This window comes from Nicotiana sylvestris, chromosome 9 (assembly GCF_000393655.2).
Source record: "Nicotiana sylvestris chromosome 9, ASM39365v2, whole genome shotgun sequence".
In the NCBI taxonomy this organism is placed as follows: domain Eukaryota; kingdom Viridiplantae; phylum Streptophyta; class Magnoliopsida; order Solanales; family Solanaceae; genus Nicotiana; species Nicotiana sylvestris.
Window position 1 is genome coordinate 166,198,532 of NC_091065.1, and position 144,179 is coordinate 166,342,710.

The 144,179-nt window shown below is 38.1% G+C and overlaps 5 protein-coding genes across 5 annotated transcripts in view; all 5 read left to right on the forward strand.

The window, feature by feature from the left end:
* The window catches only part of LOC104244934 (agamous-like MADS-box protein AGL29), a 534-nt gene extending 440 nt beyond the window's left edge, over positions 1-94 (forward strand). The window contains exon 1 of the mRNA XM_009800457.2: positions 1-94. This exon is cut by the window's left edge and continues 440 nt beyond it. Within this exon, the coding sequence (XP_009798759.2) occupies positions 1-94 (94 nt within the window).
* A 27,471-nt stretch (positions 95-27,565) lies between these two features.
* On the forward strand, positions 27,566-35,134 carry LOC104244932 (uncharacterized). Its single transcript, XM_009800455.2, has 10 exons — positions 27,566-27,963; positions 30,588-30,683; positions 31,595-31,679; positions 31,886-32,007; positions 32,200-32,224; positions 32,316-32,399; positions 32,482-32,511; positions 32,589-32,694; positions 32,797-32,861; positions 34,830-35,134. Exons 1-9 carry the CDS (start codon positions 27,871-27,873, stop codon positions 32,858-32,860), a joined length of 705 nt encoding a protein of 234 aa, XP_009798757.1. The 5' UTR covers positions 27,566-27,870; the 3' UTR covers position 32,861; positions 34,830-35,134.
* An 18,869-nt stretch (positions 35,135-54,003) lies between these two features.
* On the forward strand, positions 54,004-59,472 carry LOC104244933 (mannose-6-phosphate isomerase 2-like). The gene is made up of 5 exons (XM_009800456.2): positions 54,004-54,402; positions 55,538-55,705; positions 56,525-56,737; positions 58,035-58,301; positions 58,717-59,472. The coding sequence occupies exons 1-5, from the start codon at positions 54,103-54,105 to the stop codon at positions 59,020-59,022; spliced, it is 1,254 nt and encodes a 417-aa protein (XP_009798758.1). The 5' UTR covers positions 54,004-54,102; the 3' UTR covers positions 59,023-59,472.
* An 11,029-nt stretch (positions 59,473-70,501) lies between these two features.
* RBCS1 (ribulose bisphosphate carboxylase small chain, chloroplastic) lies at positions 70,502-71,552 on the forward strand. The gene is made up of 4 exons (NM_001406457.1): positions 70,502-70,751; positions 70,845-70,979; positions 71,139-71,191; positions 71,336-71,552. Exons 1-4 carry the CDS (start codon positions 70,575-70,577, stop codon positions 71,511-71,513), a joined length of 543 nt encoding a protein of 180 aa, NP_001393386.1. The 5' UTR covers positions 70,502-70,574; the 3' UTR covers positions 71,514-71,552.
* A 14,427-nt stretch (positions 71,553-85,979) lies between these two features.
* LOC138878552 (uncharacterized) lies at positions 85,980-107,972 on the forward strand. Its single transcript, XM_070158241.1, has 4 exons — positions 85,980-86,832; positions 102,478-102,536; positions 103,310-103,392; positions 107,693-107,972. The coding sequence occupies exons 1-4, from the start codon at positions 85,980-85,982 to the stop codon at positions 107,970-107,972; spliced, it is 1,275 nt and encodes a 424-aa protein (XP_070014342.1).
* The last annotated feature ends 36,207 nt before the right edge of the window (positions 107,973-144,179 follow it).

Genomic DNA, 144,179 nt, shown 5'->3' on the forward strand with positions numbered 1-144,179 from the left:
TGAAGATTGGTTAAGCACAAATATTTTTAATATAAATAATCGCTTGAAGCAGTTGGAAAATGAGGCTTCATCTTCATCTTCATCTTCTTCGTAGCTTCTCTAAAAAATAATTAATGCACCTAATGTTTAGGATGTGAGGTATTTTATTTTGTACTTTTTAGTTTGTTTTTATGATGTTTCAAGTTGTATTCTCCTAAGATTAATTTCCATTATTAATATATGATAGTTTTTATTTTTTATTATACGTTTTCTCCGATGTAAATTCTTACTTCTGTATTCAGACATAAATTATAATCTTATAAATATCACAATCAAAACATAACGTGGCTAAGGGTTTTATTCACTTCCATAGATATTAGTATATATATAGATCTAATCGAAAAAGCACATTTTAATGTGTTATGCTCGTGAAAAAGAAAAAAAAAAGAATCAGATCCGAAGACAAGAAGAAATACGGAAAAAAAAATTGTCCATTATCTTATATTAGTACTTTAAGCATTTCATACAGCATTTTAATATGCAATATAATTAAGAGAAATAGCGCATATATATATATATATTATAAAAGTGGGAAGCTCTTAACTAGAAAGTTAAATTACCATAATACCCTTTTAAATAAATGTAAATACCATAAATATTGTAGTTAAAAATAAATATTTATTAAAAAAAATTAATTTGAAGTGTCCTTTCAGAAAAGTTGTCCCCTTTTAATAAGCAACTAAATATCTCCATTGAATTTAGTGAAATAATCATATCTATTTAAATGCCAATGATGCATAAAGCCTTTAGTCCTATTTTAAATGCCAATATACATAAAACCAATAACCGTATTGGCACATAAATCCTTCTTCAAAAATTAGGCTTTTATCCCTTCAACATTATAATCATTGAACCGTTTTAACCTTCATAAATAACATCTAAGTTTGTTCTCATTTTCTTGGTTTTCTAAAATAATTTGAAGAAAAAAAATAATGCTGAAAAGAGAGGAAAAAACGAAGAAAAAAAGTATTATAAGCACATGAAACGGCACAATACGGACATCAGAGATGGTCAATCAGTCAATTTTTTTTGGTTGTATTTGTTTGCTTTCAGTACGATTACCAACTTGCATGTATTCTTGAAAGAAGTTATCCATGATGACCATGGAAATAAATTGAAAAAGAATAAAAAAATAGAGAAATCCTTTTAGAAAAATTGATGTTCCAATGAAACAAAGACAATACTTGGACATTATCACCCGTGAATTACTGTTTTTTTACTCTTTTTATTTTTAAGACCAGTCAAATATATTTTATCATTTTATTTCTTTGTAGTGAAATAAATTATGTATTAATTTGATATATATATATATATCAAATTTAGCGTTTTTTCGTTTAATTTTGTATTTTCATAACTTTATATATCAATTATGGTTATTAATAGTTCCTTAATATATATTTTGATTTAGACAAAATTTAATCAAGGTAAAAATATTAATAATTTAATATTGATATCCTTTTGAATTTCATCAATTTTATCGGTATAAATTGTTCACATCATTCTACATGTATAGAACAAGAAAAATTGACCTTGCGAAATGATTTAATTTTCAAGAAAAAATTATGAAATAAATTTGTCAATATCGAATACGTGCCAAGTAGCAAAAATGCATTTGACTATGTAGACAAAAAAAAAAGAAATCTTTTTAGAAAAATTGATATTCTTTAAAAACAAAGACTATACTTGGACATCATCATCCGTGAATTACTTTCTTTATACTCTTTTTATTTTAGGACCTATCAAATATTTTATATGCTTTTATTTCTTTACAGTGAATAAATTATGCATTAATTATATATATATATCAAATTAGCATTTTTCGTTTAGTATTTTAATAACTTTATATGTCAGCTATGGCTATCAATAGTTCCCTAATATGATGTAGAATATATTTTGATTTACACAAATGTTAATCAAGGTATAAATATTAATATCATCAATTTTATCGTATAAATTGTGCACATCATTTTACATGTATGAAATTGTTACGAACCGGATTTTCCACCCCCGGGAGTCATGATGGCACCTACTAATATGAGCTAGGCAAGCCAATTATTTGAACAAATTACCTTTTTACCCATTTTATATTCCTTAACAATTATGAAGCAATAACATTTAAACAACGGAATTTAACATAAGCGGAAGTAAAAGCAATAAACTATCTGAACATGAATCCAATACAACTGTTTGAGCCTCTATTACCCAGAACTGGTGTCACAGTTTCACAGGCGATCTAAGAATACTACATACAAAGTATGACAAATAAACGATACACCGTTTCTGAACGAAGGAAATGAAACATGAATAAAAGGGATAGAGGGAGACGTCAGGGCCTGCGAACGTCTGCAGGACTACCTCGGATCTCCACGTGGACTGAAGGCAGCCACCCAATCTACGGTCCAAATGTAGCTGCTCCGGGATCTGCACATAGTGCAGAGTGTAGTATCAGTACAACCGACCCCATGTGTTGGTAAGTGCCTAGCCTAACCTCGGCGAAGTAGTGACGAGGCTAGGACCAGACTACCAAATAAACCTATGCAATTCAACTATATACAGCGGAAAAGAAGAACAGTAATATACAGTCAAGTATGGGAGGGGTAACATGCTGTGAGGGAACTATCAACTTAGAATAGAAAGACAACAGGTAATTGGAAGAACCAAAATATCTCAGATATCAACAAAGAATCAGAAATCAATAAGTGCACGGCATCACCCTTCATGTTTTTACTCTCGACCTCACCAAAGAAATCAAATAATAAAAATGTGCACAGCATCACCCTTCGTGCTTTTACTCTCATCCTCACCATATAATCAATATAATTGGTACGGAATGGTACATCGTGCGGCACGGCATCACCCTTCGTGCTTTACACTCTTTCCTCACAAATCATACACGACATCACCCTTTGTGCTTTAACACTCTCTTACCAAAATAATACACGGTATCACCCTTCGTGCTTTAACTCTCTTCCTCACCCAAACAACAATCACAAATAATAGGGCAAGGATGAATGAAATTACAATAAGAATCCCGGCAAGGGAACAATAGTTCAACAAATCAAGCCCCGGCAAGGGACAACATCAAAACAACAACAATATCCCGGCAAGGGAGTCAATATAGCGATTCTTTTCTCTTTTTCACTTTTACTTCACCACTCACTTTACAACTTGAGCCAATGCTCTAAAGGGTTCAATTACCACTTATACTTTCACAATTCGTTATGCCACTTGAGCCAACGCTCCTCAATGTTCAAACTTCACAATTACTTGCACAACTTTGCCCAACCAATAAAAATCATCACTAAAGCATGAATAATACAACGAAGTCATGATAATCACAATATAAGACTCACGGGCATGCTCAACACCAATGTATAGATACTCATCACCATGCCTATACGTCGTACTCAACAATTACCACATAGCAAATAGGACTCGACTCCCAATCTCTCAAGCTAAAGTTAGACCAAACACTTACCTCGATGCCACGAACACAATTCAAGTCTCTACTATCGTTTTACCTCTTGATTCCACCACCAACTCGCTCGTATCTAGCCACAAGTTACTTAATTACATCAATAAATGCTAAATGAATCAATTCTAATGCATGAAAATGAGTTTTTTAAAGTTTTACCCAAAAAGTCAAAAATTGCCCCCAAGCCCACATGGTCAAAACCCGAGGTTCGAACCAAAACCCGATTACCCATTCCCCCACGAACCCAAATATATAATTTGTTTTGAAATTGGACCTCAAATCGAGGTCCAAATCCCCAATTTTTGAAAAACCTAGGTTTACCCAAAACACCCAATTTCCCCCATGAAAATCATTGATTTTGAGTTGAAATCATGTGAAAAGATGTTAATGATCGAAGAAAACGAGTTACAATTGACTTACAATCGATTTGGAAGAAGAGTTGTCTTTGAAAAATCGTCCAAGAATGTTTTGGTTTTGAAAGAGTGAAAAATGAAAGATTTTCGGCTAAGTTATAAAATTGCAGGTTGCAGATGTCGCAATTGCGACCAAGGTTCGCAACTTCTGCTAAGTTTGGAATTGCGAACAACTTCTCGCATTTGCGAGTTGGGAATTGCGAAAAAATGTGTAGCATTTGCGACGACTGCTAAAAGGGAGGCATCGCATTTGCGATCAATCCCTCGCATTTGCGAGATAGGCTGGCCTGGGCTACTTTCGCAATTGCGACATAGCCCTTACATTTGCGATATCGCATTTGCGAAGCCTGCAGGCCTGCAAAGATACAGCGGAAGCCTGCAATTCCTTAAGTCCAAAAATTCACCCCGTGGCCTATCCAAGATTCACTCGAGCCCTCGGGGCTCCAAACCAAACATGCACACCAACCTAAAAACATCATACGGACTCGCTCGTGTATTCAAATCACTAAAATAACATCAACAACTATGAATTTAACATCAAAATCATGAAATTTCTTAAGAACTCCAAATTTTCCAATTTTCTCAAATACGATCCGATTCACGTCGTTTCAAGTCCGTTTCTTACCAAATTTCATAGATATATCTTAAATCACATATAAGACCTGTACCGGGCTCCGAAACCAAAATACAGGCCTGATACCATCAAGTTTTAAACACGTTTCATTTCCATAACTCGTAAATAATTCCAGAAAATAATTTATTTTTAAAATTCGTTTCTCGGGCTTGAGATATCGGAATTCGATTCCGGGCATATGATCAAGTCCCATATTTTTCCATGGACCCTCCGGGACAGTCGAATCACGGGTCCGAGTCCGTTTACCCAAAATGTTGACCGAAGTCAACTTAAATCCATTTTTAAAGTCAAAATTCTTCATTTTTCACAATTTTTCACATATTGGCTTTCTGGCTACGCGCCCGAACTGTGCACGTAAATCGAGGTGATGCTGAAAGAGGATTTTTAAGGCCTTGAGACGCAAAATTCATTTTAAAACACGTGATGACTCACATTCTCCACCTCTAAAACAATTGTTCGTCCTCGAACGGACATAAGAAGGAAGTACCTGATTCGGGGAAAAGATGGGGGTAACGGCTCCGCATATCGGACTCGGACTCCCAGGTCGATGCCTCAGCAGGTTGACCTCTCCACTGAACACGAACAGAAGGGAAAATCTTCGATCTCAACTGACGAATCTGCCGGTCTAGAATAGCTACCGGCTCTTCCTCATAAGACAAGTCCTTGTTCAACTGGACAGTGCTGAAATCTAACACGTGGGATGGATCGTCGTGATATTTCTGAAGCATGGACACATGAAACACTGGATGCACGGCTGATAAGCTCGGCGGCAATGCAAGTCTGTAAGCCACCTCTCCCACTCGATCAAGAATCTCAAACGGGCTAATGAACCTAGGGCTAAGCTTGCCCTTCTTCCCAAATCGCATTACGCCCTTCATAGGCGACACCCGAAGCAATACCCGCTCACCGACCATGAGTGCCAAATCTCGAACCTTACGGTCGGCATAACTCTTTTGCCTGGACCGAGCTGTACGAACCCTATCCTGAATAATCCTAACCTTCTTCAAGGCATCCTGAACCAGATCCGTACCCAACAATCGAGCCTCTCCCGGCTCAAACCATCCAACTGGCGACCGACACAGCCTACCATACAAAGCCTCATAAGGAGCCATCTGGATACTTGACTGGTAGCTGTTGTTGTAGGGAAACTTTGCTAAAGGCAAAAACTGATCCCACGAGCCTCAAAAGTCAATGACACAAGCTCGAAGCATATCCTCCAAAATCTGAATAGTCCGCTTGGACTGCCCGTCCGTCTGAGGATGAAACGATGTGCTCAACTTAACCCGTGTGCCCAACTCTCACTGAACTGCTCTTTAGAAATGGGAGGTAAACTGCATACCTCGATCCGAAATGATAGACTCGGGCATACCATGGAGACGAACAATCTCCCGGATATAGATCTCAGCTAACCTCTCGGAAGAGTAGGAGACTGCCACAGGAATGAAATGTGCTGACTTGGTCAGCCTATCAACAATAACCCACGCTGCATCGAACTTCCTCTGAGTCCGTGGGAGTCCGACAACGAAGTCCATAGTGATCCGCTCCCACTTCCACTAGGGAAGCTCAATCCTCTGAAACAAACCACCAGGCCTCTAATGCTCGTACTTAACTTGCTGACAGTTCAAACACCGATCAACATACGCAACGATATCCTTCTTCATTCTCCTCCACCAATAATGCTGCCACAAATCCTGATACATCTTAGCGGCGCCCAGATGAATAGAGTACCGGGAACTATGGGCCTCCTCTAAAATTAACTCTCGAAGCCCATCCACATTAAGCACACAAACTCGACCTTGCAATCTCAAAACTCCATCATCACCTAAGGTAACCTGTTTGGCACCTCCGTGTTGCACCATGTCTCTAAGGACACACAAATGGGGATCATTATACTGCCGATCACGGATACACTCCAATAAGGAAGAACGAGCGACTGTGCAAGCTAACACACGGTTGGGCTCAGAAACATCCAACCTCATGAACTGATTGGCCAAAGCCTGAACATCCAAAGCAAGCGGTCTCTCACCGACCGGAATATAAGCAAGACTGCCCATACTGGCTGACTTCCTACTCAAAGCATCGGCCACTACATTGGCCTTTCTCGGATGATATAAGATGGTGATATCATAGTCCTTTAACAGCTCCAACCACCTTCTCTGCCTCAAATTCAACTCCTTTTGCTTGAACAAATATTGTAGACTCTTGTGATCCGTGAACACCTCACAGGCCACGCCATATAGATAATACCTCCAAATCTTCAACGCGTGCACAATGGATGGTAACTCCAAATCATGAACCAGATAGTTCTTCTCATGAATCTTCAACTACCGCGAAGCATAGGCAATGACCTTGTCATCCTGCATCAACACCGCACCAAGTCCAATACGAGATGCATCACAATAAACCGTATAAGGCCCTGAACCTGTGGGAAAAAACCAACACCAGTGTCGTAGTCAGAGCTGTCTTGAGCTTCTGAAAGCTCGCCTCACACTCATCTGACTATCTTAACTGGGCACCCTTCTGGGTCAACCTGGTCATCGGGGCTGCAATAGACGAGAACCCCTCCACAAACCGACGATAGTAGCCTACCAATCCCAAGAAACTCCGGATCTCTGTAGCTGATGCTACTCTAGGCCAGTTCTTGACTGCCTCGATCTTCTTCGGATCAACCTGAATACCCTTTGCCGATACAACATGACCTAGGAATGCAACTGAACTCAACCAGAACTCGCACTTCGAAAACTTAGCATACAACTGACTATAGAACCACTCTAAGATGTTGCCTGTGCTCCTCCCGGCTACGGGAATAGATCAAAATATCGTCAATGAAGACTATAACGAACAAATCCAAGTAAGGCCTGAACACTAGGTTCATTAATTCCATAAAAGTTGTCGGGCATTCGTCAACCCGAATGACATCACCAAGAACTCATAATGCCCGTACTGAGTGCGAAAAGCTGTCTTAGGGACATCAGATGCCCTAATCCTCAACTGATGGTAGCCAGATCTCAAGTCAATCTTCGAAAATACTTTGGCACCCTGAAGCTGAACAAACAAATCATCAATCCTCGGCAATGGATAATTATTCTTGATTGTAACCTTGTTCAATTGTCGGTAATCAATACACATTCTCATCAATCCGTCCTTCTTCTTAACAAACAACACCGGTGCACCCCAAGGCGAAACACTAGGTCTAATGAAATCTTTTTCGAGCAAGTCTTGCAACTGCTCCTTCAACTCTTTCAACTCAGGAGGGGCCATACGATACGACGGGATAGAAATGGGCTGAGTGCCCGGAGCCAAATCAATGCAAAAGTCAATATCCTTGTCGGGTGGCATACCCAGCAGATCTGAATGGAATACCTCAGGAAACTCACGAATAACGAGCACAGAATCAATAGAAGGAACATCAGCACTAGAATCACGAACATAGGCCAAATAGGCCAAACACCCCTTCTCGATCATACGTCGAGCCTTCATTTAAGAGATAACACTGCGGGTAGAATGACCATGAGTCCCTCTCCACTCTAAACGAGGTAAACCCAGTAAGGCTAAGGTCATAGTCTTAGCATAACAGTCCAAGATAGCGTGATAAGGTGATAACCAGTCCATCTCCAATATGACATCGAAATCAACCATATCTAGAAGAAGCAAATCTACACGAGTCTCAAGACCCCCAATCACAACTATACAAGAACGATGGACTCGATCTGCCACAATAGAATCACCCACTGGTGTAGACACATAAACAAGAGCACTCAAGGAATCACTAGGCATGACCAGATATGGTGCAAAATAAGATGACACATAGGAGTACGTAGACCCTGGATCAAATAAAACTGAAGCATCTTGTAAGCACGTGATTTTTTGCTTCACGGACAATCGCTCCAAAAGAAAATAAAAACAGTGGCAAAAGGCTTCGCTGTACAAATTTTCGATCTTTCCGTGACGTGTGTTGTTAGTCGTTTGTGAGTCTGTCCATTTTGCATCTAGTCATTATCAAACAAAAAAATACGAAAAATATATGTGGCGTTAAAAGAAAATTCAAAAAAAATATAAATATATGTGCATCGTCCGTCTTAGGTTGTGATTTAACTTACTTGGTATGATAATTATGTTGAAATGCCATAATGTTATTTGTTTTAATTTCATTTTTTTTATTAGTTATTTTTATTTTTCTTTAAGTTGGAAAACAAAAGAAAGTTGAAATCAATTTGGGCCCAGAAAAAAAAATAAGACAAAACAGGCCCAAACCAACGATCTGACCCGGTCCAGACCAGGCCTGCCCAGGCACCTCCTGAAAACGACGTCGTTTCGGGCAAATCAATCTGAGCCGTCCGTCCCAGCCGATCCAACGACTCAGGGCCTCTTTCAGCAACCCGTTTTTAAACCCGACCCAATAACCGGTCTGACCCAACCCCTCACTTAAACCAAACGACCCCGTTTAACTGCAAAACGACCCCGTCTCATTTCTCAGCATCAGATCCAAGCCGTTGAGATCATATGATCCAACGGCTCAGATCTAAACCCCTAGACCATATATAAGCCTTCCCTTACACCCACGCCCCCTATACCAACACCCCACCCCTTCGTCCCCAAGTTCAAACCCAGACCTCCCATTAGAAACCCTAGCCGCCCTCGTCTCCCTTGCCATTAAAGCCGGCGGCATGGACGCCGGTGGCCACCTCCTGAACACCCTAGGACCACCTCACTGTCCTGAACACGAATCCACTAACCACGAGCCTCGAATCACTTCCGTTCGTCTCGAATCTTCGTTTGAAGATTTGAGTCGAACCTGGACCTATGCCAAACCACCCCATCTTCATGCTAGACACTCTCCTGACCTTCCTCGTGACCAAACCAAACTTGGTTTGGTCCGAATCTACCCACAACTCCCAAAAATCCAGATCTGGGAATCCAGACTTTTGAAACACATGCACCTGGGGAACCCGGCCAGTTTTGACATGGGTTTGAGGTCTAATAGACCTTAATCAAGGTGTTCTCGTGTGAGAACACCCTGATTAAAGTTTGTTCGGCCTCAGAAGGTCGACGTTGAATCAAGTTTGAGTCTGTTTGATTTAAACATTTTCGGTAAGTTTTTCCTTTCTTTTGTGTTTAGTTTTGATTAAGTGGTCAGCATGTTTCGTTGTGTTTGTTTGTTATTTCTGTTATTTTCATCCGGATTTCTTTCTTCCCTGTAAAGGCCTTTTTATTTGGTCGATTGTATTCTGTGTATGACTCTGAATGTACTCTGTGAGTAAACATGATCGTCGATTAGTTTAATCGTCAGATAAGTTGACTCATATAGGCCCCCAGTAATTGAACAAAAATTGTCCGATGCCCTTTAGGTCCCTAAATGTATTGTTTATGTGAGCGATCGATTATTACCTGCTATAATTAGTATAGTCGACTCGATAAATGTCGTCGATTAGTTTTCTATAACTAATGAATCGAAGGAGCTAGTATTTTCACATAACTAATTGAACTCGGACACTGGCTGGATGACCTAGTAATGTTTGAAATGGTCTGTTGGCATTATAAAAATGACTAAAAGGGTTCAGTCTAGGCAGTCCTGAGCTCGAGCTTTCATCAGTGCAAAAAATGCCCTAATGCTGCAATAGGCAGGGGCAGTAATAATCAAGGTTGACAGGGGTATTCTGGGGTGTTAAAAAGAACAGAAATAATTAGTTTAAATGAGCTGACAAGTAGGGTACTAATTTGGGATTAAACTAATACCAATGGGGAACAAGACACAAGGGTATGGGGCTTAAAATGAATAAACAAATGAGCCCATAATTCTGGATTAAACAAAAAATCAGGCGTGGGGAATAAAGGGGGGCTGACACCAAAAGATGCTGAGGCATGGGGCTTAAAGGGGTATGGGCAGGCTGCAAGTTGCATTAAAAAGGGCAGCCTAGCTGCACTGAGTCATTTGGCTTATAAATAGGCCATTTGAGAACTGAAAAAGGGTTGGACTTTTAGTCTTCAGAAAAAGAGAAAACAAAGGCTGGAATTTTAGTTTAAAAGCTGAAACTTTTAGTCTGAAGGAAGGTTTACTGAGTTTAAAGAAAGCTGAAAAACATAAGTTAGTTTCCAAATAGATTATAACCAAACACCATCTGAAAGTTGAATAAGAATTCATATTGGTCAAGCTGCCTTGGCCAAGTTCTGTCATCTGCACTGACTGAGCTGTTTGTTGGTTGCTGAACTGCTGTTATTTGCTGCATCGAACTTTTTTTTACTTCTGGTGTTCATTACTCTTCGTCTGGAATTACTGGTTTGGCATTCGACTATTTGCTGGTTTCTTTTGTTCTGGGAACTATTGTTGTTTGTTCGTGGACTGTGGAAAACACTTGGTTTAGTTGGTTGATTGTTGTGTTGTTGCTGTGTGTCTGCCGCTGCTGTATTCACTGCATATTGCCTAGCTGATCATTCCTTTCTTCTTTGTCCTCCTTACCAGGTACACAATCGATACCACTAATGTAACTGAGAGTTTGAACATGAATGCAAAAGAGAGGACCTGCAGATTGTTTTATATACACGTGGACTGTTGTGTTAAATGTCATGTAGTATATAGTAGTTACATTTTTTGTTTGGATAATAGAAGTAGCCTACATGCTTAGTGTATCAATGCAGGTTAATGAATGCTAGTCATGTATGTGTGCTGTTAGGTGAAAAACATTCCCAGTGTAATAAGTTGTATCTTTAGACTTAGTCTGAGGGTGTAATATATTCTCTAATGTAAGCCAAATAGGAAAACTATCCACTTTAGTTAAAATTCTTTCTCCTTTTGCCAGATTGTCCCATATAAATTGATAAACTCATTTCACAGAACAAAGAATCAGTTCTAGGCCTCAATCTCATGAAGGCCGAGCCCAAATCGAAACAAATCAGTTAGGCCCATATCGAAAAACAGGGGCCCAAGTCTGGCCATCTCGCATGAGCTAGGTTTGGGCCCATAATTTTCGACTAGTTGTCCATAATCGCAGTCACATTTTATTATTCTGTAAAAGCATTTTAAATCCTGTTATAAGTAAACTCGCAATCATGTAATCGATTAGGGCTATTTACTGCTTTCAATTAGTAGAGACAAACACCACAAGAAACGTAGTTGCTATAGGATATCCTTTTAAAATAAGGACGAGACGAGCCTCGATGAAAATAAACAAAACGCGCAGGTGCGGGGCCCTCGTTAAATGTATATTATTGAAGCATTTAGTTTCCAGGACGGGTTGCTTAGCAAATCTCACAACCCTCCTAAAATAACAACACGTTAGTCTTTTTAGGATACGCTTTAATAAACCTTACCTTCTTAAACTCGGGTGCACATTTATGTGACCCGAATCCAAATCTCGACGGATTCGAAATGTATCTCTAATCACGGGTACATTGATTGTGACGTGATCCGAGAGGCAGATCCATGACGTCGCGAATTCCTTTTAAAAGTAGAACGAGACGAGCCTCGTCAAATAAAATAGACTCAGCTGCGGGGCCCTCTAACTGTATATACATTACAACACTTAGAATTCGGGACATGCCGTTTAGCAAATTTTACGGCCTTCCCCAAAACAACCATACGTTAGTTGTTTTAGGCGCGTCTTAAATAATTTATTTTTCTTAATTCGGGTGCACATTTATGTGACCCAAATCCAAATCTCAACCGAGTCAAGGTATGTCAATAATCACGGGTGCATTGATGTGACGTGGTTCGAGATACGTTTTCACGACGTTGCAAGTCCTATAAAATAACAACAATTATGAAAGCGGTAAAAAGTTAAAATTTGCACATAAGTTCATATTTGTATAAAATCAGATAATCAAGCCGAATATAACAGTTGAGCGACCGTGCTAGAACCACGGAATTCGGGAATGCCTAACACCTTCTCCCGGGTTAACAGAATTCCTTATCCGGATTTCTGGTACGCAGACTGTAATATAGAGTCATTCTTTTCCTCGATTCGGGATTAAAATTGGTGACTTGGGACACCCTAAATCTCCCAAGTGGCGACTCTGAAATAAATAAACTCATCCCGTTTCGATTGTCCTTTAATTGGAAAAACTCCCTTGTACCCTCTCGGGTGCGGAAAAAGGAGGTGTGACACATCTCTGCCACAAACCAGAATAGTACCTATGATAACTGCATCGGAAGCCTTCGCCTCGGGCCTGGCTGGAAGAGCATAACATCGGGGCTGGGCCCCACTACCCTGAACTACATCTCTGGAACGACCTGCTACTGGCTGACCTCCACATCTAGCAGCCTGAGCTCCACCTCTAATACCTCTACCTCTACCTCTAGCACCTCTAGCTGGCTGGGCGGGCTGTGGAACACTTGGTGCCTGAACCATGGCACGGGAACCTTGATGCTGAGAGCTGCTTAGTGCTCGAGGGAAAACCTAGCAATGTGTCCCATATCATCACAAGTGTAACAAGCCCTCGGCTGCTGAGACTGCTGGCCCTGACGACCTGAATGACCACCCTGAAAACTCTGGAGCAGCGGTGCACTGATAGGAGTTGGTGGTGCACTGTAGGACTGTTGATCAGAATACTGCATCTGAGGACCACGACCACCTAAAGAACCGTGAAAAACTTGAAGTGCTGACTAAAAAGGCCTAGGAGGATGGCCTCTACCATATGAATCCCTGCCTCTAGATGAGGTACCACTAAATCGGCCTGAATGACAAGGCCTCTTGTCAGACCCCTAACTACCTCCCTACGACAGAACCATCTCAACTCTCCTGGCCACATTGGCCGCCTCCTGGAAAGAAATCTCACTCCCAGTCTCCCTAGCCATCTGAAGTCGAATAGGTTGAATAAGTCCCTCAATGAACCTCCTCACACCTCTCTCTCTCTCGGTGGAAAGTATGATAAAAGCATGATGGGCCAAGTCGATGAATCTGGTCTCATACTGGGTAACAGTTATAGAACCCTGCTGGAGACGCTCAAACTGCCTCCTATAGACCTCTCTAGAGAAACTTCTCCAGAAATAGCTGAGTAAACTGCTCCCAAGTCAAAGCTGGTGATCCGCCTGATCTAGCCAAGCAATAATATCTCCACCAAGTCTTGGCGGATCCAAACAAGCGAAAAGTAGCAAATCGACCCCATTGGTCTCCACGATACCATGTTCCTGAGAACCTTATGATAGTTGTCTCTAGATAATCCTGGGGATCCTCAAAAGATGCACCGCTGAATGTAGTAGTGAAGAGCTTGGTGAACCTGTCCAATCTCCACAAAGCATCGACAAACATAGCTGCTCCATTACCGGTCTGAGCTACCACACCTAGTTGAACTGCTCCAACTGGTTGAACCGCTGGAGTCTGAAACTGGGGAGCTACCTGCTTCGGAGTGCGAGTAGCAGGAGACTGAGCTCCTCCTCCAGCCTGAGAGACGACTGGGGCTACAGGAAGCAAGCCTGCCTGGGTGACACTCTCCATAAGGCCCACTAGACGGACCAGAGCATCCTGGAGTACTGGGGTAGCAATAAACCCCTCTAGGACCTGAGCTAGGACCACCGGAACTACCGGGGATGGAACCTCATCATCAAAGTCAACCTGAGGCTCCGCCGCTGGTGCTGCTGCTCTAGGCTGAGCTCTACCCTTACCTCGGCCTCACCCTCTACCCCTCGTGGGAGCTGCTGCTGGGGGCTCGGGCTACTGGTCAGTGGATGAAGAAGCGCGTGTTCTCGCCATCTGCGAAAGAACAGAAAATCAAATAGCATTGAGAAATCAAACCGCACGACGGGAAAGATTAAATGTGAAGTTTTTCCTAATTCTGTAGCCTCTAGGGATAAATACAGACGTCTCTATACCGATCCCTCAGACTCTACTAAGCTTGTCTGTGAACTGTGAGACCCATGTAACCCAGAGCTCTGATACCAACTTGTCACGAACCGGATTTTCCACCCTCGGGAGTCGTGATGGCGCCTACTAATATGAGCTAGGCAAGCCAATTATTTGAACAAATTACCTTTTTACCCATTTTATATTCCTTAATAATTATGAAGCAATAACATTGAAACAGCGAAATTTAACATAAGCGGAAGTAAAAGCAATAAACTATCTGAACATGAATCCAATACAACTGTTTGAGCCTCTACTACCCAGAACTGGTGTCACAGTTTCACAGGCGATCTAAGAGTACTACATACAAAGTCTGACAAATAAACGATACACCGTTTTTGAACGAAGGAAATGAAATAGGAATAAAAGGGATAGAGGGAGGCGTCAGGGCCTGCGGACACCTGCAGGACTACCTTGGATCTCCACGTGGACTGAAGGCAGCTACCCAATCTACGGTCCAAATGTTGTTGCTCCGGGATCTGCACATAGTGCAGAGTGTAGTATCAGCACAACCGACCCCATGTGCAGGTAAGTGCCTAGCCTAACCTCGGCAAACTAGTGACGAGGCTAGGACCAGACTACCAAATAAACTTGTGCAATTCAACTATATACAGCGGAAAAGAAGAACAGTAATATACAGTCAAGTATGAGAGGGGTAACATGCTGTGGGGGAACTATCAACTTAGAATAGAAAGACAACAGGTAATTGGAAGAACCAAAATATCTCAGATATCAAAAAAGAACCAGAAATCAATAAGTGCACGGTATCACCCTTCGTGCTTTTACTCTCGACCTCACCAAAGCAATCAAATAATGAAAATGTGCACAGCATCACCCTTCGTGCTTTTACTCTCGTCCTCACCATATAATCAATATAATTGGCACGGAATGGTACATCGTGCGGCACGGCATTACCCTTCGTGCTTTACACTATTTCCTCACAAATCATACACGACCTCACCCTTCGTGCTTTAACACTCTCTTACAAAAACAATACACGACATCACCCTTCGTGCTTTAACTCTCTTCCTCACCCAAACAACAATCACAAATAATAGGGCAAGGAAATGAATGAAATTACAATAAGAATCCTGGCAAGGGAACAATAGTTCAACAAATCAAGTCCCGGCAAGGGACAACATCAAAACAATAACAATATCCCGGCAAGGGAGTTAATATAGGGATTATTTTCTCCTTTTCACTTTTACTTCACCACTCACTTTACAACTTGAGCCAATGCTCTAAAGGGTTCAATTACCACTTTTACTTTCACAATTCGTTATACCAGTTGAGTCAACGCTCCTCAATGTTCAAACGTCACAATTACTTGCACAACTTTGCCCGACCAATAGAAATCATCACTAAAGCATGAATAATACAACGAAGTCATGATAATAACAACATAAGACTCACGGGCATGCTCGACACCAACGTATAGATACTTGACACCATGCCTATACGTCGTACTCAACAATTACCATATAGCAAATAGGACTTGACTCCTAATCCCTCAAGCTAAGGTTAGACCAAACACTTACCTCGATGCCACGAACACAATTCAAGTTCCTACTATCGCTTTACCTCTTGATTCCACCACCAACTCGCTCGTATCTAGCCACAAGTTACTTAATTACATCAATAAATGTTAAATGAATCAATTCTAATGCATGAAAATGAGTTTTCTAAAGTTTTATCCCAAAAGTCAAAAATCGCCCCCGGGCCCACATGGTCAAAACCCGAGGTTCGAACCAAAACCCGACTACCCATTCTCCCACAAACCCAAATATATAATTTGTTTTGAAATCGGACCTCAAATCAAGGTCCAAATCCCCATTTTTTGAAAAACCTAGGTTCTACCCAAAACACTCAATTTCCTCCATGAAAATCATTGATTTTGAGTTGAAATCATGTGAAAAGATGTTAATGATCGAAGAAAACGAGTTACAATTGACTTACAATCGATTTGGAAGAAGAGTTGTCTTTGAAAAATCGCCCAAGAGTGTTTTGGTTTTGAAAGAGTGTGAAAAATGAAAGATTTTCGGGTAAGTTATAAAATTGCAGGTTGCAGATGTCGCAATTGCGACCAGGGTTCGCAATTGCGAACCCAGACTTCTGCTAAGTTGGGAATTGCGAACAACTTCTCGCATTTGCGAGTTGGGAATTGCGAAAAATACGCCGCATTTGCAACGACTGGCTAAAAGGGGAGGCATTGCATTTGCGATCAATCCCCGCATTTGCGAGATAGGCTGGCCTGGGCTACTTTAGCAATTGCAACATAGCCCTCGCATTTGCGATAATGCGAAGCTTGCAGGCCTGCACAGATACAGCTGAAGCCTGCAATTCCTTAAGTTCAAAAATTCACCATGTGGCCTATCCAAGAGTCACCCAAGCCCTCGGGGCTCCAAACCAAACATGCACACCAACCTAAAAACATCATACGGACTCATTCGTGCATTCAAATTACTAAAATAACATCAACAACTATGAATTTAACATCAAAATCATGAAACTTTTTAAGAACTCCAAATTTTTCAATTTTCTCAAATACGATCCGATTCATGTCGTTTCAAATCCGTTTCTTACCAAATTTCACAGACTTATCTTAAATCACATATAAGACCTGTACCGGGCGCCGGAACCAAAATATGGGCCCGATACCATCAAGTTCTAAACACGTTTCATTTCCAAAACTCGTAAATAATTCCAGAAAATAATTTTTTTAAAAAAAATTCATTTCTTGGGCTTGGGATCTCGGAATTCGATTCCGGGCATACCCCCAAGTCCCATATTTTTTCACGGACCCTCCGGGACCGTCGAATCATGGGTCCGGGTTCGTTTACCCAAAATATTGACCGAAGTCAACTTAAAACCATTTTTAAAGTCAAAATTCATCATTTTTCATAATTTTTCACATATTGGCTTTCCGGCTACGCGCCCGGACTGGCACGCACATCGAGTTGATGCTGAAAGAGGGTTTTTAAGGCATCAGAATGCAGAATTCATTTTAAAACAAGTGATGACCCAAAACATCACAGAAATAAGGAAAATTGACCTTGCGAAACGATTTAATTATAAGAAAAAATTATAAAATAAATTTGTCGATATCGAATACGTGTCGAGTAGCAAAATTGCAGTTGATTATGTAGAAACAATAAACGAGATTTGCTAAAAGTCGCCCTTAAGCCGTAGAACTAAAACTTCATTACAAGTAGCTACAGAATAATAGTAATATTTCTAACAGGTACATACTCATAGTTGATGGAACGAGGTGTTCGGTCGTGCTATTTGGTGTTGGTTTACCAAAACACACTTATTAAACCAGTGGTTGCGCTCATGGCATATAATGTCTCGATGATACATTACTAAAAACTGTTACTGGGTTCTATGTATGTGTTTTTCTTTTAACTTTTATTCTGACATTTTGTGGTAATATTAATCATTAGCATGCTTTTATCTCTTGGGCTGATAAGAAAAGTGCAGGAATAAAAGTGAGTGTGGGGCGCTGTTCCTGAAAGTTGCCATATAAATCTCTATGTTTTATTTTAGATAATACTTTTGACTATAAAATGCCAAGAATAATTTAATTGACGAATAAAAAAATTGTACGAGAGAAGTGCTATGACTTTGGAAATAGACAAAATCTCAAATCCAATAGCAAGAAAAAGTTAATAATAAAAAATGGATCCTACTATTGTAATTTACTTATTATCTTTTTATCTATTTACTCTATGTGAATTTATGGTGAAGTCCAATATTTATGAATGGTAGGGTAGAACATTTCCTTAAAGTGAAATAAATATTTGTTCCTAAGTTTATATTATTAGTTTGATACATTGTGCATATATGAACGCAAATGAGCATTAACCCATTATCATTTTTTCACTTTGTTTTGTTCATCGTTTGTTCTTTTTTTTTTTCTTTACAAATAAAGAGAATATCCAATTTTTTTTTCTTTTCAAAATAATTAAAATGTTCATCAAAATCTTATATTGACTCATATAATTATCTTTATTTGTTGATTTAATTCATATTTGTTTCATTTTTATTAAAATAATAGATATGTGTGTCAATCTTTTCAAAAAGAAATAACATATTTCAATGATATTGATGTGTATTAAATAATTTGTAATCAACGTGCAACGCATGTGTAGAAGACATATAATATCATATACACCTTTTGATAATACTTAAGAATACTACAAGATAATACCAACAGATTAGTACAATAAATTTATTTACAACACACCCTCAATATTTAGTTAAACAAATAATAACAAAATTGACTTATACCGGTAAAATAGATTGCGCTGATGCCTTTTTTGATTGGATAATTGTGTTCATATATGAATATGGATAGATAATATAAAATGTAGTACAGATTGCATTGATACCTTTTTTGATTGAATAATTGTGTTCATATATAAATATAAATAGAGAATATGTGAAAACTAACAAAAATAAAAGTATCGGAACATTTATGGATTAAAATGAAAAAGACAAGACTATAAATCAAAATTTGAATGCTATATCTGCACAAGTTTTTTTGTTACTTAAATATTATTTCAATCTTACTTTGTTAATTTTTTGATAAGTAAATATATGTTTAGTAAAAATATAAAAAATTGACAACATATTATCTATTAAAATATTCTTATGAGAGAATTTTTTAAGTAACACATAATAATTATTTTTTTAGTCGTCTGATAATAATGTTTCGTTGATGTACACTTTCAAGATATATATATATATATATATATATATATATATATATATGAGTTCATCCAAAAATTTCTCATGTCTAATAAATCTTTCTTTCTTCTTGATCTTGAAGGATCGTGCATTCTTCCTTACCTTTTGAAAGTAATTAAGAAGGAAACCTTCTACCCCTCGTGAAGTTTAAGTTATATGCACTAACGATATTTACAAAATATATTAGATCATTTAACAAAGGATAATTACAAATGACTCTATTTAATAACATTAATTAATGGTGATCATATTATTGAAAAGGCTACTGAATTCAAACTCCTCACTGAAAAAAGTATAAACACTCCTCAAAAAAAATTCCATCAAAATTAGATGGCACAAACTACCAAAAGGATAGTTTAAACTAAATATTGATGCTAGTTTTAATTGTAATACACAAAAAAATGGCCTGGGAGGTGTATTCAGGAATGCCAATGAATATTGGGTAGTGGGCTTTGGAAAATCATCCCATGTTAGCGGATCATTACAAGCATAAATCAAGGTGACTCAAAACAGCACAAGATTGGAGAATATTCGAGATAGAGACAGATTCCATGGAGGTAATCCAATCAATCCAACAAGGCAATAGATTATATGATGACATTGTTAATAAATGCAGGTTGTTAATGCATCAGTAGAAGGAGATAACCCTCCAGCACGCATTCAGGCAAGGGAATAGTATAGCTCATCAAATGGCAAAGAAGGTTGCTGATGAAACGAAGGGGAAAAAAACTTTTGTTAAACCTTCGTCTTATATAAAATGTATTGTGGCAAGTGAACTAGTAGAACACTATATTTTTGTGAAATTTCTATTTTATGAAGCTTGCAATACCCTAGCAAGCTTAGGAAATCAAAGTGTCCTTAGTGACACTAAGTATGCAAGTCATGTATTGAACGCTACTTAGTTATTAATATATATATTTTCTGTTTGCTCAAAAAAAAATAACATTGATTCATAACCTAGAATAAATAACAATAAAACAATATTTACTCAACTTTTTAGTGGCAACAACTAGTATAACTAGGAAACTAGGTGGTAGGTAGGCTAAATTGATAGCGGTAAACTCGTAATGTGCGTCTAACTCACGCATTGGGCATTGCATTCTTAAAACTAGCTGGACCAAGGCCTAAGACAATTAAAGATTGGAACTTTTCATATTCAGCTTCAGGGCATTGTGATGATTATTGGTTACTCACAGCTTGTAAATGATAATCTGGAAAGGGCAAGGCAAGTCTCAAGAAAGGAGCGAAGCTGTTATAAGAATTCAATTGATTTTTGAATTGGGAGTGTCATTCCACCTTTTCTTTGGTTAGCTTTTCTACATATGAGTGCCGCCTTATGAGTCACATTATTTCTTTAGTATATTGTGCAAATTCTAGGTCATTATAACTAGTTGGTTCACTTCTAAATTTTTTTTTTTCCTGGATGAATAATGAAAAAAGAAACAAAATTGAAAGCAATACAAAATTTATTCGGTGGCGCATATAATAGCTCTGATGTAACTTATTACTGTACTTCCTTGGACGGGATGAAGGGCATGATGTGGTGGGGAGAGAAAAAAGAGGAGTGATAAAAGAGAAAAACGAGAGCGAAGAGTGATTTGAGACAAGTTGCCAGAGAAGTGGTGGTAGCGATGGAAAGGGTGGAGGATGGGGGAGAAATTAAAAAATAGCCAGATTTATAAGTGGTTATTCAAAAATAGTCACATTTTCAAAAGTAATCGAAATTTAGCTACTTTTTATGTAAAGATAAATCTGAATGAAAACACTGTTGAAAATCCGAAAAAATACTCCGATATAATATACTGAAGTTCCAATATAATATACCGGTCCAACATAATATACTGGAACTTTCTGCGTGTTAGAGTTCCAACATAATATGTTGGAAGTTCATACACAGGTGCACCGATCTCCAGTATATTATGTTGGAACTTTCCGTGTTGCAGCAAAATAGTGGCTATTTTTCAATGACTTTGCAAATACTGACTATTTTTGAATGACCAGTCCAAAAATTGGCTAGCCTGTGCTATTTTAACGAGGATGAGTGCAATGGTTGCAAGAGGAAATTATTTCAGATTAGATAATATTCTATATATGAAAAAAGTTTTTCAGTTTTATCCAATTTTGCTCCATACTAGTTGACTAATTATAAAATGGGAGCATACATGAAGATTTCATGCACACACTTTCAAATTGGCTTATAAGCACTTTTTGGTTTATTTACGCATTTGGTAAATACCCAAAATGCATATAAGCGAAGTGCTTATAAGCTAAAATCAGCCATAAGTTATAAGTTGGTCATCCTCAACTTATGGCTTTTTAACTTATAAGCACTTTTAGTTTGACCAAAGCTTTTACTAAATTATCCTTAATAATATTTTTTAATTCACAAAATATATTTCCCAAAATAAATTTTCTAACTTTCTCTTCATACTATATTCATTATTCATCCTTTTTTTTACAAAGAAAATTTTTAATTTATAATCTTTTGTAAAGTTTTAAGGGTATTTTAGTCATTTTAATAAAAGAACAGCTTATCAGCACTTTTCTACCAAACACGTCAACTACTTATTATTAGTTTCAGTATGTTTATCCAAACACGTAAATGCTTATTTAAAAAATTAGTTTCAGCACTTAGGCTGTGTTTTGTATAAAGGAAAATATTTTTCGTGGAAAATATTTTATTGGAAAACAAGTGGTAATCTTATTCATTTGTCGGTGTTTGGTATGCAAATTAAGGAAAATAACTGCTCAAGAATATTCATAAATAATTTAGATACAATAAACATAAAGCCATAAACTTTCAAATCAACAAACTTCCAAACCCACAAATTTCATAAATTTTTGAACCGCTAAAATTTCAAAACCGCGAACTTTCAAACTCGTACACTTTATAATTTCTAAACCCATAAACTTCCAAACACATAAACCTCTGAACTCGTAAAATTTCAAACCTATAAATCGAAAGACGAAAAAACTAAAACGGAAAATATATATTAAAAAAAATCCCCGAGGGGGGGGGGGGGTTGTGCAGTAAAACGAAAAAACAGAAATTTAAAATTAAAAAAAATGTGCGGGGTGGGAGGGGGAGGGGCAGGTGGGGGGTGGGGGGGTAGGGGAGGGGTGGTGCAGAAAAACGAAAAAAAGAAATTTAAAAATTACAAAAAAAATTGTGTGGGTTAGGGGGGAGGGGTTGTGGGGGGGTGGTGCAGAAATTTGAAATTACAAAAATAGTTTAAAAAATAATTTTTTTGTGGGGAGGGATAGCAGGGTGGGTGGTGACGAAAAAAATTAAAATTTTGAATAAAAAGCCATTTTGGAGAGAGAGGGTGGGGTGGGTAGGCGTGGGGTTGTGGGGTGGGTTGGTTAGGGTGGCGAATAGGATGGGGAAGGTTGAGAAAGAATTTTGGAAATGCTTTCCCTTTTCTTAATAAGGAAAATGTTTTCCAAAATATTAAAGCCAACCAAACATGGGAAAATTGAAAAATATTTTTCGAAAAATGTTTGAAACACATCCTTAAAAATGCTTTTAAGCATTTCAAACTTATCAGCTATTTACAATCAGCTAAACCAAACGGGTTCTTAGTTCATAGAGAAATTAGCTTTTTGAAGAAAATCTATAGTAATATATTAAAAGCACGAATACCCTTAGCGAAATATCGTTCGCCTTTTATACCCTCTAAAAATTGATTTCACGCTAGACAAAATAATCATTTAATTATTTCTCTACTTTTTAGGACTTTGAAATCATCTAAAATTTTATTTATTAATATTTATTCCTTATTTGAATTATGCAAAAAGTCTTAAGTTAACAAATTACCGTCCAAGGCAAAGTACTTAAATCAAAACTACTAAGTTACCGTCCTAAGAAAAGTAAACCTCTTTTGTTAAAAATCCTTCAAAATGTTAAAAGTAAAAAAAAAAAAATTGAATTGGATATTGCCAATATTTAAAAAATAAAAATGAACTTATATTTAGTATCACCATCAAAGGATGTGGTGCAGTGGATGTGACTGTTCTTTCCTTAACCAGAGGTCTCGGGTTCGAGCCCTCGGTATGGAAAAATCCTTGGTAGGGAGCGCTTCCTCCCGAATGGGGCCTTACGCGGTGCGAATCTGGATATAATCGGGCTCCAATACGGGTACCAGATACCAGATGGGAACCAAAAAAAAAACTTTTTATCTTTTTAATTAATTAAAAGAAAATTATTTCCAGCTCAAAAATATGAATAGTTCATAATAGCAAGTAATATAAAACTGAATTTGCATTGGTATAAAAGATCTTAAACTTTCAGTTGTAGGCTTGTAGCTAAATTCGAATGTGTCAAGCCTTCATGGAGAGATGAAAATTAATCTATACAATTAGAATACACTCTATTTTTACTATTTTTTTTATTAATTCTAAGGGTGTAAGAAAAATTGTCATCATCTGAATATTGTTGAAGGTCTATAATAAAATAATAATAAACATTAATTTTTTACTTTAAGGTTGCGTCTAATAGATCATTGTGGTTCGACCCTTCCCAGAATCTCCCGCATAGCAGGAGCTTAGCGCACTTGACTGGTCTTTTATTAATTTTTTATACTAAATTTTTATGAGAATTATTTATTTCGATCTAGAAATAAATTTAGTTGGATTTGAATATTACCATCCAATTAAATTCTTCGTATGATAAATAAACTTAATAATATGAACTCTCTTTTTATTTTTCGTATTTCAATTTGAGTTCCAACAGGAGATGAAGTTAATATTAGGTACTTGAGCAAATATATTCATATTTCTAAGACAATGGAGAACATAATTGTCTCATTATATTTAAGTACAGGTTAACATACTATATATTCGACTCTAAGCTACTAAAGCAAGTGCATAACCTATACATTGAAGTTATAATAAAGCATTAGATTACTTTTGTATGGCATAGTTCTTTTCCTTATTAATTGGCTAAATATGATCAGTATTAATTATTTTCAGGGTTTATATTTTTAAAAATAATATTCAATAACTCAATTACATGGTTTAATTGCATTTGCGTAATTTTAAAAAATTTATGCTCATTAATAAAGAGTAAACGCGCAACGCGCATATCCTAAAACTAGTAAATAAAATAATACTAATCGCCTAAATTGAGAAAAAAGAAGAAGCTTTATTTTTTTATTAAAAAATAAAAGTGGATCTTCTGTTAAAGCTACCTGACCCATATAAGTGGTTTTGGTGTAAAATAGTATTGGATAGCCACTTTTTAACATGGTATTTAGTTTTTATTCAGTATTTTTAATGTTGAGCAAAAATAGTCACTATTCTATTAAAATTAATACGAAAATACATTTTTATCCTTTCTTCATGAGTGTTGTGTAAATATTAAGGATATGGTGTCCTTAACATTTACACTGCACACATAAAGTTATGAATGCTATGTCCTTAACAGTTACACTGCACATATGAAGTTAATGACATGATGTCCTAAAGTTTAACAACGGAAGGTGCAAATACAGGACACTTTGTCCTTAATATTTATACAACATTATGAAGTTAAAGACAACATGTCCTTAATATTTACACAACACTCATAAAGTTAAGGACACCTTTTACTCTGCAAACATGAAGTTAAGGACACCATGTTCTTAACGTTTACATTGCACATATGAAGTTAAAGACATGAGGTCCTAAAGTTTAACAACAGAAGGTACAAATACAAGTTATTAATATATACACTGCACATATGAAGTTAATGATATGATGTCCTAAAGTTTAACAATGAAAGGTGCAAATGCATGATACTTTGTACTTATATTTACATAGCATTCGTGAAGTTAAGGACACCATGTCCTTAATATTTACACAACACCCATATCTAGCACAGGAATATTTTCGTCTAGGCGGATAAAAATTTATTAAGTATTATTAAAGAGTAAATATATTTTAAACAGTGATTAAAAAGTAAAGACATCTCTAATTGATGGCTAACTGTACACTTCCTCCGATTTTGATTCCAGGATGGTTAAAATTTGTAGTTTCTTAATGTCTTTAAGTTTTTGCTTCAACCAGGACTTGCCATGTCATTAAATGGTGTCGGATATATCATTTTTCGGCTAATATTATAAAATAACGAGAACAAATTATTGTTGATTTGCTGAACTATTTTTTTACTTTTGGGAACGAACAGAACAATATATGCGAAATATTTGTGTTAATTCAAGTTGGAAAGCGGTGGCTGTGGGAATATTGTGACACGTACGTCATGCAACCGCCTTATTCATAACTCCTTTGCTTTTTTCCTTCAAACTTTCCTCTTGGTTCAGTTTGTCCCAAATTCTTTCATTCACTACTGTGTACTACCCTTATTGGTCTGACCGTATTTTATACGACAATTAGTCAATTAACCCGCGCGCAATAAGAAAATTTTCAAAAAAAGTTTACTATTTCTTATAAAGAATCAATTTATATTAATCAAATCTTTCGGTGATCTACCATAAATTATTATAACAGGTAAATAACTCATTACAACAGGTAAATTACAATTGTTCCTGAAACATAGTCTTTTAAACTTTTAATGATAGTGCATATAAGTTAAAACTTACCTTTAGGCACTTGAAATAAAAGCCAAAAATTGAAATATGAACCTTAGCTTCATCCAGATGAAACGACTTTTCAATCTTACAATCTGAAGGTTTATATTGGTCATGGCCTTTTGCAGCAGAAACTAATACAAGTATCTTCTGAAGGAAAAAACATCATTTGAACCCTTCAAAACTGAACATTTGAAGAAAAACTTTTACTCATACACTTTATACTAAATAGAAGAAGTGTTGAAAATTAGAGTACTTATAATATTATACTACTCCTATTTAAGAAACAAAAACATTGCAAATAATAACTTAAGAAAATGAGAATTTGAAACATAGGCATTGCACTAATGAAAGCTTCGAGGAATTCTGCTTCTACCACCCACTATTTCCTTCTCTTTCACATTTCAGTAGTGTTGCTTGTTTGGCTTTAATTCAGCAATAACCATAATTCTCAACCTGCAAAAACTCCGTATTCTCCGTACCGATCAACATTCACAATTTGATATGCTTCAGTAGTTATCTAATAGCTTTAAGATATGTTGTCATGGAAGAAAAATTATGACCTTAAGAAACAGTGATGAAGATGCACATACACCTTAGACATTATCGATAGATGGTTCACTGCAAACACATTAGCTAGAATATGATTTGAAAGAGAGTAGTACTTTCAGATGTTGGAAAATAAGCCTAAACTCAAGCAACAGTCAAGAAGTTTAAACAAACAGGAAAACACACATCACAAGAAATACGAAAAATTTTCTTGTAAAAAACTTAGTGGCACAGTGAGTAAAAGCACAACATCACAACAATAAAAAGAAAAAAATTCGGTGAAACAGTGCATGTGTAACAGTTGTTCTCGAGTTGGCAATTTTTGTTTTCTTCAACTTCACCATACTTTATCCGAAGAGATCTTTCCTGTTCAAAATAAATTCGAAACAATAGTCACAATACCAGCAAAAGAGATTAAACTAAGAATGTAATTCATCAATTTTTTGCCTTCATCACTTGAAACTCCCGGCACCTTCAAAAGCCTGTGTATTCTCACTTGAGCATATCTCATTATAGGTTATAAAAAAGAATTAAGTTTGATTCTTCCAGAGCACCATTATTTGAAACCAACCTGTAAACACTAACAAAGAAAGCAAAGCTAATCAATACAATACAAATAAACTATAGGAAGATACAAAAAGTCGGAATCAATTTGCTCAAAATTTATAACATACGTAATTAATTTAAATATCTGCATAAATACATAAAAATAGAGGAAGAATCAAGCAATTGAAATCCAAAGGAGATTTACGTTGGCCGACGGAGAGAACGAAAGGAGAGATGGGTATTTAACTGGCGAAAGAAGAGGAAGAAACAGTTGAAGGAGGTGCTGTAACGGAAGAGGAAGTGAAGCGACGTGTGAAGAGCCACAATTATTAGGATTTATTATTATAAAAGGTAATTTTAGAATTTTTGATAGAGCACTTAAAAGGAAGAATTTGGAAAAAAGGAGAATGGAGATAATTGATATTCTTGGACAGTGAGAGGTGACACGTAGGCAGAATTACTTTATATTTATATATAGATAGATTTTTTTAACAAAATAACTTTATTATACAATTTCCGGTAATTAGATGATCATATGAGCATTCAAACTCCGTGTACCTTTCCTTCCCTTTCTTTAATTGGATGGGGTCCAGAAAATTTGAATTAGAAAGTATAAAGTTGCCTTTCTATTGGGCCTAAGTGTACAAAACGGTCCACGTGGCAATCACACATTGGTCTAACGAGGAAAGAACGTTGACCGAGTAAACGACAAAAGTCTGCTGTGTTTACTTAGGCAAGAAGAAGAGATGATTGATCCATTTGCAGTTAACAACTCCACCTAACAATCTCTGAAAAATAAACGACAAAACGCTGTCGTTTTAATCTTCTCCGGTCACTGTTACAGTGGTGAACGGTTACGCGCAATTGCCAACTGGGTTGTTGAATAAACCCAGTAAACAAAGTCTCTGTTTGAAAAGCTGAATTTTTCAACTGTTTGGTGGAAGCAAAAATCTTGAATAGCCGATCCCAACTAATTTTGAATTGAGGTTTAGCTTGTTTGTAGGAGCAGAAAAAGTTGAAACTTTGTAGGGTTTAAGCAATTGGGGTTGGCAGAAAAAAAAGGATGAATCCGAATTGGGAACTTAGGGATTGTTGTAACCGTGATCAAAAGATCTTTCTTATTACCATTGGTGTCTTCACCGTTGTTATTCTTGTTGTACGTAGAACTCTATCTTTTCTCTCTATATTTTTTTGGTTTTTACATTATGCTTTAGTATGTTGCTCCTTTTTGGATCAAATATTGCTCTTAATTAGTAGATCGAAACCTGAAAGCAAAGAGCTTTAGGCTAACTTTTGGTAGTTATATGTTCCTGCCTTTTCTGACTAACTTGGAGAGCAATGCACATTTTTCAAGATTCAGTGAAAGGATTCAGAATTTGAACTTTATGAGTTCCCACTGACCATTTGAGTTACTGGGTTCCAGATTTGATATTTATACATATAGTAGATTACTAAACACATACAGGGTCTGAGCTAAAGCTATTGGGTTTTGCTGAACCCATAGCTTGTACTTTATATCTGCTCATGTCAAGATTACTGATATTCTTTGATAGAAAAGTGACAAAGGGAATTATAAAAAAAACATTAGTCGTTTTAAAGCCTAAACTTTGACATTTTAAAGTTGGCTGTGTATAAACAATGTCAATAGTTTCGAAGCTTCAGAATAATATTCTTGGCCTTTACTTGCTTCATTTTATGATAAAATAATGTTCAGGGGTAAAAGGGAATGGCTGAAAATGATTATGAAAATAGGATTCAGTTTGGAAAGGAGGAGCATGTTTTTATGTCCTCAGTGTAGTCTATCTTTGTGTCGTTCTGCTCTGGTCCTTACCGGTTGACACCCTATGAAATTACTGATAGAGCGGTGGTTATTAGGAATTGGTTAGTCTAGGAGTCTGTTCTCATTTATGGGATTGTTGATAGGATCTACTATTAAGTTAACAGTTTAGCTAGCACACAGGGGTATAGCCTAGCAGTTGATGAAACTGGAAAGAAACCACAGAAGACCAGGGTTTGAATCCAGTATAGACAACACATTTACGTGAATTTTTCCATCTGGTGAAAACTTGGTGGCTAGTGATACCTGATATGCATACTGGTTGGAGGCAGTGTTGTCAAAGGCGCGCGTAAAGGGCGCTTAAGCCCTGAAGCAAGGCTCAAAACACGTTGAGCACTTCGCCACGCTTTGTGGGCGCTTTTGTGTCGCATCAAAGCTCTAAGACATACTTTTCCTTGCCAATGAGTGTAATCTTCAAAAGGCGACCTTAAACAATTGATATTTCACTTTATCGTGAATTTTTTTTCAATTTCTTTGTCTATACATTTGTTATTCATGCTTATAATGATTAGCCTTGGACTACATGCATATTTTTACTTTTTCTCCCATTGCGCCTTTTTTCATTAAAGCTCACGCTTTATTTGCGCTTTGTGCTTAAAGCCCCAATGGACCTTAGAGCTTTTTTGCGCTTTTCGCCTTTGATAACACTGGTTGGAGGATGTATAAATTCAATGAAATAGTCAAGGTGACACACATTTCATAAATTAAAGTAGAGAGTGAATTTAGCTATTAAAGTCAACATAGCCTTCACCCCTATGTCTTCATTTCTCCCCCCTTTACCATTCATTGCACTTCCTCATAACGTATATATGAATATCAATGTCTGCATTATGTGTGTATGTAAGTATAAACGTTGATACAATGATTCGTGAGATTTTCAAATAGGTAGTTGTAATCTTCACTTTTCCTGCACTGCATGAAGAGATGAAAACCTCAAAATGAGGATCCAAAATTGAAAAAATATAGAAATAATATCACTTGATTAGAATTTTGTGTTCTTTCATTAAGTCAGAGTGGCTTTAGGGTGGCTATTACTTGGCAATTCATGAAACTTTTTAGCAAGAATTTTGGTTGGCTGATACGATGTGTGTCATCAAAGTGTTCAAAAGGTTATCTTATAAGTTATAACTCAAAATCCTAATCCAATAATTTTTGTTAGATGGGAAAATTTGTCCACCTGTTGTTTGTTCAATGTCATATATAGCGTAAACTAGTTCTACATTTTTTAAGAAAATCGAAGTGCTGAGGTTCATCACCATGTCTGACCAGATATCCTTTAGGATCGAGGATCACTTGCTCGGCAACCTACTGCCATATCCTCATGTAGTTGAGCTTTTGTAATTGTTAAAATTATTTATTGAAGTTACTATTTCCTAGAAATGTTTATAAGTTACAACACTGTGCTCATCTCAAAAGCGTATGTGTAAATTTCTTCGAGGTGGTACAAACCTTGATATATCTATTATGATCATCAGAGGCGGATGTAGCCTTTTGGCTATAGGTTCATTTGAGTCCCGAAATTTCGACATGAAGTATAGATAAACATGTAAAAACCTACTAACTCAATGAATGTTAGATCTGGACCTATAATTTTAACTATTCAATAAATTCAGTGCAAGGTTTGAACCCATTAAATTTTAATACAGGATATGCTTCTGATGATAATCATAACACCTCATCTGTTATGGTGAACTGTTGCTGGTTTTCTTGGGAATAAAATAAGATGTTTGAGCCTTTGAGGTTGCCAGCATTAACAAAATGCAATACCATGTCATGTGCAAATGATATACTAGATTTTCGTTTTACTTATTATACCTACCATAGAGTGTCCACAAATGTTCTCATGTGTGCATTTTCTAATCTTCTTTTACCTCTGTCTGCCTTTTATGTAAAAAAATTGCATATTCATTTTGCTTCTTTTTTTGTCCTAAATATCAAAACAGTTATGGAGGACATTTCTCCTGACACCTTTCAAGCTCATTACTGTATTTCTTCACGAAGCAAGCCATGCAATCGCTTGTAAGCTCACATGTGGTCAGGTAATTCTCTCTTGTCATGTATTTAGATGCAATAGATGTATAATTCAAGAGATTAGTTGTACATTTGGCAGATACCTGTCTAATTTGTTCTATTATTTTGTATGACGGTTTATGCCTTCAACTGCTTCAATTGGTAGCAAAAGTACTTCCTTATTTCTGATGTTGATGGAATGCAGTTCTGTAGGATTGGGTGAATTTTTCTGCTCTTTGGTTCTAATAAAGAGATTTAAGATGTCAATATTGACAGGAATCGACCGGTGAAGACTTTAATTAATTCACATGACATACATTCACTTCAGAAAGCTCAAAGCCATGGAGATGAATTTGACTTTTTCTCTTTAACTTCAAGTTTCCTTCTTTTGCTCTTTTATTTAGTCTTTTATTTTTTTAGAATGGTACCAAAATGATGACTAGATTTCTTTAGAAAGTCCTTTGAGATTTTGCGTTGTAGTTTTTTAGAGGTTACTGAGTTCCTGGATTATCTGGGTAGTCCTATAAGCAATTTACCAAACTCACTAATTATAATTAGCCAGCAGTTCTCAAGCATAATCTAATTTGCCATTAATAGGTGTAAAACTCCATAATTGTTCGAGTTAAAATATAGTGCTAAAATTTAAAAATTGAGAAAAATAACACTAAAATGATAAATTGCTCATATATTTGTTGATGTTATCAAAACATAATGGCCATGTAACTTACTTGTCAAGAAAAAGTAATTACTTATTAATTATTATTCCATGTGGCTAAGTCAACGAGAATGATGGGGCATGGTTTAACTATGATGCCATGCTAAATCATAGCACACGATTTGGTTTCCCTGGTCAATTCAAGTTCAAAACTATCTAGTAAATGCAGATACATGTTAATTCGTATTCTAAATGACTCCATTTCTGGTTTACCATTACATACAGGTGGAAGGAATGCAAGTTCATGCCAATGAAGGGGGAGTGACACAAACACGTGGCGGTGTTTATTGGTTGATCTTGCCTGCTGGATGTAATTACTTTCTTTTGAGAAGTTCCAAAATCTCACTGCACTGAAGTGCTTCCTAGTTTTGTTGTCTAAAAGACAAATGAAGTATACCCTACACAAGTTCCCAGTTGATGATGCGTTTAAGCTTACTTTTCTATATGCCGATTGCTTTGTCAATTTAACTTCTGGCTACCTTTTATTTTTCTGATTAATTCTGTGCTTTCCTGAAGATCTTGGTTCGTCTTTTTGGGGGATGGTTCTCATACTTGCATCGACAAATCTTCTCACTGCAAAGATTGCCGCTGGTTGTTTCATCGCTGCTCTTTTTATCGTGCTCTTCATTGCCAAAAATGTACGGGGCTAAGTAAAAGAACTTGAATTCAATCTTGTACAATGACTGTAGATAGTTCACTCTTTACATTAAACTTTTCACAAGATAGGATAGTATGTATACATGTATACATTCACAAATTTTATGTTGTAAATCTTGTCTAATGTTAAAAAAAAAGTTCCGGAATCTTACATGCTTCACTTTTGTGAACAGTGGACACTGCGAGGACTTTGCATCGGTTTGTACATTCAGGATCTTGATTATTGTCAATACTTGAGAGACATTTGTTTTATGCTTAGTCATTGATCACCACAGACTCAACTTGCCAGGATTTATCATTTTCATTGCTGTAATATGGGTTCTGCAAGAACTAACAAAAGTTCGCATTCTTCGCTACGTAATTCTCTTCATAGGTATGGACTTATCCTTTTCCCCACCCTCTTCCATTTTAAATTTGGTTATTGTGTTACTTACGTTGGTTCTGGTGAATTGCAGGGGTTATGAACAGCTTGTTTTCAGTTTATGGTACTGGCTATCCATTCTCTAGTATCTAATTTTTCTCTTGTAGCATGATATGATCTAACATATATATGACAATGCAGATATATATGATGACTTAATATCTAGAAGAGTGCACTCAAGTGATGCTGAGAAGTTCGCTGAACTCTGTCCCTGTCCTTGTAATGGTGTTGGTTGGGGAGTTATCTGGTTAGTATTGGCTTCAATGCGGATCTTAACTAAAGAATGTGAGGAATTTTTATCATCATTTGTGAATCACAAATCTTTCTGTTTCTTGCACTATTTCTTCAGGGGAATGATATCTTTTATTTTTCTTTGTGGAGCGATGTACCTTGGACTTGTCATTCTCTCATGAGGTATTGTCTTCTTTTGTGATCTTAATTACCCCTTTACCCTTCTGTTTTTTTCGATTGTTATCTCTTTTTTATTTAAATCCAAGTACTAAGCTACAAGTTTAGTGATACAATACTAACCTTCTAGTTTATAATTAGATACTAAAAGTTTACCAGGTTCTCAATGAGTTAATAAATTTTTATGTTCATAAATAGTTTAACAGTAGTTTAATCACGTTCCCCAGGACCTGGTAGTTTACAAGTAATTAGACTACTGAATGATTTTGCATATATAGCTCTGGCAGTTATTGTACCTTCTTTTTTATTGTATACGTCTGGTAGCTATTTTTGCAAACAACTAATAGGAATGAATCGAAGTACACTTATCTCCTAGTTAACCATTCTCAATTTCTCATTTTAATTTTGTGAAGTCATTCTAAAGAACTTAGTGTTAGTACTTTGCTCTCTATTTTCTGGTTATTGTGTTGCTGGTGTTATCTGTTAGGATTCCTTTGCTGCTACTGATACATTGTCTCTTTCCTTCTTGTGCCGAGGGTCTACCGAAAACAGCCTCTCTACTCCTCCGGAGTAGGGGTAAGGTCTGCGTACGCACTACCCTCCCCAGACCCCACATGTGGGATCTCACTGGGTTGTTGTTGTTGTTGCAAGTCATTCTAAAGAACAAGATTATAGTCATCAGGCTTAATCCATCTCCCGGATCGTGAGCTACTGTTTCAATCATATTAACTCCATATAGATTCATCTCGAAAGCCTCCATATAGATTTCAAAACCATCTCCTGTTCCTACAAGCTGTTAAACTTAACTTCTAACATATTTCAGATACCTCGGGATATGTCATTTTGTTCTCCATTCCTCAGATACCTTACATCTTTCTCGTATTTCCTATATCTCTTATATTGCTGTTACTTTGTTTTTATGGTATTTATGTTATGTTATGGATTTAATGATATTTTATGTTGTTTTATTATGAGTCTATTGATAGTACTAATATAGTGTCTCTTGTTGCCTCTTTGAGCCGAGGGTCTCCTGGAAACAGCTTCTCTGCCCCTCGGGTAGAGGTAAGGTCTGCGTACATATTACCCTCCCCAGACCCCACTTTTGGGATTACACTGGGTTGTTGTTGTTGTTGTTGTTCTCCATTCTTCATCGCATCAACCATTTTGGTGCTCTCTCAATGTCAGTTTGTTTTTGATTGTCCTTTTCTGTTTCCTTTTTTTCTCTTTTGGATGAAGGTTGTTTCTGAACGTCCTTTGTAAGTCTAAAGTTTTGTGGATACCCAACCATAAAATATTTTAGGTGGGAAAAATGAATAGTTAAGTAACGGAAAATTAAGGACCTGGATATGTATTTTTTTTGGAGAGAAAAGCTTGATCCCCCCCCCCCCACCCCACTTCAACCTTCTTTGAGCATGGGTGCCAACAGTTAATATTATATCAATTTTAGAAAATATGTGCGTGAAATATATAATTTTGTGGAAAGACCACGGGTTCACGTGTCCCATAATATTGCCTATAAATCTGCCTCCAGCGCGCCTAATAGTCCACAGCCTTAGGATTCACTCGAGGCATTTGCAATCTCTAAATGAATTAATGCTTAATCATGTTGACAGTGTTTGCTATGAGCTTTTATATTCTGTTTACAGATCTGTGTATACCAGTAAAATTTTTGGAGTACCTTTATTGTAAGAGAAACTCAACTATTTTATATTCTGTTTACACTTTACAGACATAGTTCCTACCAAAAACTATGTCTCTATCAGTCTATCCCAAGCTAGTTGGAATGGAATGTGTCCAAATGGAGTGAAATCTATATTGAGGATTCATATAGTCGATTCCAACTAGCTTGGGATAGACTGATAGAGACATAGTTTTTGGTAGGAACCTTATTTGCTTAGCTTTTCATTCAGTCTTTGTCTTATTTTCTCTTTCGACTTCTTCACGATCTGATTCTGATTATATTCATCTTTTCAGGTTCATTCAGATGAATTTGAGGGCCTTAAAATCCTGAAGATAGTTGCAGTTATTGCTCACATATTCTTTTCCATTCCTTCAATGCTGTTGTATAGCTTTTAGGCATCAACCTTTAGATTCAGACATTTATTTTTTGCCATCACTAAACCAGTGGGCTCATTCTTTCACACCCTTTCTTGGATGTGGTTGACATAGTCATGAGTTTGAGGTAATTGAAAATTGATTATATAGCATTGTAATCAAGTTTAGCATTTGTTGCACGTTTTTAATGCTTGAATATGATACGTAGTTAGCGTTTGGAGATAGATTTGATTGAAACTTGAAAAAAGAGTTTTTGAAGTTATGTTGAAAAATAATTTTTGGAAGTTGAAGTTGTGTTTGGACATGCATTTTAATTGAAGAAAAGTTGAAGATTTCTTTGTGGAAGAAAAATTTTCACCCAAAAATTACCCTATACCAGTTTTTGGGAACTTGAAATATTTTCTCCCAATCCATTATCGTATTTCATAAACAATGTTTTCAATTATTTTGAAAAAATGAAACCAAAATCTATGGCCAAACGGGAGCTTGATAGCCCCTATGATGTTTAAGTTCGTCAAACTAGGTTATACACACTTTTTAAGCTTGTGTACGCCCTTTGGTAGTGTATGGGTCGAAATCTGACCACACGAGAATCGGCGCAAAAAGGAATGGCGAAGGGCCGATTAAGCCGTGGTTGTATCCATAAGGCACCATAATGATGAGTATCTCGGCCACGGCCGAGGTCGAACCGTCAGAAAGCCTGTATGGCGAAGTACATGTCATGGCATTCGGGGGGACGACCTAAAGTACAATTGGCAGATTAAGGTATCTTGGCTAAGGATCGTTAGATAAAGGGGAATACTTACTATATATATACTAGGTAGGAGAATAAGAGTGGGGACTCTTTTTTTCTTCTTCTTATAAAACATAGAAGAACGGGAGAATGCTTCTGAGGAAAACAAGAGAAGGTTTATACAACTTGGCTGCTGATCTTTGTAATCATCATTATTGAATTAAAAGATAGATCCCGTAGCTGTTAATGGCATTGTTAATACCCAATTTTTCCTCAAAAGTATTTTTAAAATTTGCATATATACCTTAAAAATCACTTTTTATAATAATTAGTATTTTTCCATAATTTCCATATTATTATCAATTTATTTTCCTAATTTATTCAGTACTTTATATCCAATAATTATTCATAAATTACATTACAAGTGATTTCAAAGTATTTCTTAGCTCAATATATCATTTTTATCCTATTAGGATTTAATTATTTCACAAATTAGCCAATTTGGCATTGTTTGGCTATAATTACAATAATTTTGCAATTATAGCCCAATTGTACACTTTATGCTATTTTAATCAATAATCAGTCATTTTATATTTTAAATATTAGTTAATTTCCTTAATTTCACCTGTTGAGCTTTAATTTCATTTTATCTAATTATTAGCTATTTTTATTAATTATTTATCTAATTTTAATGGGTATTTAACAAATAGCCCCATTTTATTTCAACTATTACCCAATTAAACCAGCCCCAAAACCCAAATTAAATCAGCCCAACACCCAGGCCCAAACCTAAATCCTACCCGACCCAATCCCTGGTCCAATCTGGACCGTTGATCAATTCTAATCAACGGTCCAGATCCCCCATACCATATTTAATCTAATAGACTACCCCCGTCCCTCATCCCCCCCCGCTTATGCTCTCTCAACCAGTCTCTCTATCTCCCTCTCTCTATCTCTCGTTCGCTCTAGAACCTTCTTTTCTCCCCTCCTCTCCGATGGACCCTGTCCACCTTCTCCGGCCACCTCCCTCGCCGGAAACCATGGCCTCTCATCATCTCCTGGCCTCTGCTTCACCCCACGCCGGTTTGACACTACCCTAAGGTCCTCAGGTGAACCTAGAGCGGTTCAACTCCTACCCATGGTCCTTCATGCCATTTTCCGGCCACCTCCGGCCGTTCGAGTAAGATCTATGATTTTTCCGGCTAAAACCGGTAACATTTTAAGGTTTTCTCATCTTCTCTGGGTTCTCTGAAACCCTAACTCTTAAGATTTTCCGATTTCTTTTAGATCTGTCTTAGATCTGTGTATATTATGAGCTTTTATTGTTTTCCTCTAAGGTTTTTTTCGATTTTTCTAAAGTAACTCTCCATCTTCAACTAGGGTTTTAACCCCTTTTTCAAAAAATGCTTTTCTTCTGATTTTTTGGTATTAATCTACGGCTCTCACTGTGTTTAAACGTTCGTTTGAGCCTTCTCCTTTATCCGAGTTATTCTGTTGAAAACCCTAATGTTTCTTAAGTTTCTGAGTTCGTCTTGGGTGCTATGTTCAATTAATCTGTATATTTCTTATGAACGTTCTGTGAATTCCTGATTTATATGGTTTTTACCCTATGTGTGCTTATGCTAATTTCTCCTAAATTGGTATTGTTCTCTATTTATGGGTCTTCGAATCCCTGTGATTGGTTCTTCATCGATCTTGCATGATATTCTCTACTGATTCTTGAGATATCCCTTGAATTAAGGTCGTTTTCCTGTTTATCCTTGCCTATAGCATGTTACTTCGCTCATGTGTGATATTTTCCTTTGATAAATATTGATTCCCTGTAATTAGAACCTCACTCGAGGATCTCCTTACTGATTTCAGGAATTTGAAATATCTCTTGCCTTATTTCTCTGGCTGATTTCGCTGTCAAACTAATTTGTATATATTTTCCTTAAATAGGATTCTAAACTTGAACTTAATTGCATGCTTTATACCTATATTACACTTGTACTACTTCCTTATTGTATTATAAGCAGCTTTACTTGATTCCTTTCCTTACTTTGCCACTGCTTCTTACCGTTTGTGTATGATTCCTTAATTAAAGGAAGTCTGTATACTAAATTGATTCTAATTAACGTTTGTTTCTATAATTACTGCTGAACTATTATTTTACCCTATTCTTCTGCCCGCTTTCAAACTATATATACTCTATTTATTCATTAGCGTACGGACGGAAAAAAAATCTGTTCAACTCTCTCACACACAACTAAAAACTCTCTATTCTCTCTTCTGTGCTACTTGCTACTATTCTAAGCTAGCCGGCTGCAAGCCAAGGCTAACTGCTGCGCCTCTCCTATTTCTGCTTTGTGTTTTTGCTTTCTTTACTTCACTAGTATGTTTTAATTCAGATTTCAGTCTTCAAACAAACATATTTCAATTACTGTTACAATTCCTTATATTTCTAATATGCTTTTATTTACTATTTTTGTTGTTCAACATGTAATTAGGATCCGGAGTTCCCTCTACATGTTAAGTTATGCTTTACTTGTCAATAACCAGCATGTTTCTATATACTTAGTACGTGTTTCTTGTGTGAATCACCATGATCGGTACGATCATGGTCTTAGTTGTTTGGTGTTGATATGTTAATCTAATCCAATACCCTATTGTCCCCCCGATACTCTGAACCTGTAAGAGTTTCTGATTGTGTGCTCGTATATGTTCCTGCCTGCTACATGTTTGCCCTCACATGATCCATATTTGTCTCTCCAATCCCATTCTCCTGCTTGTGTTTGCTGGACTATTCTTGGTCCTTGGTGTGATGCTGACTTTGTTTTGGTTCTGAGATTGGTATGCATGCTCATTCAAATGATTTTCAGCAGTTAAACTTTGTCATAAAACTATTCCAATTAAGTCTCTCTTTTCAAAACTATTTCTTGCATACCCTTTTACAAAACTGTTTTCTTACTTAAACTCTTCAAAACTATGTCGAGCACCCTCACTCTACTCTTAGACCACTAAGTTCTACCCCTTTTGTGTGAGCCTTGCCTTGGGACCCTTGAGTTCCTTCTGAACTTGGCCACACAAAAGCTGGTCTTTCCACACTGCACTTACTCTGTCTTGGCTATGAAATCTAGGTGTGAGCACTGCCCGGGATCCCTCGAGGTCCTTAGGGAACTCTGACACACCCAGATATGATAAAGGCTATGAAACAATCTTGGCATTTGAGGTGCTGGAGTTAGATTTATTACATAACTCAGAGAGGAAGTCCTAATCAGGTGCTGAAAATCTGGGCCTGTTTTAGGCCCTCTGTAGTGTAACTTTTTATTTATGTAATTCATTTCAGTATTGGTCTGTAATAATCTGTTGTAAACAAGTATTGGGGCTGGCTAGTGAAAAGGGGAGAGTAGTTATAATGCTATCAACATCAATGGGTAGAAATTGTGTCTTAGGTTTACATTTCCTATATGTGCATTAGAATCCATGTGTAAGATCAACCCATTCAAAGTATATCATGCATTAGATACCATGTTCTTCAGTTTACTGTTCTAACATCTCATTTGACAATATTTTACCACTTAGAAATCCTGCTTTAGGCTAAATAATAACATCAACATAAAACTATTGCTCCTGCAGATCTTGAAATCATGTTATAACTCTTTGCACGTTTAGAAATCACGCTTTATGAATTCTGCATATCCTGAAATCATTCTGCATCTTCATTTGTGCATGTTAGAAACCCTGTTTTAGGATCTCGTTCATACTCGCTCAGTCACACCTAGCTAAACTACTGATGCATGAAAAGGACATAAAATAGTCTCATGTTTGATTATCTTGTTTAAGTGAAAGTGGTCACAATACATGCATGTCTTTGCAACATTTAGAACAACATGCTTTAGGTAAAGTAACTTCTAAATTGTTTTAATAGTTATGGTAACTATTGTATATCATTTTACACCTAGGCAAGCCTTAGGTAATAAACTTTAAAATAAAAATCAAAATCGTCTTTGTGATTAATGTTTAACTGTCAGCATGTTAAAATCAGTAGGCAAGCTTGATTAGGACTTCTTCTCTGGGTAATGTAATAAATCTGACTCTGTTGTTATCACTTAGATACTATGATTAGGATATGAATTTAGACCTTAATTATGTATGAGTTATGTTGTTTATGTGTAATGCGTGTGGAGGTATATCTGAGCCTTTCATTTGTCTTCCATGCTCCCCTTAATTGAAGTCTTTTTTGTTTATTATATGTCGCCTTAGTATTTTACCTTTAAACTTGAGGGTCTGCCTAGAACCCTCTTTTCATAGGATAGGAGTTCTAAATTCCTCCGGGATGGATAGGAATGGACGGGTAACAACATGCAATAGGGTTCGAGACCAATCCTCGCTTTAATTACCTTCGTGGGACGGGAAATGGTAGATATGAATATGATGACCGGTGCGTAAATACCACATGTAGCCCCTCTTTGAGGAGTGTCATACCGGGTATTACATTGATGTGATCCATATTATAAACAAAACTAGGACACTCCCCATGTACATTCACAAATATGCTTAGATTGTAATTCTTTTTAAAATCTTGCTTTTCATTAATTGTTTTTTTCCAAACACCTGTGTATTTAAACTTAAATCCCTTACTATTTAAGTCATACTTGATTATTTGCTAATTGTATAAATTCATAAAAACTGTTTGGCCGGGAACCACACTAGTGGATCCTGAGGGGTGCCTAACACCTTTCCCTAAGGATAATTTCAAGTCATTACCCTGTCTCTGGTTACCAAACGTAGTTATAAATGAACCTTACAGGTGCCCTAACGCACCTTAAATCGTTAGGTGGCAACTCTTCTAAAATGCAAACCCCCTTTCCAAATGAAAAGAGTTGTACCAACCAAAAATGTCATAAACCCGATTTCGCGAGAAAAAAAGGGGCACGACAGGCATCCCTTCTCTTTCTTCTTTACTCTTACATTACGGAACAATACGTCAAGAATGTAAGCCCGTCATTTACATTTGATACCTTTTATAATCTTAAAAAGTTCATGAGCTTAATTATATCCTGTTTTCTTGCTTAATATTCTTTGATCTAGAGTTAATTATCCTTGGCTAGGATTTATCCTCTATTTCTTATTAATTCGTTTTAAAGAAAGGTTTAATACTTTTTTGGTAAAATAATTTGTCGCCATATGTGGAGGTTTTCTAGCCAAAATCTTAGTTCCCTCTAGATCTAAAGTAAGCCATAGTTCCATTTCCCGGTTATCGTAGCCTCACCCTCTCAATGTAAACACCAACTTGAGAAAGTTGTAGGCAAGTTTTGAAATAACCAAACCAACCAGGGTCACATTTGTGCACGAAATCGAAATTATGTCTGATATATATACAAAATCCACGTCTTGTTGTAGCGATGAGTTTGGTACGTCGTATGAGTTCTTAAAGTGGGATTGCGGCCACTACGCACTGAGCACGTCCACAATCCTATTTGCTATATTAGTTATATACCGATCTATACTTCCACCTCTTAGGAAGGGACGATAGCCTACTGTGTGATTCTTTGAAATAACCGGCTTGTCCTGCCTTATTTTTGTACCTGTATGTAAAGAGTGTAATTTATGTATGGAGTATAACTTATGTTTTCCTTATTTTTGTGCACATCGGACGGGATCGGACCGGGACTCAAGCTCGAGATCCCAACAGGCATAGTAAGTTCAGCCCACAAGAAGCCTAGACACGACTAACGGCGAAGCCAAACATGAGGCTACCAAATCTGAAGTCGCCATTCTAGTACGGGACAAAACGAGTCATCCTACAACGCCCCTCTCCCCTAGCCAACATATCAGGTCAAGGTAATAGGCAATTTCGTTTGGGTTTGACTTGTTATTTTTCTTTTTTAGATTGGGATAGGAACATGAGCATTCTCCCAGGTGCACGAACAAGGACCAAACACCACCAAACACATCAGGAAAACATTCTACACCATACCATCTCACAGGCAACGATCGAGCAAAATCCTCCACACTGTAGCATATTACAAATAATAGACAAACGGCTCAGAACAAGCTGGTCTTATTAAGAAAATCTCCATAACCCGGGACTAAGCGGATAGCCCATGGAACGTACAGTCTCTCAGACACAGGCAGAACATGAACTCGAAAAGCTTGCACGTATATTCGCCATGATAATCCTACACCAATTCAACAGACTAAATATTACGAATCACGTTCGAGCTTCGTTTGAATTAATCAAGTCCCAAGGCGCCCAGAAGCCCACGCAATAAGTTCATCGCTCGTTCCGTCAACGGTCTCTCCAGGCCGAACAATGAAGGGACTAGATAAACTGGGACTCTACCGACGCATACACATTATGCAACAACGCATAATATTCTCCAATGAAAGCAAGAGTAAATAAACTAGGACTCATCCCGACGCATGCAAAAACAATACAACAACGAGTAATATTCTCCAATAAAAGCAAGTCTGCATACGACATTCTTACCACTCCACCGAACCAGTACATCGCCAAGCAAACGTTGAAATTTGATCTTGTTCGAATTAACAAGTCAAGGTTCGACCTCGTAACAAGTCAAGGTTCGAACTCATAACGGGTCATAATTCGACCTTGCTCGAATTTACACCCTTATTGCCCCCAGCCATCGCCAAGCGAAAGTTAAATTCGACCTCGTTCGAATTAACAAGTCAAGGTTCGACCACATCGAACTCATAACGGGTCATAATTCGACCTCGCTCGAATTTACACCCTTACGGCCCCTGGGCATTGCCAAGCAAAAGTTAAATTTGACCTCGTTCGAATTAACAAGTCAAGGTTCGACCTCGTCGAACTCATAACGGGTCATAATTAGACCTCACTCGAATTTACACCCTTACAGCCCCCGGTCATCGCCAAGCGAAAGTTAAATTTGACCTCATTCGAACTAACAAGTCAAGGTTCGACCTCGTCGAACTCATAACGGGTCATAATTCCACCTCACTCAAATTTACACCCTTACGGCCCCCGGCCATCGCCAAGAGAAAGTTAAATTCGACGAATTAACAAGTCAAGGTTCGACCTCGTCGAACTCATAACGGGTCATAATTCGACCTTGCTCGAATTTACACCCTTACGGCCCTTGGCCATCGCCAAGCGAAAGTTTTATTCGACCTCGTTCGAATTAACAACTCAAGGTTCAACCTCGTCAAACTCATAACGGGTCATAATTTGACCTCGCTCTAATTTATACCCTTACGGCCCCCGGCCATCGCCAAGCAAAAGTTAAATTTGACCTCATACGAATTAACAAGTCAAGGTTTGACCTCATCGAACTCATAACGGTTCATAATTCAACCTTTCTCGAATTTACACCCTTACGGCCCCCTACCATCGCCAAACATAAGAAAAATTCGACCTCGCTCGAATTTACAAGTCAAAAATTATTTCGCTCAAGTTGGAAGTCTGAATTCGACCTCGCTCGAATTTACAAGTCAAAACTGACTTTGCCTAAGTTGGAAAATTAAAATTCAACCTTGCTCGAATTTACAAGTCAAAATCGACTCCGCCCAAGTTGGCAAATCAGAATTCAACCTCGCTCGAATTTACAAATCAAAAGTGTGTGTGTATATATATATATATATATATATATATATATATATATATATATATATATATATATATATATATATATATATATATATATATATATATATATACCTCGCTCGAATTTGCAAATCAAAAGTGACTTCGTTCGAACTAACAAGATGAGATTCGATCTCGCTCGAATCAAGCGAACCAAATTCGACCTCACTCGAATTCCCAATTAAAAATCAGGGACTCATCACGTGGAAATCTGAAGATCGTTTTCAAAGAGAGAGAGAGAGAGAGAGAGAGAAGAGAAAGAAAGTCAAAAGATATGCAACCAAAGGCAAAACAACTGTCTTATACAGAAGATGTACATACGCACAACTGCACCTTAAAGGGCCAAAAGCGGGCCTCCAAGAAAAAAATAAAAACAAACAACAACAAAAGAACAAAAAAACTAAGTACAAAAGCTGCAAAAAACTTCACTCGGCATCATTTCCACCACCGTTCTCTCCAGCATTGTCATCATCAGAAGGAAGCCCATCTTCAATCTCAGCGCCCTCACCGGCCTCCGGTGTCGTAGGGTCGTAACCGCAGGCAAGACGAGTCTCGCGTGCCTTCACCCGAGCATCTTCAAAAACAAGCTCAGGAACGCTCCCCGCCTCCCACAAACCCTTGTATATATCTCGTTGGGCCTCAACATGGACCCATAGCTCATACAAATGATAGGGGACAACAACAGAGGCAAATTCTTTGGGAAGGGGGGGGGGGCTGAGCCAACAGCTGCGCCTTATCGGCGTCAAGAGACACAACTTAGTCTCCCAGGTTCGAGGCGTCCCGCTCGAGCTTGCTGATCTGCTCCTCGAGCCTTGCCTCTTTCAGTGCGGCCGTCGCCCTCTCAGCTTCCCGCTCAGACCTAAGGACGTGGATAGTGTCTTCCAGCGCCGCTGTCCTCGCCAAAGCCGCCACTCGGGCTCCCTCGGCCCTCTCCAACTCGACCACCTTCCTTTCCAGCTCAGCCACCTTCTCCATCCACTCTGCACTCAGATCGGCAACTCTAGCGGCATTCTGCTCAAGCTCGGCCCTCAAAGACAATACCTTCGCCTAAAGATCCTCGCATTCCGCCGCAACCCCTTTGCCCAACTCGATATCCTCGTCTTTGGCCCTAAGTAGCTCCTCAAGCTTGCTACATCTACAGATAGACCGCATCAGATCCTTGTCCCTCTTCTCCAATTCCTCCTTGATCCTCGTCCCTCTTCTTTAATTCCTCCTCATCAGATCCTAAGTTGCACGTACATCTCACGGCACTTGTCGCGATATCGGCGATACTTCGCGGCCATTTTCAGAAAGACGTCGGTCTGCGTCTCAGCCCGATGAGCGCTCTCGATCTCCAGTATGTAAGTCTACAAAAAAAAAGGAAGAATCAGCGAAAGCAAATGGCACAAAACAACGATAATAGCACAAGAAAACTCACCCTCAAGGCCATCCCAGCCACGCCACGTGACAGATCGGAGTCACTAATCTCCCGAAAAGACCTGCTTTCAGTGGCAGAGCACAAAAGGTCAAATTGGGGCACCAAGTCCACCGTGTCCTCCAAAAGGTTAAAGTCCGATGGAATATCGAGCACATGAGAATGACCTTTTTCCCTCACATCGACCCTGGTAAAACCCTACTCGAACATCCTCATATCCTCAGGTTCAATGTCGGAATCAGATTTGTAATCATCTACCACCACGCCCTTCAACCTCTTATTAGCCGAAGAGGAGGCGCGGCCCTGCCGGGACGATGATGGACCTCTCGGAACAATCACGGCGGCCTCCAAACTCTGTCACTCTGCCATGGCAGCCTCTTCGACGACCGAAACAGGTGTCGTCTCCACACCCAGGCTAGTATCACCGCTAGCATCAGATACTGCCAAAGTGGGGTCCCCCCTCGAGGATGTTTCAACTAAAGATGCCCCCTCTGACAACCTCCGCCTCTTTGCCGTTGTTATGGGAAGGTTCATTTGTTGAATGGACTGTGGGAACCGGAGTGTCTGACCGAGGAGCAACCTCCGATCGAACGAACAGTTTTAGTCGCGAATGCGGTCTGCCGAGCAACCAAATTTTGGACGCCATCATCCACAGTTGCCCTTGGAACGGGCCGGGCAGAGGAGACCGGCTGGCAGAAAGCAAGTGCAGGAGCCCTCGCCCTTCTCACTCCTCTCCGACCTGCCAATGAGAAGAGATTCGACCAAACAAAGGTATAAGTAAAAAGAAAATATGGAGCAAAGAACAAAGAAACTAAGGCCGAAACAAGCTGACTCACCAGCAGAAGGCTTGCGCCCAAACTTCTCATAGAAAGGTGCCTATTTGCGAATCCCTATCATGTGGGGGAGAATCGAGCTCACCCACTCACGAATATTAGCAACTAGCAGAGGAGGTACTCTCTTGACTGCAAACACAAAAACACTCAACGAGGTCATTAAAGGGGAGACGACCAACAACCATCTTAAGAAAAAATGTATAAAGTAAAAAGAAAGGAAGACCTACGGGTGAAATTCCACATCTCAGGAAACCCCTCTGGGTTCGATACCACATGCTTTGTTCAGACGTAGAAGAAGTTCTCCCAAAAGCGGCAATTTGCCTTGTTATCTATCTTCACCACCAAACCCTTGGTTCCTTGATGACGCATGTGAATCATCCCCCTATGAAAATAGGGGGCGAAGAGGTGAAGCATGTGTTGTAGAGAAATTCCTCGGTCGGCCAGCTCCGCGTACTTGTTGAGCATAAGGAAGAACTTGTATACGTACGGAGAGAGTTAAGCCGGACACACCTCATAGAACCGACAGAAGTCCACCGCCAATGAAGGAAGGGGAAGTGTGTACCCGATGACAAATGGATACGCATAAAACGCACAGTAGCCCGGACGGTGTATGTGCATTATGTCTTGACCCCGCGGAACTAGTTCAATGTGATCAGGGATTCCCCATTTGACTTTGAACACCGTGAGCGCCGCAATATCCATCGAAGAAAAAACACGTTCCATCTCATCCCCAGAAGGGTTGTTGAAGTCAGTCCTCGCCTTCCCTGGGCAGGGAACCACCTCATCTACCGTCGGAAAACTCTCGTCCTCCACTAGATCCACTCCCTCTTCGAGTGGGGGTTTATCGTTTTCTGGCACCGGGGCTCCAACGGCTCTATCAGGGTTGGAGGATGCACCAACCATCTCTTTTTTCTTTTACTATGAGAATCGAGAATAATAAGGGAAGAAGGTAGAGGCCGCAAGAATTTTTAACAGAAAGGGAAATGTGAGAAACTGAAGGAGAAGAAGAAAAGCTGCGAAAGTCTCTCTTGAATGATTGGGAAGCACATCATTCAAATGTAAGATTCTCCCCTATTTATAGGGATATAAGACCCTGAGCGGGAAAACCAAACGCTACCAATTTTGAAAACGGAAAGGGCACGGGAAACGACGCAATGCATAGGAAACGTGCGCCATAATGACACATGAAGAGTTTTAATGACATTCTGAACTGACGTAACGGTCTGATGTAGCTCTCGAAACATCACGTCATTACCTCGCCACGAGGTACTTGCCTATCGCTTAAAGTGTTCAGATTTCTCGCAACTTTCGAATCGACAGAGTCCGGCCATCTAGCTCGCCAAAAGATGACCCAATTGGCGGAGGGACTAACTGTATAGGTTGAAATCTGACCACATGAGAATCGGCGCAAAAAGGAATGTCGAAGGGTCGATTAAGCCGCGGTTGTATCCATAAGGCACCATAACGACAAGTATCTTGGCCACGGCCGAGGTCGAACCGTCAGAAAGCCTGTATGGCGAAGTACATGGGGATGACCTAAAGTACAATTGGCGGATTAGGGCATCTTTGCTAAGGACCGTTGGATAAAGGGGAATACTTACTATATATATACTAGGTAGGAGAACAAGAGTGGGAACTCTTTTTTCCTTCTTAAAAAAACACAGAAGAACGGGAGAATGCTTCTGACGAAAAACAAGAGAAGGTTTAGAACTTGGCTGATGATCTTTGTAATCATCATTATTGAATCAATAAAAATAGATCCCGTAGTTGTTAATGGCATCCATTCTCTTTCTTCTTTACTCTTACATTACGGAACAGTACGTCAAGAATGTTCGCCCGTCATTTACATTTGATACTTTTTATAGTGTTAAAGAGTTCATGAACTTAATTATATCCTATTTTCTTGCTCAATATTCTTTGATCTAGAGTTAATTATCATTGGCTAGGATTTATCCTCTATTTTCTTATTAATTCGTTTTAAAGAAAGGTTTAATACTTTTTTTGGTAAAACAGGTAGACACCAAAATTGCTTATCGCTAATGTGCGTACGTATATGTACATTTTTATATGTTTATATGCATTTTTGGATTAATCAAGATTTTTATTGTTTGTTAGTAATTACTAATATTTGGTGTAATCTTGGAAATACCTTTCCCAAAACAAAACACCTAATGCCTTGTCCATTCTATTTTTCGTTTTTTTGCCCTCCTTGTAGAAGTACTTTTTAATTTATATTTTTCAGTTAATAGCTTTATAGACGTTTTAGACATTAAAACTAGAAAATGTGTTTATAATTTTGGGGAAATTTTGCATAACCTTTTCGGTAAGCTTTATTTATGTTTTTTTTATTTTGGATTGCAAAAGAATATTCTGATTTGATTTGAAGAACAATCAATTCTTTAAACTAAAAGATAGATCTGATTTAACTTGTGAGCATAAATTAATGGTCTGGAAAAGTCACATGCTTGGGGCACTTGAAACCAAATTCCAACCTAAAAAAAAAATCAGTAAACTTGAGAATCTCTATGTGCTATTGAATCTGACCAATGTTTGTTTTACAACTATAGCTCGAATTTTGTAAGCAAGTAAATACTTGGACTAAACTCGATTATTAAACAATTATAGACTTGGTTCGAGATGATACCGACTAAATAAATATTAAAAGTCACGTGAGTATAACGTCTTAATAGGTGAAATTAATTGCTCTTAATTATACCGTCTCAAATTATCTCTCATGATTTCTAAAAATAATTGTTTCAAGTATTTGTTATTTTAATAGTTCAAGAGTAAATTAATTATTTTTTCCTATTCTATCCTTAATATTAATTGTTCTTGAAGACTACAAATATCTCAATTATGAGTAAATATTAAATGACGAGAAATTATTTCTTAAGACATAAATAAAGATAAAATAGTCAAAAGTCTTTCCTATTTAATATTTTCTTAAGGGACATGTAAAAGAGAAACACTAAAGTTAATTTGAGACGGAGGGAGTATACTTGTGTCCGCATAGACGGAACCAAAATTTAAATCTTATGAGTTTGAGTTCAAGAAACGATCATAACTTATTTGATTACAAAGTTATAAATTTATTATTTTGTAATTATTTAGCGAATTTTTTAAACATATATGAAGTTCCAGTGAGAATTATTTTGTTCAAATAAACCTACAAATTGTACTAGATGCACCAATGTATGCACATATGTGGATCTAGTGCAGTATTACATATTCACACGAACTGAATAACTTTTACCTAGATCGATATTTGGTTAAAAATTAATTAAACGTATTAGAATATTTAGCTTGATACCTAGTCTATGGGTAGGGGTGTACAAAAGAAACCGACAAACCGTACCAACCCGATAATCCGAGTCAAACCGAGAAAAAAAATCCGACTATGGTTTGGATTGATTTGGTTTGGTATTGGAAAAAAAACCCGACCATAATTGGTTTGGTTTGGTTTTAACTAAACAAGGTCAAACCGAAACCAAACCAACCCGACATTACATATATAGAAATTTTAGATATATTTAATATATAAATATACTTATTGTGATGTAATTATAAATATTTCTTAAAAAATTTCATAATTTTATCTTTTAAGGTATTATTTCAAGGTTGGACTTAGAACTTTTGAATGTTCCAATAAGTTTGATAGCCATTAATATTAATAAATTAAATAATGCTAACAAGCCCAAACCAAAATCAAATCAATACTAATACTAACAAAAGACATTCAATTCAATACTATGAACGAGAATGTATTGAATATCTATTTTTTGTTTTGCAATAATTTAAATAAAAATGCATAACCTATTTTTATTTTTTCTTTAGCGTTTAGTCATGTAATTAATACTCCCTTATTAGTCTACTTATTTTAGCATGACTTAGTACTTTTAGATTATGTTTATTTTTATTATGACTTTTTAATTAGCAATATTTATATTACATAATTTATTGTCTTTATTGTTGAATATTTTAGGATAAACCATGACACATCTCATATTTTATATTATTTTCTTGAAAAATATTTTATATAATTGTATCTTACTAGGATTAAAGAAATATTTTGAGCATAAGTTATATGTTTTGTTCTATGAAGATTTTATCGGAAAAAACCCGAAAAACCCCGAATAACCCAAAAAAATGAGAAAACACGAGAAAAACCAAGATTGAAAAATCCGAGTTTTATTAGTTTGGTTTGATCTTTAGATTTAATAACCTGACACAATTGGTTTGGTTTAGTAATTGTAAAATCCGAACCAACCCGACATATGTACACGATTCCCACGCTAAAAGTTCATTATCCAACCTTTTTTTAATGAATAATATGGGTAGATAACTGTTTGATTGGGTAGAAGTTCAAGAAAAAAAAAAGACTTTTCATTTTGTGGTGTAAAATGTGGTACATATATTTTATGTGACTATAAATCATTACATAAAGGTACTTTGTTTCTAAATATATAAAATTGTTATATTTTTACAGACTAAAAAAAAGTTCGTTCACATAAATTGAAACGGAGATTATTAGAAGGGAAACTTGCACAAATGTCCCAAATAAATCTCAATTTACCAACCTCTAGCCATTAATTATAGACTTACCAAAACTAGCCAACAAAAATTAAAAAACCAAATAATAGGGTTCTTTCTCTCAAAGAATCACATGCAAAAAATACCTTTCATATTTTTAAGCGTGATTAGCAACACTAGATACAAGACGGAAAGGAAATTTTATGGATAAGGTAGCAAATAAGGTGATGAAATACAAAAAATATATACAATATTCCAAAAATCTAAACAAAAAAGGAACTTTTTCAATGGGTATAGTTGAAATTCATTGAAAATATATAGATAAATCAATATACAAAATTTGAGGAAGATTGGAGGTGATTTGGACTGGTTTTGTATCAAAATTCGTAATTAAATCGAGTTCAAAAAAGTCTTCTGCGACACATGTATCAAACATGTATCACGCATGTATCTCACACACAGGTATACATGGATATACATGTGATACATAATAGATATAAATATGATACACAAATGATACACAGTGTGATACACATATCATTTTTTTCATGTTCAGTTTTTACCGAATTTTCAATTCAAACCACCTCAAAACTTCACTAAATCATCCCAAAACTGAGATTCAAACTCCTTAAATTGTGCCCAATCTATTCTAATAATACCCACTCAAAACAAAACAAAAATTTGATATATTTTTTTGCTACAAATAGCTAATTGGCTAATTTGGCTAATATTAGTAATATTTTGGCAAAATACCTTAAACCAACCCTAAACTTGGCTCAGATTATTAGTATCCTCCACGAACTATGCCCGGTCTTAATTATCCCCCCCCCCCCAACTTGGCCTTTTGAAAGACATTACCTCCCTAGACGCTGATGTGGTAAAAAGTGTGGGTGCACTCACCTGCCACGTGGATTTTTCTGTATATGTGACATTTTTTTGAAAAACAAAATATATTTTTACCGTTTTAAGAATATTACTTTTTCAGATAATTTTTTTCGAATACAATTTATAATAAAACTTGGATAGAACTACATTATTTAGGCTAAATATTTTATTTGGACAGAAATAATAAAGTTTTAGTTAATCTTCTTTTGAATTTGACCTGAAAATAAAGATTTATACAATTGAAATAAATAGTCAAGGCATCTAAAAAGTTTTAAAAAATACATAGTTTGAAATTAATTATTTTGGCTATAATTTTTTATATAGCACTAAATTACGGTGCTCTAATTTTTATTTTTATTTTTACAAATTTTACCTAAAAAGGTAAAAATACACAGTTGAAATAAATAGTCGTTGCATCAAAAGAAGAAATAAAAAGAGTGTATTGATGCAATGACTATTTATTTTTTATAACTTTTAGATGCCTTGACTATTTATTTCAATTGTATAAATCTTTATTTTCAGGTCAAATTAAAAAAAAAATACTCCCTCCGTTTCAGTTTATGTGAACCTATTTCCTTTTTGGTTCATTCCAAAAAGAATGAACCCTTTCTAAATTTGGAAACAATTTAGAATAAACTTACAACTCTACCCCTAATGAAAAGCTTTTATAACCACACAAATACTCTGGGCCCCTTTTTAACTTGTTTAGGACAACAAATTTCAAAAGTCTTCATTTTTCCTTAAACTCCGTGCCCAGTCAAACAGGTTCACATAAATTGGAATGGAGAGAGTAATTAAAACTTTATTATTTTTGGCCAAATAAAAATATTTAGCCTAAATAATATAGTTTTATCCAATTTTTATTATAAATTGTATTCGGAAAAAATTATCTAAAAAATAATATTCTTAAAAAGGTAAAAATATATTTTATTTTTCAAAAAATGCCACATATACAGAAAAATCCACGTGGCAGGCAAGTGCTGCCACACTTTTTGCCACATTAGCGTTTAGGGAGTAATGTCTCTCAAAAGGCCAAATTGAGGGGGGTAATTAAGACCGGACATAGTTCAAGGAGGATACTAATAATCTGAATCAAGTTTAAGAGTAATTTAAGGTATTTTGTTTAATATTTTATCAGTTGACCAATTTTTATAATGAGCTACCTCTAAATGGACATAGCTTGTAATTTCCCTTATTAGAAATTAAAATATTAGTCATGAAACATTTTGTACAAAGATAAAACTTGTCTTCCGAGTCGTTAATGCCAATAACCAATTTACGACTATCTGATTTCTTTCTTTCTTTTTCCTTTTTCTGTTTTATGACCTTTGCATATGTCACACGATTCCCACGTTAAGTGTTAGGATGCGTTAGATAAAATAATGCATGCATTAGTTTTGTGTATTAATAATATCATATTTGGTAGACATTTTGAACATATGCATTAGTTATGCAAGCATTACTTATACATCCTATTTGGTATTATCCTATGCATAACTAATGCATAGAAAACCATGGTATTAGCAATGCAATGGGGTTTAATGCATGCATTGGCTTAGTTAGAGACAAAATTATCCTTCAAAATTTATGCTTGATTAAAATATGCTAGTTATTATATTAAATGCAAGTTTAAAATAATCCAAGTAGTGAGAAATAAAATTATAGCTCTAGTAAATAAATAAATACTTAACATATTCCTTTTTTTATAAATAAATATTTAACTGGCGAAATGCCTTCCTAGCCACTTAAACTTGTCGGTTTTTTTAAAGCCGATACATAAACTTATAACTTTCCCATTTGAACACTCGAACTCGTTTTTTCCATAACTAATAAACACATCTGACCATTGACCATGTGCGCGTGTATTACACATACACATACGTGTCCATCCAGTCAGCAAATGACCAATGGATGTCTTACACGTAAGGACGCGAACAGTCAAGCATCAACTCCTTCTCTTTGACAGCTTTAGCGTTCTTCTTCATCAACCATTTCAAGCTAATTCCAACACCCCTAGCAACAGAAGAACGCCTATCTCTGCTACGCCTATCTCTGCTCCTTTTTCTTCCCTACGACATAGTGATGAACGACAAAGAAGCAGATCAATTACAATGCAGTAGAAACAGACCAAAATGAGTCCAATGGAAAAACAGTTTTAAAGATAAATTAATATCTTCTGACAGTACCAACATATACCTAGATTTTGAATGCAATTCTTTCAGCAACATCTCTCTTGAAGATGAAAACACAAACCCGGAAAATCACCCAAACTTCATCCCCATCTCAGCACAAGACAAAGAAAGACTATACCAACCATGACAACAATCCATCATCACCAAGCTGCTTGGGAAGAAGTTAGGGTACATTCAACTAAGGGACAAGCTTCATCGATTATAGAGATCATCAGAAGCTCTAAATTTAATAGATCTAGGTAATGATTTCTATCTCATTTCCACCATTTTCACGGTCTGAAAAATGAAAAAAAAATTGAAAATGGAGCTTCAGATTTTTAAAAATGGAGGAAGGGGGTATTTTGTACTGTTGGGCATTGGGAAGGGGGTTTTCACGCTCCTGTGCGTCTTGTTCCTCACGCGGGCTGCTGATTAGGACCAACTGACGCCATATGGGCATGGTCAATGGTCAAATGTGTTTATTAGTTATGAACAAAACGAATTCGAGTGTTCAAATGAGAAAGTTATAAGTTTATGTATCGGCTTTAAAAAATCCGACAAGTTTAAGTGGCCAGGAAGCCATTTCGCCTATTTAGTTCTATATTACAATTTATGTAGACAAATCAAATAATTTTTTTAAAACTTTTTCATATGAAAACATTTCTCAAAATATGTCCGAGTGATCAATTGGTTTTGAGGGCATTTTTGTAAACAAACAATTTTTTTAGAAATTGTGTAATGCTTTAATACATCAAACCAAACAATTGATAAAAAATATGTCAGCATAACTAATACTAACATAACTAATGCAAGCATAACTAATACAAGCATTACTAATACACCCTATTCAACATTGTTGTTATGCACCACACCAAACGATCCCCAAAGGTGTTAGCAAAGCAACACATGAATCCCACCTACTCAACGCTTGTGCATAATTCTTTAATTAATTAAACGCCATGCGTGACTCTACAATAATAGCGCAATGAAACCCTCAAATCTACACCTTATTATTCCATGGAGGGAGTAAATGGGGATGGGTCGTTAATCAAGTTGATCTGTTGTGTTAAGAATTCAGATTGGGGCCGCATTGGTCGTGAATCCACTGTCGCATGTCTCTATTATCGGAATACTGGAATCGAAATTGATTTGGACCAGCCCTATGCTGAATTTTGGATGGGCACCCATGAATCCGGCCCATCGTACGTTGTGCAAGGTGAAAAGGTGACATTGAAGGATTGGATTGAAAGGAATCCTGGTGTTCTTGGTGAAATTGTTGTTAAGAAATGGGGTACCAACCTTCCCTTTCTCTTCAAGGTTTGCTCTGTTCTAAAATGTTTATTTTCTTTTTTGGTTGATTTTCTCGGATTTCCATTATATTTGGTTGTTTAGAGTTTACGTTATATACATAGTCGGGTCAGCTTTACTTGATGTAGATATTCTTTAGCTGCTGTAGGTAATCCGTCTTAAGGCTTACCTGTAGATATTCTTTTGAGTGACCAGATAAAGTAAATAAATTCTTTATATAACCTAAACTCGGGTATATTTTTAATGTTTAAGTTATATATACAGCCTTTACCAGTTATAGACGGTAGTTATAGTCGTAGCCTGTCTTATTTTTAAGATTATAAATTCACATTTTAAGGAGGCTTAATCTATAGATATCCTTTGAATGACATGATAGTATAAGAAAATATTTTACACTAATGGTGTATATTACTTAAACATAGTGCTGTCGGGACTAACTTGCAGGCACCTTGATTATTTCATTAAGGCTTAGGTAGATGGGAAGAAATCACTTGGTGTTTTGTCAGGGATTTGAACCCTTATCTTCAAGGTTTGCAGGCACTTCGTTGACCACTAGGTCACACCCTTAAGCAGCACATATGGTACTTTTAATGATGGTAGTGTCGGGGCCAACTTGCGCATACCTCAACTGCATATTCCCACCAATACAATTACAGGGTAACTCTATCTATCGAGGAGATAGGAAGAGAACACCTAGTTTTTTTTTTTATCTGAGACTTGAACCCTTGTCTTCAAGGTCCGCACCTACTTTGTTTACCACTAGTCCACACCCTTGGGTAGTACATGGAATATTTTGTTGATGGGTGGTGGTGCCATTGGAATCCAACCTCTATTTTTATCATGCTAACTTTTTGGATGAGATGGTTCATACAATTCAATATAAATCAAGGAATACTAAATTGCTCTGTTAGCAAATCTTTAAAGTTGTGATTTTTATCAGCTCTCTAATAGTAGTATAATAATGCATAATAACTACTAGTGTGACACCAAATATGGTCTTTGATATTGACATGGTCCGCTTCTCAGAAAATCCAGATTAGGGGACAATTCAGATTAATTACATCGATTTTAAATGAGAGAAAGTCTTTATACTTGTGTTTCTGTATGTGGTTAAGAAGGTTTCTTAACATTGCTTGCTTTTTAGGTATTATCTGTTGCCAAAGCTTTGTCGATACAGGCCCATCCAGACAAGGTGTTGGCCACTTCTCTACATAAAGAGCAGCCATTTGTTTACAAGGATGACAATCACAAACCCGAGATGGCTTTGGCATTGACGCAATTTGAGGCTTTATGTGGGTTTGTCAGTCTTGAGGTACGTTCTTGTAGTTTTTGTTCGTCTAGTTAATAATAAACATATTATTGTTCTTTCTTACTCTCAACCGATTCATTCCTCAGTGATGATAGATAATAAGATCACTTGGTTGCTGCAATGTACACATAACCTCTCATTGTGGAATCTTATATTTTGCCAGGCCTCTTCATTTGGCAAAGTCATGAGTTCTAAGCTCACATTTGTGTACTCTAAGCTGATTGTAAACGTGTCCTATTAAAAAATTATCATGAATTGTTTGAGCTTAGATATTTTTTTCGTTTGTACTAGTTGAACCTCCCTTTAAGAAATAATAAAAATAAATTTGAGCTTGTTGTTTCTTCCCCAACAACCAGATGTTAAAACTTAAAACTTAAGGGAGAAAAAAATATAGAATGGAAAAAGAGTTCCAAATAACTTTTCAAATCCCTCCTTTCTCTAGGTGATATGAAAGGCTGCTAACTGGGTGTTCCGGCTAGCATACGTGTTAAGAAACTAGCATATTTTGCTTTCTTTTTCTGTGCTCAAAAGTTGTGGAATTTATGTTAGACTGCAGATATAAACAGCTACGTAGAAGACAGAAGTTTATTCTGGTTAACAAGCTTCTTATATTGAGAGATCTGGAAATGGGGTAGGGTTGATAGAGCTGGATCCAAGATTTTAAGTCAGTGGGGCAGTTGTATACCTTATTCATGTGGTTGATTTTCTTGAGAAGCAACGTTGTGCTCCTTGACTTGAGTTGACGGAATGGATTTAACTTGCATGACTATTTTCCAGAAAAAGAAATTGATTTTGATACTAAGTATATTGAACATTTTCCAGGAGCTCAAGGTGACTGTTAAAACTACGCCCGAGATTGTCGAAGTGATTGGTAATGCAAAAGCGGAGCAAATTTTAAACTTGAATGAGGATGATGGGGAGGTGGAGGTTAGATTAGTGCTACAATCAGCATTTACTGACATAATGTCAGTTTGCAAGGATGTGATCGTTGAGGTGTTGGCCAAGCTGATTAGTCGCCTAAACATTAAAGATCAGGTAATCCATATTGATCCATGATCAAGTGAAAGTAATTTTTTTTGTTATTAATTGGAGGTCTCCTTTTCTAAGTTGCTCGGATTCGGGTGCGGGTATCCAATACAGGGACGGACTCGAGTATCGGATTCGGCAAAATCTAAATTTTAAGATTCGAGAGTGCGGGTCTGGATATGGATACGGGTGCGGGGATTCGGCTAATAAAAAATAGAGTAATAAACATATTATAAATTTTGAGAGATATTCGGTGAAAAACTTACATGAATATTGTAGAATTCAATCTTTCATTCTCCAAGATGGACATTATTCTTTCATTCTCCTAAATCTGTTTTATTTTTTATTTTGAGAAATCAAAATCTCAATTTTTCTCCCAAATTTGTCGATGGACTCCGGTCAAAGTGTCCGAAGTCAGTTGACCGAATCAGGGACGTATCCCGCTCTCGTCCCTGTCTCGTATCAGGACGGGGACGGCACCAAAATCGATGAGTCCGCACAACTTAGCTCCTTTTTGTGCTTCTGCATGGTAGTAAACTTGTTCGTGTGGATAGTAATTCTCCGAGTTTTTGGGAAGGTTTGATCTTTGTTGTCTTTATGTGCTTTTGTCCTAGTCCTATCTCCTAACACAGACATACTTGTATACCTCTACTAACTTACATGTGTCGCTCTTACATGGTGGTGGCTTGCACTGGCAGAAAATGTAAGGCCGATTTGTGAAAATGCGAGGGCTGAGAGTATCACAATGTTTTATTGATTTGAATATTGAATTTCTGTATTTTATAACTACAGCTGATCTATCTTATCCTTGTTCGTCCCCAGATTAAAAAGAAATAAGAAAAAGGTGACTTGTTCTCTTCCACTTTAAATGTGGATGGATCAGCTGAAACATAAAAAATAACTGTGATAACCTCCATCAAGTTGCATTTGTTGTGCAATTCCTACCAAGGAGCCAATCTGTTTGGATTTGATTTCGTTCTATGTGTATCGCTGCAAATGTGATTATTCAGTTTTCCTTTATTTCCTATTATTGTTGAACCTTGGATGCGTCAAAGCCTTTTCACAGCCACGAAAGTGACACGACTTTATCTGCATCAAATTCTGTCATTCTGGAAACTACGAGATATATTTTGGGTTTGAGTTTAGTACTTTTGTTGATGCATAAGTTATTCTTATGTAAATTATGTGGGGGAACCGAACTGCTTATGGTCTCGTCAAACATATTAGCTGTAACTCTTGCTGCTTAAGTTCATCTTGCCCATTGTTTCTTATTTAAATGGATTTGCATTTATCTTCCGTGTTGTAGGCGAGGCACCTAACGGACAAAGAACAGTTGATTTTAAGACTCGAGAAGCAGTATCCAGCTGATGTTGGTGTCTTAGCTGCATACTTGTTAAATTATGTGAAACTCAACCCTGGTGAAGCATTATATTTAGGCTCAAATGAACCTCATGCATATTTATATGGTGAGTCTGTTGAATGCATGGCAAATTCAGACAACGTGATACGTGCCGGTCTAACTCCAAAGCACCGAGATGTTGAAATTCTCTGTTCAATGCTCACTTACAGACAGGTATTGTCAGACACCATTATGGTTTTGCTCCATATACCATATTTATTTCATCTTTTGTGATATAGTTAGAGATTGACGTTCATGACTGAACCCCTGAATAAAGCAGCAACCTTATTATGTGCTTCTTAGAAGTTCGACCAACCATAGGCTAGGCAAGAGTTGTATTTTGAGCTCAGTATAGTGACTGAAATTGGTTGGTATCTTTTCTTTGATTATGAATCCTATCAAAGAATTGATTCAACTAAAATGAGATGATAGGAGGCGTTGAAGGTGTATATTCTTTGTTGTTTATAAGTTACCCGTTTTTTCGGTATGAGAAGATTTTATTGGGTTATCGCCTATTTATTCTCCAAAATGAAATACATGGCATTGGATTTATGTTAAGCGATGAATCTGAATCAGCTTGTTTCTGCAGGGGTTTCCTGAAATTCTGAAAGGTACTGTAGTTAATCCATACACAATGAGATACCTCCCTCCTTTTGATGAATTCGAGGTGGATCGTTGCATTCTTCCTCCACAATCAACTACTGTATTTCCTTCCATTCCTGGTCCTTCCATTTTTTTGGTCGTGGGAGGAGAGGGGACGATGACCACATCATCAGACGCGGTAGTTGCTGAAGGCGATGTTTTATTTGCATCTGCAAATACCAAAATTACTGTTGCAACCTTGTCTGGTTTGCATCTATATAGAGCAGGAGTTAGCAGCAGGTTGTTTGAGTAATGGTTAGTGACATATCCTATGCATAAATAGTGTATTGATTTCTCTCTTATTGCTAATTTTTCAGCACCACTTTGTAATAGGATCTTGTACATTACACGGCCTCGTAGATGTAGATCAAATCACCCTTGGTACGGGTGGACAATTAGCTAGAGCAGCGTGTGCTGTAGTAAAACTGATCCCAAAAGAAGGGAAATTGACCACATTAAAGTTACCTTCTGGAGAGGTCCCTATACAAGTAAACTTTCAATAGAATGGTAAAGAACTTGTTATCAATCAGAAAATGTATGCTGTTAGTGGGGATATTAGTGAAAGGATATTACTAGGTAAGGTATTTTTACTGGTTTCCAAAACTAATTCTGGCAGTTGTTATTTTCATTATGATTTTGTTTCATACACTGTAAGAAATTACCAAACATTGCCGGAGTTTGTAATGAAAAATTAACACAACTATATCTGGATTTTATACAAAATATAAATGCGAAAATGCTAAATTTAGTTCTGGAAAAGCAAGTCGGCTGCCCGTTCAATAGCTTAAATTGCATAATATTCATCTGGCACTACTTAAAAAGAAACAAAAAATCCATAAAGGCTAACAAATCCATGCGACACTAATCAATCAGCATGCATCATGCATGTAACTAGCGGTGACACCGATAAAAAAATAGTTATCCATTCATATTATCCACTAAATAATAAGTTAGATAATAAACTTTTTAAAAGATAATCAAATATAGATAAGATCCATTCATCCATAATATCTATTTAAAAATGGATAATCAATGGATAACCAATAAGTTTAACTTTTATATTTGCAAAGACTCAAATTTGGGGTTCCTCAAGTTTGGGAGATTTGGTATTTTCCCAAAAGTGATCAAATTCAAGAAGCAATAGATAATATGGATATCCATCTTATCTGCTGGTTAACCATATTAAATATAGGGTGGGTCGGCTAATTTATCCGTTTTTGCATTACCTATTTTAACCCGCTCATATCAAACCCGACCCGCCTGTTTGTCACCCCTACGACAGATTACAAAAGTTCAATACGACGTGAGTAAACCAGTGAGAACAAGTTCTGTGAACACTTTGCGTCAAATAATGCTGTGTGATTGGAATTGGTTAACTTCCATTACATGAGACATCATTTACTCAATCCGAGCTTTTAATATATTGGTTCTCTTGATTTAAAATAATTATAATGCTAGTCAAATATTCAAAATAGAAATAACTATACTATGTAAAAATCTCATTTGGGGGGGGGGGGAGAGTTTGTGTATATATATATATATAAAGTTGCTTCATTGAGCTGTGTCTCATGATTATCATTTATATTGATATGTACTAGTTGTGTTAGCGTAACTCGGAATGTGTGGGATTGCACATATTTTTCGATCCCATACCCAAATAAAGTAGAGGAGCGATAAATTGACAGTCAGCATAAAACTTGTCAACATGATAAATTCTCATAATACAGATATTGTTGGAAAGTGCCCACCTAGGCACGTGTTATGTTGACACCCGGATGTGATGAAGGGGTTCCACCACATCGCCGCCTGGGTGTGAGAAAGTATGAGCAGGGATTCCCACATCAAGGATGGGTATGGGTAAAGAAGTTAGTTCTGCCATGCTAGCGCCCGAATATGGTGAAAAATATGAAAAGGTTCCCTACGGGTGTGGGTAAAGAAGCAAGTTCCGTCACATAGTGCTTGGATGTGGTGCAAAATAAGAAAGAGTTTTCTCATCATGGACAATGAGGATTAAAAAGCTAGTACAAGAGAGGTGGATTCATGTAGGTAACTGGAATATAGGCACTTTGAGAGGAAAGTCGACAAAATAGTGGATATCTTAAAAAGAAGGAGAGTTAATATTATATGCCTTCAAGAAACTAATGGACAGGGCAAAATGCTAGAGAGACAGGTTACACGGATTATAAACTATAGTATTGTTGGATAGATAAATATAAGAATGGAGTGGGAATTACTGTAAAACCGAAACTTAAAGATAAGGTTGTAGAAGTAAAATAAATTGGGAATAGGATTATTACAAGAAGGCTTTGTGGGGGAAGGAGACAATCAATGTTATCAGTATCTACAAATAAAACTAAATGTAGAAGCTAAAGCTAAAGAGGAAATGGGTTCTCCCAACATACCAAGTGCGGTTGCGTCAACAGCTCCCTGGACAGCGAAATAGGGGTGACTTCACATTGTTTCCTGACATAAGTAATATGTACTCAGATCTTACTCGTACTTTGTGAAGGTAGAAAGGTTATTTTCGATAGACCATATGATCAAGAAAAGCATGGAAGACATAATTCCCGCAAATCAAGGTTAACCAAAACACTTACCTCTTTTCGAAATAATTCGATCTTCCAAAATCGTCTTTTCTTTAGCACAAGCATCCAAACCACTCGAATCTAGCCAACCAACATGCAAATAAGTCAAACACGCTTTAGAAACTACCCTAGTATCAAAAAGGTTCGATCTTTAACATATTTGAAAAAGTCAACTCGGGCCTACTTGGTTGAAATCAAGATCAAATCCCGATTATGCACTCACCCGAATCCAACTATGTGTTTTATTTCGAGACCTGACCTCAAATCGAGGTCTAAATCTCTATATTGTCAAATCCTAAGTTTTTACCAAAAATCCTATTTTTACTCTATAAAAATCTACATTAATGAATGAAAATATACGGAAAGTAATGAAAATTGATCAAAAATACATTAAAAAGTTACTAACTTTTGAAGTTGAGAAGAAAATTCTCTTCAAAAATCGCATGCACAAAGTATAGGTCGCAAAAATGAAAAGAAAAAGAGCTAATCCCAAAATCTCCTATTTTTACCCAGCTGCAGATGTCGCAATTGCGAATCAAGATTCGCGATTGCACAGCTTGCAAATATGAATCAGTATTCGTAAATGCGATAAAGCCTCCAAAGCTCAAAATTCGCAAATGCGACACCTAGTTCGCAATTGCAAAGCTGGCTTGCCCCTGCCACACTTTGAAAATGCAAGGTCTCCTTCGCAATTGCGAGCAACCCATTATAATTGTGATGACCATGATAGTAGGCTAGAAATTAGTGTTTTATTCGTATTTTGCACTCTAATTACTGCACTTAATTTGTGTTTGAGCTTAAATAATAGTGATTTGTGTTATGATAAAAATCAAAATATGGTGGATGTCTACTCTTCCTCCATGATCTTTCTCTCAAATGGTTAATGACATATTCAATGACATATTTTCTATGTTCAATGACATATTCCATGACATATTTGCTTCACTTTTCATGCCTATATAAAGGCTTTGTAATAGATAGGAAAATACACACAATTGAAGAAGAAAATCTCTTCCTTCTCTCTATCTCTATTCTTGTTCATGTTTTACTAAGTTGCTTTTATTTCTTGTTCATACTTTACTAAATTGCTTTTATTTCTTGTTCATGCTTTACTAAATTGCTTTTATTTCATAACACGTTATCAGCACGAGTCTCTAACCAATTGTATTTATATATCTACAAAAAAAAATTCCTACATCCAGAAAAATTACAATTAGAAGCCATACATATCATCACATGGTTAAATGTAAAGAGAAACTACATATGGTAAATAATGAAATGTAAGAAGGTATGATTATCTTATACTTGTCATTCCTTTAAAATCTCATATGCACACAACTTTGTACTACACCTGTATTGCATAAGCACATATTAATATTACATCTTTTATATCACATGAATGGAATAAAATTTTCGAAGTTCTATATGTTAAAATCATAGTAGCAGTTAATTGTTGATATGATGCATGTCATGGTAACCAAGGATATTTTATATAAATTGTCTTATGCATATTTATGTGTTAACTATTTTCAATCTGTCCTGCCGCTTTTAACATTTTCTTTTACTTGGATGAATATTTTTTTTCCTTTTGAATTTTTACACTTGCATATAGTACCAAAAAAAAAAAGGAATAAAATATAATAATAAAATTGGTCACACTGATTAAAAGCATAAATCATCTTGAAGAAAATAAGAAATACTTCACATCTTTATCTAAGTTGATTAATTACTTCTTTGAAGTTTGGAAAACAAACCAGCTATTGAGAAAGTATACTTCATAATTTATGGTCGTATCATTTGAAAGCAAACAATGATTAGTATGATTACTAGAAGAGGTATTTTTGAGTATCCATAACTTACTTGATGTTTGCTACTAACTTATCATTTTTAAGTATTTTATATGAATGATGCACAAGCTACAACTGGTAAGTTGTTACCTATAATGTCACTTTTCAGGTAATATAAATGTTGAATTTATGTATTAGTACTATATATGTGTTGTTACCTATATGGTGTATTTTTGATAAATTTATTCACTAATTGCTTGGTTGAATTGAGTGAAGGAAAGTCATGGCGTTTAATCAAATCCAATAGGTAGGGTATACCCCGAAAACAACAATATTTTTGAGAGAGACTCAACAAATATTAAGACAATGATTTTATGATTCTTTTAAACTCTAATAAAATTTAGAAGAAATATTATGACTACAAACAATTGTATTTCATATAGATGCTACAAATAATTAATAAAGTTTTACGCTGATTTGAGATTTGTACACTTATTTAAGAAAGCAAATTTGATTTGCTAAGTTGCAAATTAGCTGTGTACAACTTTCTTGGCATGCGATTGAAATTAAGGCTTGAGAATGAATCTCAATATTTTTTTAGCCTATTATGCTATTGATTAAGACATCGGGATCAAGTCCTGATGCTCCATAATGATAAGAGTTGGGTTTGAGTCCCAATTTATTATGGCCTAACATGCCTTTATATTGGTAAGACATTGAGTTTGAGTCACAATGTACTATATTGATGATATAATGATGACTAAAGAAAAATAATATATTTTTCATGAAAAGGCATAAAAATTGTCCCACTTGATTTGCTCCATTCTTGAAGTGAATGTGATAACAGTGCATAATAAGTTTCTTGAAGAGAATGTGACTTGTGATAAGCATTGAGAATGCAAACTCATTCCTAAAGTTGAATGTGGCAATATGTGATAAAAGCAATGAATAAAGACATGCAATTCATGATTATATGAATACCACACAACTCACCTCTAAGGGAGGTTTGAGTAAAATAAAGAGAATAAATATTATTGTGTGGTTACATGAATATGTCATTGGTCGCGTACATGTGATATGCCAAATATTATTTTGTCATGCCTTATAAAAGTTATTAAAGGCAAAATGAAATGATTTTGCTTATGATGATTTTGACCATGACAATTTATTATGATATAATTTTCTCCGTGAAGGAGACATTTACCATATGAATGGTATGATAAAAGATCTTGTAGTACAAAAGTTGTTAAGAACTCCGGAAAAACTAATTTGTTACTACCCGGATGAATAAACTTATTCATGACATTGATATTGTAAAGTCTCAAAAGAAACTTTTTGAGTTTCAACTATATAAGTCAAAGTGATTGGCATATTGAGACTATAAATGAAAGGAAGATTGAATATCTTCATATTTCTATAATCATATTGGGTAAATATGAAAGGTTACCCGATCTTCTTTCTATTTGTACTACACAAATATAAGCATGATGTTGGAATCATATGTCACCAGTAAACTAGAGGTTTACTAAAACAAATATTAATTGGCATGACCGGTTAGCCATCTCGGTTCAATTATGATGCGAAAAATTAATTAAGAATTACATTGACATATATTGAAGAATAGAAGATTCTTCAAGAATTCTCTTGTGCTGCTTATTCTCATGATATACCAGTTAAAGGTTGGGATTGAATCCTTTGATTTCTGGAAGGAATAAAAGGTGATATATATATGGGCTCAGTCACCTGCCATGTGGACCGTTTACTATTATATGATTTTAATAGATGCATCTATTTTATGTCACATGTGCATTTGTTATCAACTTGTAGTTTGGTTTTTGCAAGATTGCTTGCTCAAATTATTAGAGCACAATTCCAGAATATAAATTATGATGATTTATCTTAATAATACTGGTTTAAATCCAAGTTGGTTTAGCAGAAATTGTATGCCTCCAATTATAGCTAAATCATTGGTTATGAGAACAAAACTCCCAAAAACGAAATTTGGTATGAGATTTATTATTTAATATACAGCAGCACTTGTACGCATCTAGCCAAGTTATAAAAATTTCTCCCTATCACAATCGGTTCAGGGTCAGGAACCAAATAATTTCTATATAGAAATATGGATGTGCTATATGATTTAATTATGCCACCAAAATGCACAAAGATGAGTTCCCAAAGATGGTTGGGAAATGTGTTGGTGATCCCAACATTAGGGGGAGAAAATGGGCAGCTGAGAAAGTGATACGTGAAATGAATTATTATGAATACATATAGATCCTCGTACAAGAAAATATAAACTTGAAGTTCAAGTGATATTCATTTACAAATTATTGCCAGACGCATTTGCTGACCCAAAGCTAAATGTCATATTTCAGCTGCTAATGCTCAAAATAGAATAAAGTCCATGAGGGACAGAGTCTACGTCACACATGAAGTGTACAGACCAATCGGTTCCAAAGATAAAACTCCTTGAAGAAGGAGAGGGGCAAATATTCAAAATGGTCATAATAAGGAGGCAAGTGCCCTAGAAGAGCACCACGACATAACACTTCATAAGACCTCATGGGAGAGGCTCAGGTACCTGAAAATAATGAAATAAAGAGATCTCAATAAGTTATGTCTTTATTGGGTAATAATGGAACCGACATAAAATGATTGTCGACGATATTGTTAATATAATGTAGCGCTCAATATGATTAATATTGACGAGGATCTTGAGATCAAATCTGTCATGAAATTTGGACGGATAAAAGATTGGCCAAATAAAAAATACGCAATGAAATTGACTTCACTTGAAAAATGTGAAGTTGGACGGATAGTCCAACACCTGAAAGTATAAAGTCAATTGAGGTATAAATGTGTTATTGTGCGAAAGGTTCAAGTCGATAGACATAAAGACGACTTGTGGCACAAGAAAATTAGTAAATATCCTCACATTGAATATATGGAGACATGTTCTCTTATAGTGGATATAGTCACTTCAGGTTTTAATCTGGCAATATATGAAAAACTTGATATGCGTATAGTGGATATCATTGAAAGATTTAAATTGTCTTGGAGCATATTAAGGTTTCCAAGAAATTTATTAAATAAAGCTTCAAAAATCCTTATACGGATTGAAACAATCAGGGCGCATGTGGTATAATCACCCGAGAGAGTACTTGTTGAAAGAATGGTGATATTAATGTGCAACGGATCCGTTCAAGTGATAATATGACTGATTTGTTCACCAAATATCTACCGGCGTCAACCTTCAAGAAACTAGTGTACAAGATTGGGATACGAAGGCTCAACGATGTGAACTGATGATCTCATCAGGGGGAGTTAATACGCGTTGTACTCTTTTTCCCTTACAAGGTTTTGTCCCATTGGGTTTTCCTTGCAAGGTTTTTAACGAGGCAACCAAAAGGCGTATTTCTAATATGTGTACTCTTTTTCCTTCATTAGGATTTTTTTTCCCATAGGGTTTTTTCCTAATAAGGTTTTAACGAGGCACATTATTTATGGACATCCAAGGGGGAGTGTTATGATAAAAATCAAAATATGGTGGATGTCTACTCTTCCTCCATGATCTTTCTCTCAAATGGTTAATGACATATTCAATGACATATTTTCTATGTTCAATGACATATTCCATGACATATTTGCTTCACTTTTCATGCCTATATAAAGGCTTTGTAATAGATAGGAAAATACACACAATTGAAGAAGAAAATCTCTTCCTTCTCTCTATCTCTATTCTTGTTCATGTTTTACTAAGTTGCTTTTATTTCTTGTTCATACTTTACTAAATTGCTTTTATTTCTTGTTCATGCTTTACTAAATTGCTTTTATTTCATAACAATTTGCACTTATTACGTATTTTATGCCTTGCAGGAAATGATTTCGAGTAAAAAGATAATCTGGAGCTAAGTCGAACAAGTTGGAGCTTTGAATTAAGTCAGAATCGGATTCAGGGGTTGAGGACCAAGTCTGGATATCAAAAAGTGAAAGAAACAAGTTACTCTGAGAAAACTATACTGCCACACCGCATGGGGCGCCACATTGTGTGGTGCGGCAGCGTAGTGGAGCCTGCTGACGAAGATTGCAAGCCTCTAATAAAACCCACAAGCGCGGGGCTCGTCGTGCCTGTATAAAATTCTCAGAGTAGTTTCCTAATTCGGCTTGGAAAGGGTAGTTCCGTTCGGACTCGTTTCCACACGGTATAAATACATCAAAAATACGTTTGTGAAGGAACTTTTGACCTTGGGAGCTTTTGGAGAGCATTGGAGGCTTAAAGACTCAATATTTCATCCTCCTTCTACCAATTTAATTCGCGAGTTTGGATTGTAACGTTGGATTAATGCTTTCTTATTCTTTAACTCTGCATATCTATGGAGTAGTTTACCTTAGGTTTTGACATGATTTAATGACTTGGTTGTTGTTTATGGATTTGACTACTGTTTAATTGCTTGAATTTATTGGAAGAGTTTTAATATTAGTGGTGATTTAATTCTTTATACTAGTATTTAATCGAAAGAGAAATATCTTATTGCATATTATTGTATTGTATGCCTTAGTTTATTTTGGTGATCCTTTGAAGTAATCGATAGTGCTTTTTGAGTTACCGTTTACATTAAGATTGAGAGTTATTCACGAGAAGTTTTTCTTAAATTATTCCTATCAATAGATTCTTGCGAGTTTCACCACATTTTACATTAGTTTATTTGAAAGATTTAGATTTAATCAATAGAGGAGTCTGAATCGGAAGTATAAACTAATCACCTATTGATCGAATTCATGAGAATCGATAGAACCTCAAGAGTGAAATATAACAATGTCATATTCAAGATATCATTCTTCCACCTATTATATCAAAAACCTTATTCTTCGTCTTGATAATAACCCATTGCTTACTCTCTAGGTCTATGTGATTAATTGTTTTAATTTTAATAGTTAATTTTAGATCATAATCATTCAATCAAAGTGTTAATCATTCTGAATAGCATTAAACCAGAAATTACTTGGACATTATTTAAATCAAATCCTTGTGGATACATAATAAAACTATACTATCTTTGGCTAGCGAACATCATTTATGTGTTGTGTTTTGCGCTCGTCAAACTTTGGCGCCGTTGTGGGGATTGGCAATCAAAATTGTTCGGAATTATTTTTGGTGCTAATTCAGGAACGTATTTTACTTTCTTGTATTCACGTTTTCTCACTTGTGTGCAGGCAACAAGTTTAATTTCTCTGGTGTATGACTCGATCTTCTTCAAAAGAAGTGATTCCACACGATCCAGAGGTAGAAAAGCGTCTACGACAATTGAGGAAAGAGAAAGAACTCACCAAAAATGTGTTAGGGCAATCTTCATCCCAAGAACACATGGCTAAGAACAATGATGATCGAGCAGACTTAGCTATAAGAAAGGCAGAACAACAGAAACAAGCTGCAAGGATAGCATCTAAAGGAGCCCTTAGAGCTGCTGATGAAACTGTTGAAGAATATTAGGGGTCGAAGATTCCATCTAAAACGACCTCTAGTTGAAGAGCAGTTTAAAAATACAGCTCCCAGTCCTGCGAGGGCATTAGGTGACTATGCCAGACCAATCTTCAAACAGGGACTGTCAAGTGTCAGACCTCCACCCGTTGCAGCAAATAATTTTGAGTTGAAGTAAGGCTTGCTTCAAACCATCCAGAATAATTGTGTCTTTAGAGGGAAGGCAAATAAAGATCCTAACACCCACTTGATAGACTTTGAGGAAACCGTGAACACCTTTCAGTACAATGGAGTGTTAAAAAATGCAGTCTGCTTAAGGGTATTCCCCTTTTCACTGAAGGATGACGCAAAGCAATGGCTTCGAGGCTTACCAACTGGGTCGATTAGTACATGGGAAGATATGAAAAAAACGTTTCTGGACAAGTACTTCTCAGCTGCAAAAACAGTGAAATTCAGAAGGGAAATCCACAACTTCTGCCAAAAGTACACTGAAACGGTCATCGAAGCTTGAGAAAGATTCAAGGAGATAGCGAGAAAGTGTTAGCATAATGGAATCGAATTGTGAATGCAACTCCAGGACTTTTGAGATGGACTGACACCTTCCTCACGACGACCTCTGAGTACTGCAGTTGGAGGTCCTTTAATGAAGAAAACCCCTAAGGAGATTGTTGTGATTCTTGATGAGCCATCTGAAGATGCTAACCAATGGTCCGCTGAGAGTAATGATAGAAGAAAATCAACTGGGGTTCACCAGGTGGACTCTAATACATCAATGCAAGCCCAGGTAAATACCATGACCAAAGAGATAAGAAAGTTGACCTTAGACAAGGTCCAGAGCCATCCATCATCAGTTTGTGACTTTTGTGAAATGGATCATCCAACACATGTGTTAGGCCTCAACTGCAGATTAAGTGGTAAATATTGTGGGAAGTACTGACAGAGGCAACTATCAAAGTGGTAATAATTTTAACTCCATCGGGCAGAGGCACCCAGGTTTTTCGTAGAGTTCACCAAGTTGTAGTTTGAACCTATGGCAGTAGAATAATTCGAGACCTTAGGAACAAGGAACTACATGATTTCAAAATCAGCAGAGGCAACAATACCAACCTCCACAATCTAATCAGTCTAGCATAAAAGATCGGATGAGGCTCGCCAATGCTCCTATTCTACTATGGTATTCCTCTCCTCTCTATATAATTTCCATTTTGTCTCTAATTCAATCAGAACCCTTGTCCGTTTTGACAATGTTTTTGTAATCATGAAACACTATATTTAGTGATCATTTTGATTAAAGTATGGCATTTGCTCTCATTTCCTAAAGAATGCCTCAACTCCAATGTCATATATAGTTCATTGAGATTTTTACAAAGTTAATTATGTCTTTGTTTGCTTCTCATGTGATAAAGAATCGAAGCCTGATGAACATAATTTGCATTTGAGTAGTGAATAGCTGCTTTCACAAAGAGTACTCTAGCTATTAAGTTTAGTTTGAATATTTTGAAACACAAAAATATATGTATACATACAAAAACAAATACCGCAATAGTCCAAGCAAAAGGGACTTTAAAAAAAAAACCAACCTCAACCACACATTCATATCCTCTTCCTACCCCATCTAGGATGAGATAAGATTACTGAGGTGCTTACACGTGGCACCTCCATTGTGGTGAATTAAATGATCAATGGCTTAGCTCAAAATATAATTTTCCAACCTTTCATGTGTGGATATTAAGTTTTGTGTAGTGAATCAAGAACCACATAATCCAATGGTTAGCTTTACTCCAAGATGAGGGGGTTGTTGATTTTTGTCCGTTAGATATGGGAAATATGTAAAACCTTATCATTATATATAGAGTGGTGGGCAACTATGCAATGACCATCTTGGAAGTTTAAAGGAAAAAAAAGGAAAAGGGAGAAAGAGAAATCTTTCTGTCTTAAAGTGTAATTAACAATGGCTTCCTCAGTTCTTTCCTCTGCAGCAGTTGCCACCCGCAGCAATGTTGCTCAAGCTAACATGGTTGCACCTTTCACTGGCCTTAAGTCAGCTGCCTCATTCCCTGTTTCAAGGAAGCAAAACCTTGACATCACTTCCATTGCCAGCAACGGCGGAAGAGTGCAATGCATGCAGGTAATTTATATACAATGACAGTGCAAAAAATTTTGATACAATTAATGCATCTTAACATGTCATAGCTAAAAATTCTATTTTGGTGGAATATAGGTGTGGCCACCAATTAACAAGAAGAAGTACGAGACTCTCTCATACCTTCCTGATTTGAGCCAGGAGCAATTGCTTAGTGAAGTTGAGTACCTTTTGAAAAATGGATGGGTTCCTTGCTTGGAATTCGAGACTGAGGTCAATATCTGTTCTAAATTTTGCATACTCCTTCAATTTTATGCGACATTTTTTTCCTTCTATTTGTTCCACAAAAAAAAAAGAAAGAAGAAGACGATATATTTATATATTTAGAAAAAATTTAACTTTTAACTTTAATATATTATTTTGCATGTGCAGCACGGATTTGTCTATCGTGAAAACAACAAGTCACCAGGATACTATGATGGCAGGTCAGTACCAAATCCACAATATTTTAGTTAAATTATAGATATATGTACGCAGATCTTGAAAAGAAGTACAAAATCATGTTTCGAGACCATGTTTTAGAAGAACGAAATCTTGAATTTTAAATCCTGAATCCGGTACTGATGCAGATACTGGACCATGTGGAAGCTACCTATGTTCGGATGCACTGATGCCACCCAAGTGTTGGCTGAGGTAGAAGAGGCGAAGAAGGCATACCCACAGGCCTGGATCCGTATCATTGGATTCGACAACGTGCGTCAAGTGCAGTGCATCAGTTTCATCGCCTACAAGCCAGAAGGCTACTAAGTTTCATATTAGGACAACTTACCCTATTGTCTGACTTTAGGGGCAGTTTGTTTGAAATGTTACTTAGCTTCTTTTTTTTTCTTCTTCCCACAAAAATTGTTTATGTTTCCTACTTTCTATTCGGTGTATGTTTTTGGATTCCTACCAAGTTATGAGAACTAATAATAATTATGATTTGGTGCTTTGTTTGTAAATTTTGTTGTTTCACATTCGTGTGGCGTATATGAGTTTCATCTTGATAATATCTGCAAATCTTAAATGCAAATTATGGTCCACACACGCACCATAAAACACCCTCACTCCAACCAATTTCAGATGATAGAAAAATTTCAAGATGCTCGATAGCTACATTTTTTATATACAATAATAGTCTATTTGGCCAAGCTTCTATAATCAGTTTATTTTGAAAAATATTTTTTTCAAAAATACTTTTGGTGAGAAGCAGCTTGTGATTGACTAATTAATCTGAAAAGTACTTCTGAGCAACAAATAGTGATTGGCCAAGCTGTAAAAAAGTATTTCTAAGTTATTTTTCTCAAAAATATTTTTCAAAAAAGTGTTTCTGGAGAGAAACTACTTTTTTCGGCGTCTCCAAAACTGTTTTTGCTTCTACTTAAAAGCACTTTTATTTATAAAAGCTTAGCCAAACACTTTAACTTTGAAAAAAATATTTTTTTTGAGAAAAAAAAAAGTGCTCTTGATCTTGGAAAAGCTTGGCCAAACAAGCTATAAGTGTCTAATAGATGGTGGAAAAAAGTGTCTAATAGATAAAGGCCTCAATTAAGGTGTCTAAATGAAACTTGGTGACAATTTTAAGGGATTATCAATGTATTTGACATTTTAGGTAATATCTCCTGTCCTAAATGCAAATGGTCCATGCAACCCCCCAACCACTTTGAGATTATGAAAGTTATTCCACCATTCCTTGAGTGTTTTTCAGAGACCAACTATGTTGATCAACAATATAGTGTTTCCAAATACCTAAACATATATAGTGGTCAGTTGCAGTCAGTGGGTGTTGAGCATTATTGGCCTCCGGAACCATTTAAAATGGTGTGTAACAAGTCCTATTTGCGTAAAAAATAGGTGCAGAAGAGAACGCGTATACGAAACCAAATGGATGTTAGTGATACTGTTTATGCGCGCAAATGTGGTATATGCTCGCAAACAGGACACGACCGTAGAAAATATCCTTTGGGTGGAATCAGTAATCAAACTCGGGGTGCGTGTTCTTCTAGTGTACCTAACTACCCATGAGTTGATGTTGTAATAATTAGTTGTTTTACCTATTTAAATAATAATTTAATAAAATTATCTGTATATTTATTATGTGTGTGTTGTCTTGTCGAACTGAAAAAGCTGACCAGCTGACATAAAGTTGTCTTGTCAACATCATGATATTTAACACGCAAAATATAGCGCCATTAGATAGTACGTTATGTGTGTGTTGTCTTGTCGAACTGAAAAAGCTGACCAGCTGACATAAAGTTGTCTTGTCAACATCATGATATTTAACACACAAAATATAGCGCCATTAGATAGTACGTTATGTGTATGTTGACTCGCCTATAAATAACGGGTTCATTGTAGTTATTTTGTATGCTCAAAATTTACTAAAAGCAAATATTTCATTAAAAGTAAGGTTTTTTTTACTAAAAGCAAATATTTCACAAATGGCTCAACCTCTTCGTCCACCAAAGTGCAACTGTGGAAAAGTATGCTTGATGCAAAATTGTTGGGACGGTGGTGAAGTTGGACGCCGCTACTAGCACTGTATGAACCAGTTTTACAAGGTTCCCGGCGAACCTATTTGTGATTTTGAGGAATGGGTTGATGAACCATGTTATCAGGAATGTTACAGAGAACAACTGCAGTTTCTTCATAATATGTGTTTAAGACAACGACAACATGAAAAAGAAAACAATAGAATTATTGCAGACTTGAGGGCGAAACTGAAGGAGGTGAGAGAAGAAAAATGGAAAACATAATGAAATTGTGAAACACAAAAGGAACGTAAAAAAAATATAAACGGGAACTTGCGGAGGTGAAGGCGAAACTGAAAGAGGTAGAAGAAGAAAAGGAACAACGGAAAGAACGATTTAAGTGGTTGGAGTGGAGAATAAATGGCAACCGGAGCTAAACATTGGCATGTATGTGTTTAGTGTATTTTTCATATTTCATATATTTTTATTATGTTGGCCTGCTATGTTTGTGTTTGTGCTGTAGTAATGTTTTCCTTGTTTGTTGTACTAAATTTTATTTTAATTGAACTGGAAGTTAAGTTTAAGTGCTTGTGTTGTACTAAATTTTATTTTAATTGAAGTGGAAGTTAAGTTTAATGCTTGTGTTGTTCTAAATTTTATTTTATGAAACTATCAAACGAATGGAGAACTAAAAAAAGTAATGGGCATATTCGATTAAATATTATTGTTAATGTATACAAAAATATTGTTTATACCAAATAAAAAAAAGGAAGGCCGAATCAATGTGTCTCGCATCCGGTGTGTCTCAATGCAGCTGCTGGCTTGAGGCGCATCCCCTCCCGCCCGGGTACGCTATCAGGATCATCATCATCAAGTCGTCTCCTTATAGACGGATGTGGCGCAGGATGACATGTATCGGTGGTGCTATCAGCTCCAGTAGAAGGCTACATAAAAATATGAAACTTAGTATAGAAAACTACATAACAATTCACAACAATTTATATTGTCTTACCATCATCGTGTCTAGATCCTGAATGTAGTCATCTGTCATAGCATCGTATGAAGCCTTAAAAAGGAAATTAATAAAGTTAAAGAAAATAAATAAGTTACAGTTAAAACAAATTCAAATTCAATACTAATAAACTCATACCTGCGCATGTGATGTGGAGCCATAACTCAGTCGACGCCCACTATAAAAATCTCGGGTCGGTCAATCCTCTACCCCAATCCATTCCTTGAATATCCGAGCCCGTGATCAATAATTGACCTGATGGGGTCACCTGCGATGGCACTGGAGTGCGATAAATTCCAAGGCTGTAAGACGGCATGTCCGTCTCATGCATGCCACCTGCCATATCATCAACAACATCATCAGCAGGAACCTCAATGCTCCCTTGCTGGGGACCACCTCCTCTCCGCCCACGACCACGTCGTCCGGAACCACCAGCTCGTCGGGCACCACCAGCTCGTGGGATACCATGACCTCGATGGTACTGCACTGGGTCCATATAATCAGCCTCATGTAGCAAACGCTGATCCAATCAGGCTCGCTGCAGTGTCTGGGAAGCCACATCCATGAATCGACGACTATACTCCTGCATGGCCACAGGATCGTGGACATGACTCTGCATCTGCTGCCCCATATGATAGACAATATGCAATCCAATCGCCTGCACAAAGTAAAAAATATAAACTACATATTTGGCACTAAATTACAGGTATATAATTAATAATAACAGAAAACATACCAGGGCCTCGTGTCTCCCGGCGTATGGGACGTACCGACCGTGTGCCTAATAAACCGGGTTCCTGATAAAAAGTCGGGAAACCGTGCGGTACCATGCCATATAACGTTGAATAGGAAAGTGCTGTGGAGGTGGGGTCAAGTCCCTTCGCCTGTCCCAAGTACCCAACTGCTCGTTAAGCCATGCCATAAATGTGTCATCCGTCCTGGACCGATCATCCCTCTCATAATGTAAAGCATGCCATGCAGGCGGAGTTGGTATAGGCCGCGGCAGGCCAAACTGACGAAATACCCGCTCGGAGGCATGATGCTCGACAATATCGAGGCATATGAGCGGGACAGAAGCCCTCTAACTATGTCGGCCGAACGTGCAATACGCTGGCAGGGTACCTATCACCTCATCGCTGTACGTCGTCCAGATGAACTATCAAATAAGAACACAAACCGTTAGTATGCGCAACACTAAGTTAATCTATAACAGGTAAGTTTAGTTAGATATTCACCTGTGCGTCCTCCAGCAGATCCAACACATCCCTGTAGAGGGGGAGATTATGATGGGCATCATACTCTCGTGCAAGAGTACGACGCATAACCCGCCTACAAGCTAGAGGGAGTTGCGGAATTTCTACATTAGCCGGTAGCTATGGTAGAGGTGGCCGAAACTGCAGAAATCGCTCCCAGACCCAAACCTAACATACAAAGTTGACGTAAAGTATAAGATTAACTATAACTAGGTAGAATTGTAACTAATGGACATATTATTTGAATATGTTGTCACTTGTAGAAGCGGCAGAAAGCCACCAACGTCTCTCTGTGTGCCGATGCAAGCCCGACACATCTGCCTGTACAAATATGAGATGACAGCACCACCCCAACTGTAGATGGCTGTATCCTCGAATCGGGCAATATGATGTAGAAAACGGAGGCTCGTATATCGCTGTACATCCACCTCCGCTAACTCGTCGGTGATAGTATGGTGGATCTGCACCAGGTGGTCTCTAATGGGGACCAACTGCATACGACTGGACCCAGACGCTACCTCCTCGTCCTCCGGCATGAAACCCGTGAGCATGTGCAGCATATCCTAATATGCCTGCCGCGAATAATATCTCATGGTCGCAGGTAGTAAAACTGACAAGCCATCAGCGGACATGCCATATAAAATCTCAGCGTCCTGGAGTGTGATGGCGGCCTCACCGATGGGCAGATGGAAAGTGTGCGTCTACGGTCACCACCGCTCAATCAAGGCCGTGATCAAAGCATAGTCGAGCTGTATCCGGCCAATCCTAATAATCCTATATAATCCCATCTCCTCCAGGTAATGGACCACGCGGGGATGTAGAACGCGGGGAGGACTCAAAAACTCCCACAATAGATCCACTCTCCTGGCCCGGAAAGTCTGCGTAAGCAACTGTCCGTCCCATATATACTCGGATCTATGCTGGGGCTGTAGGGCTAATAGATCCAATGTCCGAGGGCCGGGATGTATAGTCGCATCCATGTCATCAACTGTAAATTCATATTTTTTAATAACTTAATTGTACAAATTATATATATATATATATATATATATATATATATATATATATATATATATATCTATGGGTTCCGGGCTCGATATTTTGAGGGCCAGTGGCACCAAACTATCATTAATAATTATGTATTTTTTTATAATTTAAATTCATATTTTTTAATAACTTAAATGTACAAATTACTAATTATGTGTGTTGATACAATTATTAACTTAATTGTACAAAGTTTGCATTTTCAACTACCAGTATAAGATACTTAAACAAAAGGAATTCTAAACTAAAATACTACACATTACTACGCTATAACGCTCTAAATTTTACTACGGTAAAAGGGTTTACGTTTTACTACGCTAAAAAGGTCTAGATTTTACTACGCTAAAAAAATAATCTAAACTAAACATAAACAACAAATAAATTTAATTGCAAATAAAACACAAAACGGCATGAAAACACATATATATAAATTAGGATATTAACAGACAAATTTATATTTTTTTATAAAACACTAATATTAAATCCGGATAAATTTAACATGCTAGTTTCAAAAAAAAAATACAAACCGAAATAGAACACATACAAATCAAATAATATGCATTATTATAAAAGTTTCAACTTAAAATAAACCGAAATACCTCGATTTAGAATTTTCGGAAAGCAAATAGATTGAAATTTTGACTCCGGAAGTGTGAATCAACAATAATACGAAGCTCTACTCGAATGTGGGACTTACGTTCTTCACCTTTTATGTGACGAGGGGACCCAGAATTTTTTTTTAAATAGTGGGGCAGCCGGTATGGGAGGGAGGACCAAGAAGAAGAAGGAGTAAAATATTGAGGAAGAAGAACCAGAACGACGATGAAGAAGGCGATACGATTTTTAAAAAAGGGTATAGCGCCGAGTATTTTGGCGCTATATCTGGGCGTGTCAGCTTTTTCAGTATAGTGCCAAAATACTTGGCACTATACATTAACGGCACAGTTAACGTTAATGTATAGCGCTGAGTATTTTGGCACTATATAGAAAAATGTCATCTTTCTTTTTCTACCTATTTATGTATTTTGAATCCAAAAGAACCACAATTGAATTCCGGACTCAATGGGGAGCGGATAGGTTTCCAAATTAGTGAATTGACTCACAGTTAATGTCATGCTAATGAAGTACTGATATGACTTGTTGACATTACATTTACAGACACCTGGTTAGTTTTGCTGATTTTACAAGAATTAATGTTGTGAATCGCCCCAACTCAACATGAACACCAACAAGGATGACACGCAAATAGACATTGCGCCGAGAAGAAGCAATTGGGCCATTCATTCACAAAGATTAATCTGTGATCCATGCTGATTAAGTAATATAGGGTACCGCTATCAGTAGGCATGTTGAATTATGTGCCAAGACAACCCTGTATTTCTCATCCCGACTCTTTTGGCATCTCATCTCCTTCTATCTTCTCATCCCAATTCTTATCTCTATCCTTAGTTACTTGTTATTTCAGTAGTTTTCATTGTAATTCAGTAACTTGAGAGTTGTAATCAGTGATTCTTATAAATGTAGTGAGAAGTTCAATGTTGTTACAATTAACTTACCAGATTATAATGGTCAATTAGGTGATTTATATTAGAGGTAGAATATGAATTATGAGACATGTCGATGTTATATTGGTAAAATTTTAAGTAATAAGTAAAATTTTAAGTAATAAATTAAAGGTTGAACATATTATTTTGGTACTTACGGGACTTTAGGCGCAACTGGTTGTGCTTGTATCATGGCCTTAGCATTTACAATCTAGAGGAAGTTACACATTTAGTTCTTCGATAAATAGTATTTACATAAGCTGGTTAATATACATAAATTATACACTAAGTATACAAATATTATATATCTTTTGATTATTTCTTTAGGTGAGCACGATTTAAGTTAATTTTTCGACAATCTTTGTTGCTCCTTTTAATGGTAAAGTTTGAAAAGGAAATATGATGGATTAATGATTTAAATGACATTTTCTTGTTTTATGTGAACTATAACAATCAAGGGTGCAAGAAAACACAAGAAAAAAATGTAAATGTATTTTGAAAAAAATAGAAGAATTAATTCAAATAACCGCTCACCCAACCACTTAACCTAATAATAGTCAGTTAAGGTATAATATATGCAAAATTTATGTATTATATGTATATAATTACATATAATAAATATATAATATATGTATATGACTAATAAAATAAACAATAGATATCCCGGGTATTTGCGTAAAAATTCCAAAAAATATAGAAAATTCATCATATATTGTGTGCGCAATGAAACATAACTATAATTATTTATTTTACTACTAGTTTGGATATTTGCAACTTGAAAAGCATGAATTAGTTGGTTGGATACAAGAATCTTGAGATGAAATTTTTTACTTTTTATTGTTGCAATTCAGAATATGAGCAAATCCTTTTTAGGCTTTTGACTTAGAAAGTGACATTGATAGAAGGGGTAACAAGACATTCTGAAGATCTAACAAAATAGTCTTTGAAAAAGTTGGTAAGGTAAGTATTGAGCATTTGAGAAATCACATTGAAGTAGTTAGTAGGCGTTTGAAATGCATATATTGTCACGATCCTAGTTCTTCCTCCGTGAACCGTCGTGACGGTACCTAGTCTCTATGATTACGACTAGGTAAGCTTAACATTGCGGAAAAAAAAAGGAGCGAAAACATAAAAGCTATCAACTAATAAGTAAATTTAAATAAGGAATGCGATGCCGCTCGACATATACAATAATCATTTCCAAACAATACATAAACTCTGCCAAAACCCGGAATGTCATAAGTCACAAACTAAAGAAAGACACAGTACTCCCATACTCCAGAGGTTAATACAAGAAGGATTGACATGGGGTGGAATAGTAGGGATTTTGAGGTCTACGGACGCGGCAGATATACCTTGCTACAGCTGGCTCGTCTCACTAGTGATGTGGCTGGTAAGACGTACCTGGATCTGCACACGAAAAACATGTGCAGAAAAGGGCATGAGTACACCACAACGGTACCCAGTAAGTGCCAAGCCTAACCTCGGTCGAGTAGTAATGAGATCAGGTCAGGGCCTTACTGGTATAAATATAATAAAATAAGACAGAAAACAAGTATTACAGTGAAATAAGTACGAAAATTTAACAGGAATAAAATTCAACGAAAGCCAACAGCTCAGAACACAGTTATAGCAACAAGGGGTTTCCCGGGATACCGTCCCGTACTTCAACACGTAAATGTGCAGGGGGATCTCCTGGAATACCATTCTGTAGTCCCAAAGTAAATATAATGTGCTGGGGGATCTCCCGGAATACCATTCTGTAGTCCCAAAGTAAATATCCAGCTCAACCAAACAGGGATAACAACTATAGCAAGAAACCACACACTTTAGGCTAAATCCAAGTCAAGGAAGAACATGAAATCTTACTAAACACATGCTGTACAGAGTTCAGATAAGCAGTTAAGGCACGTAGGCATGCTTTCCTAAACTAAACAGGATAATTACATATACTGGTATTGCTCAATTAAAGGGGAAAAGATATTTTCTTAATGAAAATGGGGTTTTCAACAAATAGCCAGTGTACTCACTCGTCACCTCACGTACACGGCGCTCATATATCAATAGTATCAAATCCTAAGGGCAGTTCCCCCCCACAAGGTTAGGTAAGCCACTTACCTCGAACCAAGCTCAAATCAATCCGAAATAATGCTCTTTCCACGAATATCCGGCTCTGAATGGCCCAAATCTAGCCAAATCAATTACATAACATAAATATAGTTACAAACAACTAATTTAGCTAATGAAATCAAAGCTAAGTAAAGAGAATAGAAAAACGCCCAAAAATCCTCCCTGGGCCCACGTATCGGAATCGGGTAAAAATTACCAATAAGAACACCCATTTATTCATGAGATCACTCGTGCAAAAATCATCCAAATCCGACGCCTAAATCCCACTCAAATCTCAGGTTTTTTGTTGGGGAACTTTTTCACCCAATTTCCCAACTACCTCACTCAAATTCATTAATTAAATGGAGAAAACAAATATGGATTAATGAAATATGATCAAAATAGGATTAGAAATCGTTACCCAATGATTTCCTCTGAAATACTCTCGAAAAATTGCCTCCCTCCGAGCACTAAATCGTTTTTGAAATGAATTTCAAACCATCGAATCTGCCCTTTTCTCCCTAGCGATTATCATACCTGCGGGCAAAAGATCGCATCTGCGGTCATGCACCTACGGAATTCCCATCGCATGTACGGTTTTTCAATTAAAGCACCTCATCCGCATCTACGATCAAGAGGTCGCACCGGCGTGTGCGCACCTGCGGACCCTTGTCCGCTTCTATGGTCCCAGCCCACTCTTGCGGTTCCTTCTCTCGCACCTGCAGCCATCGCAGATGCGGAACTCCCATCGTACCTGCGATCCTAGACCTCCTTCCCATTTCTTCTTCTGCGGTTCTACAGCCGCTTCTGCGGCCCAAAGTGCGTAGGTGCGAAAACACCAGGTGCAGTAAATTCAGCAATTTGCATAAGTCTAAAACCAATCCGTTAAGCCCCCGAAACTCACCCGAGGCCTCCGAGACCTCAACCAAACATACCAACCAATCCTAAAACACCATACGAACTTAGTCGAGCTCTCAAATCACCTCAAACAACGCTAAAAACACAAATCACCCTCCAATTCAAACTTAATAAACTTGAAACTTCAAATTTCCACACCCAATGTCGAAACCTATCAAACCACGTCCGATTGATCCCAAATTTTCACACAAGTCATATTCAACACTACGGACCTATTCCAACTTTCGGAATAGGATTTCGAACCCAATATCAAAAATTCCATTACCGGCCCAAAACTCCAAAAATTCGACTTTCACCATTTCAAGCCTAAATGCTACGGACCTCCAAAACACAATCCGGATACGCCCCTAAGCCAAAAATTACCCAACAGAGCTTACGGAATCGACGGAACTATCTTCACACTGTTCCGACTACGGTCCAAATTCTAAGACTTAAGCTCTCATTTAGGGACTAAGTGTCTTAAAACACTCCGAAACTCAAAACAAATCATCCCGACATGTCACAATAGTAGAAAAAGATACGGGGAAGCAATTAATAGGGGATAGGGGCGTTAATTCTCAAGACAACCAGCCGAGTCGTTATATCCTCCCCCTCTTAAAAAATTCGTTCATCCTCGAACTAGCATAGAGACATACCTAAAGTGGTGAAAAGATGAGGATAACGACTGCACATATCCTGCTCGGTCTCCCAAGTCGCCTCCTCGACCGGTTGACCCGTCCACTGAACCTTCACTGATGCAATGTTCTTTGACTTCAGCTTGTGAACTTGCTTGTCCACAATAGCCACTGGCTCCTCAACATAGGTTAGATCCTTGTCCAACTGGACTGAACTGAAATCCAACACGTGAGATGGATCACCGTGATACCTCCGGAGCATCGAAACATGAAATACCGGATGAACTCCTGTTAGGCTGAGAGGTAAGGCAAGCTCATAAGCAACTTTCCCAACACGCCGCAATCCCGCTCCCCAACCATAAATGAAACATCGTGAACCTTCCGGTCCGCATAACTCTTTTGTCTAGACTGGGCTGTGCGAAGTCTATCCTAAATCACCTTAACTTTCTCCAAAGCTTCCTGAACCAGGTCTGTGCCCAATAATCTAGTCTTGCCCGGTTCGAACCAAACCACTAGGAACCGACACCGTGTACTATACAGAGCCTCATATGGTGTCATCTGAATGTTAGACTGATAACTATTGTTTTAAGCAATCTCCGCAAGTGGCAAGAACTGATCCCAAGAACCTCCAAACTCCATCACACACGCACAGAGCATACCCTCAAGAATCTGAATAGTGCGCTCGGACTGTCTGTCCATCTGGGGTTTAAATGATGTGCTCAACTCCACTCGAGTACCCAACTCATACTGTACAGCTCTCTAGAACCGTGATGTAAACTCTGTGACCTGGTCAGAGATGATAGATGCCGGCACGCCATGAAGTCTGACAATCTCATGGATATAAACTCGAGCCAACTGCTCGGAAGAATAGGTAGTCATCACAGGAAGAAAATGAGCCGACTTGGTCAGCCTATCTACAATCACCCAAACTGCATCAAACTTACACTGAGTCCGTGGGAGTCCAGCAACGAAATCCATAGCGATGCACTCCCATTTCCACTTGGGAATCTCTAACTTCTGAAGCAATCCACCCGGTCGCTGATGCTCATACTTCACCTGCTATCAATTTAGACACCGAGCAACATATTCCACTATGTATTTCTTCATTCTATGCCACCAATAATGCTGCTTAAGTCCTAATAGATCTTCGTAGCACCCGGATGAATAGAGTACCGCGAGCTATGAGCCTCCTGAAGAATCAACTCATGCAAACCATCTACATTAGGCACACATAGCCTGCCCTGCATCCTCAAAGCACCATTATCCCTAATAGTGACCTCCTTAGCATCACCGTGCTGGACCGTGTCCTTAAGGACAAATAGATGGGGGTCATCATACTAACTCTCCCTGATACGATCATAAAGAGAAGACCAGGAAACCATACAAGCCAATACTCGACTAGGCTCCGAAATATCCAATCTCACAAACTGGCTGGCTAAGGCCTGAACATCCAATACCATGGGCCTCTCTGGTAGAAAAGCCAAGCTCCCCAAACTCTTTGTCCGACAACTCAAGGCATCATCCACCATATTGGCCTTCCCCGGGTGGTACAAAATAGTGATAGCATAGTCCTTAAGCAGCTCTAACTACCTCCTCTGACATAAATTAAGATCCTTCTGCTTAAATAGATGTTGCAAATGCCGGTGATCAGTATAGATCTCACAAGGGACACCGTACAAGTAGTGTCTCCAAATCTTCAAGGTATGAACAATAGCAGCTAACTCAAGGTCGTGGACATGATAGTTCTTTTCATGCACCTTCAGCTGCCTGGACGCGTAGGCAATCACCTTACAGTCCTGCATCAACATTTCGCCGAGGCTACCTTGCGACGCATCACAATAGACTGTATAAGACCCTGAACCAATAGACAGTATCAATACTGGGACTGTAGTCAAAGCTATCTTGAGCTTTTGAAATATTTCCTCACACTCCTCCGTCCACCTGAACGGAGCACCCTTCTAGGTCAGCCTGGTCATAGGTACTGTAATAGATGAGAATTCCTCAATAAATCAACGGTAATAACCCACCAAACCAAGAAAACTCCGGATCTCTGTAGTTGAGGATGGCCTGGGCCAACTCTGCAATGCTTCCACCTTCTCCGGATCCACCTTGATCCCTTCACTCGAAACTACATGACCCAGAAATGCCACGGAATCCAACCAGAACTCACATTTTGAGAACTTTGCATATAATTTCTTTTCACTCAAGGTCTGAAGCACTGTCCTCAGGTGCTGCTCATAATCCTCCCGACTCTGGGAGTGCACCAGAATGTCATTAATAAAGACAATGACGAATGAGTCAAGATAAGGCCGGAATACACTGTGCATCAAATGCATAAATGTTTATGGGGTATTGGTCAACCCCAATGACATAACAAGGAATTGGTAATGACCATATCGAGTCATGAAAATAGTCTTCGGGTTATCTGGCTCCCGAATCTTCAACTGATGATAACATGAATGCAAATCAATCTTTGAAAACACTCGAGCACCCTGTAACTGATCAAATAGGTCATCAATACGAGGCAAAGAATATCGGCTCTTCACTATAACTTTGTTCAACTAGCGATAATTAATGCACATATGCGTAGAACCATCCTTTTTTCTTTACAAACAAGACAGGAGCACCCCAAGGTGACACACTGGGCCGAATAAAGCCCTTATCAAGTAATTCCTGTAACTGTTCCTCCAACTCCTTCAACATAGGAGGGCCATACGATAAGGAGGAATAGAGATGGGCTGAGTGCCTGGCAACAAATCAATGCCAAAATCAATATCTCTGTCCGGTGGTATGCCCAAAAGATTAGCTGGAAACACATCAGGGAAATCCCTCACTACTGGGACTGAGTCAACTGTAGGGGTATCAATACTGACATCTCTCACATAAGCTAGATACGCGTCACACCCCTTCTCAACCATTTGCTAAGCTTTAAGAAATGAAATAACTCTACTGGGAATGTAATCTAAAGTACCCCTCCACTCTAATCATGGTAAACATGGCATAGCCAGCGTCGCGGTCTTGGCATGACAATCAAGAATAGCATAATGGGGCAACAACCAGTCCATGCCCAAGATAACATCAAAATCTACCATGCAGAGCAATAATAAATCAGCTATGGTCTCAACACCACTAAAAGCAATCAAACATGACCGATAAACACGATCCACAATAAGAGAATATCCCACAGGAGTAGACACATAAATAGAGGAACTCAAAGAATCCCGAGATATGCACAAATACGGGACAAAACAAGAGGACACATAGGAATAAGTGGAGCCTGGATCGAATAGAACCGATGCATCTTTATGGTAGACTGGAACAATACATGTAATAATAGAATCAGAAGAAACAACCTCTGTACGAGTAGGAAAGGCATAATATCTGGCCTGGCCTCCCTTTCTAGGGCGACCTCTACCTTCCCGACCTCCACCTCTAGCTGGCTAAGCATGTGGAGTGGCAGCTGGTGCTGTAATCATAGCCTGGGAACCTTATGGAGCACGTTGTGGCTGAGAAGTCTGTGGAGGTGCACCTCTCCTAAGCCTGGGACAATCCCTCACTATATGGCTAGTGTCGCTACACTCATAACAAGCTCTAGAAAGGCGTGGCGGTTGTGACTGGCTCGGGCCAGGTCTGTTGGACTGACCACTGAAAGCACCCCATGCAGGAGGCACACTAGATATTGGAAGTGCATAATAAGGCTCCTGAGGTCTAGGAGGAGCTAGAATACCACTAGCGGCTGGAAGAGCTGAATGAACGGGGCGACTTCATAGCCCCTACCATGACAAACTGCATGTGGGGTACGATCACCAGAATAATGGCCTGACTCTCGAGACGTCATGGCCTCTCTCTCCTCCCTATCTTGAGCAAGCATGCCCTCTACTCTCCTAGCAATACTCACCACCTGTTGATACGCGATATCCATCTCTAACTCCCGGGCCATGCTGGACCTAATAGGAATGAGCCCCTCAATAAACCTGCAAACCCTCTCTCGAACTGTAGAAACCAAGGCCGGTGCATGTCTAGCCAAGTCATTAAAATGTATAGCATACTATGAAACAGTCATAGTACCCTGGCGCAATTGCTTAAACACTACACGTCATGCGTCCCTGAGGCTCTGAGGGACATACTCTCTCAAAAACATATCCGAGAATTGAGTCCATGTAAGGGAAGCTGCCTCTGCCGGACTGTCCAACTCAAAAGTACGCCACCACTGATAGGTTTCCCCTCGAAGCTAGGAAGGTAGTGAAAGAAACCCCACTCGACTCTGTTATGCCCATAGTGCGGAGGATACGGTGGCACTCCTCCAGAAATCCCTCAGCATCCTCTGATGCTAGACTACTGAATATAGGAGGGTCGTACTTCTTATACCTCTCAAGCCTCCGCTACTCCTCCTCTGAAGTTGCTGCCCTACCCTCGGGTAGTAGTAGTAGTAGTAATAGTGGTAGTGGTAGTGGTAGTAGTAGTAGTAGTAGTAGTAGTAGTAGTGGTAGTGGCAGTAGTAGTCGTGGTAGTAGTGGTAGTAGTCGTAGTAGTAGTGGTAGTAGTCGTAGTAGTAGTAGTAGTAGTAGTAGTAGTAGTCGTGGTAGTGGCGGTAGTAGTCGTGGTATTGGCGGTAGTAGTCGTGGTAGTGGCGGCAATAGTCGTGGTAGTCGCGGCAGTAGTCATGGTAGTCGCGACAGTAGTCGTGGTAGTAGTAGCGGTAGTAGTAGTGGTAGTAGTAGCGGTAGTAAAAGTAGCGGTAGTAGCAGTAGTGGCAGTAGTAGTAGTAGCAGTAGTGGCAGTAGTGGTAGTGGCAGTAGTAGTAGTGGCAGGAGCAGTAGCAGTAGCAATAACAGTAGCAGTATGAGTAGGAGTAGCAGTAGGAGTAGCAGTAGCAGCAGTAGTAGTAGTAGTAGTAGTAGTAGTAGCAGTAGCAATAGCAGTAGCAGTAGGAGTAGCAGTAGCAGTAGGAGTAGCAGTAGCAGTAGGAGTAGCAGTAGCAGTAGCAGTAGCAGTAGGAGTAGCAGTAGGAGTAGCAGTAGCAGTAGCAGTAGCAGGAGCAGTAGCAGGAGCAGTAGCAGTAGGAGTAGCAGCAGTAGTAGCAGTAGCAGTAGTAGTAGCAAAAGTAGTAGTAGCAGCAACAGTAGTAGCAGCAGTAGCAGCAGCAGTAGCAGTAAGTAGTAGTAGCAGTAAGTAGTAGTAGTAGTAAGTAGTAGTAGTAGTAGTAGTAGTAGTAGTAGTAGTAGTAGTAGTAGTAGTAGTAGTAGTAGTAAGTAGTAGTAGTAGTAAGTAGTAGCAATAGCAGTAGCAGTAGCAGTAGCAGTAGCAGTAGCAGTAGCAGCAGTAGTAGTAGTAGTAGTAGTATCAGGTACCTGTGCTCCGGCTGGAGCTACTGATAGCCCCTTTGTAGCAGCTTACCAGGGTGATCTAGGTGCACCACGAATCAAAGTCAATAATCTCGCATGACAACGAATCAAATGAAGTGGAATTTTTCTAACAGTTCCATAGCCTCCCGAAGATAAGTACAGACGTCTCCGTACTGATCCACGAGACTCTAATAAACCGGCTTGTGACTCACAACTCCTATGAACCTAGAGCTCTGATACCAACTTGTCACGATTCTAGTTCTCCCTTCGTGAACCATCGTGATGGCACATAGTCTCTATGACTAGGTAAGTCTAACATTGCGGGAAGAAAAGGAGTGAAAACATAAAAGCTATCAACTAATAAGTAAACAAGGAATGAGATGCCACTCGGCATATACAATAATCATTTACGAATAGTACATAGACTCTCCAAAAACCCGGAATGTCATAAGTCACAAGCTAAATAAAGACATTTACTCCCATAATTCAGAGTCTAATACAAGAAGAAAATACAAGAAGGGTTGACATGGGGTGGAATAGATAGGGACTTCGAGGTCTGCGGACGCAACACAAAAAACATGTGCAGGAAAAGGCATGAGTATACCACAACGGTACCCAGTAAATGCCAAGTCAAACCTCGATCGAGTAGTGACAAGATTAGGTCAGGGCCGTACTGGTATAAATATAATGAAATAAGTCAGAAAACAAGTATTGTAGTGAAATAAGTACGAAAATTTAACAGGAATAAAATTCAATGAAAGCCAACAACTCAGAACACAGTTATAACAACAAGGGATCTCCCGGGATACCGTCCCGTGGTCCCAAACATAAATGTGCAGGGGGATCTCCCAGAATACCATTCTTATTCCCAAAGTAAATATAGAGTGCTGGGGGATCTCCCGGAATATCGTTCCGTAGTCCCAAAGAAAATATGCAGTACAGAGGGAACTCTCGGAATATCGTTCCGTAGTCCTAAAGTAAATATGCAGCTCAACCAAACAAGGATAACAGTTATAGCAAGAAACCACACACTTTAGGCTAAATACGAGTGAAGGAAGAACATAAAATCTCACTAAAACATACTGCACAGAGTTCAGATAAGCAGTTAAGGTACGTAGGCATATTTTTTTAAACTAAACAGGATAGTTACATATACTAGTGTTGCTCAATTAAAGGGGAAAAGATATTTGCTTAACGAAAACGGGATTTTCCAACAAATAGATCGTGTATGCACTCGTCACCTCACGTACACGACGCTCATATATCAACAGTATCAAATCCTAAGGGGAGTTCCCCCATACAAGGTTAGGCAAGCCACCTACCTCGAACCAAGCTCAAATCAATCTGAAATAATGCTCTTTCCACGAATATTCTACTCCGGATTGCCCAAATCTAGCCAAATTAATTACATAGCATAAATATAGCTACAACTAACTAATTTAGCTAATGAAATCAAAGCTAAGTCAAGAGAATAGAAAACGCCCAAAAATCCTCCCCGGGACCACGTCTCGAAAGCAGGTAAAAATTACCAAATAAGAACATCCATTCACTCGCGAGATCACTCGTGCAACAATTATCCAATGATTTCCTTTGAAAAACTCTCGAAAAATTGCCTTCCTTCGAGCTCTAAATCGAATTTTGTGAAATGAATTTCAAACCCTTGAATCTTCCCTTTTTTGCCCAGCGATTATCGCACCTACGAGCCAAGGATCACATCTGCGGTCCTGCACTTGCGGAATTTCCATTGCGGGTGCGGCTTTTCACTTAAAGCACCTCGTCTGCATCTGCAATCAAGAGGTCGCACCTGCGGACCCTTATCCGCTTTTGCGGACCCAGACCGCTCATGCGGTTCATTCTCTCGCACTTGCGGGCATCGTAGATGCAGAACTCCCCTCGCACCTATGATCCCAGACCTCCTTACCATTTTCGTTTCTACGGTTCCACAATCGCTTTTGCGGCTCCACATCCACGACCCAAAGTGCGCAGGTGCGAAAACACCAGGTGCAACAACTTTAGCAATTTGCATAAGTCTCAAAACATTCCGTTAAGCCCCCAAAACTCACCTGAGGACCCCAGGACCTCAACCAAAGTTATCAACCAATCAAAAATATTGCCCTCAAATACCCTCAAACAATGCTAAAACACAAATCACCCTCCAATTCAAACTTAGTGAACTTGAAACTTCAAATTTTCACACCCGATGCCGAAACTTATCAAACCACATCCGATTGACCCTAAATTTTGCACGCAAGTCATATTCAACACTATGGACCTATCCCAACTTCCAGAATCAGATTCTGACCCTGATATTAAAAGTTCCATTACAGGTCCAAAACTCCAAAAATTCGACTTTCGCCATTTCAAACCTAAATAAGCTACAAACCTCCAAAATACAATCCGGATACGCCCCTAAGCCCAAAATCATCCAACGGGGCTAACGGAATTAACGAAACTCTATTCCGGAGCCATCTTCGTACTGTTCCAATTACAGTCCAAATTCCATGACTTAAGCTCTCATTTAGGGACTAAGTGTCCTCAAACACTCCGAAACTCAAAATGAATCATCCCGGCAAGTCACAATAGCAGAAAAATGGGAGAAACAGTTAATAGGGGATCAGGACACTAATTCTCAAAATGATCGGCCATGTCATTACATATATACATCTGTTACTTACAGGAAGATGATGTTAGTGAGGCTGACGGATTCAATGTTTGATCATATGCCATCAACCTCTCACAATATAGTTAACAATGACATCGAAGAGAAGATATTTGTGTATATCTTCAAGGTTCTAATGGTGCTTATGATCCTTTTATAAACGCAGTATGCTCAAAGAGACTTATAAAGATCCTGGACATCTCCAAGGAGTGCTTGGCCAATGTATATTCATTTTTACTTTGAGACAGAGAAATGAAAATAGGGCATTTTATTTTTTCTAATTTGCTATGATAAGTGGCTCAAAGGTAAAATTACTAAAATTTCTACTTTAGGTTGCCAAGAAATAATCTCGATCAAAATCATGTAATATCCTTAATCTGCCTCGGATCTATCTAGATGTTCTTCAAGGTCAATATGAATCATGTGGAATATCATTGGTACATTATCCTCATCATATGCTAATTTTCGGTGTAGGGAGTACACATGCACTTTGCACCACGTCAGCACTGGATTGATATCCTGCTACTAGTAATATTCTTACGCTTGCTTTATAACCGACTGTGGTCTCAAGATTAATTAATTTAATGGTTAATGTGAGATACAGAGTGCATCGATTTGAGAGAGGGTTAACTATGACTGATGTATATTGCAAAGGATATGATACGCTCTTGGGAGATATTATGACAATCCTACGCGCAGGACAAGGAATATTAATATGTAGCATATTTGTCTTTGGGATGACATACACAGGCGCGATCTGGAGACATACAACCATAGAGGAGGTTTTGGATGCTTATACAGATTTTGGATGCCATATACAGTTCCGAGTTTTTGAATTGGTATAGCTTTTGGTATATATTTTTAACCGCTGACTTAGTCGTGCTCATAGATAAGTGATTGATGTTGTTTTTCCCCCTTAATTCGTTCTATTCTTTTGGATGACATACAAAGACGTGACCTCGAGACCGACAACTTTCTTCCATGGAGGAAGTTTGGGATGTTAATACTAGTTACGTTATATTGTTCTGATTTTGGTGCATTCTTTTAATCATATACTTGTTGGTGTGCATATATAAGTGATTGATCGTATTATTTTTCTCCTTAAAAAAATTTAAAAAGTACGTCTGATGCACGCATTATAAGACAGAAACTAGAGCATATAAAAGTTAGTATTGTTGAATATCCAAGATTAGTGTGAGAGTTTTAGAGTAACTCTTTACAGTAATGTAGATTACCTCAGGTTAATGTGAGAATTTTAGATAAACTCTTTATTTGCTCGAATTATAAAATGCAGGCAAAAAATTCAAGAATTGCCTTTTTGGTTTTCGTGCCAATAATCTAGAAGAGATTGAATTATTAGCTTACAACAAACATCTGTTAGTTACATAAATTTATATTGGTAAAAGTTCTGTCATGTTAGCAAGATATTAGCCATTTATTTTAATATACTACGTAGTTTGGTTCTTATTGACAAAAATCTTATTGTAAATATAATAATTTAAGTAGTTTAGTTTAAAATTTTAAAATACCAGACGAAGTTAAGTATACTATTGAAAATTTAAAATTTTGAAATAAGAACTTAAATCCTTGGAAAGATATTTACTACATGCCTAACAGCATGACTATACAAGGAAATAATAAAAAAAAGTTTAATTAACTAAAAAGCTCAAATAATGAAGTTTCTAAATAATAATTGTAACTTTTGACACCCATAACATTTTTAGTTATAAAAAACATAGCCGGAAAACTAAAATTAATGGCAATTTCAATTATTTAAAAGCTTGAAAATTTCAAAAGAAGATTTAATGCATTCATATGTGACTTACCAAAGAATTATTAAGTTTTGTATTAAGTAATTAAAAGAATTGGAGATGATATTTAACGCAATCATATGTCTTTTAAAGAATTGGAGACGAAAAATTGTTTTAACCAAAAGTATATCTTTACTTTACAGGATCAAAACAAAAATAGCCTCTAAGTCTTCCTAAGCCAACTAATACAGTGATTTGATACTTCCCTCATCAAGGATAACTATTTAACTCCACCAGAATTGGTTTCCATTTGTATTGTTTTTGCCCGACAATGTGCAATTATAATGCTATTTTTCTCACTCTAACATGGACATGTTATCACGATCCAAAATCCACTAGAGGTCGTGATGACACCTAACATCACCGTCAGGCAAGCTAACAGTGAATGCTTAATTTAATTACCTATTTTAGTATTTTTTAAATCATAATTTTCATCAATTAAATAGTAAAAAATAGAATTTACAGGATTACCGATAATGTTTTCACAACTACAATAAAGGATAACCCATAAGCACCCCCAAAACCCGGTGGCACAAGTAGTAATGCGAAGTAAAAAAATTTAATAAGCAAGAGATAACCGAAATAGCACAGTTATAGCATGGCGTGGACCTGAGTCTACCCGGACAATAACATGAATGTAACTACGTACTGACTCTCGTCACCTCGTGCGTAAATAGCCCCTGCAAGAAGTAACACATATAAATTACAACACCTAGGAGTAGTTTTCCCCTCACAGAGTTAGACGGGAGACTTACCTCGCTTTGAAGTTCCATAACCGGCTCCAATTAACACCTCAAACCGGTGCCCCTCGCTCCAAAACTAGTCAAGCGATGTGCAAACAATAAAAATACACTCTAATACTCATAATAAATTAATTTATAACAATTCTCAACTCTGCTCGAAAAGTCAATAAAGTCAACCCTCGGGCTTATATGCCCGGATTCCAAAAATTATTAAAATAAATATTACCCATAACTCATATGGTCTATATCCAGAAAATCATCAAATTTCGTCCATGAATCGACCCGCAAATCAAGGATTCACCATTTCTCAACTTTGGGGCTCAAAATCCCAATTTCTACAATGCAAATACAGATAAAAATAATAACCAACAGAAAATAATCATGGAGAAAAATTAAAATAAATGTCATATATTCACCCCCCCTTGTTGAGACGAGAACAACGACGCAAAAATAATCTCAAACGGAGTTGTAGTACTCAAGATATGCCCAAAATATTAAAATTCTCGGTTTAAAACACTGTCCAGGCGATTTTTCTTCTTCGCATTCGTGGGAAGACCTTCGCGTTCGCGAAGAGCATTTCTTCGCATTGACGGTCAACCCAAACTTCCTTCTTCGCATTCGCAGGACCTCCCTCGCGTTCGCGAAGAACAAAGTCCGCACTTGAAACCAGCAATCTTTTCCGACACGGAAATGGGCATAACTCTCTCATACGACATCGAAATTCGGTGATTCTTATTGCCATGACTCTGTAATTACGATACGGATCTAATGGTTCAATACAATCACAAATCAAAGGTCGTTTTCTCAATATGTACCCTTTATGTCCAAAGAAACGACATTGAAACATCAAATAAGAGTGTGATACAACCCAAGCACATTCGAAACACACCCGAGGCCCTCGGGACGCCGTCCAATCAAACCAACCCACTCCATAACATAACATGGACCTTCTCGAGGCCTCAAATCATACCAAATAACATTAAAACTACGAATTAGGCATCGATTCAAGCCTAATGAACTATTGAACTTCTAACTTCCATATTTTGATGTCGAAACCTATCAAATCACGTCCGATTGATCTCAAATTTTGCACACAAGTCACACTTGACATTACGGACCTACTCCAACTTTTAGAATTATAATTCAACCTAATATCAAAATTCCACTTCCCATCAAACTTCTAAAAACCTCCAACTTCCAAGTTTCGTCAAATGGCCCCCAAAATGACATGCGGACCTCCAAATCCACATCTGGACGTGCTTCTAAGACCAGAATTACCATACGAAGCTATTCTCAGGCTCGGAATTCTAAATGGACATCGATAATATTAAAATAAACTTCAACCCAAATTTATGAAAATTCTTCCAAAATTCCAACTTTCCACAATAGGCGGCGAAAAGTTCCCGGGTCATCCAAAACCCGATCCGGACATATGCCCAAGTCCAAAATCTTCATACGAACCTGTGGAACCTTCAAATCCCGATTCCGAGGTCGTTTAATCAAAATTCTAACCATAGTCAATTTCTCCAACTTAAAACGTCCGAAATTAGAATTTTCTTTCCAAATCAACTCCGAACTTCCCGAAATTCAATTCCGATCACATATACAAGTCATAATACCTGAAATAAAGATACTCAAGGCCTCAAACAGCTAAACAATGCACTAGAACTCAAAACGACCGGTCGGGTCATTACATTCTCTCTCGCTTACACATACGTTCGTCCTCGAACGTGCTAAGAATAGCTCCAGAGTTGTCCAAAATCCCTGTTTAACACCTCGTGCACCCACCCGTGAACCACAACACAATTGAGTACATTAGCTCGATCTAGACTGAAGATCTTTCCTACTACCTTAGCTAACAAGCTTAGAGCCAAATTCCAATAACTGGAGTTTCTCCACAATATCATATTCTAACACACGAACACTGTATTAATCACCAGACACTGAACCCAACGTGACCATGCTCCTCCGATGAAATCACACAATGCACCACATTACTGATTTGCCCAAGGCAATCTCCCGTAAACACAATTGCTGAAATTCCCACTGACCCGAAGCCCGTAGTATACCTCATAACATATATAAGCCTTGTTCCAACTCTCGCAATACTGCCACCACGGAAGAGATTTGTAGAAACTCATAACCATCTGCCAAATCATAAATCATGGAGTCTCTCCTCTTGACAAGAAGCATTACTTCATTCTAAATTGGACAACGATATTTGCTCTAATATACCTTAAATAAATCCAATCGCACTGATCACAAGTCCAATAATATCATCTCACTCGGTACAAGTTGCTCAGGCAATAAGCAACCTCAAACACTGCCAAAAGTCTCATATGATGCCACAATATGCCAACAAGCTACAAACTCGAATGTGATACATAAGGAAACATGAACTCTGGAAAGAACTACTCAACCCATGTAACTAATTAAACAACTGAAAAGATGTTATGAACCTTCCTCAGAAAATGAGAAACAAAACACATAAGAATAGATATAGGGAATTGTACTCTACATCACAATGTTGTGGCGTGTAACCCGATCCACACATGATACCGTTGTGGCGTGAACCCGATCCAACCATGATACCTGTGGAGGCATTCCACCCGATCCAAACAACATACTCGTGGCCACGTGGCACCTGATCCTAACATAATAATCTATAAGGAAATACCTACCGAGCCAGAATGCTCATACCTACAAAATACCCGAATGTCGACCACAAGCACACCGAGTGTATAATATCATCCCTAGGGAGACATATAGCGCCATACATTACAAAACTCAAGCACTACTAAAGTGAAACAAATGACCTGCATCTCGAGAGCCATCCTGCTCGCACAACACCACAAACTACATGTGATCTCGATACGAGTTTGAATAATCATACTGTCTCACAACCCACATGGCACAATAGAGATTACAAGGAATAGCTGACGACATAAATAACATCCAAGGCTCAAAGACCCCTCCGTAAGCAATGCTATGATGAAATAAACACATCCGACCTGATATAGAGTGCACATTCACATTTAGATCCATCCACGGGCCTCAAGAGGATTCTGATCGTACCGCACTAGGCTAATAACTTTCTAAGGATCCACATCAACCCTATTCGTGACAGATAAGAACACCCATCCAATCCAGAATAAACTTCCACAGTTCACAACCAAACAAATAGAGCACCTCCCAGGCCTAAACTTTCACATTAGCGATAGTGCCATAATCTCCATACTTGGTTTCAATCCTCAGTCAATCAAGTGACTACATGTCATATCAATACAATTTTCCAGTGGGATACGCTCCCACGATCTTGCGCACCAGGTAACAAAGTCTGCACATCCATACCACCGACTATACAATCCTGTAAAGTGAATCGAGAATCCGCAAATCAGTACACAAAGCCTCTTACATATGACACAAATCTCAGGTGACGCTAAAGACCATACCAGTTTACTCTAAACATCTTAATTCTTTCCTGATCATCCAAGATCGTAACATTCTTGTCTACACCAAACCGCAACCTTGATCCTCAACTTCCAATTCCCATGCCAGTCTTTGCACCTAATATGCCAATACGCAAGAGTACAAGAATTCCATCATAACTTCTGAACCACTAATAGAATAGACATTCCATCATATAGAAACCTTTCACTTAACTCATTTCAGGAGAACCACTGCAACACGCATTTGAATTCACATAACTGCAGAAAATACAATCCTCAAGTAGTGGTCTAAACCACCATAACTCTTCCGAGATCCATCTACACATAACGGGCCATTATAGTCGAATACCTCCAAATAAATCAAATTACAGCGGCCGTCAAGCCTCGCACGTACCGCCACAAATCACCTGCATAACTTAACACGCTGAAGGAACTGATCATTCCCACCATCATGCCGATTCAACTATTGCTAACCGAACCAACTTCTTCTAATTTACTCTGGACTTTTTATAGAAATAATAATAGCTCTATTCATAATATAATGAACCCAATCCACATTCATCTTGAGTGACCCTATTTCACGAGACCACATTGCATCAAAACCGACGAACTAACTCATACCCTCATTGTACGCACATTCACATCTTCAACTGGTATACCTACTCTGATAATTCCTTTACGAATCCGAAGTTATTTCTCCTATTCCTCCTATGCTACACCACAGACCGACGATAACATAGAACAATCCAAGCCCCTTTCATATTCCACTGTAAAAGCTCGATACTTAACCATACCATAGGCTCGAAATCCTTAGGCACCGCACTTTAATTTTGAACCCATTAGGACCATTGTTGAGAGTCACCCCCTCTAACTTGTTGAATATAATCAAACTCCAAGGCCCTGATAGAACATGAACACCCTCTTAAAGAAGCAGCCAGCTGAATTTCTGTCCTTGTACATCACATCCACACGAAGCATAGACTTTGAGTCTTCCCAAAACCGAACATGAATCAATAAGGCAAAATAAAGCACACATTCCTCAAATCCTTTGCTCAAATTACCACTGATGTTTCCTTTCCTTAGTCTTAGTAACCCACAAATGCACCGATAACCAGAAACCGCACAAGTAGACAACCACGCAATCCAATCATAGACGGTGGGGCTGTCCCACTTAGCTTAAAGCTACAATTACATAACCCTGGGACCCACCGAGATTCCTTCTTTCCCATTGACATTAGCTAAAAGTACAATAATACATTCCAAACTTGAAGTCATGTTGCATCCAAATAAAATCCACGGACCTAGTCACTGTCCACCATGAATTGCCAAATGGCTCCAAACTTTCCTCAAGGCGTGTGGCCATCCTACCACAGAACCCATATGTTACTCTGCCACTCTCCCACTTTGGTTAAACCCTCTCCTTTAAGCAACTCCTTGACTTCTACTTTTCATACTTGACCTTCTAGCAATTCAACCACCGCAAAACACCTCCCGCATGTCTTTCCTCATCCTTTGCTACCCAATTGTTGCCTTAAATTTGAATCCATCTCTGTAACACTTGAGCTAATAAATTGCCACCAACTCCAAGCCTCCTAAAAGATCATCCTTCTCGAGCCATCTATATTAGAAATACCTATTTGATTCCGAAATCGCTACACTCCGATATCTCTAACAACCGCTTCTCGGGCACCATTTCACACTACCCTGACCCGAAGAAAAATTGATGAAGACCATAACACCGGCGAACCTTAACGTGTTCAACAAAGACGATGACACCACATCAGAATTGAGAATTCCACCACGCTCGAAAATACTAAGTCTTGTTACTCTGTTATCCCAAACCTGAACATTCAAAGTCCGATTGCCATTCCTTCGCTGGAAATAAAGTGTTGAATCTTTGAATCATGCACTAAGAAAAAACCTCCTTCCAGGTCATTCACTGCCTCAACACATAAACAAGCACCCTACTATCACACCAACACGGTGCAGTACAATATCTGAACATCATAGCAATCTGCACGCACCCTCGAAACCATTAAAAATACAGCTATTGAGTTGAAATGACAGAACATCCTTCCGCAAGAAGACGATAATAACTTGTTCGAATGCGCAGGGAGAAACATCCTGCCCACGTTTGTAATACCACTACAACTCCTTGATGCCCAATTGACACGAGCATTGAACATCGTATAAGAATGAGTAGGAAGGATATAAAAGAATAAGTCTCAAAGGAATCAAATCATACGATGAGGAATCAAGAAAGGGAAGTGCTCGTAACATTTCTGTAGCCTCTTGAAGATAAGTACATACGTCTCCGTACCGATCCACAAAACTCTACTAGACTTGCTCATGATTCGTGAGACCTAAATGAACCTCACGCTCTAATACCAAGCTGTCACGACCCAAAATACACTAGAGGTCATGATGACGCCTAACATTGTCGTTATGCAAGCCAACAGTGAATGTTTAACTTAATTACTCATTTTAGTATTTTTGAAATCATAATTTTCATCAATTAAACAATAAGAAATAGAATTTGCAGGGTTAGTGATAATATTTTCACAATTACAATAAAGGATAACCCATAAGCACCCCAAAATCTTGGTGTCGCAAGTAGTAATGCGAAGTAAAAGAATTTAATAAGCAAGAGATAACCAAATAGTATAGTTATAGCATGGAGTGAACCTGAGTCTACCCGGACAATAACATGAATGTAGCAACATGCGGACTCGCGTCACATCATGCGTACGTAGCCCACGCAACAAATAACGCATATCAATTACAACATCTATGGGGTAGTTTCCTCCTCATAGAGTTAGACATGAGACTTACCTCGCTCCGAAGTTCCATAACCAGCTCCAACACTGCTCTAACACCTCAAACCGGTGCCCGTCGCTCCAAAACTAGTCAAGTGATGTGCAAACAATAAAAATATACTCTAATACTCATAATAAATTAATTTATAACAATTTCCAACTCCGTTCGAAAAGTTAATAAAGTCAACCCTTGGGCCCACGTACTCGTATTTCAAAAATTATTAAAAATAAATATTACACTCATAACTCATATGGTCTATATCTAGAAAATCATCCAATTTTGTCAATGAATCGATCCTCAAATTAAGGATTTACCATTTCTCAACTTTGGGGCTCAAAATCCAATTTTTACAATCCAAACACGGATAAAAAATAATAACCAACGGAAATAATCATGGAGAAATATCAAAATAAAGGTAAGATATTTACCCCTTATTGAGACGATAAGAATGCAACAAAAATCACCTTAAAACGAAACTCTAGAACTCAAGATATGCCCAAAATACTAAAATCCTCGGTTTAAAACACTGTCTAGGCGATGTTTCCTCTTCGCATTTGCGGGAAAACCTTCACGTTTGCAAAGAGCAACTCTTCGCATTGATGGTCAACCCAAACTTCCTTCTTCGCATTCGCGGGACCTCCCTCGCGCTCTTAAAGAACAAAGTTTGCACCAGAAACCAGCAATCTTTCTCGACATGGAAATGGGCATAACTATCTCATACGACATCGAAATTCGGTGATTCTTGTTGCTATGACTCCATAATTAAGATAAGGCTAATGGTTCAATCCAATCTTAAATCAAAGATAGTTTGCTCAATATGGTACCCTTTATGTCCAAAGGAATGACATTGAAACATCAAATAAGAGTGAGATACAACCCAAACACATCCGATATACACCCGAGGCCCCCGGGACCCCGTCCAATCACTCCGAACCGCTCCATAACATAACACGGACCTGATCGAGGCCTCAAATCATACCAAATAACATCAAAACTACGAATTGTGCAAGGATTCAAGCCTAATGAACTATTGAACTTCTAACTTCCACATCCGATGCCGAAACCTATCAAATCACGTCCGATTGGCCTCAAATTTTGGAAAAAAGTCACACTTGACATTACGGACCTATTTCAACTTTTGGAATCAGAATCCAACCCGATATCGAAAATTCCACACTCTGTCAAACATTCAATTTTCACCAAATGACCCCAAAATGACCTACAGACCTCGAAATCCACATTCGGACGCGCTCCTAAGACTATAATAACCATATGGAACTATTCCCAGGCTAGGAGTTGCAAATGGACATCGATAGCATTAAAATACACTTCAACCCAAATTTATGAAATTCTTCCAAAATGCCAACTTTCCACAATAGACACCGAAACGCTCTCGGGTCATCCAAAACCTGGTCCGGACATACGCCCAAGTCCAAAATCATCATACAAACCTGTTGGAACCTTCAAATCCCGATTTCGAGGTCATTTACTCAAAATTCAAACCATAGTCAATCCCTCCAACTTAAAGTTTCCGAAATTAGAATTTTCTTTCTATATCAGCTCTGAACTTCCCGAAATTCAATTCCGATCACATGTACAAGTCATAATACCTGAAGTGAAGTTACTCAAGGTGCCTCAAACCGCCAAATAATGTGCTAGAGCTCAAAACGAACGATTGGATCGTTACAATTGTTATCATTTCCTTATCTGCTGGAATCTTCTACTGTTTCTTTCTATCCAAATATGATATACTGCAGCTGCAAGCATAAAAGCCAAAATGGTAGCTTTTCCTCTCTCCCTCTGATAGAAAATTAACTAATTTTTTCATTCCATAACTGAATATGCATGTTGCATCCTATCTAGTTAACAAGCTTCTGCCATGTCCAATAGGACTCCCAATTATCTGAACAATTAAGTACCAAGGGAGAAATGAAGCTCCTCTAGTATCTGATCCTTAAAATTAGAAGAGACGTCATCAACAAAACATATATTGATAAGGTCCAATTTTAAGCACTTGGGATGTAAGTTAAAGTTAGGATTTTGTTTCAGCTTCTTCAAAGACCTATTCAAATAATCCATCACTAGCACAAAGAGGTAAGGTGACATTGAATCACCTTGCCTGGGTCCCTCTGTAACAACTCAACCCACTAGTGATATTGTTCGTTTTGAGCACTGCCCGCACGACTTTAAAATGCATCATTAGAGTGTAAGGCTTATTTACTTATATACCCAGCATCTTTCCCGTATTTTGTCGATGTGGAATTCGCTTAGGGTGTCACTGTAAGCACGTGATTTTTGCCCTATATGAGAAATACTCCCAAAAATTCAAAATAAAACAATTTTCCTTTGTGTGCCATTTTGAGAATTTTAGTGGGATTTTTGATAATTATTTGTATTTATCCGTGCATGTTTATTTGTTAAATTAATAAAAAATACAAAAATATGTCGCATTTTTGCATTTAGGATTTGATTCTACAATTAGGAGCAATTAAGTTTGTTTTACAAGAACAAAAAATCATAAAAATAATGTACGTTGCATTTTTAGCATTTAATGTCCAAATTGTGTGATTTTATCGTAATTGTTATTTAATTGTGTGTTAATTGTTATTAATAGTTAATTAGCACTTTTACAAATTAATTTAGTTCTATAGGATAATTTAGGATTTTTAGAATTTAGTTTTAGTTTAAGAAAAATAAAAGAATAAAAAAGAAGCAATAAAAGAAGAAGAAAATCGGATTGGGCCTTTTCTTCAATTCTAAACCACAAGCCCAAAACCAGATAACCCCTTAACCAAACCCCTATCGGGTCAACCCGACCCAGTCCGCCCCATAACCCAAACAAACACCCCCCCTTTCCATTTTTCACTCTTTATTTCCCCAAACCCTAAAAAACATCCTCCCCCATTCATCTTCCTCCTTCAACAAAGAAAACATACACACACACAGCTCCTACCAACAGCCCAACCTCCATTTGCGTCCACCCCGACCACCCCAGCAACACCATCACGCCTAGACAACGACCATCTCCCCATCGTTCCTCGCTGCTTCTTCTTCAACGACCTCCCATGGCTGCCCTTCTGCATCTGCGTCGCACAACAGCCCGGCGACTACCCTCCAAACGACCCCTCCAGCGTCGCCCAACCAGCACCATTCCAGTCCAGCCGTTCGAGCCAGCTCCGGTCATCTTCTTCCTCGTTCCACCTGAAACAGTCCGTCACACTGCCAAACTCCATCGCAAAACCCTTCGACCTCACTCCAGTAGCGTCGTCACCACCCCAGCTCCACCATGACGACCGACAGCTCAGCCATGAATGACCACAGTCCGTCGAGCTCCAGCCAGTCGCCATGGCTGCTGCTTCTTCTGCTACGTCCAGTTATGAGCGACCACCATCGCTTCTGCTACACCCAGCGAACCACCCCCCCTCGCCAGTCGACCACCCATACCCACGACGAACAACAGCCGTGAAACAACTCCAAACACCAGCTCCACTGTCACGTCTTCAACACCCCAAATCGCCGGAAATAACTAGCTGTGTTAATCAAGAGTCGAAGCGGTGTCGTGAACGAAGCTGTGTTTCATCGGAAGTTCATCGTTGTTCGATGACGGATCGTTAGCATAAAGGTCAGCCGTAGCTCGTTCACGGATTTTTGTTGTTTTTTTTCTTTGGTTTCATTTTAATATGTGGTTTTATTTTTGAACATTTTTCGCATGATATTCCTACTGCATATTCGTTGAAATTGTGTGTGTGTGCGTTTTGGATGACTCTCCTACTGTTTTGAGTTCGATTGATGCTCAAGTTAGTGATTTAAATCTACTTGTTTATCCTGTTAAGTTTGTTGATATGAATCTGACTCTGTTGTTAATTCATGAAAGTTGTCGATTAGGAGTTTGTTTGGCGAGTTTGTTATTCAGAGTTTGTTTGTTAATTGGATCGTTGATTAGGTGAATTGGTTATAGCTGATATGGTTTTGGTACAGATTGAAAGGGATGGGGGTAGAATGGTAAATTGCAGTATTTTGAGGGGCATTTTCGGGATTTTATGTTTTAAAAAATAATTAATTTGAGTGCTCTGTCCACTAATTTGAGTGAGGGACAAGACAAGTGGTAGTGGAAATTAATACATTGTTTAATATAGTGGGGGACAAAGCATGCGGTAGTGGGGAATAAGGGAATTAAATAAAGAAAAGATATGTGTTAGTGTGAACTAATATATTTGTTTAATATAGTAGAGGATAAAACATTAAGTAGTGGGATTTAAAAGGGGGATGAGGAAAAGATGGTGGGATTTAATTTAAGTGCTTCAAGTTTGGCTATAAATAAAGAAGAGCTTGACACAAATTAAGAGAGAGAATTTGGAGAGAGGATAGAGGATTTTCTGAACATTAAGAGAGAAATTGGGGGATTTTTCGGAACAGAAAAAACATTCTGGAAATCTAAAGAGAGAGTAGTATACACCCAATATACACTCTGAATACACTGAATATACAAAGTTAGAATTTAAGGGTTAAATATTAACTGGTCTTTTAATCTAAAAAAAGGTTCACTTTGTTTCTGCTCGTTGATTGCTGTTGGTATTTCTGGACTTTCGTTTGGTTTGTTCCTTGAGTTTGGTTGGTTATTTGTTATTGTTTCATTGGGGTGTTGCTGGAATTCTGCTGGTTTCATTAAACATTGTTACTGAGCTGTTTTGTTTTCCGTTACTGTTGTTATTGTTGTGTTGTTGCTACTGTTCCTGCTGATCCTTTTCTTCCTTTTCCTTATGGTCCCTTTCCAGGTACACATTTCTGAGATTAGTACTGATGTGACTTCAAACTGCAAAAATGCTGAATTAAAAGGCTTAACAGATTGCCTATTAAAGTGTGTTCAATTAATGTATTAGAATGTACATTAGGAAATATTGTATATGTTTATGCTCATCTTAGACATGTATTTACATTGTACAACTGTACTGAAAATTGGATTGTACCTAGAACTTTTCTAAGTAGTTTGAACTGTTTTCTATATGCCTATGAGTACATGAATTGATAGATAGTCATTACTGGAAATTATTTTGATTTAGTTTAATTAGTGAAGTATAACTCTGAATTCATGCAAACCGGAATAGAAATGAGTCAAAGCTTGTGAATTTTTTATCATGTTAGTAATGGAGATCTGTAAATATTAGGCAGAATAAAAAATGGCCAGTAATTTCGTAGAATCAGTAGGCCCACTATATTTTAAGTTAGGATCGTAGTAGTAATTGCTAAGATCATTAATCCAATAGGCATGAGTTGAGTTCAAACAAGACGAGTTAACGATTAAGTTTAACAAACTTTCGAATAAGCATTAGTGATTAAGGTTAATTCCAGTTTCAAATAGTTGTAAACAATTAATTCCAACGGTTCAATTCATCTAACAATGTGGGTCTAAATTAGTTAGAGGATAATTAGTTTATTTTGGTAATATTATTTGTAAATTCCGTATTCTATTTATAATTTCAATTTTAGTAATATTCAATTATAGAATAAGGCATGAAACAATCTCCCTTTGTCTCGATTGCAATTATCAGTTTGCATTTGTCTTAATCCGATAAATAAGTAGCGGCCTTTTCAAGCATGTGATTAATTAGAATTTTTCTCTTTTTTTAGAGACGAACTTAAATAGAAAAAATGTAGTCACTTTAGGATTATCCTTTTAAAAATAAACGAGATGAGCCTCGCCCAATAAAACGCACAAGTTGCGGGGCCCTCAACGGATAGTTATTTCGAATGCTTAGATTTCGAGACAGGCCGCATAGCGAACTTTACGATTTTTCTCAAAATAACAACGCGTTAGTCTTTAGGCGTGTATTTAATAATGTTATTTTCCTAAACTCGGGTGCACATTTATGTGACTCAAATCCAAATCTCAACGAAGTTGGAACGCATCAAAAATTGTGGGTACATTTATGTAGCGCAATTCGAGATGCATTCTCACGACGTTGCAATTCTTTGAATAAATAATACCAAAGCGGTAAACAGTTAAAATTTGCACGTAGGTTCATAATTGTATAAAATCAGATAATCAAGCCGAATATGACAGTTGAGCGACCGTGCTAGAACCACGGAACTCGGGAATGCCTAACACCTTCTCCCGGGTTAACAGAATTCCTTATCCGGATTTCTGGTGCGCAGACTGTTAAACAGAGTCATTCTTTTCCTCGATTCGGGATTAAAATTGGTGACTTGGGACACCCTAAATCTCCCAAGTGGCGACTCTGAAATAAATAAATAAATCCCGTTTCGATTGTCCTTTAATTGGAAAAAACTCCTACGCCCTTCGCGGGGTCGCGGGCGAAAAAAGAGGTGTGACAACTCTGGCGACTCTGCTAGGGATTCGAACCCAGAATCTCTGGTTCAGAGTTCAAAATTAAAGCTTAGATGAATTGTTATATTTGGCTTAATTTATTATTTGATTTTATTACATGTTTTGGCCTAAATGTGCAAAATGATGCTTTTTACCGCTTTGATATTATTTGAACTGTACATATAAACTGTGCCGAAACCTTCTCTTCTCACCTCCGGGGATGTGCTTACTGGTTGAGACTCCCTATTCTGTTAGTGTCATACCCTGAAATAAAAGAGGCTCGGAAAGTTTCTAAGCCGGCTGGCCTTTTGGTTCCCGGAAAGGAGCTCCTTCCTCAACCCGAGTTGTCCGCTCGGGTACACTGTCTAGAACATATACCCAGGTTGAACCTAGAATAACTTGACTTCATGTCGGTTCCCTAGTAGGAACGTTTATTTGCATCATGTTGCATTTGACTTAGGGGACTCAACACAGGGGTTGAGTTCGTCTAGGACAAGCAACCTAAAATGAAAAAAGACCATCCTGCTGCATCCTGTTTGTTTTGCACATTTATTTGCTTCAGATCTGCATGCTGACCGACTTCTGAAATCGGGAATTTTTGAAAAAAAAAGAAAAAGAAAAATAGTAGTGTAGGGAGATAACTACTTATTTTTAGAAAAATAAAACCAATGTCCAAGTAGTGTCAAAACCCTGCCGAAATTTTGAGAAAATGAAAAAAAAATTGTCGTTTTTAGTTTGATTTATTTGAAAGACAAAAGAAAGGAGTCTTGTTTACAAGTTTAGTTTATGTTGCCCGAACTACGCGGGTCTGATTCTCACCGAATGTGAGATACGTAAGCAAACCTCTTCGATTCCGGCCCACCATATTAAAAACAAAATCCAAAAAAAAAAATATTTTCAATTACTCGCTTCTTTAGAAAGTCTTTCTTTTAGACCTCAATTTTAAAAAAATAATACAAAAATATTTTCTTTTAATCTCTCTCAAAATCCAAAATATTTGTTTAAAAATTCAAAAGAAAATTCAAGATTCAAAAATATTTTTCTTTTCTTTTGTGGTATTTCTTTCATAAATTCAGAGTAATAGTCCAAAAATATTTCCTTTCTTCTTTAAAAGTATTTTCTGAAATTTCCAAAAAAAAAAAGAAAAAGAAAAAGAAGTTAAAATTCAAAAAATATTTCTTTAGACGTCTTTCTTTTAAAAAAAAAAGAAAAAAGAAAAAAAAAATAAACAAATCGAAATCCAAAAATATTTTCTTTCTTCTTTGTAAGGATTTTATTCGAAAAAAAAAGTTAGTTTATTTCCTTTATTCCTGATCGGCCCGAACTACGCCGGTTTGATTCTCACAGGATGTGAGATACGTAGGCAGCCCTCATCGGGTCCAACCTCCGCTTTTGCAAAAATAGCCAAAAAAATTTCGTCATAGAGTTGGGTGATGCTGTTTTTGTCAGAAATAGCCGAATGTTCCCAAAAAAGACGCCGGAAGACTGACTTTGCATAAACGGCCACCTTTGGTCATGTTTTTAGGATTTTGGTCGGTTAGCTAAAGTAGCCTTAAAATCTTCGTCCCCGAGGTGCTGAAAGGCCGCGTTGGAAAAACCCGGTCTTTTATGTTAATTTGAAAAATAATAAGACAAAGAGTCAGTGGTCAAAAATACCGCTTAGATTTTTCAAGCCGAGCCAGCTTCGGCGGTGTCTTAAACCGTTCTTGCCGAGATAGCCTTAGAGTAGCTTTTAGTTGTCAAAAGGCTATTTTCGTAAAAGAACGGACAAGTTTGTGAAGTGTCATAAAATAATCTTCCCGGCCTCAAAATTCATGTGAAATTGGGAAGGGGCCACGTTTGCAAAAACAGTCGTTTGGTTAAAATCGGCATATAGGGGAAGGAATCTGTCATTTTATTTTTCTTGAGTTTGTATTTCTTTTGATTAGAGTATGTGGGATGTTTGACTTTCGGGTCTGTTGTTCGTTTTTAAGTGATTCCAAAAATGTTTTATTGTTGTTTACCTTTTGTGTGTCAGAACTACGCACGGTCTGATTCATGCGGGGACATGATACGTAGGCAATCCACATAAGATTCGACCACCATTAAAAAAAAGAGAGAAAAAAAGGGAGCACAATTACAAGAAGCCGGAATGTCGCACGTGACTGAAGCAAATGCATGATATAAAGGGTTAATTGCCTAGTTGCATTGCATCCCTAATGTGTGTTTTCTTATCTGTTGAAAACCCTAACGCTAACAGGTTGCTTCCATTTTGTTCCTTTTCAATCTTTAGAAAGGTGGTTAGTTGTGGTCCTGAAAGTAACGCTTCCCTGCAACACAAGGGCAAAAGACAATGGCAGAAAACAACAGAACTGAGTGGGTTTGTACCGATGCCCGAAAGCGGTTGCTTGAACAGGACTACGGGTTGGTAGAAGAGGTAAAAATGTTGAGACAACATGTGGCAGACATGTATCAGGCATGGATGACTGGGAAAGCACCACCCCTGCCACCGCCTAGCTTCTTGAACTCTGTCCTTACCCAAGCACCCAACACCATAACGGATGATCCCCCATACTCTCCATATCAACCCACTTATGATAGCTTTCCCAGCCACCCGAGTAGCTCCATCACTCGTCAACACTACTCCCCTCCCCAACGCTACTTCTCTCCACAGGACTCCCAAAGATATGCTTCACTTTCCAAGTATCCAGCTCCCCGAAAGGCCTACCCACGAGCACACCAGAAACCCCCTGGATCAGGTTTTAGGCCAAATTAGGCATTTAGGAACGAGAGGTTGCTGAAACAAGGAAAGACTCACTCCTATCGGAGAATCTTATGCAAGTTTGTTTGAAAGACTAAAACATGCTGGCCTGATTGAGTCGCTCCCCGGATATACTCCAGATCAACGTGCAAGAAGCTTTGATCCTACTGTACGATGCGCATTCCACTCCAATGTCCCAGGGCATAGCATTGAGAGTTGTCGTTCGTTGAAAAGGGAAATAGAAAGAATGATTCACGAAGGAGTGATTACGATCGATGACAGTAATAAAGAGCATGTGAACCCTCTTGGGATATTGACTAAAGCTGAAGATGTGGAAGAAGATAGTGGTCTTGATGAGAAGCTCAGTGGCTAAGATGCCGTGCTTGGTAATTAGGAAGACGCTCCCTTTCTTGGTCAGTCGGAGCGGAGCTTTGGTGGTTCATTTTGTTATCATTTCTGTTTTCCGAGTTATTGGCAGGGTTGTAATCCGGACATTGTCTTATGTCAAACCCTCTTATCCTTCCATTTTGTCATAGCGGTTTGTTTAGTGTTGTCTAGGATTGTTTTAGTTTTGTTCCAAGGTTGTACCCCAGTTGTTTTGCTTATTTTGTTATACGAACCATTTCACCGCCTGTCTAATGCAAATTCCGGTCTTTTGTTACTTCCAGTCATCTTCTTTGTGTAATTCTTTTTATCCTTTTGTTTTGTCTTTATTCAACATCGATTCTAGTGACATGACATGCGCGCACAGTATGGGCCTAATCTTAAGAGTTAATTATAAAGCCATTGGGGGATGATCGGGACACTTAAGGGAAATAGGAATAGCTTGAGATTCTTTGAAGCTCGAGCCACGTGAAGCTGGGGCAAGTAAAACATAAAGAAAAACCATAAAAGCAAGTTAGCCATATTAACAAGGGGGCCGTTCATGGTAACGAAACTGAGAGTATTGCCCAACGGTGCTTTAAAAATGACAAATGAAAAGGCGAATGTGTGGATATGGTTATCAAGTCCGGCACAGTCAGAAGATGTGGCGAATATTTAATTGTGTTGTTTGTGCTTGGCATGTTTTGAAGATTGGAATGACGAAGGCATTTTATTCTGCTATCTAAACACTTTATCCTTCGTTAACCCTTTTGAGCCTTATTGGTTTTCTTTCGTACCCCTCGTTCGGAATCAGTAGCAAAGATTAGAAAACACAAGCATGGAAGATAAAGATAAAGAAAAAGAAAAGGGAAAAGAAAACAACAAAAACAACAAAACGACAAAAGAGAAAGGAGAAATGAAAAAGAGAAAGAAAAGAAAAAAAATTAATAAATAAATGAAAAAAAGGAATTGGGAACTACGTTTGACGTGATTCCTCAAAGAGGATACGTAGGCGCTTCACGACTCGGTCATAGTGTAAAAAAAAATATCCCCAAGCAAGAAACTGGGGCAGAAGTTGTGTTTGATGTAAAGAAATTTGGTTCCGAAGGTTGTAAATTTTGAACCCAAATTGATTCGTTTTGAGCCGCTAATACCCTTTCTTTCTAGCCCTATCCAAAACCCCACGTTACGGTCCAAAGAAAGACCTTTTGACCAGTCTTCTAAAGATGCCAAGTCATGCAAATGGAAGTCGAGAATAACACTCTGATCCCCGACAGAAAAGTAATGAAATGAGAGAGTCTTATAAGTAAAAACCTTCACGGGCACCTTGAGGCGGCTATAAGTTGAGAGAAAAAACAAAATGAGAGAGGCTTGATAGTGAAAACCCTTCGGGCACTACAAGTCGAATAAAGATTGAGAATCATACAGGAAAGCACAAGACGAAGATCGTGAAAGGCAGAGGATAGGCCACGTGTGCATGTCATGGCCAATAGAGTTGACATCCACATCTGATAGGTTTTACTTCTTAGTTTTCTTGTTAGGAGTCATCTCTTTCTTTTGCCTTTTACTCTGTTCCTTTTACCTTTGTCATTTCCTCTTATTGAGTCTCTTTGGTCAGAACAAGCGAGAAATGATTTTAAAATTTGCCATCAGCTTTCCAATTATGCAAGACGAGATCAGACTAGTACATCAAAGGGGTATAAGTCAGGAAAGAACAAGCGCAATGAGCTGGTAATATTCAACGTGCTTTGAGGTTCGCGCAAAATACCCAAGATTGGTCCATATCAATTCAGGGACAGGCAACAAAAAGAGGTCCAGGGGGAGTGAACCGAGGGTATATTCGATGATGAGATTGACAAAAGGATAGACCGGTGTCAAGAAGGATATCCCCTGCAGAAATCGAGGGTTATAAGGCCAAGGCCAGCGGAAAATCAAGAAAGAACAACGCGGAAAGTAATGGACATAATTAGGAAATTCATAGGAGACTCAAAGGTGGGGGAAATGCCAAGTTCATGGACAGTACCGCAAGAAGATATTGGGTCTGCACTGGGAAAGGGTATTTAGGTAACACAGACGATGGAGGGAGTGGTTAATCAATAAACATGCAAGATCTTCAAGTGAAATCAGCTGTCATGAAAATACATGAGGTCAGATAAGGAGATTGGGAAAATGGTTAAGAGGTTTGGGAATAAGGAATCGTCAAGAAGGTCGGAAGGTATCAGCCAAGCTTCAAGATGGACAGACAACGCATAAATGGAAAATGGTTGATGGCATCCCCAGCAGGAGTATCACAACCAACCACCACGTTTCAAACTGACCAAATTTTCTTTGATTTGAAGCAGGGACAGGGAATGCTACCGATGATGGAAAGATGCGCCACAAGAAAGATTGTCAAACTGGGGCAGAAAATTTTCGTTCATTTCGAAAATTTTCGAGAAGTCTAACACAAGTTTGGTGAAAAGCGGTATCCCCAGCAGTTTCTTCGGGAGAAGGCAAAACAAATTTTAAAGAAAGCAATGTCAGGAGGACGATAACAAAAAAAAAAGAAGAAAAAAAAGGAAGACCAGTTTTGCAAAAGGAAACGGTTTGCAGAGGAATGAAACATTAGTCTTGAGGGAAGTAGTTTTTGAAGGAGTAAGATAGCATATTTTTGAAAAAATGTTATCCCCAGCAGTCCGCAGAGAAGACAGTACAAGTTTTGAGGAAAGTAGTTTTGAATAAAGATAATTCAAGTTAGAAGGAAAATGGTTGCTGAGGTCAGGAGCCCCGCCTGAAGAACAGAATGGCGATTTATTTTTTGAAGTTGTCATTGAGGTCAGGAGCCTCGCCTGAAGAAAAGGATGGCGATTTATTTTCGAAGTCGTTGTTGAGGTTAGGAGCCCTCCCTGAAGAACAGAATGACGATTTATTTTTCGAAGTTGTTGTTGAGGTCAAGAGCCCCCTGAAGAACAGAATGACGATTTATTTTTCAAAGTTTATGTTGAGATCAGGAGCCCCCCTGAAGAACAGAATCACAATTTATTTTTCGAAGTTGTTGAGGTCAGGAGCCCCCCCTGAAGAATAAAATGGCGATTTATTTTTCGAAGTTGTTGAAATCTCGCCCGCCTGAAGAAAGGAATGACGATTTATTTTTCAAAGTTGTTGTTGAGTTCAGGAGCCCCCCCTGAAGAACAGAATGACGATTTATTTTTCAAAGTTGTTGAAATCTCGACCCGCCTGAAGAATGGAATGGCGATTTATTTTTCGAAGTTGTTGTTGAGGTCAGGAGCCCCCCTGAAGAACAGAATGACGATTTATTTTTCGAAGTTGTTGAGGTCAGGAGCCCCCCCTGAAGAACAGAATGACGATTTATTTTTCGAAGTTGTTGAAATCTCGCCCGCTTGAAGAAAGGAATGACGATTTGGTTTTCAAAGTTGTTGTTGAGTTCAGGAGCCCCCCCTGAAGAATGGAATGACGATTTATTTTTCGAAGTTGTTGTTGAGGTCAGGAGCCCCCCTGAAGAACGGAATGACGATTTATTTTTCGAAGTTGTGATTGAGGTCAGGAGCCCCCCCTGAAGAATAGAATGTCAATTTATTTTTCGAAGTTGTTGAAGTCTCGCCTGCCTGAAGAAAGGAATGACGATTTATTTTTCGAAATTGTTGTTAAGGTCAGGAGCCCCCCCCTAAAGAACAGAATGACGATTTATTTTTCGAAGTTGTTGAAGTCTCGCCCGCCTGAAGAAAGGAATGGCGATTTATTTTTCGAAGTTGTTGTTGAGGTAAGGAGCCCCCCCTGAAGAACAGAATGGTGATTTATTTTTCGAAGATGTTGTTGAAGTCTCGCCCGCCTGAAGAAAGGAATGGCGATTTATTTTTCGAAGTTGTTGTTGAGGTCAGGAGCCCCCCCCGAAGAACAGAATGGTGATTTATTTTTTGAAGTTGTTGTTGAGGTCAAGAGCCCCCCCTGAAGAACAGAATGGTGATTTATTTTTCGAAGTTGTTGTTGAGGTCAGGAGCCCCCCCGAAGAACGGAATGACGATTTATTTTTCGAAGTTGTTGTTGAGGTTAGAAGCCCCGACTGAAGAACGGAGGAATACATTTCAGTCTTTACATTTCAAGTCCGGAAGTTGGGAGCCCGCCCATATAACAGAGGAATACATTTCAGTCGTTACATCTCAAGTTTTGAAGTTGGGAGCCCGCCCATATAACAGAGGAATACATGGAAGTTTGAAGTCAGTAAAGCAGAGGAATACAACCAAAATCCCCAGCAGGAAACCACAAGAATCCCCAGCAGAGGAAGGAAGTCCAAGACTCGATGGAAAAATAATGCGAAGCTCCCGAGAAGGACATAAGCAGTTCGAGATCGGCAGTCAAGGGAGAATACAAGACAAATCAGAAGTAAAGAAATGCTAGAGGAGTCACCGAGACATCAAAGCAACAAGAGACACAAGAGCATGACTGAAGATCTAGATAAAATTTTGTAATTCATAGACTATAGTTTAGTCTAGTTTCTTGTTTTCTTTCAGCATGGTGTATTAAGGAGGTCTACAAGCAGTAATAACAGCATGCAACATCAATAACATTGCAGTCCCATGGTAGTCCCAGCTACCAAAACTTCTCAAACTACATTAACCTGATTCCCTTCTAGCCAGGGATATGTAGGAAATCTTTGAAGCAAAGATACGATTAAATCTTTCAAAAAAAAATTGCTTCACACGGAGTACTCGGATGGGCAAAAATCGCTCACTTTATCTTTGCACGAAAACTCTTCATGTTTTCTGACAAAGAGGGGCAGTTGTAAGCACGTGAGTTTTGCCCTATATGAGAAATACTCCCAAAAATTCAAAATAAAACAATTTTCCTTTGTGTGGCATTTTGAGAATTTTCGAGGCATTTTTTGATAATTATTTGTATTTATCCGTGCATGTTTATTTGTTAAATTAATAAAATATACAAAAATATGTCACATTTTTGCATTTAGGATTTGATTCTACAATTAGGAGCAATTAAGTTTGTTTTACAAGAACAAAAAATCATAGAAATAATGTACGTTGCATTTTTAGCATTTAATGTCCAAATTGTGTGATTTTATCGTAATTGCTATTTAATTGTGTGTTAATTGTTATTAATAGTTAATTAGCACTTTTATAAATTAATTTAGTTCTATAGGATAATTTAGAATTTTTAGAATTTAGTTTTAGTTTAAGAAAAAATAAAAGAAGAAAAAAGAAGCAATAAAAGAAGAAGAAAATCAGATTGGGCCTTTTCTTCAATTCTAAACCACAAGCCCAAAACTAGATAACCCCATAACCAAACCCCTACCGGGTCAACCCGACCCAGTTTGCCCCATAACACAAACAAACACCCCCCCTTTCCATTTTTCACTCTTCATTTCCCCAAACCCTAAAAAACATCCGCCCCCCTTCATCTTCCTCCTTCAACAAAGAAAACACACACACACACACTCACAGCTCCTACCAACAGACAACCTCCATTTGCGTCCACCCCGACCACCCCAGCAATACCATCACGCCCAGACGACGACCATCTCCCCATCTCCCCATCATTCCTCGCTGCTTCTTCTTCAATGACCTCCCATGGCTGCCCTTCTGCATATGCGTCGCACAAGAGCCCGGCGACCACCCTCCAAACGACCCCTCCAGCGTCGCCCAACCAGCACCATTCCAGTCTAGCCGTTCGAGCCATCTCCGGTCATCTTCTTCCTCGTTCCGCTTGAAATAGTCCGTCACACTGCCAAACTCCATCTCCAAACCCTTCGACCTCACTCCAGCAGCGTCGTCACCACCCCAGCTCCACCATGACGATCGAAAGCTCAGCCATGAACGACCACAGTCCGTCGAGCTCCATCCAGTCGCCATGGCTACTGCTTCTTCTACTACGTCCAGCTATGGGTGACCACCATCGCTTCTGCTACACCCAGCGAACCACCCCCTTCGCCAGTCGACCACCCATACCCACGACGAACAGCAGCCGTGACACTACTCCAAACACCAGCTCCACTGTCACGTCTTCAACACCCCAACTCGCCGGAAACAACCAGCTGTGTTAATCAAGCATCGAAACGGTGTCGTGAACGAAGCTGTGTTTCATCAGAAGTTCATCGTTGTTCGACGACGGATCGTTAGCATAAAGGTCAGCCGTAGCTCGTTCACGGATTTTTGTTGTTTTTTTTCTTTGGTTTCATTTTAATATGTGGTTTCATTTTTGAACATTTTTTGCATGATATTCCTACTGCATATTCGTTGAAATTGTGTGTGTGTGTGCGTTTTGGATGACTCTCCTACTGTTTTGAGTTCGATTGATGCTCAAGTTAGTGATTTAAATCTACTTGTTTGTCCTGTTAAGTTTGTTGATATGAATCTGACTCTGTTGTTAATTCATGAAAGTTGTCGATTAGGAGTTTGTTTGGCGAGTTTGTTATTCAGAGTTTGTTTGTTAATTGGATCGTTGATTAGGTGAATTGGTTATAGCTGATATGGTTTTGGTACAGATTGAAAGGGATGGGGGTAGAATGGTAAATTGCAGTATTTTGAGGGGCATTTTCGGGATTTTAAGTTTTAAAAAATGATTAATTTGAGTGCTCTGTCCACTAAGTATTAAATAATATTAAAATAATACATTGTTTAATACATGGTGGGGGACAAGAAAAGTGGTAGTGGGAATTAATACATTGTTTAATATAGTGGGGAACAAAGCATGCGGTAGTGGGGAATAAGGGAATTAAATAAAGAAAAAATATGTGTTAGTGAGAACTAATATATTTGTTTAATATAGTGGGGGACAAAACATTAAGTAGTGGGATTCAAAAGGGGGATGGCGAGAAGATAGTGGGATTTAATTTAAGTGCTTCAAGTTTGATTATAAATAAAGAAGAGCTTGACACAAGTTAAGAGAGAGAATTTGGAGAGAGGATAGAGGATTTTCTGAACATTAAGAGAGAAATTGGGGGATTTTTAAGAACAGAAAAAACATTCTGGAAATCTAAAGAGAGAGTAGTATACACCCGATATACACTCTGAATAAACTGAATATACAAAGTCAGAATTTAAGGGTTAAACATTAACTGGTCTTTCAACCTAAAAAAAGGTTCACTTTGTTTCTGCCCGTTGATTGCTGTTGTTATTTCTGGACTTTCGTTTGGTTTGTTCCTTGAGTTTGGTTGGTTATTTGTTATTGTTTCATTGGGGTGTTGCTGGAATTCTGCTGGTTTCATTAAACATTGTTACTGGGTTGTTCTGTTTTCCGTTACTGTTGTTGTTGTTGTGTTGTTGCTACTGTTCCTGCTGATCCTTTTCTTTCTTTTCCTTGTGGTCCCTTTCCAGGTACACATTTCTAAGATTAGTACTGATGTGACTTCAAACTGCAAAAATACTGAATTAAAAGGCTTAACAGATTGCCTATTAAAGTGTGTTCAATTAATGTATTAGAATGTACATTAGGAAATATACATTAAGTTTGTTTTACAAGAACAAAAAATCATAGAAATAATGTACGTTGCATTTTTAGCATTTAATGTCCAAATTGTGTGATTTTATCGTAATTGCTATTTAATTGTGTGTTAATTGTTATTAATAGTTAACTAGCACTTTTATAAATTAATTTAGTTCTATAGGATAATTTAGAATTTTTAGAATTTAGTTTTAGTTTAAGAAAAAATAAAAGAAGAGAAAAGAAGCAATAAAAGAAGAAGAAAATCAGATTGAGCCTTTTCTTCAATTCTAAACCACAAGCCCAAAACTAGATAACCCCATAACCAAACCCCTACCGGGTCAACCCAACCCAGTTTGCCCCATAACACAAACAAACACCCCCCCTTTCCATTTTTCACTCTTCATTTCCCCAAACCCTAAAAAACATCCGCCCCCCTTCATCTTCCTCCTTCAACAAAGAAAACACACACACACACACACTCACAACTCCTACCAACAGCCCAACCTCCATTTGCATCCACCCCGACCACCCCAGCAACACCATCATGCCCAGACGACGACCATCTCCCCATCTCCCCATCGTTCCTCGCTGCTTCTTCTTCAATGACCTCCCATGGCTGCCCTTCTGCATATGTGTCGCACAAGAGCCCGGCGACCACCCTCCAAACGACCCCTCCAGCGTCGCCCAACCAGCACCATTCTAGTCTAGCCGTTCGAGCCAGCTCCGGTCAACTTCTTCCTCGTTCCGCTTGAAATAGTCCGTCACACTACCAAACTCCATCTCCAAACCCTTCGACCTCACTCCAACAGCGTCGTCACCACCCCAGCTCCACCATGACGACCGAAAGCTCAGCCATGAACGACCACAGTCCGTCGAGCTCCATCCAGTCGCCATGGCTACTGCTTCTTCTACTACGTCCAGCTATGGGCGACCACCATCGCTTCTGCTACACCCAGCGAACCACCCCCCTCGCCAGTCGACCACCCATACCCACGACGAACAGCAGCCGTGAAACTACTCCAAACACCAGCTCCACTGTCACGTCTTCAACACCCCAACTCGCCGGAAACAACCAGCTGTGTTAATCAAGCGTCGAAACGGTGTCGTGAACGAAGCTGTGTTTCATCAGAAGTTCATCGTTGTTCGACGACGGATCGTTAGCATAAAGGTCAGCCGTAGCTCGTTCACGGATTTTTGTTGTTTTTTTTCTTTGGTTTCATTTTAATATGTGGTTTCATTTTTGAACATTTTTTGCATGATATTCCTACTGCATATTCGTTGAAATTGTGTGTGTGTGTGTGCGTTTTGGATGACTCTCCTACTGTTTTGAGTTCGATTGATGCTCAAGTTAGTGATTTAAATCTACTTGTTTGTCCTGTTAAGTTTGTTGATATGAATCTGACTCTGTTGTTAATTCATGAAAGTTGTCGATTAGGAGTTTGTTTGGCGAGTTTGTTATTCAGAGTTTGTTTGTTAATTGGATCGTTGATTAGGTGAATTGGTTATAGCTGATATGGTTTTGGTACAGATTGAAAGGGATGGGGGTAGAATGGTAAATTGCAGTATTTTGAGGGGCATTTTCGGGATTTTAAGTTTTAAAAAATGATTAATTGAGTGCTCTGTCCACTAAGTATTAAATAATATTAAAATAATACATTGTTTAATACATGGTGGGGGACAAGACAAGTGGTAGTGGGAATTAATACATTGTTTAATATAGTGGGGAACAAAGCATGCGGTAGTGGGGAATAAGGGAATTAAATAAAGAAAAGATATGTGTTAGTGAGAACTAATATATTTGTTTAATATAGTGGGGGACAAAACATTAAGTAGTGGGATTCAAAAGGGGGATGGCGAGAAGATAGTGGGATTTAATTTAAGTTCTTCAAGTTTGATTATAAATAAAGAAGAGCTTGACACAAGTTAAGAGAGAGAATTTGGAGAGAGGATAGAGGATTTTCTGAACATTAAGAGAGAAATTGGGGGATTTTTAAGAACAGAAAAAACATTCTGGAAATCTAAAGAGAGAGTAGTATACACCCGATATACACTCTGAATAAACTGAATATACAAAGTCAGAATTTAAGGGTTAAACATTAACTGGTCTTTCAACCTAAAAAAAGGTTCACTTTGTTTCTGCCCGTTGATTGCTGTTGTTATTTCTGGACTTTCGTTTGGTTTGTTCCTTGAGTTTGGTTGGTTATTTGTTATTGTTTCATTGGGGTGTTGCTGGAATTCTGCTGGTTTCATTGAATATTGTTACTGGGTTGTTCTGTTTTCCGTTACTGTTGTTGTTGTTGCTACTGTTCCTGCTGATCCTTTTCTTCCTTTTCCTTGTGGTCCCTTTCCAGGTACACATTTCTAAGATTAGTACTAATGTGACTTCAAACTGCAAAAATGCTGAATTAAAAGGCTTAACAGATTGCCTATTAAAGTGTGTTCAATTAATGCATTAGAATGTACATTAGGAAATATTGTATATGTTTATGCTCATCTTAGACATGTATTTACATTGTACAACTATACTGAAAATTGGACTATACCTAGAACTTTTCTAAGTAGTTTGAACTGTTTTCTATATGCCTATGGGTTCATGAATTGATAGATAGTCATTACCGGAAATTATTTTGATTTAGTTTAATTAGTGAAGTATAACTCTGAATTCATGCAAACCGGAATAGAAATGAGTCAAAGCTTGTGAATTTTTTATCATGTTAGTAATGAAGATCTGTAAATATTAGGCAGAATAAAAAATGGCCAGTAATTTCGTAGAATCAGTAGGCCCACTATATTTTAAGTTAGGATCGTAGTAGTAATTGCTAAGATCATTAATCCAATAGGCATGAGTTGAGTTCAAACAAGACGAGTTAACGATTAAGTTTAACAAACTTTCGAATAAGCATTAGTGATTAAGGTTAATTCCAGTTTCAAATAGTTGTAAACAATTAATTCCAACGGTTCAATTCATCTAACAATGTGGGTCTAAATTAGTTAGAGGATAATTAGTTTATTTTGGTAATATTATTTGTAAATTCCGTATTCTATTTATAATTTCAATTTTAGTAATATTCAATTATAGAATAAGGCATGAAACAATCTCCCTTTGTCTCGATTGTAATTTTCAGTTTGCATTTGTCTTAATCCGATAAATAAGTAGCGGCCTTTTCAAGCATGTGATTAATTAGAATTTTTCTCTTTTTTTAGAGACGAACTTAAATAGAAAAAATGTAGTCACTTTAGGATTATCCTTTTAAAAATAAACGAGATGAGCCTCGCCCAATAAAACGCACAAGTTGCGGGGCCCTCAACAAATAGTTATTTCGAATGCTTAGATTTCGAGACAGGCCGCATAACGAACTTTACGATTTTTCTCAAAATAACAACGCGTTAGTCTTTAGGCGCGTATTTAATAATGTTATTTTCCTAAACTCGGGTGCACATTTATGTGACTCAAATCCAAATCTCAACGAAGTTGGAACGTATCAAAAATTGTGGGTACATTTATGTAGCGCAATTCGAGATGCATTCTCACGACGTTGCAATTCTTTGAATAAATAATACCAAAGCGGTAAACAGTTAAAATTTGCACGTTGGTTCATAATTGTATAAAATCAGATAATCAAGCCGAATATGACAGTTGAGCGACCGTGCTAGAACCACGGAACTCGGGAATGCCTAACACCTTCTCCCGGGTTAACAGAATTTCTTATCCGGATTTATGGTGCGCAGACTGTTAAACAGAGTCATTCTTTTTACTCGATTCGGGATTCAACCGGTGACTTGGGACACCATAAATCTCCCAAGTGGCGACTGTGAAATAAATAAATAAATCCCGTTTTGATTGCCCCTTAATTGGAAAAAACTCCCTTCCGCGCCCCTTTGCGGGGGCGCGGGCGAAAAAGGAGGTGTGACAGTCACATAAACCCCCCTTAGGCACTCAACGTCTTCGTTGAGGTTTGTCCCACCACCGTTCAAGGTTGCACATGGAGTAGCTCTGATACCATATGTAACAATCCATCCCACTTGTGATATTGTTCTTTTTAAGCCTAGGCACGCACGAGTTTAAAATGGGTCACTAAAGTGTAAGGCATGTTTACTTATATAACCAGCATCTCTGTGGGATTCACCTAGGTTGTTACAGTCTCCCTAGGAACTAGCAAGTGCGGATCATCATGCTGACGAGCCTTGATCCGCTAAAATAATGAAGACTGAGCCACAAAACATGTAAGAACTCGATTGAGCTCTGAAATATCCAACCTCGAAAGTATGTTAGCCAAGGACTGAATGTCAAAAGCCAATGGCCTCTCTTCTGCCAAAATGAATGCCAGACTACCCATACTCTCAGCCTTTCTACCTAGGGCATCCACAACCACATTCGCCTTGCCCGGATGGTAAAAGATGATAATATTATAGTCCTTCAGTAACTCAAGCCACCTGCACTGCATCATATTAAGATCCCTCAGCTTAAACAAATGCTGCAAGCTACGATGATCGGTGTAAACCTTGTAGGACACCCCATAAAGATTATGCCTCCAAATCTTGAGAGCATGAACTATCGCGACCAACTTCGAATCATGTATGGGGTAATTCTTCTTATGGGGCTTCAGTTGACGTGAAGCATATTCAATAACTTGCCTATTGTGCATCAATACACAACCCAGGCCAACGCGTGAAGCATCGCAATACATATTATACAACCCTGAACCGGAGGGAAACTTTAACACCGGTGATATAGCCAATACGGTCTTGAGCTTATGAAATATCGCCTCGTAATCATCTGACTATCTGAATAGAGAACCCTTCTGGTTCAGTCTAGTCAAAGGCACCGCAATAAACAAGAAGCCCTCCACAAACCAACGATAATAACCTGCTAACCCCAAGAAGCTCCTGATCTCGGTCGTTGTGGTAGGACGAGGCCAACTCTGGAATGCCTCGATCTTCTTAGGATTTACCTTAATACCCTCACGTGATACAACATGTCCCAAGAATACCACAGAATCTAACCAAAACTCGCACTTGGAGAACTTAGCATATAGTTTCTATTCCCACAAGGTCTGAAGCACAATTCTCAAATACTGCTTGTGCTCCTCCATACTACACGAGTAGATCAATATGTCATCATGAAGATAATCACAAATGAGTAAAGATATGGCCTGAACACCTGGTTCATCAGTCTATAAATGCCGTTGGGGCGTTGGCCAAGCCGAAAGACATCACTAGAAACTCATAGTGCCCATATCTAGTCTAGAAAGCCGACTTTGGAACATCTGAAGCATGAATCATCAACTGATGATACCTAGATCTCAAGTCGATCTCAGAGAACACCCTGGCACCCTGCAAATAGTCAAACAAATCATCAATGCGCGACAATAGATACTTGTTCTTAATTATAACTTTGTTCAACTGCGGTAATTAATGGATATCCGCATACTACCATCCTTCTTTTTCACAAATAATATCGGTGCACCCCAAGGCGATACACTCGGCCTGACGAACCCCTTTGCAAGTAACTCCTCAAGCTGTTCCTTCAACTTTTTTGGAGCCATGCGGTACGTTGGAATAGATATAGGCTGGGTACGTAGCGCCAAATCAATACTGAAACTGATATCAAGATCTAGTGGCATGCCTAGTGCATCAAAAGCAAACACATCGTAGAACTCCCATATAACGAGAACTGAATCAATCGTGGGAGTCTCTGCATTAGTATCCCAAACATAAGCTAGATAAGTCAGACAACCCTTCTCGACCATATGTCGAGCTTTCAAGAAAGAGATAACCCGACTATATATACTGATAAATGAACCACTCTACTCTAATCTAGGTTACTGTGGCATCGCCAAGGTAACAATCTTGGCATGATAATCAAGAACGACATGGTGCGGGGACAGCCATTCCATCCCCAGGATGACCTTAAAGTCGGTCATATCTAGCAAAAGAAGATCCTCTTAAGTCTCACAACCACAAAAATTCACAATACAGGATCAGTAGACCTGATCCACAACAACAGAATCACCCACTAGTGTGGACACATATATAGGAGCACCCAAGGACTCATGGGATACATCCAAATAATGAGAAAATAGAGATGAAACATATAAATATATATACTCTAGATCAAATAGTATCAAAGCATCCCTACCACAGACAGTTGCCCTCCACCTCTCGTTGGGCGAACGGGCTGGTGTAGCAGCTGGAGTGATGATGATGGGTTGATGGCCTTGCTGTACTGCTTTGCCCAGAAGCTTGGGGAAAAATATTCTCATATAACCAAGCTTCTCGCACTCATAACAACCTCTCGGTGTAGAAGCTAAGAAGATTGACTTGGGTCTGACCCTGTGGACCTGAATACTCATTGGAAGAACCTTGAATAACTAGTGGACGAAAGGAGCTCTCTAGAATAGTGCTGAAGGGGGGTCAAACTAGATCATCCCCAGAAGGCGGTGTGGCTGAATACGTGGGCCTGCTAGACTGGCCCCTCACAAACCAACCTCTGCCCCCAGAAGGAGCACTACTGAACCCTTCGAAATATCGAGGCAGCTTGTCCCTCGGTGCATGCTCTCATTCCTCTCAGTCATGCTGACGGATACCCTTGATCCTCCGAGCTATCTCCACAACTTGCTTGTAAGGAATCCCCATCTCAATATCTAGGGTCATGATAACCTAGATACTATAGTGCAAGCTCGTAATAAACGTTCGTACTCTCACTACATCTGTAGAGAGTATCATAAGTGCATGGCGAGACAACTTGTCATGACCCAAAATTTCCACCGTCGGAACCATAATGGCACCTAACATTTCACTTGCTAGGCAAACCAATGTTAGAGATTCATTAAATCAATTCTCATACATTTCAATAATTAACAGTAATTAAGCTATAACGTGTTAAAATAAAAGCGAAATTCAAAACAGCCTCAATATATCTACTACCCGTATCTAGAGTCACAATTCACGAACTTCTAAGATTTCATTACAAGTAAATGTCTGAAAGAAATACAACTGTTTTTGAAATGAAAGAAACGGCAAAATGAAATGTCTAGAAGGGGACTCTAGGGTTTGTGGACGCCAGCAGATCTACCTTGGGTCTCCTATAGAATGGATCCAGCAGCTAACCTCACGATCAGCTCGGGCAAGTACCAAAATCTGCATAGGAAGTGCAAAGTGTAGTATCAGTACAACTGACCCCATGTATTGGTAAATATCGAGTCTAACCTCGGCGAAGTAGTGACGAGGCTAAGACAAGACACCTACAAATAAACATGTGTAGTATAACATTATATGTACCAATAACAGTAATAAAAGAAACAAGACAATTAATAGTGGGAGGGGGACATGCTGCAAAATAAAGGATCACAACAGTAGCAAGCACTTTGATCAACCGATATACTTTGTGCAATTAGGAACAAGTAACCACGGTAAAAGAAAATGCATGGCATCACCCTTCGTGTTTTTACTCTCAACCTCACCATATGAATCTATAGAAACGGCACGGTATCACCCTTCGTGCATTAACTCTCACAATATGGCACTGTGAGCACGTGATTTTTGCCTCATGAAAATTACTCTAAAATAAATCAAAAAATAAAACAAAATTCTCTTAGTATGCAATTTTTAGAATTTATGTGGCATTTATTAATTATTTGTGTTTTGTCCGTAAATGTTTACTTTGTTATAGTTAAATGAAAAAATAAAATAAAAATACATGTTGCATGCATATCTAGGATTTAATTATGCATTTAAGAGTTAATTAAAAAATAAATCACAAAAATATGTATTTATCTTATTTTTCGTCATCTAAATGTGCCATTGTGTGATTAATGTTTTGTCTTGTATGTTAATAGTTGTTAAAGGGTGATTAATGTTTTGTAAGGTTAATTTTGTTTTTATAATTAAAATTAGGAATTTAATTAGAAAATGAAAAAAGTGGAAAATAATAGAAAAAAAAACGGATTTGGGCCAAGAATTTTTAAACAAAAATCAGGCCCAAACACTCAAAGGACCCGGTCCATTTCAACCAGTCCCATACAAGACTCGAACGACGTCGTTTCTGAGTTTCGAATCTGGGCCGTTGATTCATTTCAATCAAACGGTCCAGTTCAGCCCCTACATAAATGAAACGACGGCGTTTTAGGCAACCAGATCTGAACTGTTCATCCATCTTGATCCAACGGCCTCAAGAACTCACCCAAACCCGATCCATTTCACCCCAGGCTAACCCTTTCCCCAAACTTAAACCAAACGACATCGTTTGGTTAAGAGAGTTGATCCAGACCGTTGATCATGTTTGATCCGACGATCAAGATCAATCCACCCCACCCCTATAAAAGCCTAAATCCAACCCCAGCCCCCCAAACCAAACACCCCACCCCCTGTCCTGTTCATCGTCTCTTTCAAGAGACCAGGTGAACCCCACCGTCCACCACCGTGCACCGCCCACCGGAAATCGCCTCACGGCGTTTCCGGTGGTCCAAATGACCCAATCTTAACAACATAACTTCCTCACAACACCCTCTTTACGGATCTGGTGTTAGTTTCCCTTGAATCAGACCACAACGTCTCGAATATTCGATTGAAGGTTGGTCTGAAAATCCAACTTTCTCCGATGGTCTCCAAATTAACACCATAGTCTCCCCTGTCCATCCTCATCATGAACCTGTTAGTAGCATGGTTCGAGTCTTCCTGGAATTGCTCGAATCTTCATTTGAAGATTCGAGTAAAACCTAACCCTACCCCAATGTACCCCAAACTCGCACCAGTCACTTGCCTAACCTCACTCGTGACCAAACCAAATTTGGTTTGGTTCAAATCTGCCCAGAAATGGTTGAGCCCCAAATCAAAGAATCAGAAACCCTAAAAAATTCAAATCGTGGAATTTGCCCAAATTAAATGAGGGATTGAGGTCTAAGAGACTTTAATCGAGGTATTCTCAATTGAGAATACGTCGAATAAAGTCTGTTCAGCCTCAAAAAGTCCGAATCCAAGTTGAACTTGTGTCCGTATAAATTTGAAGATCCAGAGGTATTTTTCCTACTTCTTTTTGTATCCTATGTGTATATTGTTGCTTGTTTCAGTAGTCTGTGTAATTTTCCTATTTTGTTTAATTGATTCTGTCTCATACCCGTTTATCTGATCAAATTATATCATTGTCTATGTTTGTTGTGATTGTTTACAATGTGTGTAATCGACTCGATTAAGTTCGTCGATTAGTTATTTTATAAATTCTTTTTCTGTTAATGCTGATTTGAAACACCTTGTTTATCTGTTTTGGATTGTTTATTATCATTTTTGGTGAAGGTAATCAGTTAATCAGTTCTTGCCAAATAATTTGTTCTTGATTAATAAGTCAGTTAAGTTCGTCAATTGTTGTTATGTATGTCAATCTCTAGGAAATTAGTTTCAGGGCATTGTCAATATGCTGACAATGTCCCTGCATTGATGTAGATTCTGATTCAAATTTCCATTTCTGATTCTGATAAATTCTGTGTTGTATTAGTTTTAATTTAAATTTAGTTCAATTGATTAGTTAGAATTCAGCATTCAGTTTTAGTTTTCAGTCATCAACTGATAGTTTTGAAATAATAGGTGTTCAATAATAGGTTACAAAGTCTGAATTAAGGGCAGTAATATTAAGGGATTTTCAAGGGTGTTTGGGGAATAAAATAGTTTATATAACACTTTATTTAGTGCTTTGATAAATGAGGTATTAATTAATGTAATAATGGGAAACCAAAGGAAGTGGAGGGGCTGAAATTAAGGGAAAAAGATATCCTTAGTGGTTTGGTCATTAGAAAATCAGCCTTAGTGTTATTTGAGGGGGGATTTCTGATTTTAAAAGGAAAGGGGGTCCGGGCAACATTAGAAGAGAAAAACTTGTATAAAGAGGGGGAGTTGGGACTGATTTGAAAGAGAGAGATCTGGGAGAAGAGACAGAAAAAGAACAGAAAAAATCAGAACAACAAATCTGAAAAAAGAAGGGAATTGAACAAAAAAAAAACTGAAAGATAGACAGAGAAAAGAAACAGAAAAAGAAACAGAAAAGAGAGTACTCACACACACATAGAATCTGAAACAGATATAGAAGAAGGAAAGAAAATCAGAAACATAGTTTTCTTTAAACCTGTCCGGGTCTGTTTGTTGATATTGCTTGGGTTAAATCTGAAATTTCCTAAATTTCCTGCTCCTGTACGTCTGGGTTTCACGGGTCTTGTTGTTTGTTGCTCAAATCTGTTGAGATATTGGTATATTCTGTTGGTTTTGTTGCTGCTGCTACTGCTGAACTTTACCTCTTTTACCCTCATTTCCAGGTACATATCTGTAAACTCATGTCATGAAAAGCTTCAATATTGCAAGGAAAATGAAGTTGGGAATTATAATTATGTTTTCTACTCATTAAATTTATTAGTTTAAGTTTCAATTTTGTTTTAGTTGGTTAATATAGTATTAAGCTGGATACAATAAACTATTAGCCGATTGATTTTGTGAAGTAATAATTTCTACGATAATCTTATTTACTTTGAAGTTTAGTGATGACATTTATTGTTTGAATTGTCGAGATAGGGAACATGGCAGAAAGTTGGCCATTAGTTAAATCTTGTGATATTGTTAGCTAAGTATAGAATAGTATGGAAATATCAAGAAACTACATTACTAGCCTATTTTGTCAAATATCCGATTTTGTTGTGGATTGAATGATGTTAGTTGTATTTTGTTCGTATATGGCGTAATAATGGTTATGTGTATAATCAATAGTTTAAAGGTGAATTGATATAATCCGTTATGTTTACAATGTTGGAATATTGCGAATGATGCAGATGTATATTTACGTTATATGTGGTATCATCTTATCAACAGGTAAATTAGTTCTCTTTCTTAATAACAAATGGCCTAGTTATTTTAGGAACGCGATCAACTCATTTCTTTTAAAAAAAAATAATGTATAAAATAATGTCAATGATTTTACAAAGTATAAATTTAGTATTTATACATAGCTTGCATAAGCCGAAAATTTGGTTCAATTTTACCTATCCCAAATTCAATCATCGTGAGCAACTTAACCAAATGATCATACCTTTTGGATTAAAAACAAGTGGTGTAAAAGAAGGTTGGATTTATAAATTGTAACATTTTAAGACAAAAATGTATAAATAGCGCTCGCTCCAAATAGAATAGTGAAAATTTTTCGAAAAATATTAGTTCGTTTATCCAATTAATTCTTTTCCTTTTTGCAAGCAATTCGTTCTTTTGAACATACGAATACCATATTCACAAAAATGGTCAATTTGGTCGCACGTTATTTATTTTTCATATCATTAATTCTGTAACTTTAGATAGTTTTGAGGTATATAATTCATACATTTAAAATATAACCCAATAAATTTTGAATTCTTTTCAAGAAATTTAGAGGCGCCCCAAATAGTGATTTTCCATGACTTTCATATTAAAAATAGGTGGATATAATAAACATTTGTAGAGAAGTTTATATTACCATAAAGAATATTTTGTGTAATTAGGGATGCGTTCGCGTGACCTGATTATACTTCTAAAGGCAATTCGGATTATGCGTTCGCGCAACTTCGAGCAAAATTTCAAAAAGAGATTCGTCGGAGGATATTAAATTAATTTCATAAAAACCCGAGGCATGCGGTTCACTACTTAATCATACAAGAAGGACGAATGTTCTTAATTTTATTTTAAGCACAATTTCGAACATCAATTTTTTTATAATAAAAATATACAAATATTATCAATCTTTTTGTGTACACGTATGCGTGGCACGATTCTCTACATTTATAAAAGGTATATAATACGAATATACGTACGCGTGATTCGTTTCAAGAAAGTTCTACAAGTGCAAACCATCTAAACAAAAGCGGTAATAAAATCGGGCAAAAAAAAATATTTAGTAAAACAAGATAATTAAGCCAAATATAAAAATGGTTAAGCGATCGTGCTAGAAACACGGAATTCGGGAATGCCTAACACCTTCTCCCGGATTAAAAGAATTTCTTACTCAGATTTCTGGTTCGCAGAATGACAAACAGAGTCATGTTCTCCTCGATTCGGGATTAAAACCGGTGACTTGGGACGCCTTAAAATTCCTAGGTGGCGACTCTGAAATAAATAAACAAATCCCGTTTCGACTGTCCTTTAATTGGAGAAAACTCCTTGCACCCTCCCGGGAGCGGAAGAAGGAGGTGTGACAGCTCTGGCGACTTTGCTGGGGAAAAAACCCAGAACCACTAGTTCAGGGTTTAAGAATTCGAGATTAAAATAACTGTTATAGTTGGCTTTATTTATTATCTGATTTTTACATGTTTATGCTTAATATGCTAAATGTTGTTTTTTATCGCTTTAATATTATTTGAATTGTGAATACAAAACTGCTACGAATCCCTCCTTCTTTCTGAGTCTTCTGAATTTATGGTGCACACGTGCGCGTGGCCCACATTTCTGTTAAAGGTCATACCAAATAAGACGAAGTTGGGACAAGTAACTAGGCCGGGTAGACTTTCGTGCTCCCGGTACGTTTCCCCCACTTCGGCTCAAGCTGTCCACTTGGGTAAGCCAGGTTTAGAACAATATGCCTCAGGTTTTTCACTTAGAATAACTCAGCCTCGTACCGGATCCCTAGTAGGAACGTCTATTTGCATCATGTACATTTGACCTTGGAGACTCAACACAGGGGTTGGTTCTGTCTAGGACAGGTGAACCCGAAATGAAAAGACCATTCTGATGCATCCTACTTGCTACTTGTGCATTCATTTGCCTCGGATTTACTTGTTGACCAGCTTAATTAAAAAAAAATCATTGCGAGAGCCGAGAAATAAAATGTCTTTTTTAAAAAAAAAATAGTTTTAAGTTTTGAAAAAAAACAAGAAGTGTTAAATAAATAGACAAAAAAATGATTTTTAGTGTCTGTTTTCAAAATGAGTCTTAATTTTGTTAAAATTAATTTCAGATACAAAATGAGCACCACCCAAAACCCACCGTCCGCAAATGCAGACGAGTTTCTATTTCGGCTTCAGATGTGGTGGTATGAATTAGGCGAAGACGGACAAAAATGGTTCATTAAGCATTTGGGAACTCTCACAGATATTATGAAAGTTAAACCACGTTATGACTTGATTGCGGCATTAGTAACTTTTTGGGACCCTGTTCACAATGTCTTTCGTTTCTCTGATTTCGAGCTTACTCCTACATTAGAAGAGATAGCTGGATATGCTGGTTTTGACGGAGATCTAAGAAATCAAAATCTGATATTCACAAAGTCTTCCTCGGTGCATCAATTCTTTGATCTTCTAAACATCAGTGATCAAATCAGAAAAAGCAATGTTGTCAACGGGTGTTGTTCTTTCAACTTCCTATATTCGAGATTCGGAAAGCCGGACGGGTTTGAAATTCATGAAAAGGGCCTTACTAACAAACAGAACAAAGACACCTGGCAAATTCACCGACGCTTCGCTTTCATGGTGGCTTTTCTGGGAATCATGGTTTTCCCAAACAAAGAACGAACAATTGATATTCGCACGACGAAAGTCGTACAGGTCCTCACTACCAAAAAGAATCACACCCTTGCCCCGATCATTCTCTCAGACATTTATCGGGCGTTGACTTTATGTAAATCAGGGGCAAAGGTCTTCGAAGGATGCAAAATTTTGTTGCAAATGTGGATGATTGAACATCTCCAACATCAGCCCAAGATCATACAGTATGGTCCAAGTAATGATAATTTCATCGAGAGTTATGAGGAAAGAATAAAAGATTATAAGTCTCCAGAAGGGATGGAAGCCTGGGTATCTCATCTAAGGGCTTTAACGGTGAATCAAATTGAGTGGACTTTGGGATGGCTCCCGGTAAAGGAAGTAATACACATGTCAACCTTGAAATGTTATTTGCTACTATTGGGATTGAGAAGCATCCAGCCATATGCGCCACAGAGAGTTCTAAGACAACTAGGGAGATACCAAGTGGTTCCTGATGATGAAGATTTGAGTATGCAAGTAATCGAGTTACACCCTGAAGCCACTCTTCCCGAGGCTTTAATTCAGCAAATGTGGAATGGATGTCGATACTTGAAAGATGATACTCAAGTTCCAGACACTACAAAGGGAGAGATAAATCCAGGATATGCAAGGTGGTTTGAGAAATGGTCCCGCGTGGATGATGCACCAGAACCCGATCTAAGAAGGCCAACAAAAGGACCCCATGTTCAGACCTTTAATGATAAAATCCAAGAGCGGCTGATTTGGGAGAAAAGGAAAAGGGGTACAAAGCAACTATCCATGCCCTAAAGGAAAATCTAAGGAGCCTCAGTTTGGAGAAAGATTTGCAAGCACAAGAAGCCGAAGGTGAGAAGAAGAGTCTAGCTTGTGAGAATAAAAATCTTCACGCTCAATTTCAAAAAATGAAGAAAGCTTCTGAAACACCAATGAGGAGTTGGAAGGATCAAAAAATCATCGCAAATCTTTTGGAAAAAATGCAAGAATGTGATTCCATTTTGGCAAAAACCGAAAAGGCATTGAGCAAAGCTAAAGAAAGAATCCAACAATTAAACGAAGAGGCCAGATCTGATAAGGAACGCCAAGTAAGGCAATCCGAAGAAGACAGGGCACAATTCAAGAAGGAGAAAGACCGTTGGATACATTCAGAAGCCCGACTTCATGCACAACTGGAAGAAGCAAGAAGATACAATAGAGAACATCAGCACGCAGACATCGACAGAGAAAGAGCACAGGCAAGACTCGATCAGGCCAGACTCCGAGCTCAATTAGAGTCAGCTTTAGATCGTGAAGACCGTGTCAGAGATATAGCCACCACTCGCCAACAACAACTGCAAAACCAAGACCAACGTCTACAAGATTTCAGGACACAAATCCATGATTTAGCAGTTTACACCTCTCAAAGTTATGTAAACTGCCAAGGGATGGATTATGAAAGGTTTATAGAGCACGCACCTATTTTTGCCCGTCATCTGGCAATGGAGTTAGAAAGAATGTATCGTACGCTGGGAGGTCATCCAGGTCAAGCCCCACATTGAGCAGATAATCCAATGATTGACAACAAAAGTGGAAAGTGGAGCATGTTCAGAGATGTTAAGAGTTGTGTCTTTTATTTGATTTGGGTATGTGTCGAGTTTTTAAACCATTTTCGTATAATGTTTTCCAAATGTAATGTCTGTTCCATCTTTGTATTATTTCAAGAATAAATAAAAGTGTTTGCCTTACGTCCGAACTACGCAAGGTCTGATAAGATTCGACCACAATGATAAAGGAATAAAATAAGAGTGAGTAACAATAAAAAGGTCAAGAAAGCTTGGATGACACAAGCAACCGAGCAAATGCATAATAGAAAAGGGTTATTTGTGTAGGAGCATTGCATCTCAACCTGTAATTATATATGTGTTAAACTCTCAAAACTAATAAGTTTGCTCATTTCCAGAATTCAAGCAGTTAGTTTCTCTAAGAGTATACTGGCATATTATCATTATCACACGAGATCAAAAGGAACAATACCCGAAAGTATGTCTATCCCGGATGTCGACACAGGTATTGAGATAGAGGAGATGGACGTCGGTAAAATGAAAGAAGAGATGCTTAAACTCAAACAGCAAATGGCTGAGATGTACCGGGCTTGGTCTACAGGGCAATCACCCCCATCTTACCCAGCTAACCCTGCCTCCACCTCATCACTAGCCCAAACTCAAGATAATCCTATCACTGAACTATCCCCAAATTTCCCCATCTACCAACACTACCGAGGCACCACCTCTCAGACACCGCAGTCTCCACCGCCTAAACCAGTTCCATACCCTCCTCCACCAACAACTCCTGTGTTTATGGCACCTCCCACAGCTACACTCAACAAATCTCCTAGTGAGCCTACCTTCCAAGCCTAGGACAACCAATACTACCCCCCGGAGCCTACTTTCAAAGCCTCCAAAATCCATTCATTTACTCCCCGTCTTGACCTCCCAACTGAAATTGACAAGCCAGTCAAAAATGCTGAACAAGAAGAGATGTTCAGGAAGGTCAAAAGCTTAGAACAATCGTTCCGAGACATGCGAGGGTTGGGAGGACAAGTCAGTGTGGCTTACAAGGACTTATGCTTATTGCCAAATGTGCAATTACCAATTGGTTTTAAGATGCCCAAATTTGACCTATACAACGGTCATGGTGATCCAGTATCCCACTTAAGGGGTTTCTGCAGCAAAATGCGAGGAGCTGGGGGAAAGGACGAACTACTAATGGCTTATTTCAGTCAAAGCTTGAACGGATCAGCGCTAGAGTGGTATACTCGCCAGGACCATGGGAGATGGTACACCTAGGATGACCTGGCACAAGCATTTGCGTATCACTTCCAATACAATCTAGAATTTATCCCAGATCGACTATCCCTGACAAAATTCAAGAAAAAGCACAATGAGAGCTTTAGGGAGTATGGTTTCCGGTGGAGGGAACATGCAGCAAGGGTGGATCCTCCTATGAAGGAGAGTGAAATGGTAGACTACTTCCTTCAAGCCTTGGAACCAACTTACTATGCCCATTTGGTTTCGGCGATAGGAAAATCATTCAATGAAGTAGTGAAGATGGGAGGTATGGTGGAAGAAGGCCTCAAGACGAATAAAATCATGAGTTATTCGGCTATTAAGGCAACTACTCAAGCTATTCAAGGCGGAGTAGGAGGGATTGGAAAAAAGAAAAGAGAGGAAGCGGCGATGGTTGATTCAGGAACTGGGTCGGGATCCAGAGGTTCACCTCCTTACTACAATCAACATCGACCCCACCAATCAACTTACCACCACAATTCACCCCAACACTACTATCACCCGTCGGAACCTCACTTTTCCATTAACCATGCACAAGCATACAATCAGCCACCTGCTCACGCCAATTGGCGTGCTCCTATCATACCAAGTACCTACCCTTATCCACGAGCCTACTCCGGACCATGTTTCAGGCCTAGTCAAGTATTCAGGGGTGAAAGGGGACAGAAAAGGAAAACCTTCACTCCATTGGGAGAGTCCTACACTAGTCTGTTCCACAGATTGAGACAGCTAGATATGCTAAGGCCAATACAATCCAAGCTGCCCAATCCTCCTCCAAAGAATCTGGACTACACCATTAGCTGTGAGTATTGTTCTGGTACACCAGGCCATGATACGGAAAAATGCTGGCATTTAAAGAATGCAATATAAGAGCTGATTGATACTAATAAAATTGAAGTTCAAACCCCCGAAGCTCCCAACATCAACAGAAATCCAATGCCAGCTCATCAGGAGGCCAATATGATAGAAATAGTACGGGCTGATGGAGGAACAAAGAAGCCATCACAAACCGTCATGATGATTCGGTCTCATGAAGCCAAGCCAGATGAACAATTAACGGAAGAGAAGTCGGTACCTGAGCAGAACAAAAATGGTGATGAGCCATCTGTGGTAATTGTAAAGGGATCTTCAAGCAAAGTTGTTACAAAGCAGGAAGGATTAAAAGTGATTGTACCAGGGGTCGCCAGCAAACCCATTGTAGTCGTGGAAGGAGCCCGTGTAGATCGGGTTATTATCAAGACAGTAACTCAGTTACCAGTGAACAACAACAAGGCCATTCCATGGAACTATGAACGAGTGACGGTAATGTACAAAGGAAAAGAAGTCAAGGAAGAAGTCTGTGAGGTGCAAGGCTTGACTCATTCGGGAAGATGTTTTACTCCCGAAGAATTAAGAAAAACTAAAAATAATCCAATGCCAATGAAGAAAGTTGTGACGGAAGACGAAGCAGAAGAATTCTTAAGAAAAATGAAGCTCCACGACTATTCTATCATGGAACAATTGAAAAAGACACCCGCTCAAATTTCATTATTGTCACTGCTGATCCATTCAGACGAGCACCGTCAAACACTAATGAAGATTTTGAATGAGGCACATGTTCCTGATAAAATCTCCGTAAATCACTTGGAGAAGATAGCCAACAAATTCTTTGAGACAAAAAGAATCACATTTTCTGATGATGAACTTCCTGTGGAAGGTACTGAGCACAACAGAGCTCTTTACCTCACCTTAAAATGTGAAAACTCCGTAGTGACCCGGGTGTTGGTTGACAACGGGTCAAGCGCAAACATCTGCCCTCTTTCCACTCTGAGCAAATTGAAAATAAAAGAGGAGAGGATTCAGAAAAATAGTATTTGCGTACGGGGGTTTGACGGTGAAAGCAGAGATTCATTTGGCGACATAGTGCTGGAACTGACAATAGGGCCAGTTGAATTCACAATGGAGTTTCAGGTGTTGGATATAGTTGTTTCTTATAATTTGTTGTTGGGTCGACCATGGATACATGTTGCTAAAGCAATCCCATCAACACTACACCAAATGGTCAAGTTTGAATGGGATAAACAAGAAATAGTTGTGCATAGGGGAGAAAGTTTAAATGCTCCCAACAGTGCCATTGTACCGGTCGAAGGAATAGAAAATGACCAAGGACCTTGGGTTTACTAGGTTTCCGACACAATGTCAGTAGAAAAAATTCCAGAGGGGAAATGCATTCCGAATTCAAAGATAACCTCTGCATCAATCATGGTAGCCTACGAAATGCTGAAAAATGATTTTATACCCGGCAAAGGTTTGGGCTCATCTTTGCAAGGCATTATACAACCAGTATCTCTCCCCGAGAACTGGGAAACTTTTGGTTTGGGATTCGTACCCACTGTCACAGACGTGAGAAAAGCCAAGAAGCCAAAACAGAAGGCATGGGTCCTTCCAAAAACTAGTCCCACATCCATCAAAATCTTTTGTCAAGTCCGGTACCAGGAAGCACTCAATAACAACAACTCCTAAATCCCTGATTAATCCTGACGAGGAATTAATTGAAAGATTCGAAAAGCTGTTCGACGATGTGAATATGGTGGAAAGTGGTGAAGGTTCTAGCAACGCGGAAGTTCAATTCGTTGGGCCAGAGACAAAGCTTAATAATTGGAAAGCCACTCCTCTCCCTATTCGAAAGGAGTCTTGGTAGTTTATTTTGATTTTCCTACAGTTTGTTTGGGTTACTTCAGGGTTGTAATCCCAATGTTTATTTTACAGTTTGTTTGAAGTGTGCAAACCTTGTTATCTTTCATCATCCAATAAAATACAGTTTCCTTTTCATTATCATTCCTGATAGTTTTCTTTTCTTTTTCTTCTTTTTCTGTACAGTTCTTTTTACGCTGGCTCTAGTGATATGGCATGCATGAGGAATCCCCAGCCCAGTCTTAAAAATCAATCTGGTTCCGAAATAATAACTCAAGAAGTATATTGTGATTATGAGTCAGAATATGATGATGATGAGGCTTTCGAAGAGATTAGTAAAGAGTTAATTCATTTTGAAGAAAAACCCAAACCTAATCTGAGTGATACTGAAGACATCAATATAGGGGACACGAATAATATCCGAGAAACTAAAATAAGTGTTCACCTTGAACCAAAGATCCGAGAAGAGTTAATTAAAATGCTCATCGAATTCAAAGATGTTTTTGCATGGTCATATGACGACATGCCAGGTTTGAGCACTGATTTAGTGGTTCACAAATTGCCCACTGATCCAATGGTGCCTCCTGTCAAGCAAAAATTGAGAAAGTTCAAGCCTGATATGAGTGTGAGAATTAAAGAAGAAATCACCAAACAGTTGGAGGCAAAAGTCATTCGAGTCACTCGATATCCTGTTTGGTTGGCTAATGTCGTTCCTGTGCCAAAGAAAGACGGCAAGATTAGAGTATGCGTCGATTACCGCAATCTCAACAAAGCAAGTCCGAAGGATAACTTCCCATTACCAAATATCCATATTTTGATCGATAATTGTGCTAAGCATGAGATAGGATCTTTTGTGGATTGTTATGCCGGGTATCATCAAATTCTAATGGATGAAGAAGATGCAGAAAAGACGGCATTCATCACACCATGGGGAACTTATTGCTACCGGGTAATGCCATTTGGTTTAAAGAACGCCGGGGTAATTTCATGAGAGCAATGACCATGGTGTTTCATGATATGATACATAAAGAGATTGAGGTATACGTGGACAATGTGATCATAAAATCAAAGCATCAGGCCGACCACATTGGGGACTTGAGGAAATTCTTCTTAAGACTTCGCAGGTACAATCTCAAGCTTAACCCTGCCAAATGCGCATTTGATGTTCCATCTGGAAAGTTGTTGGGATTCATAGTCAGTCGGCGAGGCATCGAGCTAGACCCATCAAAGATCAAAGCCATCCAAGAATTGCCACCTCCAAGGAACAAAACTGAAGTAATGAGTTTGTTGGGGAGGTTGAATTACATCAACAGGTTTATTGCTCAGCTCACGACAACCTGTGAGCCTATTTTCAAATTATTGAAAAAGGATGTTGCGGTCAAATGGACTGATGAGTGTCAAGAAGCGTTTGACAAGATAAAAGGATACTTGTCAAACCCACCCGTGCTGGTCCCGCCAGAGCCAGGAAGACCTCTGATTCTTTACTTGACGATCTTGGAAAATTCATTTGGTTGTGTATTGGGGCAACATGACCCCACCGGCAGAAAAGAACAGGCCATCTACTACCTTAGCAAGAAATTCACAGCTTATGAGGTTAAGTATACTCATCTGGAAAAGACATGTTGCGCCCTAACTTGGGTAGCTCAGAAATTGAAACACTATTTGTCATCCTACACTACTTACCTCATTTCTCATCTGGATCCGTTGAAATATATTTTTCAAAAGCCTATGCCAAAAGGGAGACTTGCAAAGTGGCAGATATTGCTCACAGAATTTGACATCGTCTATGTGACTCGGACTGCAATGAAAGCCCAAGCATTGGCCGATCATTTGGCCGAAAACCCAGTCGACGAAGAGTACGAGCCCTTGAAGACTTATTTTCCAGATGAAGAAATAATGCATATTGATGAGATAGAGAAAATTGAAAAATCCGGCTGGAAGCTTTTCTTTGATGGGGCTGCTAACATGAAAGGAGTCGGGATAGGAGCTGTAATTATTTCTGAAATAGAGCATCACTATCCTGTTACGGCTCAACTTCGATTTTATTGCACCAATAATATGGCTGAGTATGAAGCTTGTATTTTGGGGTTAAGGTTAGCTGCAAACATGGGTATCCAGGAAATCTTGGTCTTGGGAGATTCGGATCTTCTGGTACATCAAATTCAAGGAGAATGAGAAACACGAGACCTGAAGCTCATACCATACCGGCAATGTTTACATGATCTTTGTCAGCGATTTCGATCAGTGGAGTTCAAGCACATTCCAAGGGTCCATAATGAGGTTGCGGATGCATTGGCTACCCTGGCATCAATGTTGCACCATCCGGACAAAGCTTATGTGGATCCACTGCATATTCAAGTCCACGATCAGCACGCTTATTGCAACATGGTTGAGGAGGAATTTGATGGTGAACCATGGTTCCACGACATCAAGGAGTATATCAGAATGGGGATATATCCAGCACAAGCCACAGGGGATCAAAAGAGAACCATTAGGCGATTGGCAATTGGATTCTTCTTAAGTGGAGGAATTTTGTATAAAAGAACACCAGATATTGGATTATTAAGATGCATAGATGCTAAACAAGCCACGACTGTCATGTCTGAAGTACATTCGGGAGTTTGCGGACCCCACATGAGCGGATATGTGTTGGCAAAGAAAATTCTCCGAGCTGGTTACTATTGGCTTACCATGGAGCGAGATTGTATCAATTTTGTGCGCAAGTGTCATCAATGCCAGATACACGGGGATTTGATTCATTCTCCACCATCCGAGTTGCACACAATGTCGGCACCATGGCCCTTCGTCGCTTGGGGCATGGATATTATTGGACCAATTGAGCCGACAGCATCCAATGGGCACAAATTCATTCTGGTAGCCATTGATTATTTCACCAAATGGGTTGAGGCCAAAACATTCAAATCAGTGACCAAGAAAGCTGTGGTCGACTTTGTTCACTCAAACATCATATGTCGATTCGGAATCCGAAAGGTGATCATTACAGATAACGGTGCTAATCTTAACAGTAACTTAATGAGGGAAGTATGTCAACAGTTTAAGATTATACATCGCAATTCTACCCCATATCGGCCCAAGGCGAATGGAGCAGTCGAGGCAGCCAACAAAAACATAAAGAAGATACTTCGGAAAATGGTAGAAGGTTCAAGACAATGGCACGAAAAATTACCATTTGCATTGTTGGGATATCGCACTACTGTTCGCACTTCAGTAGGAGCAACTCCTTATTTGTTGGTATATGGCACTGAGGCGGTAATTCCTGCTGAAATTGAGATTCCTTCCCTTCGGATCGTCGCCGAGGCTAAGATTGATAATGATGAATGGGTCAAAACCCGTTTGGAACAGTTAAACTAGATTGATGAAAAACGATTGGCAGTAGTATGTCATGGCCAATTATATCAAAGAAGAATAGCAAGGGCATACAATAAAAAGGTGCATCCCCGAAAGTTTGAAGTGGGTCAACATGTGCTGAAACGTATTCTTCCACATCAGGTTGAAGCAAAGGGCAAATTTGCCCAGAATTGGCAAGGACCATTCATTGTGACCAGAGTATTGTCCAATGATGCATTATGTTTAACAAATATTGAAGGAAAATGCATAGACATGGCTATCAATTCTGATGCGGTAAAGAGATATTATGCATGATTTTTCTTTGGTATAGTTATTAAATGTTTGTTTCGACATTATTTCGAAGATTGGAATGACAAAGACAATTTATTCTACTATCCAAACACTATACCCTTTGTCTCCCCTTTGAGCCACATTCGTTTTTTTTTCTTACCCTCTCTTGGAATCAATGAAAATCAAATATAAAAAAAAAGAAAAAAAAAGAAAAGAAAAATATAAAATCACTATTATTGAAGTGAACTTTTGACCTGATTCCTCAAAGAGGATACGTAGGCGCCTCACGGCTCGGTCATAGGGTGCATAATACGCATAATGTACATAAAATGAAACATCAAGAGACCCCAATCAAGAAACTGGGGCAGGAATTGTATTGGCAATAAGAAAAATGATTCAAAAGTTGTAATTTTAACCCATATCAAAATTATTTAACCTTTGATACCCTTTCATTCCAAACACATACCAAAAAGCGCCTTTTGACCAATCTTAGAAAAATGCCGAGTCAAGCAAATGAAGATGGTTCGTAACACTCTGGTTCAAACAAGAAAAAGCGATGAAAATGAGAGAGTCTTATAGGTGAAAACTCGCACGGGCACCATGAGACGACGGGAGCTGAGAAAAAGTAAAATGAGAGAGTCTTATTGGTAAAAACCTTCGCGGGCACCATAAGGTGAAAAGTAATTAAGAAGTAAATAAATGAGGAAGTTTTGGCGGTGAAAACTCTTTAAGATACTGCAAGTCGAACAAGGACTGAAAATTGGCAAAAGTAAAATTGGGTTGTGGAAATTTTGGGAAAGCAAAATGAAACAATTGAAAAGAAGATTGGTTAAAAAGACTGGGCTGATTAATCCAAAATGCATACCCTGATCATTGGTGCCAGTAACTCCAATCAGATAAGTTCCTTATTCCATTCTCCAACAGTCATCCAAATTTGGATTTTTCTTTTCATTCTTAATTGTCAAAATCGTCATGTTTCGTCACTAATAATCTTACTCTTCTAAAGCTTTTGAGGTAAGTTTTGTTCCAAACAAATAAAAAGGAATGTCAAGGTATACTACCGAGATTCAAGATTGCATAATGCAAAATATGGCCATGATAAGCGGGAAGTAATAAGATGAAAATAAGATATGGGTGTGAGAAAAGTTGAAACAGAAAAGTGGTTCAATAATGTCAGGATAGACATATGACTACAATTGAAAGGGTTTGAAGTGAAAACAACAGTTGGGGATTCTATGGTTAAGGATCAATTACAAGGACAAAACAGTCTTTTCTACCACTCCAAGGCAGTAAAACAGGACAAAGAGAAGCCCCACCCTCAGCAAGAATGTCGCAACTAACCACAATGCCTTAAACTAATAAAATTTTCTTTGATTTAAAATAGGGGCAAAAATAATATTTGTTTCAGGAAGAGCAAAAAGAAAGGAAATAACAATCAGGCGTCCACCTGGAGAACAAGGAAGAGCAAGGGAAATAGAAGAAGTCAGGCGTCCACCTGGAGAACAAGGAAGAAGAAAGGAAATAGAAATCAGGCATCCACCTGGAGAACAAGGAAGAACAATTGAAATGACAATCAGGCATCCACCTGGAGAACAAGGAAGAATAAAAGAAGTATTGGCAATCAGGCGTCCACCTGGAGAACAAGGAAGAAGAAAGGAAATAGAAATCAGGCATCCACCTGGAGAACAAGGAATAGCAATTGAAATGGAAATCAGGCGTCCACCTGGAGAACAAGGAAGAGCAAAAGAAGTATTGGCAATCAGGCGTCCACCTGGAGAACAAGGAAGAGCAAAGGAAATAGAAGAAATCAGGCGTCCACCTGGAGAACAAGGAAGAGCAGTCGAAATAGCAATCAGGCGTCCACCTGGAGAACAAGGAAGAGCAAGGGAAATAGAAGAAGTCAGGCGTCCACCTGGAGAACAAGGAAGAGCAAAGAAAGTATCAGCAATCAGGCGCCCACCTGGAGAATAAGGGAATACAGTTAAAGTATCAGCAGTCAGGAGCCCACCTGAAGAATAAGGGAATACAATTGAAGTATCAGTAGTCAGGCGCCTACCTGGGGAATAAGGGAATACAGTTGAAGTATCAACAGTCAGGAGCCCACCTGGAGAATAAGGGAATACAGTTGAAGTATCAGCAGTCAGGCGCCCACCTGGAGAATAAGGGAATACAGTTGAAGTATCAGCAATCAGGAGCCCACCTGGAGAATAAGGGAATACAGTTGAAGTATCAGCAATCAGGAGCCCACCTGGAGAATAAGAGAATACAATTGAAGTATCAGCAGTCAGGAACTCACCTGGAGAATAAAGGAATACAGTTGAAGTATCAGCAATCAGGAGCCCACCTGGAGAATAAGGGAATACAATTGAAGTATCAGCAGTCAGGAACCCACATGGAGAATAAGGGAATACAATTGAAGTATCAGCAGTCAGGAGCCCACCTGGAGAATAAGGGAATATAGTTGAAGTATCAACAATCAGGCGCCCACCTGGAGAATAAGGGAATACAATTGAAGTATCAGCAGTCAGGCGCCCACCTGGAGAATAAGGGAATACAATTGAAGTATCAGTAATCAGGAGCCCACCTGGAGAATAAGGGAATACAGTTGAAGTATCAGCAATCAGGCGCCCACCTGAAGAATAAGGGAATACAATTGAAGTATCAGCAGCCCGCTCATATAATAGAGGAGTGCACTTAAAGTCAATAAAGCAAAGGAATCCAACCAAATCCCCAGCAGAAAACAACAAAAGTCCCAAACAGAGGAAGGAAGTACAAGACACAATGAAAAATAACAATGCGAAAAAAAAAGCAGTGCGAGATCAGTAGTCAAAAGAGAATACGAGACAAACCAGAAGCGAAGGATACCAAAGAGTCACCAAGACATCAAAGCAACAAGAAACGCAAGGGCATGATCTAGATAAGATTTTGTAATTCATGGTTTAGTTTAGCTTTTTGTTTTTCTTTAAGCAAGGTGTAATAAGGAGGTCAGCAAGCAGTAAAAGCAACACGCAACAGCAGTAACATCAGTCCCATGGTAGTCCCAGCTACCAAAAATTCCCGAACTACATTGACCTGATTCCTTTATAGCCAAGGATATGTAGGAAACCTTTGAAGCAGAGGTTCGGTCAAATCTTTCAAAAAATGCTTCCCACAGAGTATTCGAACAGGCAAAAATCGCTCGTATCCGCTCACTTTATCTTTGCACGAAAACTCTTCGAGTTTCCGCACAAAGAGGGGCAGCTGTGAGCACGTGATTTTTGCCTCACGAAAATTACTCTAAAATAAATCAAAAAATAAAACAAAATTCTCTTAGTATGCAATTTTTAGAATTTATGTGGCATTTATTAATTATTTGTGTTTTGTCCGTAAATGTTTACTTTGTTATAGTTAAATGAAAAAATAAAATAAAAAAACATGTTGCATGCATATCTAGGATTTAATTATGCATTTAAGAGTTAATTAAAAAATAAATCACAAAAATATGCATTTATCTTATTTTTCGTCATCTAAATGTGCTATTGTGTGATTAATGTTTTGTCTTGTATGTTAATGGTTGTTAAAGGGTGATTAATGTTTTGTAAGGTTAATTTTGTTTTTATAATTAAAATTAGGAATTTAATTAGAAAATGAAAAGAGTGGAAAATAATAGAAAAAAACGGATCTGGGCCAAGAATTTTTAAACAAAAATCAGGCCCAAACACTCAAAGGACCCGGTCCATTTCAACCAGTCCCATACAAGACTCGAACGACGTCGTTTCTGAGTTTCGAATCTGGCCGTTGATTCATTTCAATCAAACGGTCCAGTTCAGCCCCTGCATAAATGAAACGACGGCGTTTTAGGCAACCAGATCTGAACCGTTCATCCATCTTGATCCAACGGCCTCAAGAACTCACCCAAACCCGATCCATTTCACCCCCGGGCTAACCCTTTCCCCAAACTTAAACCAAACGACATCGTTTGGTTAAGAGAGTTGATCCAGACCATTGATCATGTTTGATCCGATGGTCAAGATCAATCCACCCCACCCCTATAAAAGCCTAAATCCTACCCCAGCCCCCCAAACCAAACACCCCACCCCCTGTCCTGTTCATCGTCTCTTTCAAGAGACCAGGTGAACCCCACCGTCCACCACCGTGCACCGCCCACCGGAAATTACCTCACGGCGGTTCCGGTGGTCCAAATGACCCAATCCTAACAACATAAGTTCCTCACAACACCCTCTTTACGGATCTGGTGTTAGTTTCCCTCGAATCAGACCACAACGTCTCGAATCTTCGATTGAAGGTTGGTCTGAAAATCCAACTTTCTCCGATGGTCTCCAAATTAACACCATAGTCTCCCCTGTCCATCCTCATCATGAACCTGTTAGTAGCATGGTTCGAATCTTCCTGGAATTGCTCGAATCTTCATTTGAAGATTCGAGTAAAACCTAACCCTACCCCAATGTACCCCAAACTCGCACCAGTCACTTGCCTAACCTCACTCGTGACCAAACCAAATTTGGTTTGGTTCAAATCTGCCCAGAAATGGTTGAGCCCCAAATCAAAGAATCAGAAACCCTAAAAAATTCAAATCGTGGAATTTGCCCAAATGAAATGAGGGATTGAGGTCTAAGAGACTTTAATCGAGGTATTCTCAATTGATAATACTTCGAATAAAGTCTGTTCAGCCTCAAAAAGTCCGAATCCAAGTTGAACTTGTGTCCGTATAAATTTGAAGATCCAGAGGTATTTTTCCTACTTCTTTTTGTATCCTATGTGTATATTGTTGCTTGTTTCAGTAGTCTATGTAATTTTCCTATTTTGTTTATTTGATTCTGTCTCATACGCGTTTATCTGATCAAATTATAGCATTGTCTATGTTTGTTGTGATTGTTTACAATGTGTGTAATCGACTCGATTAAGTTCATCGATTAGTTATTTTATAAATTCTTTTTCTGTTAATGCTGATTTGAAACAACTTGTTTATTTGTTTTGGATTGTTTATTATCATTTTTGGTGAAGGTAATCAGTTAATCAGTTCTTGCCAAATAATTTGTTCTTGTTTAATAAGTCAGTTAAGTTCGTCAATTGTTGTTATGTATGTCAATCGCTAGGAAATTAGTTTCAGGGCATTGTCAATATGCTGACAATGTCCCTCCATTGATGTAGATTCTGATTCAAATTTCCATTTCTGATTCTGATAAATTCTGTGTTGTATTAGTTTTAATTTAAATTTAGTTCAATTGATTAGTTAGAATTCAGCCTTCAGTTTTAGTTTTCAGTCATCAACTGATAGTTTTGAAATAATAGGTGTTCAATAATAGGTTACAAAAGTCTGAATTCAGGGCAGTAATATTAAGGGATTTTCAAGGGTGTTTGGGGAATAAAACAGTTGATATAACACTTTATTTAGTGCTTTGATAAATGGGGTATTAATTAATGTAATAATGGGAAACCAAAGGAAGTGGAGGGGCTGAAATTAAGGGAAAAAGATATCCTTAGTGGTTTGGTCATTAGAAAATCAGCCTTAGTGTTATTTGAGTGGGGATTTCTGATTTTAAAAGGAAAGGGGGTCCGGGCAGCATTAGAAGAGAAAAACGTGTATAAAGAGGGGGAGTTGGGACTGATTTGAAAGAGAGAGATCTGGGAGAAGAGACAGAAAAAGAACAGAAAAAATCAAAACAACAAATCTGAAAAAAGAAGGGAATTGAACAAAAAAAAAACTGAAAGATAGACAGAGAAAAGAAACAGAAAAAGAAACAGAAAAGAGAGTACTCACACACACATAGAATCTGAAACAGATATAGAAGAAGGAAAGAAAATCAGAAACATAGTTTTCTTTGAACCTATCCGGGTCTGTTTGTTGATATTGCTTGGGTTAAATCTGAAATTTCCTAAATTTCCTGCTCCTGTACGTCTGGGTTTCACGGGTCTTGTTGTTTGTTGCTCAAATCTGTTGAGATATTGGTATATTCTGTTGGTTTTGTTGCTGCTGCTATTGCTGAACTTTACCTCTTTTACCCTCATTTCCAGATACATATCTGTAAACTCATGTCATGAAAAGCTTCAATATTGCAAGGAAAATGAAGTTGGAAATTATAATTATGTTTTCTACTCATTAAATTTATTAGTTTAAGTTTCAATTTTGTTTTAGTTGGTTGATATAGT

Bases quoted from the DNA above. Each gene is read 5' to 3' on its own strand.
- LOC104244932 (XM_009800455.2), top strand. From the start codon at position 27,871: ATGAATCCGAATTGGGAACTTAGGGATTGTTGTAACCGTGATCAAAAG. The intron at 32,512-32,588 runs GTACTGGCTATC...ATGACAATGCAG, and splicing joins CAGCTTGTTTTCAGTTTATG to ATATATATGATGACTTAATA. The intron at 32,695-32,796 runs GTTAGTATTGGC...CTATTTCTTCAG, and splicing joins GTTGGTTGGGGAGTTATCTG to GGGAATGATATCTTTTATTT.
- LOC104244933 (XM_009800456.2), top strand. From the start codon at position 54,103: ATGGAGGGAGTAAATGGGGATGGGTCGTTAATCAAGTTGATCTGTTGT. The intron at 54,403-55,537 runs GTTTGCTCTGTT...CTTGCTTTTTAG, and splicing joins ACCTTCCCTTTCTCTTCAAG to GTATTATCTGTTGCCAAAGC. The intron at 58,302-58,716 runs GTATTGTCAGAC...TTGTTTCTGCAG, and splicing joins CAATGCTCACTTACAGACAG to GGGTTTCCTGAAATTCTGAA.
- RBCS1 (NM_001406457.1), top strand. From the start codon at position 70,575: ATGGCTTCCTCAGTTCTTTCCTCTGCAGCAGTTGCCACCCGCAGCAAT. The intron at 70,752-70,844 runs GTAATTTATATA...GGTGGAATATAG, and splicing joins GAAGAGTGCAATGCATGCAG to GTGTGGCCACCAATTAACAA. The intron at 71,192-71,335 runs GTCAGTACCAAA...GTACTGATGCAG, and splicing joins CCAGGATACTATGATGGCAG to ATACTGGACCATGTGGAAGC.
- LOC138878552 (XM_070158241.1), top strand. From the start codon at position 85,980: ATGCCCATAGTGCGGAGGATACGGTGGCACTCCTCCAGAAATCCCTCA. The intron at 86,833-102,477 runs GTAGTAGCAGCA...ATCGTTGATTAG, and splicing joins AAGTAGTAGTAGCAGCAACA to GTGAATTGGTTATAGCTGAT. The intron at 102,537-103,309 runs GTAAATTGCAGT...GTCCCTTTCCAG, and splicing joins AAAGGGATGGGGGTAGAATG to GTACACATTTCTGAGATTAG.